The sequence below is a fragment of the Bombus pyrosoma genome, linkage group LG4, assembly GCF_014825855.1.
Source record: "Bombus pyrosoma isolate SC7728 linkage group LG4, ASM1482585v1, whole genome shotgun sequence".
Taxonomy (NCBI): Eukaryota; Metazoa; Arthropoda; class Insecta; order Hymenoptera; family Apidae; genus Bombus; species Bombus pyrosoma.
The window spans coordinates 10,877,013-10,993,361 of record NC_057773.1 but is presented as its reverse complement, the minus strand read 5'-3'; the positions used below and the strand labels follow the sequence as shown (position 1 = coordinate 10,993,361).

The 116,349-nt window shown below is 40.3% G+C and overlaps 5 protein-coding genes and 1 long non-coding RNA gene across 13 annotated transcripts; 3 read left to right on the top strand and 3 right to left on the bottom strand.

The window, feature by feature from the left end:
- Positions 1 to 5,332: 5,332 nt before the first annotated feature.
- On the bottom strand, positions 5,333 to 7,589 carry LOC122566965 (acylglycerol kinase, mitochondrial). 2 transcript variants are annotated; one of them, XM_043724973.1, is made up of 9 exons: positions 7,451 to 7,559; positions 7,089 to 7,365; positions 6,888 to 7,007; positions 6,420 to 6,810; positions 6,227 to 6,342; positions 5,956 to 6,131; positions 5,744 to 5,890; positions 5,548 to 5,666; positions 5,333 to 5,476 (listed from the first exon to the last, which is right to left on the bottom strand). In XM_043724973.1, exons 2-9 carry the CDS (start codon positions 7,196 to 7,198, stop codon positions 5,363 to 5,365), a joined length of 1,293 nt encoding a protein of 430 aa, XP_043580908.1. In that variant the 5' UTR covers positions 7,199 to 7,365; positions 7,451 to 7,559; the 3' UTR covers positions 5,333 to 5,362. The 2 variants fall into 2 exon arrangements, with proteins under 2 accessions (XP_043580908.1, XP_043580907.1); XM_043724972.1 differs by having other exon boundaries at positions 7,089 to 7,589.
- A 277-nt stretch (positions 7,590 to 7,866) lies between these two features.
- On the top strand, positions 7,867 to 12,847 carry LOC122566961 (DDB1- and CUL4-associated factor 8-like). Of its 6 annotated transcripts, none has more exons than XM_043724958.1 (13): positions 7,867 to 8,191; positions 9,395 to 9,808; positions 9,892 to 10,071; positions 10,138 to 10,227; positions 10,324 to 10,619; positions 10,691 to 10,834; positions 10,964 to 11,187; positions 11,258 to 11,423; positions 11,500 to 11,662; positions 11,737 to 11,867; positions 11,923 to 12,060; positions 12,134 to 12,244; positions 12,339 to 12,847. In XM_043724958.1, the coding sequence occupies exons 2-13, from the start codon at positions 9,487 to 9,489 to the stop codon at positions 12,498 to 12,500; spliced, it is 2,127 nt and encodes a 708-aa protein (XP_043580893.1). In that variant the 5' UTR covers positions 7,867 to 8,191; positions 9,395 to 9,486; the 3' UTR covers positions 12,501 to 12,847. The 6 variants fall into 6 exon arrangements, with proteins under 6 accessions (XP_043580893.1, XP_043580889.1, XP_043580894.1 ...); XM_043724954.1 differs by having other exon boundaries at positions 7,871 to 8,191; positions 12,134 to 12,253; XM_043724959.1 differs by having other exon boundaries at positions 7,874 to 8,191; positions 10,351 to 10,619; positions 12,134 to 12,253.
- Positions 12,517 to 14,513, bottom strand: LOC122566967 (transmembrane protein 147). Of its 2 annotated transcripts, XM_043724977.1 has the most exons (5): positions 14,191 to 14,513; positions 13,837 to 13,975; positions 13,541 to 13,762; positions 13,372 to 13,453; positions 12,517 to 13,293 (listed from the first exon to the last, which is right to left on the bottom strand). In XM_043724977.1, exons 1-5 carry the CDS (start codon positions 14,265 to 14,267, stop codon positions 13,202 to 13,204), a joined length of 612 nt encoding a protein of 203 aa, XP_043580912.1. In that variant the 5' UTR covers positions 14,268 to 14,513; the 3' UTR covers positions 12,517 to 13,201. The 2 variants fall into 2 exon arrangements, with proteins under 2 accessions (XP_043580912.1, XP_043580910.1); XM_043724975.1 differs by having other exon boundaries at positions 12,517 to 13,453; positions 14,191 to 14,510.
- A 13,387-nt stretch (positions 14,514 to 27,900) lies between these two features.
- On the bottom strand, positions 27,901 to 29,128 carry LOC122566654 (mitochondrial pyruvate carrier 1-like). Its single transcript, XM_043724206.1, has 3 exons — positions 29,070 to 29,128; positions 28,511 to 28,611; positions 27,901 to 28,097 (listed from the first exon to the last, which is right to left on the bottom strand). The coding sequence occupies exons 1-3, from the start codon at positions 29,123 to 29,125 to the stop codon at positions 27,901 to 27,903; spliced, it is 354 nt and encodes a 117-aa protein (XP_043580141.1). The 5' UTR covers positions 29,126 to 29,128.
- A 38,731-nt stretch (positions 29,129 to 67,859) lies between these two features.
- LOC122566972 lies at positions 67,860 to 69,995 on the top strand. The gene is made up of 3 exons (XR_006316668.1): positions 67,860 to 68,089; positions 68,753 to 68,802; positions 68,879 to 69,995. It is a non-coding gene; the product is annotated as an uncharacterized LOC122566972 (long non-coding RNA).
- A 14,127-nt stretch (positions 69,996 to 84,122) lies between these two features.
- On the top strand, positions 84,123 to 88,240 carry LOC122566543 (oocyte zinc finger protein XlCOF6.1-like). The gene is made up of 6 exons (XM_043723960.1): positions 84,123 to 84,227; positions 84,721 to 85,085; positions 85,808 to 85,889; positions 86,024 to 86,402; positions 87,724 to 88,084; positions 88,153 to 88,240. The coding sequence occupies exons 1-5, from the start codon at positions 84,123 to 84,125 to the stop codon at positions 88,080 to 88,082; spliced, it is 1,290 nt and encodes a 429-aa protein (XP_043579895.1). The 3' UTR covers positions 88,083 to 88,084; positions 88,153 to 88,240.
- Positions 88,241 to 116,349: the final 28,109 nt, after the last annotated feature.

Genomic DNA, 116,349 nt, shown 5'->3' with positions numbered 1-116,349 from the left:
GTAAGAATAAGGAAGAAGGAAGGCAGTTGAGATACAACAAGACATCTCACAAAATTCATATTTAGACAAGTCAGCTTAAAAGAATAGAAATTATTTTAATCCTCGTATTGCAATGCTTGAGTCTGTGCGGATTAGTTGGCGGAGCACCCAAGTTGTTTATGTTCGAGATGAAATTAATCGCTTAAGTGTAAACAGATTTCAAGGAAATATGATCTATTATTCATAAAAACGCATTCAGATTTATCCGAGACGCTACGTTTACTCAGCATGATAGAAACGCGTAGGATAGTCAGTTCCGTTTGCCCGTGTTGATGATTCTACAAAGAGTACTCAAATATATTTAACATTATAGCCACGAACCGCTAAGGCCCGCTAGTTTGTGCGCTAACAAGAGAGAGAGGGCATAATTTACAGCACCCTCAAGTGTCTTTACTATCTCTTACTAAAATCGGAGATGACGAAAACCAGACGATCGCTACGAGCTTTCGAAGCCTCACATTTTCTTACATTCGGCCAACCTGACTATAAGTTCGTCTTCGGACTTATCAGCTGGAAAAACTATTATTAATTCAATGCGGATTCTCGATACCATAAGGAATCAATTCTTACCTAAGGAGCGCCATGGTTGTATTTATGAGATAATCGCGACTTAATCGACCCGTGCAGGTAAGCAAACCTCGCCCATGATCGTGTAGTACCGGTGCCAGAGCTCTTCGAGTAGAACCCTTGGAGAACCACTTGGCCTCTCCTTGCAATAACAATTTGCCAGTCCTTTGAATTCGTGTCTTAGTTGCGTCGTTCGGTACTGACAATTGAGTCCAGTAGACTTCGCTCCTCGGTTATAATCAAGGGTATGTCACGTAAACTTCAGGGTTGGATGATAAGAGGAAAGAAGGCTGAATCGTAACCCAACTATTAACTTTCTTTTATCGAACTTTATTATAAATTTAGCACTTACAAGAAATATAATGACATTGAACCGGAGAAAGGGGCTGCACAAGAACAGGAACTAGAACAAGAACTCCCCGAGCTGGCTGAAGTCTTGGCTTATATGCGATTTGGTTTGAGGATGTTGAGGGGCTCGGTGTAGGTTATGATGTGGAAAAGTGTCCGAAATTCGGAGTCGATGTCTTATCTCTGATGTAGGTTGAGATGTGATTGATGTCACAGGTACGCCGTGCCATCTCTTCCCTCTTTGTCTACGATCTACTTCCTGGCTACGTTCTGAGACTGACTACAACCGCGACTCATCCCGAACTGATAATCAGTGAACAGATAATCACACCCTCGGTGTGTGGTCTGGTTTCTGATGTGGATTGAGATGTGGTTGATGTTATAGACCCCCTCCTTAGATTGATTTTGGTCCTTCAAAATCTTAGTGTTTCTCCAGTATGGAGCGATGGAATTTGACTCTGGCTGGCTCGATCTCTATTTGTTCTTCTTCGTCGTGGTATTTTATGCTTCTGAGTTTTGTTGATGCCTGTGGTGTCTGTGGCACTTCTGTATAATTATTTAGGGATTCGTCGCGATATTTTGGATGTTATTCATAGTTTTACAACATAGTAAATGAATACATAGCTTTGTAGGTAAACATTTCTTAAGTACATCGAATATTCCTATTTTATTGAGAAGCTAGATACCTGCAACATAACCGGCTATTTGTAAAAACAAAAATGAGAGTCCCCATGATTTAATACTTTTGATTCTATGTCCAAAATTATGTGATTCTACTTCATCGGTTAATTTGTCGATCGTAGTTCTATATCCTTGTGTATTATCCATGATTTTAGGTGCTTTCTCGATTTTTGAAAGTATTACTTCTAAAGTTTCATCAGTCGTTAATGGTATAGTTTTTGAAAATACGGTGTATGTTACATTTTTCTTTGATTCGTCTATGCGTATATGTTCATTATTGTACAATAGGTCGCAACTTGTGTCTGATTAATGGGGCTTGTTTTATCTTCTTGTTTAAATATATGCTTCTGTAGATTATGTCTAGGTCAATTGGCTTTTCTGGTATCGCTATATAAATATGCGTTGTTAAGTTTTTCTTGAAATATCGTTCCTTCTTTTAACGGTAAAATTTCTATTTGCGCGTTGGCTAAATATATTATAGTTATGAAGATCGTCCTGGAAAATAAGGTTTTAAACGGTTTCCATTAATATTCTTGATATTACCTTCTATCAAAATTTCATAATAAGGTGTTTTAACTTTTTCAATGGTGTAGGGTCCTAACTATTCTATGTCTAATTTATGTTCTTTATGATCGTTATGTATTAAAACTCTATCACCTTCTTTAAATATTGACTGTGGTTTTATTATCCGTCGTTTTATTATCGTGTCTGATCTCTTTGGTACCTTTGTTTACTCTTAATCAATTGGTCGCGAGCTTTTGAAAGTCTAGAATCCCATTCTCGTTTTCTGAATGCTACTTCGTCGCGTAAGTGCGTTGTGGATTTCGTGGAATTGTCGAAGGTAAATTTGCTTTATGTCCGAATGTTAATTCAAAAGGTGTATAACCGGTCGAGTCGTGTATCATCGTATTGTAAGCTAAGCATATAAAGTCTAAATGTTCGTCCCATTCTTTCTCTGAGTCCTTTTGAACACTTTTTAACGTGTCTGCTATTACAGCGTGAGTTCGTTTTAATGATCCATTACTTTGAGGGTGGAAGCTAGTAGTTTTATTTTGTTTTATTTTGAAAGCTTCTTCGTATTTTTGCATTAAGCCATTAATAAAATTATGTCCTCTATCTGTCAGTATTTTCTTAGGTGCTGAAAATACGTATATGTAATGGTCTAACAGAGAATTCCAAATAGTTTCTGTTTGTTGGCTTTTTTATAGGAACAAGGATAAGGTATTTCGTGAGTTCATCATGAATGGAAAGTATAAAGGAATTGCCTTGTTTCGTTTTCTCCAATGGTCCTAATATATCCATTGGTATTTTGTCGTTTGGTTCCAACGGTGTGTCGATTATGCATGGCTCTTCTTTGGCCTCACAGGTCTTCATGTGTTTTTGAATCTTTTTCATAAGATTCGGAATCTTGTATTGTTCTCTTATTAGATCATATGTTTTCTGTATGCCGGGATGCCTATTAAATCGTGGTTCTCTTGCCGAATTTCCTCGATTTGCTCTTCAGTAAATTCCTGAATTGGTTCCCATGCTAGTGCAAATTCTTTATCTTTATCGATACTATTGTAGAATAGAATCATTCTCTTGATTTCATCCTTCTCGGTTTCTGTGAAGTCGTAATCTCCAAAACCTATCTTCTTATTCTTTTGAAGGATATTCCCTATCTTCTTGAGCCATGCTCGAGGTTCCTAGTCTCCAAATTGTGTTTTCTTCAGTTGATAGAAGCTTTTGTCATTAGGACGGACCTTTAAGTATTTTGGTTTCTCGTTAGATCCGATCCATAGTCCATACTCAAATAGAATATCGTATTCAGAGTCAAGTTCTGCTAATGGTGCACGTCCGGGTTGTTGAAGCTTAGTTCTTGGTTGCTGAGCGAAAGTATGTTGAATCGGCTTGATTGATGTGGACGTGGAGTTTGTTACTGGTCGTGGTCTGTACTGTAGTCGATCATTAAGGAGAACGATCTGTTGCTTGCGCGTTCTGTCTTCACGAAAATATCTTTCGATTTCGGCGGCGCGTTTCTCGGCTTCAATAACATTGTACGTCTGCGTACGAAACGTCAAAAGTGTCTGCTCTGTTGCAGTAGTCCGCCGTTGATCCTCAATCTTCAAAGTTTCCTGGCGCGGATCGCCAAAATGTCACGTAAACTTGAGGGTTAGATGATAAAACAAGAAGGTTCAATCATAACACAACTATTAACTTTCTTTTTTTTATTAAACTTTATTATGAATTCAATAATCACAATCACGGTTCACTCCAACAAATTTATATAGAACCTAGTTACACTGATAGGTATGTATAAATCAAGTACGCGACTGGTCTAAGGGTAGAAACCGGTAAAGATATGTTGACTATTCTAAAAATAGAGAATAAGTGAAGTTTAGTGACGATGTTGTGGCGGAGGAAAGCTAGTTATGGGTGTATCTAAGGACACGAGATGAGCTGATTCGTTAAGGACAATTTTGGCTAGAAAAGCGAGAGCGATAAACATTGCTTTCGATTGCATCATAAGAAGGTTGGTGGACTAGGAAGGGTCTTAACCGCCCTCGAGGGAAAGTTGCTAGTGGGAAGCATCGTATATGAGAAAAACTAACTTTCCCATTGTTTACTAACCCGTAGTAAACAATAAATGTAAAGGACACTTGAAATAAAAGATACTTGTTTGGTCTGAAGGTCTGAAAATGCTAAGACTATTGAGAGTACGCGCCAAGGATGTGTAGACATCTGGTTGCCATCTTGTCCTCGGTGTGTGACCTGGTCTCTGATGTGGATTGGGGGATGTGGTTGATGTTACAATGTCGTCGGCTAGCGGGTCCCAATGCTTGCGATTGCGATGTATTTTCGGACGTTCTTCGTAGAATCGTTAACATGGGCGAACGGAGTCGACTATTTTACGCGTTTCCTGCCATCCTTGAATAAACGCGACGTCTCGGATAAATCGGGATACGTTCATACTAATAGTAAATTATATTCCCTTGAAACTCGCTTATAATAGTCTTCTCATAGTTCTTCCGAGCGCACTTTCTATTACACAGCTATCATAATAAATAATTTCATTGAAGAACGGACTTACGAGATTGCTAGATTATTCCCTCTTACGTCGCCATCCATGTTTTCGTGTTCTATAAGCATGAATCATAGCACGGCTTAACGAAAAGATGCGATAAGTGTTAATAATACCCATTGACCACCACAATCAAGTTGTTCTACCAATTCGTCGATATGTGTTACTCATTTGATGACACCTAAATCGTTCTTCAATGAATTATATTAAAAAGATACAGAGACAATCGGCTCCGGGCTATTATTACATGATGGCGTTGCACAACGAATCCTAACTTCTCGATTATCTGATGAATATGATGAAAATATTATTTGATGAATGTGACACGAATATCAAAGCGCTTTCTGCTGTTTACGATGTAGTATCTTAGAAAAAATTAATAGGACTTAAAACAATAAATATCATACTGTAAAATAAATATGACATAACATAAAAATGTTACAAACTAGGTAAAAATAGATTATATACTCACAAGTGTCATGTTCAAGTGATAAGAGTATATATTTAGAAGCAATCATAAATTATATTTATGATATATTATAATAATAAAAAACTTTGTTAATTTTTTTACTGATGTTTACTTTTTTTCCAATATAGTAAGACATAAAGGTTTAAAACAAATAAACAGATCTTAAATTTTATTTACACATATATATATATTTTTTGTTAACTGTTCAGTTGAGGACAAAATACTTTTACTGCCTGCGAAAGCAGCTTGATTTCAACTGCCTTTAGTTCATACTCCTCATTGTCAATGTATAATGTATGATTTTTATCGGTCTATAAATGAATCAACATATAGAAATTAAATAATCTTTCAAATTTGGAATATTCAAACTATGAAATTTTACCTTTTGTGGAGTTAATTCAATTTTTTTGGCTTCCACTACTTGATTACATAACGATTTATTACTTTTTTCTTTTTTCCACCCTTCAGACACGAAAGAAAAGTAGTTGATATCCTTTGGACCTACATAATAGAGGTAATTTTCCATGATCTTGATTACACATATTTAATTTTATTCCATATGATATTAGTTTAATTACCAATTTTCACTTTTAAAGATGGTGGTGATGATTCAACTTGTAACTTGTCTATATTGGAAGTTGCTATATGCAATTCACAAGTTGATATAGGTAGTTCATGGAGAACATCACATTTTTCATTTATTCTTTTACTAAAATCAATGCTATCTAAAAAATATGGTATCCTGTGCTTATTTTGAGATATTATATGTACTGAATATAATAAAACATACCTCTAGAGGCATTATATCTTGGTAGAAACACATGCCACCACCTTGTATTTAAATTAGAAATTAGATTGTTTTGACTACAACGAGAACAACCTTCACAAGGAAGTGTATATTTTAATACTGCATCACAATATTTGTTTAAGTTCTCTTCATAACCATTAAATACATAAGTCACATATCTGTACAGTAAATACATAATATTAGGCAATATAAATTTACATTAATGTGAATATCGTGCAAATTCCAAAATATTGAAGGAAAAAGATATATGTACTTTCTTAAAAATCCCCAGTACCAATACTTATTGGCAGAGGCATTTGCATCTTTCCATACACCCCATTCCACTGTTCCCATAGCATAAATTGGTTTTGCGGGTTCTTCGGGATTATTCTTTAATTATAAAACAATATAAGATTTTTAGTTACTGAAAAAGTTAAAAATTTGCTATGTATATAACAGAAACATACATCAATAGGTTTAACTTCAATCATATCCATCATTTTTGATTTCTCATGTATAATTGCCATTGTTGCCTCTATCACTTGTTTTATATCAGATAGATCATCATATTCATGATACAAAGATTTTGCAATTTTATTTGTTTGTCCCAAAGGTAAAATACCAATGGGACACTGTTTGACTGAATTAAGATTGAAATCATATTTTCTTACTAATCCAGTTAAAACATCAGATAAAGTACCATCTCCTCCTGCAACTATGATAGCATCAGTAGGTGTATCTAAATCCATTATAATTTTACGAGCATCATTCTGTGAGTCTGTCTGTATTACAGTTACAGCAATTCCAGCTAAATGCAAAAGTGGCTCACAATAATTTTGAAATAACTTTTTAGCTTTCCTACAAATAAGGATAATAGTTAATCAATAATTAAACTATAAGTAGAAACATAATTTACAAATCAAACATAAGCAAACCCTTTTTTAGCAGTTGGATTTAAAATAATGGTTACATGGCGTGGTTTTATATTTGTTGGAAGTGGAAAATCACCATATTGTGATACACTTTCACAATATTGTCTCATTAATTGGTTAGCACTAAAAATATTACCACTTTTTAATGTTATCTCAACAGTAGAATGAATTTACCAATTTTAAGACTAAAACTTCGTATCTTACTCGTATACTTCCTTGCCATATGAAATTCCATATGTTGCAGCTGTACATGCCACCAGAGATTTTTTCCAATTATTTCGTATAGTCCGGAAAAAGCTTATTATTTTGGCCATTTTTTAAACACTTCTGTTTATAACAACATAACCTTCATGAATCTGTACTTTATGTATTGTACATTGTACGCTAAGTAACATTTATAAACAATTGAAAGTTTTTTAAAAGTACACAAATATGCAAAGTCTGCATTTTTTCATTTTACGAAAAAATTAATTTTTATTATCTGTAATAAGATAATCTCAATTTTAACAGTAGACACACTTCTTAAAAATTTATGAAACACTGTGTTTCAACAAAAATTTTAATACTTTAACAAGCTTATAACTTTATGAAAATCTTTTCTGAAAAGTTTTTAATTCCTAGGTCCTCTAATTATGCGGTATTATGAATTGTATGTACTATCACTACTATCACAAGTATCATACTCGTCTGTAGTATTATCAGAAGTATCATATATATACAAACTACAAGTTGATCGGAGAATGACTTGATACTCACGTGTTTAGGATAGTTTACAATTCCCTTTAAATTCCACGCATAAAATATTAACAAATACTGCGAATTTAATTAAAATCATAAAATTCCAAATAATAGATTTTTTATTGCTAACAAACGGCAAGATAATATAATAATCTGATTTAATGTAATATCTGAATTTTATATTATTAAATATAAAGAAGAATATACATATATACATATAAATATTTTGTGCAATAGCTGCTCCATCTATTTTCTGAATCATGAAAATTGCCTCGTTATGAAATTTGTCAATTATTTTTTATCATCACGTTGATCACTTTTTCATAGGTGAATCTTATTTGTCCAAAGCGTGGTCCAAATGCGGATTTGCAGCCGCTACGCGTCATCGTTATAAAACAGGACAATTTCAGAAATAGTTCAGTAGAGATATTATAAATTCTGTCTCCTTATATCTTGTTTCCTAAACAGAAAACAATAGAGAAAAAGTTTGTGTTAATGTACACACGTGTTTCCCGCAGTATTAAGCAGAGTGCAAGAAACTGTTCAAGCTTCGGAACTTAAGCTCTGCTGTAAGCTAACAATAAAACATTTTCATAAGTATCAGCCATTTTATCAGTTAATTTCATTTACAAAAAAAGAGAATGGACAATAAATTTATATAACACGTAAATGTGCGAATTTTTTATTCGTATATTTACATATGCATAAAAATAATATGTTTTCATGGATGACAGGTCAGTGTAATTATTATTTTGATTCTGTCACTTGTCGATGGTTATAGTTAACTGTATTTTGTAAAACGCAGTACCTAAATCTATAAGATTACGCTTATGTTAACATTTTGTAGATGTACATATTTTTCTGTATCCTTATGTTCTACTAAAAAGATCAAAATCACGTATTTTTAAAAATTTATTTAATAACAGAATAATCTATAATTATTGGTAAATTAAACAGTGGAATTTATAATAACTTTACGTGATTAAACTGTTGATTTTACGTTTTTTAAATATTTTGTTTATATTTTGCAACACTGTACCTGTATGTAGTACTAAAAATTGATAGGATAATTTCCAGGAATCTGAATATATAATTTATTTGTTCCTAAAATATCCATTCTCTTAATGAAATTTTACTTTACTCAAGAAATATCTTCTTTTTTGAGACTTAAGTGACAGTATACAAGGTATGCTTGTAGTAATAGAACTAAATATTAGATAAAATTTATATAAAAATAAATGGAAAACATAGAATGAAATATTTTTTTAAAACTTCGTTTCCAAGAAGATTGGTTAAAGAAGGGTCTGTAAGTATACCTGCATATATTTGAGTAATTGAGATTGGATTTTCATATAAGAAATCAATAATGTACTCTAAAGATATTGGAAATCTCAATAAAATAAAAAGTTATTAAATACTATTCAATACTAAAAGCAGGAGAATCATCCAAATATTATTTATTGGTTAGAATTTTAAATAAAGAAATAAGATCAATATTTTTTTCAGAATTCCTCTCAAAACTCTACTATTGTATAAAAATAATTATTAATCAAGAAACAAATTAGCATACTTAGTGATTTTTGGAATTAATGTATTGGAAAATAAGATCTGGAATAGAAAGATTTCATTCTATCTTTTTTCATTTATTCTTTATATTTTCAACTATTTTTTATGTAAAAAAGCAAATTTTAATTGGTTATATCATCATAATGATTACGCTATGTATAACTATACTGAGTTAAATACAATATTCGTTTAACTCTACATTACAGGTAAAGTTAAATTGCAATATAGATATTAATAGATGAAAAATACAAGTGAAACATTTATTATATGCAAGACCTTGGTTTAATGATAATAAAAGATGGATTCTAAAAATTGCCATAATGTGCGTAAAGAAGTAAATGATATTGAATTATCTACATCTAATAATAAAACAAATGAGATAATACAACAACTTGTTGAACCTTTGGTTGATAATAAATGTGATGTTGCTAATAAGAAGAATTCATTTGAAGAAAATCAGAATGAAAACTCTTTAAGAGAAACATCATTTTCTATTTTTAATTCTACAACATTATCAGAAGCAACCACCTCACAAGACAATATTCTAATTTCGTCAAATGATAGTGAGCCGAGCTCTCCTTCTAGTAATCAAAATAAGTGTAAAAGAAGTATTTCAAAAGGTGTTTTAATAATATTTTAATATCTTGATAGTTACCAAATTTTTATAATTATTTAATGTACATTTATTGATTTTAATTTGTAGCTCAAGTAGATGATGATAATTGTGATGACAGTAATATATTTAATGAAGAATCGAGTAAACATCAAAAATTAAATGAAAATGTTTGTAATAAATCAAAATCAGAAAATAAAAGTGTTGATAATGCACAATTAGTAAAGGATAGTTGTGAAGAGACTATTGAAGATGTCGAAATGAGATCAGGTAAATAGTTAAAAAGAGACATGTAATATTTGAAAGATTTTGATACTATATTGTATTTAAATGCAGAAATTGAAGAAGCTGCAGCTCTTAGGGAAACAAAGAATCATGAAGAAGGACTAGAAATTGATAATGATAGTTCACATGCTGGATATGTTGGTATGTATTGTTACATTCATTATTCTTATTTTATAAATTTCATTTTTATCATTAAACATTGCAAGAAATAAGAACTGGTTTTATTGGGACAATTAGAAAAGCCTCTTTTATCAAATGTAACAGAACAGGATTTGCGACAATTGGAAGAGTCTCTCTTATCAAATGACTCAAATTTTGATACTGAACAAACAGCTAGTGAAGAGGAATCAGAAGAGTCAGAGCCAGATACTCCTGCATGTTTGAAGAAGAAAAGACCAAAGCCAACCTGGTTTGTAGTGCCAGAACTCCTTCACCGTGAAATGGGAATTAATCCATCGTTTCAACGTAGATATTACGGTTCCTTACACGTTGTAGAACACTTTGAACTTATGTACAAACTTAAAGAGCATGAGGTATACATCTCATGTTTTAAACTTTGTATTTAAAAAACTAGAATGCAATCTTTATTATATAATCTTTTTAGGGTTGTGTTAATGCTTTAAATTTTAATAAAAAAGGAAATTTATTAGCCAGTGGTTCTGATGATTTGTATGTAGTCATATGGGACTGGGCAATAGGAAAAAAACATCATTCTTTTGCTAGTGGTCATAGGAGTAATATGTTTCAAGTATGTATACTGAAATATATTTTGTAATAGACTATATTTCCATTTAGAAAATATGTTAATATATATTTTATCTTTGTTCACTTTTTTATTGTTATAGAAATGTATATCATTGCGATTGTTTATTTTCAGGCTAAATGGCTACCATTCGATGAAGAAAATTTAATGGCTACATGTGCTCGTGATGGGCAAGTACGTTTATTAGATATTAGACGTGGCGTATCACGAAAATTAGCTACGCACAATGCGCCAACTCATAAACTTGCACTTCATCCGGATACGCCACATGTTATTGTTTCTGTTGGTGAAGATGCAAAAGTTTTGTCTATAGATATTAGAGAAGAGAAACCAACGAAGTACGTCTTTTAAGTTGCCTTTTGTGAAACATATTTTTTCACAATGTATAAAAACAATTTTATTGTATAGGTTGCTAGTCGTAAGAGATGGTTCTTTCCACGTGCAATTGTACAGCGTTCATTGTAATCCTCTCAAAAGCAACGAATTTTGCGTTGCTGGTCGGTCTCAATGGGTTAGAGTATATGACCGACGAAATGTATCTAAACCAATACACGAATTATGTCCTTCACATTTGGTATGTTTTTCGGATTTTATACAATTAAAAATAAAATTATATATCTCTTTTGTAACCTAATTTTCATGAATTGCAGACTGAGAAGAAACATGTACATGTAACTTGTGCTTTATACAACTATGATGGAACTGAAGTTCTTGCATCTTATAACGACGAAGATATATATTTATTTGATGCAATATCGCCACAACCTGGAGATTTTGCTCATAAATATGAAGGTCATAGGAACAATGCTACTGGTATATATTATTGTTTGGTACATTTTACAAGAATTAAATGAAAATTTGCACTTATTATATTTCATATTTCATAGTGAAAGGGGTTAATTTCTTTGGGCCAAAGAGTGAATTTGTTATATCTGGATCGGATTGTGGAAATATATTTATCTGGGACAAGAACACGGAAGCAATCGTAAATTGGATGCCTGGAGATGAACAAGGAGTGGTATGTAATCTATTAAAAATATAATGATAAAGTTTAATAACACTCTGTCGTATAGGTAAATTGTTTAGAACCTCATCCACATATTCCTATTCTTGCAACAAGTGGGCTTGATTGTGATGTGAAAGTTTGGGCACCTTCTTGCGAAGATCCACCTTCACTTCAAAAAATAGAAAATGTACCTTTAATAGAAAAAGTATGTGTAATTTACGAAAATTGTTGTGATATAAACATATATATGTTATTATTTTATATATGTTCTATTCTAGTGTGTTACATCTAACGCAATGAACAGGGCACAAGAAACTACTACCGAATCCGATGCATTCGATAGTCAAATGCTTTGGATATTATTAAGACATATTCGTCATACGGAAAGAGTAAGACTAGTGTGTATTGATTAATATAAATTGACAATTATAAGAATACAAAATTTTACAAAAATTTATTTGATCATTTTACATTGTGATGTAGAATCTAAACGTAAGACGAGTTTCTAGTGACCAAAATCAGGATGATGATGACGAAGATGATGATGATAATATTGATGATTCTTCGGATGATGAATCTTCTGATCATAGCGATAGTCAATCAGAAGGAGATGGAATTAGAAGATTGCAATGTCCTCCATCTTAGAGGTATTAAAACGGACTATTCCACGTTTTGTACATTAATATTTATACTGTCTTTGAATGATGTTATTACAAATGGCTAATTATGATGAAGAGATTATGATAAATTTAGACGTTTTGAAATTTTGATTTATCTTGTTCTACCAATTTAGTAGTTTAATAATACAAGTGATATGTATAATTTATTATAATCATAAGATTTAGGGTGCGTTGAATATGTATAAAGACTTGATAAAAATATGTAAAGTATTAGATGAAGATTAGATATAATGTAGATCCATTTCTAGTAACAACATAATTACAATTTTGTATTATTCTCTGAAAAATTAAAAAAATTACTGTTCCTAAAAAGATAAGTATTTACGATCATATTTAACAAATATACCCAAATTTACATTCTTGTTTTTATCATTTGTAAGTTTAATGATATTTCAGAATAATAATATTTTAATCGTTTTTCTAACACAAATTGTGTTTTGAAAATTGTGAAAAGAATGCCAAGTTTAAATATCGAAATGTAACATAAAAGAAAATAAAGGATTGTTTCTATGCATAATATTGTTATTGGTACAATTTTTTTTGTTATATAAAATAAAAAGTTAGTAGAACAATGACATAATTTAGTAGTAGAATAAGATTTACTTTGTAATGTGTATGGTAATATGATTAAAATATTGATCTTTTAAAACATACACATAATGTTCTTCAAAAGATGCCTATGGAATGAGCAAGACCAGCATACATATATAATGTCGTAACACCCATGATGAAAGTAGTAGTAGCTTTAACAATAAGGGCTGACCATGGGCCAGTTAAGAAAAATACTAGGAGAAAATCTAAAATAAGTGGCCTATATACTGTAAGTATAAGCATACCAACTACTATAGGAACTAAACTTCGTTTTAAATCATGTCGTGACCATAACCATACGAGTGTTGCTGTAGTTATATGTTGTACCTATATACATAAAAAATAAAATTTTAATAAAATAAAAAGTTTCCTGCGAGGTATTACTTATTAAAGTAGTAGTACATTATTACTCACTAAATTAATATTAGATTCAAGACTCTTTTGAATGTATTTCCAATCAAATTCTGCGCCTCTTGCTCCTACCCATAATAGGAGAAATCTAGTAAGTAATACCTCAGCTCCAGCCCATCCAACTCCAGCAGTTAAAATTTTTGCATGCCCTTTACCGGGTATATTGTTCAATGATAATAAAATTCCTACTAAATCAGCTAAGTCTATCGAAGACTTTAAAAATTCCTATATAGTTTATTATATGTTAAATCAGTTAATCAATAATTAAATACAAACGAATTAAAAATATGAATACATACACCAATTAAATCATAACATTCACCTCCTACGTTATCTGCTGTAGGGAAAAATGTAGCAAGTGCCAGCATTTTTACTAATTGTGTAAATATGTAAATACCTCCAGCTTGAATACATTTCCAAAATGCACCATATTCTGATCTGAAAGTTTATATATATATTTCGAAATGTGTTATTCGTATGATAAATACATTAAGAAATAAATTATAATTATAATTAAATTATAATTAATGTAGTATAATTATCACATGATATTAATTGTCATATGTAGTACAATTATTGAAATCAAAATAAATTCCAAGATAATGATCAAATAATAACTATAAATAGGTTAGAAATGGTTAGAATGTACTTACAATCCTGAATATTTATAGGTAAGATAATATGGAACATAAACTAAAGCTAAACAATTTCCAAAATGATATAATGTCATCTTTTCAGTAATATTATGTAAATTTAATTTAAATACTATTCATCATTACATAGCAGACGATTCATACACGAAAGATGACAATATAACAAGCATCAAATAGGATGTTATATCTACGGTAGGGAAGTATCTGTGGAAGGGTTTTTATAGTATAAAAGCACAGACGAGATACAGAATAGACGTGGTATACAATGTTTTTCCATGTCCCACGTTTTCGGATTATCATTTTCGTGTCACATGCGCCACTATCGATTCAAAATAGTACATGTTTAAATTAAAACTAAAGTCTTGTATGAAATTATAGATAAAATATAGAACAGGATATTCTGTAATCGCAATGAAGTATAGATATTTATATTATAAATATTTTTATAATACTTCAAGAAGCATTGAACACTATCAAAATAACATATTGCTGTAGAGTAATAGTTAAATATTTCACTTACGTAGTTTCAAATAAAATTATAGTTTCATACATATGAAACATAAGAATGTATATTTTTAAATCTATGTTTTCGTTTGAATTTTCATTTTTGTATTCTCAAATTAATTGTTAATTACATACATATATCACAAACGAGTACCTATACTTAATTAATGATTATATATTACCTGATATTATGAAAAATAAAGTATAAGTACTCTGATCATAGATAAATAATTCTTATATTCACCGAAGTAAATTGTAGAGGGCGTAAGAAAGACCAATTATTTTCTAGGTCGGTATTTCAGAACGTGAGACATGAATCCCGTGTAATATCAGGTCTATACTGTACGTAATCAATGATCAAACGTAAAATTTTTTCCATTTTATTAATAATTTTTTATTCATTTCAACGTAATTTGTAATCATATGTATGTATATCGATTTTAAGTTTTAAAGATTTGTCATTTACAATCTACAATAAAAATGAAAAAATTATAGTGTAGTTATTAAAAAAATAAATAATTTTTTTCAGGTACGTTATATTTTATATTTTTAAGTTCTTTTATTTGTATGATATTTATTTAAGAAGTTATTTCGATTGTGCTTACTTTATCTACGAAGTTCTTAATCTATTAGGTTATGTTTTAGTTTGTTTTAAGTAAGGTTATCTTTTTGTTTCTTATTTTCATTTCCAAAGAAATATTTAAACGGGCAATAATTATTCTATTCGTTAATAATTTCACAGATTGATAAGTTTATACATTTACAAGTGATAAATATATAAAAATACATTATTTACATGATATAATTTTCAATAACTTTTAATGTATAAATTATTTAGTTGCTTATAATTTTTTAGTAAGATTAGTCTACAATGTATGTACTATAAAACTATAGTTTTTAGTACATTATAACTTATATATAACTTACATGGCACAAACGTTTTTTTCTGCAACATTAAATCATCCCCTATATATTTTAACCCCTTTGAAAGGGGTACCAGTCACCCCTTTAATTCCTAAAAAAGGGGTGACTGATGAAAAAGGGTGTTGCAGCTGGAAAGATATTGACTATGTGTGTCTAATAGTTTTGATTTATTTAAATGCTTTTTTAATGATTAATTTCATTGTAATATGACATAGATACGTAAAAATATATGAGTATATTTTCATTAAAAGAACGAAAGTTTCATGAAACCAAAAAAATACATAAAATATTAGAATGTATTATGAATTTGACAATTCTTTCTCTTATATTCAGTTAGAATTCACAAGACACACCCTTTTAGCTCTGGGATTTGGAGTATTGTAACGGAGCATGCTCCATCTTCTTAACGTTTCAGTCTGCTTTTTAGAATCCATCTACCCTTTCCAACGTTGTCGATGGTAGATACGATCCCTTCTTTTTTTCCCACTTGGAATCAGCAGGACACACCCCTTCTAGCGTGGGATTTAGAATATTCCAATGGAGCATGCTCCGTCTGTAAACCACCAGAGCCTGTATTGTAAAAGCAGTTCTCCCTTTCTATCATTTGTGATAGAGAACCCACTCCGAGGGATTGGTTGGGAATTCCCTATGATTGGTCAGGGATGCTCTGGGAGGTGTTGAGTATATCTTGGCATAACCGTTCTCCGTAGCAAGTGCAGAAGGAAAGATCAGTTTAGCTGAGGCTAGCGTTGAGTTCACTTCATATTGTGTTGTTCAACTACTGGTATAAGAACTAAGGAAATTATCTGTTATAATGTGTTGCATTTATAAACATAATAATAGTGTGTGTCAGTGTATTAATACATTAAACTATTTGAGTATTGTTTAAATATAACATTTACTCATATATATATATTTTTAGTTTATATGAAAGTAATTTATTTTGATTAAAAAATGAAATTGAATGCAAAGAAAGTTCAGAAGTTTCAATATAAATTTCATGCTTTGTATTTCTATTGCAATATCTGTAATTATTTGTGAAATATAGTGTTTTATATTATATTTATTTTCATATCTCAAGAGCAAGTAACGAGTACAATTTATTTTTGACAAAAATATATTTATATAAACAAGAAAAATAAAGAATATATTGGTGATTTCTTTTTATTTACCTTTCAATTTATTTTAATCTATATGCTTCTTCGTACAGCAATGTTTTCTTTTGCATTATCATAATCATGGTATCAAATAAATTCATACGTTTATAAACAAGTTGATCAGATTTAATCGTTATGTATAAATTATTGCACAAACATTGATGTCAGTGATATCAAGATTTTCAATACATACAAAATTCAGAACAGGTAAGGGAGAGTTTATATATTTATAAATACAAAAAATATTTTTATTTGTCTATGTAAGTGGATATTTTAGTTTCATTTATATTTCAGTATAGCATGTTGCAATAGTTGTGAAAAGAGCGTAATAATTATTTATAATAGTATGTAATTATAAATAATGCTTTTATTATAATTCTACAAGTAGTCGTAAGAGGGCACCACGATTCACCATTAGTCTACCGCAGATTTTCTTTCCTCTTTCAAATACTAACTTATTTATACTTTCAAAATACATATTATATAATCATCTGCAAAGATAATAAATAAAAATCAGAGCGAAAGTAGAAACTATAAGCAAAATTACTGCGAAAAGCAATTTTTCTATTAAAATTATCTATAATTTTTATATTTACATTTAGAATTTCTACATTCAAAATCTACATGTAAATTTATTCTTTCCGCAAATTATCATCATTTTAAACAATTCCGTGCTAATATACCACGAACCAAATATTCTTTGTTGTTTAATTGTCACCGAAGGAAACGTATATAATGCATCTTTAATTTGAGTAATATCTTGACTCAGCCCTGCAGTAATGTTAAATGGGCTAGTCGAATAAAAGTTTCAGTTTTGAAAATAATTAACTCATAGTGGAAGATATAAATTGTCATTCGCATAAGTCTGTTTTTTTTTAATAACTCGGTTAAATGGATCGTTCAGGTTTAAAAGAGAAGACTGCGTTCTTAGCCCGAAATCCAGGGGACGAGACCATCCCGAAACGACAAGACGATGATACATTCTTCCCTTCCCGTGTATTCTTGTAAATCCACACGATATCATCCTCGCTTTTTCCCTGTTTTCCGATCAAGTTGCGCGCTCAGCAAAGCCGTGTTTGCATTTCTCTCTCCGGAGAGAAGCATGGCCGTGGGAGGGGCGGCGCGCAATTTCGAAAAGCCGATTTCAATTCCGTTTCCTTTTACACGGAGAAAGGAAATCTTGAGTGCGGCTCTCTTCGAGGAGGGGGGGGCCATCTGGGATTACGGGAATCGCGCAGACGAGGCTGGAAACACGTGCGAAAATCCGAAATCCTGACGTCTCTGCCCTTTGCATCGATCGTCCTTCTTTTCCCATCTTGATCTTCCTTCTCCCTCTTTCCTGACCGATACAATAATTTTAAGCTGCTTACTTTTGCTGGCGTAAACCTTTGAAATCATGTCGAATCTTCCATTACAATTAATCATTGTACACAGAAGTTCATGCACCTATAGATATCCGATCGTAGGAAATTTTTCGTTATGAGGAAGCAGGAATGACGAAGGTACGTTTCTTATATTTGGTGTATCTGTACGTCGAAATCAGCACAGTACATTCTTCTAGTAGATTTTTCTAGTAAATTTGTGATTCCTTTGAGAATTACGTCACGGCTATGTATAACGATGAGATTCGTTTCCGGTTCCGGTTTTCGTGACTTTCGTCCCGTCAACTCCATTCTTCCACACGCCTCGTATGCCCTTTCTCTATTTCTCTTCTTGTTAGATTTTTTTGTGTCTACTTTAAGAATTACCAAATATCTGAGCCAGAAACAATTCTTTTCCTCGTATTTATTCATATCTTCTATATCTTTTCGTAGATTTTATTTATTACTTCATCTATTGTATTCGATCTGTTTTTTTCCCCATTTTCTGAGATTCGAGGGGAAAGTGTGAAACAAGGAGTAATTCGTTTATTTCGACGGCATCCGGGACATCTTTGTCTGCCATATTTTCATTCCTAGTGCGCGACGCATAAACACATTTTTATATGACACAGGAGTTGATGTATCTTCCCCTTTCCGGGAGCGGTACCGGAAGGAATAACGCCCTTTGTCATGTACGATGGCGGCTTCGTTGATATTCCGCTGGCGTCTCTGTTCTTCTGGGACACCCCGTTGCTGCCCCCTTTCTCTTGCTTTTCTCTGCTCGCTCTGTAGCGTTACATACGTCGTTGAAAGGTGTGAGAATATACTGATTCGCAAATGCTTTAAGCGCGTCACGAATCGTTCCTTCTGCTCGTTTTATACATACTAGGAAATTCTATGTGACGAACTATCAACCCTTTAGAACGAGAGAAAGTTAACGGTGCGATAAAAGCCCGTCAACGTGGTAGCCAAGAAAATTAATAAAAGTAGAGTTTGAATGATTAAAAAGCATCATTTTATGAACGTAACACTTGAGACGAGTTCATAGAAAGTATGAGCAATAAAGAAGCTGTTATCCGTGAGAAACATTTAGAACAAAAAGTAATGCAAACGCGATGCTTCGCTATACTATTCTAGGACCAATATAAAAGAAGCAAAGAAATCCAATAATTGTGCAATCAGCAAATCCGTATTTCGACAGTGGAAATTAATTCGCGACTCGATCGAATTTATCTTAACAGTTTTGTTTCTGATAGTGAATAAATTACAAAATCCCAGACGATTGCGAATAAGTTTGTATGTAATCAGCTTTTCTCTTCGCTGTCCGGCTGGAACCAGGGACGGGCATTAAATTTCCATGGTCCATCGTTAAATATTATTAAAGAATGCTTTTAGCAGCGGAGATATCGCGTTCGCCGGTTATCGATACGACCATGCGATTCGCGTTTTAAGGACTGTCCTTAAATGTATGTCGTAAACGGCGTAAACGAAGGAAGAAAGAAAGAAAGGGGAATCGGACGAGGAAGAACGTTAGGCGGTGGTCCATTCTGCACCGTGCTATTTCTACTTTGTAAGGGTGGCCCGTGGTTCGCGAGGCAAGTCCCGAGCCAATAAAAGCTTTACAGCCCCGTAATGAATGCAAGAAATAATTATCTCATGAATACATTAGTTTTAGTATCCTCCGACACGGATACGAACCGTAAAACCGGCATTGGATGTATCTTGACCCAACGCCGATTTCCAGTGTGTGCCCGTTTGCTCACGGTCCTTAATCGTTCATCTTTCTTTCCCCTTTTTCTCCCCTGTACGGTTCTCCTCTTTCTCTTTCACCGTCTCGGCCATTAGCACCACCTCGATGGAAACGCGAGCCACTGGGTGTCTTCCTTCTGAAACACGGACGAACGTGCGTGATGTTGCCCAGCGGTGATCGTTCGTCACGCGTGTGTTAGTCGGAATTTTCTTTCATCATTTTTATCGGTAAGTTATTATCGGTATCTTCTATCGTAACTGTAAATTTCTCCATTATCCCTTTCTTAATTCTAGAATTTTAGAAATGTTCGTACTATCGATGTGGCACTGTTCGTTGCTGCTTTATTGTACGCGCTTATTTACATTCCCGGTAGTACATGGATTAAGGAACGTGTTGAGAGAGCAACGGAAGCTTTTCTCAACGATCGATCTTCCCGTGAAATCCAGCGTGTTGCACCGAACCATTCGATGTCTAAAGACAAAGAAAAAAGAACGCGAAAGCTTATCGAAGCAACGTTAAACAACCAGCTCGAACGATGTGGATAGATCAGGATGGTATAGAAAGGGGGAGGTGTATTTGTGGACGAAGTGGGATGTTCGTTTGGCCATATCGTTGGTGGAACCCTTTATGTGAATAGTAGTATGACGGAGGGAGGTTCGAGGGGCGAGGGGTGAGGAGCAACGTTAGTCGACGTTAGGAAAGGGGTGCATCAGTAGACGGTGGTGCGGAGTGATTGATCGTTGCTTCGCGACACCCCCGTGTTCTCGCAGAGTGGATAAAGGGGTGGAAAAAGGAGTGGAAACCCTTTCACGCTTTCACGGATCAGTCAGGGGATCACGTTCTCGGCTCTCCCCCATCCTCCTCTACTACTCTTGGTACATGGGACATGCATCACCCTATCATCCATCCCTCTTCACCTCTCGGCCTGGAACGTTTGCTCGTCGGCATCGCGAGATCGAATCTGCAAAGACAGCGCGGCTGAAAAAGAGATATGACGATTATCCTTCGAAAGTAAGGATAATGGGCGAATACCTGTAGAGGTGGAACAAGGATGTTTGGAAATTCATGGTAAAATTGGAAATATATATACTCCTATCAGTAAGTATCGGGACGTTTTTATAGAGTTGTAGTAATTGATGATAAATTGATAGAGTGTACGTGTGTGTGAAAATTAAACACAACGATACGTCGTGGCTGTTGGTTTTAGGTATTATTACTGGAATTAATCGCAGCAGTTTTTCTGTCGGCTTGAAACCTCTTTTGTCTGACTTATCTCAGAAATGAAATAATGTTGCGATAAAGAACTTTTAAGATAACTAATCGCTTTATATATCCGTAAGTTTATAATTAAATGACATTCTGTTAAATATAGGCATGCTCGGATATTTTTAAGCATTAGTGTATGAATTCCAGACGAAAAGCAGACTAAATTGAAATTCCACGGCGTTCGTATAAATGAAATGATAATTTAGAATATAGGATACTTTCAATCGAGAGAAATTCTGTAATATCCATTTAAAGTAAAAATTGTATAAACTTCTATCAGGGAGGTTTATAATCGAAAGTTTAATCTTTTGTGCCTGAGTTCATCCACCCTTGTTTCTGGGACGTTTCCTTTACGCGAAATTAGATTGCTGTTCCGATGGAGCAGAAGTCGGCGAAAGAAACGGAGAATTTCCAACTGACCGGTGCGGTAATTACAGAAAAATTCAGCTTTACCTACTGGTTGGCCATGGCAAGATTAATCGTGTTTTCGAAAGCGATTTTCCGCGAGGAAAATGTCTCTTTCATTTACGAACGGCCACGGCTCGCCGGAAGAACCCAGACCGGATGACGGCGTCTCATACATCAGACACCTAATTCTTCCCCTCGCTGCTGTGTTAACTCTTACATCTTATCCATTTAGAAGTTCCATTTAGTCCCGGGCCAGCCGGTAGGCTTGTCACTAGTAAACTGACGAGCTATAATACGTCTCGTCATTGATATCTTCACCATTTCGTAAACTTACATCAATCTAACCGTAGCAGAGAGAAGCGACGTAAAAATAATAAGTCGCGGAAACAAAGAAATTAGGAAGTTTCGAGTTTCGATTAACCCGGCCAAAGTTTTAGAGAATCGTGATAATAAATTAATTACTTTTTAATTCGTAAATAAAAAATTGACAAATCTATTCAATATTTTCATCTTCTTATCAAAGCTTTTATTTAAGTGCGAGCGATGAAAAATTGAAAGAGATTTTGAGTGTTCTAATGCGTTCTATTATTAACTATTATCTTTCCATTAAACTTATAATTATCCGAGCAGGGTTCAATCGAACAACGGGGTCGATGAATCGGTATTGAATAGACGCGAGGATGTGCAAGACGAAAGTGGATATTGCTGCTAAATATTTGAAAGAAGCCCGATCCGTAGAATTTCGTTGATATCCCGCGGGAATACCTCCGCGTCTCGCAACTTTCCTGGAGTTTCCTTCCCTTCGATTTTGAGCCGGTCAATTAGCAGGAAAGCTTTTTTTTCCAGACATTTTTTTCACGTTTTTCTAAACCCGAATTTTTGTGTTCTTACAAACCTTTTAACTCCAACGACTTTTTTTTTTAGATCCTTAACATAAAAATGTAAATAATTCTCAACGTATTACGGACTTTTAAACTAATGCCGAAGAGCTTCATTTGAATCGATGTCGTATTATAAAAAGGGAAAAAGAAATTATTACGAGGTTATACGTCTTTTCGCTTGCCAGCGAACACGATTGTTAATTCATCAAAATTCTCAACGGAGATCGAGGAGTCGAGATGGAAAGGCGGACGAATATATAGGCTTAAACCGAAGGGGATTTTAAAATTGAAGGTCTCGTAGGATGGCAGGACATACGTACGATTCTTCGGTTCGATCTTCAGCCTCGCATCGGGAGAACGTGTTTTTTTCCGCGCCCTGAAACACGTCACATGAATAAAAAATATCCTTCAAAGTTGCCAACCCCAGCGTCTGGATGGCCGAAACCCCTTAGCCCGACCAATCCGAAGAAAACGTGAAACCCTGAATACCGGGAATGCTGGAAGTTAAAGGAAGAAAGGGAGAAAAAGTCTCGTACGTTATCGCTATCCCCTGATACCCTAATTTCTTTATCACGAGTCGTTTCACTGTGAAATTTCACGCGCTTTTTGTATGGCGATCTTTTCCCTTTCGTCCAACAAATTTCTTCTCACTCACGTTTATAAATTCAGAACGAAAGATGTTAAAACATTTCTCGGAAGATAAACTGAAACAGTTTCACTTTTTATCGCTTATTGTCAGATATATTATTAGTGTTTCCCAATTTCTCAAAGAAAATGACTCGTTTGTTAAGTTAAGATTGTGTAAATAGTCGTAAATTCCGAAGTAAATTTTTAACAATAATTTTCCCATTCGTCTTCTCTATTTATATTATCGTTCATTTCAATTTTTCGATTTACTATTTCTGATCATCGCCGTCTCGCTAATGGAGTCGTTTTTGTAACGTTACTATCAAGAAGCAAATCTGAAAATTCGTCGAGGTCTCGTGTCCAGGATACACGCGTCGATACTTTCTTCTCGCGAAATCTACCCCTAATATATTGCATCGAGTTTACAGAGGGATGGAGTCACGTTACTTGGTGCAAGGGCGCTTCTTCAGTTAGGTAGAAGGAAGAGGAAGGTTGGACAGGAAGGTTACGGCTCATAAACCATCCTCCGGTCACTGAAATCGTCCCGAACTTGAGCACCCATGTCTACGTGTGGGTGTGCATGTCGATTCTTCCGGTCGTGCACGCGTGATCCATGCGATTCACCACGCGGATCCACCGCTTTCGAGGAACTTGTTTACTCACCAGCGTGCACTTTTACAGCAATAGAATATCGATTTCGCGAAAATCCGGCTGTGAGTCCTTCATCGCGAAAGGAATCATCGATTCATCGTGGACGTTGGAAGTTTCGTTCCAGGATTAAAGCGAGGTCTTATACATTTTGAACTTCCTTTAGAAACTTACTTACTGTTCTAGCTTTTCGTTTGCAAGAATTTTTGTGTCATCATACTAGTGTATATATAATCGAGCAGTTTTCTACAAAAAGGACTCATAACCGTGTCGGAAGTTCCAGTTCTGATCTTTTAACATTACCTACGTTTGAAAGAACTTGGTTCTTTCTACATTTACAAGATGGATAACGTTTCATAAAATATAATTCGATCATTCGATTAAAAAATATACTTGGCATCTAAAGAGGTATACGTAGATTTTTTTTTTTTTAGAAAATTGTTCTATTTTTATGAAGGAATATATTTGGATGAACATTTAATGCGTGGAAATCGTAAGTTGAGAACCGTCACACGTGTGTAATATGAAGATAAGATGTCCCCCATGTTCCCATGTGTCATGGCCCTCTATCAAGGATTATGTTGCCATCTACGATACCGCGCCCCCTCCCTCCCCCGAACGAAAACATCGCGACGAACTTCCCTGGTCAGCCGGAATCCCTTAACCTTTTGCACTTTCATGCGCGGACCTTTTTTTCTTTTCTCTTTCGGTCAACGAATATTTTCAAACTCAAAGTTACTCGCTGTGGTTACGGATAATTTAGTTTCTGAATTTGAGGACGGAATTTCCAGACTGAACTTTCACGAGGCACGATCGCTATGGAGGACTTGAAAATATATCGTATTCGAGACGACTTAAAGCCGGTGGGGTAGAGGTAGGAGAGAAACCACGGACGAGGAAAACGACACCCTCATGATTTTTTAACGCTGAACACTTTCACGGCCGTATGGCGAGAGCTTGCGCCCCGGTTTCCTGTTATTTTTCAGGGGTGACTCGAGCACTTTTTTTTTATGAATCCACCAGGAATATTCCTCTTCCCCTACATGGCTATCACCAGCCATTACTTTTTCAACAGTGGTACTCTGTTCTCACCGCGCCTCTTACACCGTAGATTGCAAACAAAGTAATCCATCGGAGAAGAAGAAAAAAAAAAAAAGGAAAAACAAAGAGCTGTGTATAGGAAATAAAATTTGTTGATCCATCTGTCCTTGCAAAAAATACGTGTGCTTTTTTTTATTTTATAATATATATTTATAATATAGTATCGCGATCATATGCACACCTTTCTTTAATATTGCAAATTTGTTTTTACCTTCGAGGGTTGTTTCGTTTCATTCGTAATCGCGACGTTTGTTTCGATTTCTTTCTTTTCTCCTTTTCCACGAAAAGTATCCTTATTTTTCTCTTTCTGCGGGAATAGTCAGCATCCCAAATGGCCCGTGCCAGGCGTGTCAGCCTAATGAATGTGCTGCATAGCGAGGGTGCGTTTGATTCATTTCGCCGAGGGGGTTGCCCGTCAGGCCGCATTCGCCACGCGTTTCAAGAGTCTTTTTTTCTGTGCTCCCACTCGCGAAAATCCACCCCGGAAGACTTTACACGGGCGTCATAAGCCGGTGCACTTAATTTAAAGATCATCGGTCGACGAAATGTCGTCGGGACCTAGAGGCTGTATCCACCACCCCCTATTGCGTTTCCTTCTCTCAGTTTTTTTTCTTTTTTCTCCCAGGCCCATGGATTTCCGCAGCGGTGAGCTTTACAGTCTGTGCATTCCGCTTTACAGTTCATTTCACTTTTCCTCCTGCTGGCCACCCGGTTTTTCCACCCGTTTCCTCCACGTCTCCTCGGAAGGCTCCTTTAACTTTTATTGTTCACCTCGATTCACCCTATTGGAATCACACGTATGTTTGCAATCTTTGACTTAGTGTTTCGCTTATCGAATCGGTATTTTCTGAATGTTTGAAGCATGTTATGATTTCTGACACGAGAATCGAAACACTCAGTACCGTATAATTAACCAGCTGAAGGAAAGTTTCGCCTTTGATGTTCTACGAAAGGAATCATTTGTTTCTTCGAGTAGATTAATAAATATATCCAAGAATTTTCTCAGATTTTCCTTGAAGTTTGAAATCGTTAAAATATTAAGTTTGCATGTAAACGATCCAAGAAGAAATACGTTTAACCTTATAAGAGGGGATAAAAATGATCGACTCACGAAAAATACCGAACAATCGATAGACTGAACAGCGGAATACGATGTTACCGACGAATGCCACAAAATATCAATTTCGACGTGTTAACAATTACTAAAATCTCGATAGAAAACAAAAGGCACTACCAAATTCTAAAATCCTAAAATCTAATCAATCGTCGAAAATAATTATTCGAATATTTACAATGAATATCTAATTCTTGGAGCGTCCGGATCGTAAGAATCCCGTGCACCTGATTAATGCCTGAACGTCACCGGTCATCGAGATCGCGTCCGATCGATAGGTCGGTGAGTTTCGCGGCGGATTCGACTGTCGTTGACGCAGTCTCCTCTACAGAGGAGAAAGGAGAGGCAGCGAACGTAGGCATGTGGCAAATTGCCGGTGCTGCCAGTTCGAATGGGCCTTTCTCTTTCTCTCTTGCTTTCGGTTCGTGTCTGCGAGCGGAGGTGGAGAGGCGCCTCGAAAGAGAGGTGGAGCAAGAAAAGGAAGGACGAGCCGTCTGGAGGAAGAGGGCAGTTGGAAACGGCGGCCGCGCAGCGGAAGGAGGAGGACCGCAGGACGAGGTGGAAGGAAGGCGGCGGGTAATCTGTGATTCAAAGAGAGCGATCCATCTTGCGACATGCCAGCATTCAATCGTCGGCATTTGTTTGTGAAATCAGTCCCGAAGGACTCATCCCGTGGACTTTGTCTCGCCTCTGCGATCTTCTTTCTCCCCGTTTTGTACGATCGAGAAGCCCGGTTCGTGAAAATTGGCGAGATCTTCCCGTGAAAAGCGGATGAACGTGGTGTTGGATCTCATGGTTGAAGTAAAAGTAAATAGCAATCGAATGAAATTACTAATGGATGTGATCGCCTTACAAAACATGAAAATGGAAGCAAATTGGTAGATTTTATTGTTAGTGGAATTCAACGATTAGTATATTTATGCATTTATGGACAATTCAAATATGTAAAAAATATACAAAACTTTCGAAGACAAGCCCTCGTTATATTATTCAGAGAGTGAATGTTGTGCTGATAAAAATGACTTTTGTCAGCTGATAAAAATGACAATTGTCTCTAATGTGTATTGTCTATAGAATGTTAAAATCGTACACTTTCTCAACATACTCAGAAATGATACAAAACCACCGATCTTTCTTGATGCAAAGGAAGCGGATAAATAGGAGGAACGCATGATCGAAGCCAAGCAGGGCTAATCAGTCCATATATATTTATTCAGGGACACGAATCCGCCCTCGTGTTCCTTCGTCCAGGCCAAACGAATGCAAAGAGTAGAAACGGGGTGGAGGCGCAGCGTGGCTTAGTATTCGGAAAAACCGGAATAGATTCGTGCCTCTGATCCGTGCCAGATCCCATAAAATGACCCCAAGCTCGATCGAATGGCCTTCGTCCGAGGCGCGGGAAAAGAAACGAGAAAGACAGAACCGACCCCTAGAAAATTATTGCTCTCCTTATACATTCGTCCATCGAACGGGGGCCACCACGAATAAACTTTTTCCACTCACTATGGGGAGAAGGAGAAAGAAAGAAAAAAAAAAAAAATGGGGAAACTGTCGAGTGAATAGGCTGATTTCACGGTGAATGTTCTTTACATTTTCATGGAATCCTGAAACTTTTTACTGCTTATACAATGTAATTTTCAGTTACTTAAATACTTCAGCGAGATGATATCGCCCCTTTTTTTGACAATATGTGGCAGATTAGAAAAATTTACAATTTTTGTAAAACAAGTGCATAGATAGAAAAACGACAAATCAAGCTTTGAGAATAAAAGAGATATTTAGTTCATTTCTTTACCGAACAAGCGAAAATTTGCACATTCAGATTTTACCATAAAATTTGAATCGAGGAAATTTTGTTTAAAGATTGCAGATTTTATTATAAAATTTTTCGCACAATCGATACTGAACATCTACATTGTTATACCGAATAACTATAGCTATATAATCGCTGAGATCAACATATACGAAGTCACTTCTTTTCATCCTGAGAGACAGGTGTGTCTTCGTCATTGGGTTCTTGTTTCGAGATATAATGATAGTCGAGAAATCTGTAAGCCTGTGTAAGCTGCGCGCAGGAATTGACGAAGTGGCACGCAAACAGCAACATATTCCGTGGCTGCACCTTTATGGCGAACCTCATGAACATTATAGAGTACAAAGCCAACGCTAAAAATCAATCGGACAAGTTAAAAACGAATAAAGGGCGAACACGAGAAAGAGAAAAAGAAAAGGGAAGAGAAAGATCGTTTTGAAAATGTCCCATGAACTTTCCATGGAAAAAATGACTAAATTTTCACGTCTTTCAGCACGATCTTCCATCCTCAATGGTAGTCTCCGTTCAAACCACGTGTTCCATGGAGGCTCATTAAGAAATAAACGGTGATTCGCTGCGTTCGAGCGGCAATTATTTTATGGGGCCGTTTCTCTGGCCCTCGACGTCCCTCGCCCCCGCGTTGTCCCCGTTCCCAGTCCACCGTCTTGGTCGTGGTCGTGGTCGTCGCGATACGTGATTATTATGAGCGGCGAAATTCGAATTCCCCGAAAGGTCCAGCGACGAAGCGCGGCCGCGGCGGACTCACCCAAAGTCATTTTGCCGCTAATGATTCTCGGATGCTTTTGCGTGTCGGATATGGCCGCTATGGGTATCATCCAGTTGAACACCGGTCCCCAGAAGTGTGTGCTTGAAGACATGAAAAAAAAAGACATATGCGAAAATAACCAGTAGTAGTTTATCTTCCATAAATTATTTCGTTTCGTAATATAAACAGCGGCGAGGAGCTGTGCGTGCCTAACTGTATCAGGAGAATGGTGAAAACGATATAATATCTCGTTTTCTTATCCTCGTTGATCGTAAAACGAAAAGGAGAAGAGAGGGAAAATATAAAGAAAATGGGATATGTATGAGGAAATTCGAGGATCCAAGATTACATAAGTGCGACCGGAACGATTTTTTCAGGGGGATGCCTGACGGTAATAAAGATTTTACGAGACTAGTTCTTCTATCGTTCTCTTTGTCCCACATTTTTGTCTCCTCCTTTATCTCTTTCGACGCCAATGCAAACATCGTATTCGCATGACGATATCGTGGGATTAAGTTCCTCTTGCGCTCGTTGAGAGCGTCTCGATCACGACGATTACCTCATGAAATAACTCCTCGTCTGCTTGCTGAACAACCCTTTCGATTGTTTTCCCATTTTTGGGATGCTAGTGCGAAAGTATCTCGAGCTTTATACGAAGACCTTTCGAAAAAATGTAACCTTCGATCTTAACAACGTGACATAAACGCGTCGAAAGGGATCGATCATTGCTTTTTGATCGAACGATGGTTCAAAATTTGCATTGCATACTTCGTTCCGTTGAAAAGGCGTGAAAGCGAAGAGAAATCGAATCGATCAATCGTTGTAATCAGTCGATAGAAGCCACGAAACAATTAATTCCGCGTCAACATCGCGTTTCGAGATTCTTTCTTGAAAACCGATCCATCACTTTCACCGATCTCTCACCCTCGACCAATTGATTTGCATAACAGTTTACACGCATAATTTAGCATCCCTCGTCGGGTGTTCCTCTCTTCCTTTTTTTTTTACGAAACTCTCGAGCTACGGCAGCCACCCCTCTCATAATAAATGCACAGGTTATTATTTCGCGCGTATAATATTGATGGCGCTATGAATGTTGCATGGAGGGGTGCAAGGCGTTCGGAGCGTACCTAGTTCATCTGGGGGTGGAAACCAGTACGCTTACGGGGAGATATTTCGGCGCACATGCGCCTAGGACGGGGATGGTATTATTGATCTGGGAAGGGGGCGGACTATACGTTTCTCGAGTTCCAGTGGTGTGTCATAGCCATTCTGGTTCCTTAGTCCACGGAGACGTCAAGAAGAAGAATCTCTGTGATTCGTATTAAAAAATATATTTTACAAGATTTCAGAATTTTTAATAATAAACGATCATAGAAAATAAAACAATAATTTTGTTCTGATTAAGTATCGCTCGATTTCAAGAATTTCTTATCACAAGGTCGTCAGAAATTTATCCTCGAGCCGAATTTAATGGTTTAAGCGGTTGATACGAATGTGTAACTTTGACAATTCTATTTTGTAAGACTCGATGAAGATAGAGAATCGTTTTGAAGGTGTGATCTACGAGATTTCTTTTGGAAATAGTAAGAGAAATTTGGCTTCTATGGGAAATGCCCCGAAAGCGCCAAAATTAGACGCACCTGCGCTCACTGTTCCCTACTGCATATGCATTCCCGCATGTGCCACTCGCACGAGTATTTCCCCTTGGAGCAAATCCTTATCCCCGTAGGTCCCCCAGGCCACCATCCCAGCCACTCAAGAGTATTGCCGCTATTTTCCGTCTCGCGTATTATGGCCGCTGTATTTCGCGATTCCACGGTCGCATCGTTTACATGCGCTTCTCCCTTCACGTGACGCTTCGATATTTATTTTATATACCATCCCACGAATCTAATCACTACCAATCACGAAACGTGATATTCGTTATTCGTGGTTTATTTTTTGATAAATTATAGAATTATATTTTCAATAATATTACGAAAATTTTTAATACTTTAATATCTTTTTCTTATGTAGAATTATACTCTCCTGAGAGAGAAATGTCTAATTTTTATATTGTATAATTTTTGTATATTCCTTACGTGCATTTAGAAAGGCTGCTTTTCCTTCTTTATTTATCACGATGAGCGTATCTCGCGCAAATTGCTTGGTATCGACGAGAAAACGATACAATCGCCGCGCCGCGCCGGTACGTACAGTATTTCATTTGTATTCGGACGGAGGAAATGGCACGGACTTTGATGTTTCTTGCTGACGCGTCCCGAAAAGCTTTTCTGTACCTCCCTTCGTTCTCCTTCGGAGACTGATCTGAATGCGTCCAACGTATTTGCCAACCTCCCCTCAGTCCTCCTTTTCTCCAGAATACTCGCCGACAGCCACAGTCACCCCTTGACACACGTTTCCTCTCCCTTTCGCGGATAAAAAGTCGCGGTGTGCGACTTCGAGTAAACTCAGCCAACCCTCGGCAATACTTATTGTAACCAAAAGAATATAGAAGAACAACTTCGATATAACGTAATATTTACTTCGGAATAGAGTATCTTTTAAATTCTACGCTTCTATTCTACTTCAATTCAAATTGTTCTTTCATCAAACGTAAATGTCAGTTGTATACGCCACGATATTTTTAACACTTGGTTGATAAATAACGATCTCTAATCTTTCATATTTCTTCATCTTCCATACTTGTAATTCTCAGCTGAGTGAGACCTAAATCATCTACCAGAAACATTTGGACAATAAATTAAATTCTCTCGCACCAAATGCTGCAGAAAAAATACCCTCAAATCTCGTAAATTTCACATATTAATATACATATGTAAGCACACGTATGCGAATAATTTTTTGATTAAACCTTCGAATGTAGGAAGATTACAATCTCCAGAATAATTTTTCGTATTTCATCCGTCTTTAGATTACTTTCCAAATATTAGGTTAATAAATTATAATCCTTTACCAAATTAACACGTAACATAATTTCATCAAATTATTAACTAAAAAATATAATCGAATCTTGTCTTATTATAATAATCGAATAATCGGATTGAGAAACCTTCGAATTTTTAAATATCGGAAAAAATCGATACACAAACACATTCTTCGACGTGTTCCAGCGTTTCCACTTTGATCTCTGTTCACAAAAGATCACCGACCGCAGTCCTCTCCGCTTCGCATCTCATCGTGCGACCGATGCAAATCAGTCAGCACCCGGCGGAGGCATTGTGGCCTCTACCGCCCGACCGTTTCTCTTCCTCCTTATTTATGCACTCGTTCACGGAGTAATTGCTTCCCTCGGAGAGGATAGTCTCGTCTTGATGCGCCGCCGAACGAGAACAGGCATCCATGTTGAGGCCCATGGATCCGCGCGTGTCACGGCGCGGAAGCTCCTGTCTCACCTCTTTCCCTTCGTTTCGTCGCACGTCAACTTCTTTGGCCCTTCTGTCTTTTCCCGCGTGGAATCCAGAGCGGATTCCACCGCTGGAGTTTTAATTGCCCGTTTCGGTTCAATTCAATCGACGCGACGACGCTCGCCCTCGCGAGACGGGATCAATCGTGGCCCCGGAATTTTAGATGGGAAAGAAGATGCTTGGATAATTGCCGGGATATGAAGACTTGTTCGCGCTTTTTGCAGGTTTTCGATTGGGATAATTCGCCTCAATTGGCTGTGTAACGCGTAAGTTGCAGATTTTTATGCAGTTTGGGGGAATCGTAAATACGTAGAAATGCATAGAATGCGTACGCGAATATTCAGAAAAGAATACGAAGTGTAGGCGACAAAGAATAAAATTCGTAGATATTTACAATCTTTTTCTTTTCGGAACATAACGTTCGATTTTCGAAAGTTGTGAAACTTTCAGTAACGTAAGAGATTGTTTGAATTGTAAATAGAGTGCCAAGTATTAATTGCTTATAAGCAATGGTATAATTATTTGATATTCGTATGTTACGGTTAATTGGTCATCTATCCTTAAAACAGGTATTACAATGCTTGGTTTGACGAGGTTTAAAGTCGTTGAAAATTAAAAGCAGCTTATTAGAAAAGAGTTTTCTATATAACACGAAAAGAAAATGAAAAAGTGCGAAATTGTGTAAAAATTCCTAGTCTAAAGCTTAATAAAATAGTAGACATAACATAACAAACTGTTTCATCCAATACACACGAATGAGGAACCAGCCGTAGAATAGAATTTTCACCGTGGTTATATCACGATTTGTACGGCTTTTACCCCGTTTATAATTATTGAACGATTATTTTTAATCGTCCTAAAATAACATACAGTGTCTCTCCCTCTCTGTTTCTTTCTCTTCCTCTCTCTCTCTCTCTTTGCGGTCTTTTGGAATTACGTAAATTGAGGACGCAGCGTCTCATCGTATGTAATCAAGATTGATTTAGATCGTACTTTGTAATTACGAATCGGACTGGCCGCCACAGAAACCGGGAGCGTCCATCGTGTCTCCTCTTGCGCGCGGGTGCTCGCCGCTTCTTGTCCTTTTCGTCTCCTCTCTACATCGATTGTAACCCAACTTCTCCCTCCTTTTGTACTCTGACAATGCTTTTAATTACCTGTTCTGCAGTCCAACCGAGCCGATCCAGCCGCGGTTCAGATCGTTTCGCTGATCGGTGTCCGCTCGATGAGACTTTATTACGAGCCGTAATTACCCTGATAAAATATTCCCGCGTTGCGCGGTACATAATTGTACCTAATTGCCCTGATCCAGGATAATTAGCGCGTTAATTAATGAACTACCGATGGATCGTACGCAAACAATACGGTACTTCGTGTACGAGCAATAGAAAGTTTCCACGAAAGGTGTCTTTTCAGAGGGCGGACATTAATTTCTCCCCTCGAAGGGAGAAAAGGGAGATGTTCGTCTTGATATTTTAAGTCGACTGTAAAGAGAGTTGACGTTATTACAAGCGTTTCTTGGCACTAGTCTCGGACTCGTATATCAATATCGCTTACAGTCAGGAAAATTTAGTTTTATAATTTTTCACGGGTGTAGTCTTCTTCCTATCTTGCTCGAAGCGAATCAAGTGTACACGTAGACGATATTATTACGAATTTTAAAGTTTTTCAAAGTTTCAATGTTTGCAGGTATGCACAACTTTTTATCAAAGCTTAACTCCACAAGCAATAAAATAATATACGAATATTCGAAATTATAAATTTTGTCAGTATCTTTCCCATGAACTTCTCCGTATCGTTAATCCATCATCATCATTCACACCTTTCAATCAGAAATCTCTAATTTGATCCATGAATGCAACGTGAACGTAATTTTCTCATTGAAAAAAATTCAGCGATGCAAAACGAGAGCACGTGATTCGATCTTGGTTGAATCGACGCCACGTGTAATCTCCGAAAAGTGCAATGGAAAGAAGGAGAGTTATGAGAGGGCCGGCCGTGAATACGGGGCCATTATTCCACGCGATAAAGCAATTCCTCTGCACTCACGAAATTATGTTTCTGCTATTTAGCATCGGTCAGACGCCGTCGCGACGAGGGTTCCGGTGAAACTCTCGCGATGGGACGTCGAAAGGGCACGCACGCGAATAGAGGAGGCGATCGAGGAACGAAACGGAAATAGAAGTGTCGATAAGATCGTTTCTTGGTTCGCATGAGGCGATTCGTTACCGTCACCGATCGATCACTGGTCGCTTTTCAAAAATTGGCTTTAATCCGATTCCAAATTGACTCGCCCATTCATTCCAAGTTGTTGGACTGTTTCTTTTACATTTCGTTACACCAATCTTTCGGTATTTCGAAACTTTTTAAATTACGTTTTGAACTTCCCTCTCGTTTATCGGCGCGAAAATTCGAAATGGATTTATTTTACTAAAATCGTGTAAGAGATAATCGAAGTACGATATGTCCGAAAGTGTATGCAGACGAAAATTATCTTGAAATTCCTAAAATGTAATTTTTAATATACGCATAAAAAATCTGGAGGAATGATAATCTTAGTTATGATGATACGCAAATGATTATGCAAATTAGCGGATTGAAATTTTTCAAACATTTTCTGCAAATTCACACGAGTGTTTGTTTCATACTTTTTGTTTATCGTTCCCGATATTTATTAACATCGAGTATAGAGAGGAAAGTCATGGTTTCTTTTCCCATCGACCAGCCCGTTTTCCATCTTCCTCCTTCATCCTCCTTTAGAAGTAATCACAATATGTATGAGAGGTGAGAAGACAGAAATCCGTCGGGATGTGAGTGAGCTTCACCTAGCACTCAGTTTTCTCATCAGAATTGCAAGCAGTCACCGTTTCTACCATGGACCGTGTACATATATTATTCCACTCTCACAAAATATAATTCTACGCATAAATTAGACCAGAGTGAAGCATGTATTTTCCTAATTCGAAGATAACTATTGAAATATTCACAAATAATTTCTCAAGCCGATCTCTCATTTAACTTCAGAAATGCTCAAAAAATATTTCATACATTTGAAATATATAATTATACACATAAATATACTTATAAATTATATGAAATATATAATTAAAACTAACTTAATTTTCAGGTTTCTTACAAAATATGTAGTATAACAATAGTTGAGTATTGATTACATTTTCGAGGGATCAGATCATTGGAAATTATTATTTTCTATTAAGCTCCGCTCCAATAAATATGGAGTCCGGTTTAAGGGCTGGTCTAGGTTGTTTTCCTTAGCTTCGTTGAATTATTATACGATTCATGTTTCGAATTGACTCACAAAATACAAAAGCGGAAAGAGAGGAATGTTATTGTACGCCAGCGGGGCCATCAATGGTGGAAGCAGCAGGACTGATATACCTTCTGAGGTAAAACCTTGTATTTTTACAGGATTACGTCTGACTTTTACGTCCGCGCGGATGAATATTGGACGAAAGCGTATCGCGAATAGACTCGCGCCGCTTTCCGTTTTCATATCGTGTGCTTCGATGCTTAACTATCCGCAGTGAATCTTGATGAATCCCTTTATCTCTTAGGAAAAGATATCCGTGAAATAAATTATCGATAATGGTAAACACTGAAAATTTTTAATAATAGTGTTGCGATAAGAAAAATAGTACCTATAAATTATCTTTGGAATCCATATCTGTGAAATAAATTATCGCTGATAGTAAACATGGAAAAGATTTAATAATCATATTGCGGTAGAAAAATATGGTTAATCAATCTAGAATAATATATATTATCTTCGTAATCCAGATATCTGTTGTCTAAATTTTTAACACTGTAAATTAAACGCTATAAATTTTTAATTGTTCGTTCTAACGATATTAAAAACGATCATTAAACAATCTCGAATAACATAAACTGTCTTCGTAATCCAGATATCTGTTGTTTAAATTTTTAACACTGTAAATTAAGCGCTATAAATTTTTAATTGTTCGTTCTAACGATATTAAAAATGATCATTAAACAATTTCGAATAACATAAACTGTCTTTGATCTTTCGAAAGTGACACACGCACGACTCGATAAACCGAGAAAGATAGAGATCAAAATGATTAAGACAATAAGGTGGTCAATTTGGCAGGATTATACGAAAATTTGAACGAAGAATTTTATGGTGAATTCTGTTCGGCCACTTTTGTCCAAAATGTCACCGTTTGAGAATCCAATATTGTCAGGGCGAAAGGGCAGCATTGAGTGGAAAAGAGGGTAATTTGACTCCGGAATTTCTTCAGCTCACCGTGGAACATCGCCACCCACTTGTCTCCCTTCCCTTCCTTCTCTGTTCGTCTTTGTGTCTCTATGCCATAAGGATAATGAGGATTCTTGAACTGGTAAAACGAGACCGAACGATCCTATTTCGACGATTACGCTAAAACGTTGATTATATTTCACCATGATAAGATCGATTCCTTTCGACGAAACAAGAAACCAGAGCCTGCTTTATCGCAAGAGATTGGTTCCCGTTTACATTCTCTATAAATTCAAATTAGAACCAAAACTCTAGAAACTAACAAGCCCTAGAACAATCCTACATCTTTGAATCGTGTCAGTTCGTGAATTTCCTTCTCTGAAATTATAACATAAAATTTTGTATTTTCGAAGCAAGATGTACCTTCGCCAAAAGGAGAACGAAAGGTACTTCATCGTATAATTCTTCGAAAAACTAACATGTTTGACTATCGTGTTCTGACAATCTGTCTGAATCTAACGAAGCCAAGAAGGAAACTCACGGGAAACAAGGAATCTCTTTTCCACGGTGATTTCTCAAGTCCCGTGCAATCACAGAAATTAAAGAATCCACGATGGACCGTCATCAGCCGATCTCTGCTCGCGATAGCCTTGATTTGATACAAAAGATCCTTCGAGGAACGAAATCCCCTTTTTTTCAGCTGGAGGGTGCACGCGGTTGCGTTTAAGGCAAGGGACATCGCCATCCCTTTCGTCGGAGGGTCGACGAGGACCTCGACAAATATTTGGTTAGTCTTTGATGGGCTTCGAAGGAAGTACAAGCGGAGGATACTCCGTCGCTGCTTTTCGGATGAGGACAGCTTGGCCTGTAACGTGCCGCTCGGTTGCGGGGGTGGAAAAGCGTAGAGAAGCGTAGAGAAAGTCCTGGGGAATGTCGGGCATTTTTATTGGTTCCAGCTCGGTCTCCGAAATTCGGGTCGAGCCGATCGACTCGAAAGTCGGCAAACGAATCTGATCTCGCGTCTACCTGTCTGTGTCCCTTTGCCCGGTAAAATCAGCTCGATTCGTTAATTTCGAGGATTGATGACCTGTTTCTTTGTGGATCTTCTTGCGAAAGAGGAATTGTACTTTTAAATCGAGGTCCTTGTGTATTTATGTTTATTGATAGTTTATTACACTATATATTGCGAATTTTAGGAAAGACGCCCATTCCTTCTCTCATTGACTTGACTTTTTTGCAGTTTGCTACCTTGGTTAGCTCAACTCTAATTCTACATCACACATAGTTTATCTCTCGTTTCTTTGCATTTGTATCTAATTTCGCTACAATAAAAAGTTGTATTTCTCGTATAATAGATGCTGTTATCAATATTATCAAATTTTATTACCATAAATGTTTGATACTTGCGTACCTTTAAGTTTGCTAGTTGATTAATTTAACATACAATTACAATTGAAAATTATCTCTTTACCAAAGGATAGTAATACTGTAGTAAGAAAAAAATAATCGAACTTTGTACAATTTACTCAGGGACATTACTTTGCTCCATCGCGTTAAAAATTTTCATTCCACCGAATGTCACCGAAAATCGGCCGAACTCTTCCTCCCACGAGCGGATAGGGTCTACCGTTCGTTCTCGGGGGTTCGTCTCCGGCTCGTTGGCTCGATTTTCTTCGGAATTCCATGAAGACCGCCATTGATTGATTCCTTGTTAATTAAAGGCCCCGTAGGAACGTGTTCTGGTAGCTGTCGCGCGAGGGGCGGTGGGGAATACGGGGAATCGATCGTCGAACAAGAAACTACCGCGATCAACGGAATAAGAGGAGAGATCCTCCTTGCCTTTCATCTTTCTCCTCTGCACCACCTCTAGCCATCGTTGACGAGCGGATGTTCTGCATAAGTCGCGTACAGCATGAATATTCATAGATCGCGGTCGAGGCGGAGCAAAGAAAACGATCGATCCGGAGTGGAATCCGTGGGGAAGAAATCGGATCGCGAACTTTCAGTTTCTTCTCGAGGCTGTCGACGTCCCGTTCGTCCTGGTCGCACGACTATCGACGCACGCTGGATCGAGACAGATTTTAATAGCTGTCGAGAATTTCACGTACGCCTTGCGCTCGATAATCACGACGCAAATGCGATCGAGAAATCCCGGCCTTGGATCGATCCTTAATGAGTACGCTTTGGATTCTTGGCACGCCTTGAGATGATTCTCTCCATCGTCCTCGAGTGTTACGTTTTCGTTGCTATTAATTTATTTTTATTGAATCATGGTGGTTAGACAGCGTAGAATCGATTGGATTTTGTTTTTGAATAATTCGTTGTGGGGAAATCTTCCATTTCTCATTACGCGAGATACATGCTCCGTTTTTAGATTTCTTCGTGAAAAAAATGGTAAAAATCTCTTGAATTCGAGTAATTCGACTAACAAACGAGACTTGACCAATAATTTTAATGAATTTGTGACTGACATACTACTTAGTTGCAGAGTTCTGTTGCACAACAATCAATAGGCTCGTAAACCTGTTACTATCACGTAAGAAAATTTATTACGGTTTGTAACATTCTCCTTATAATATTAGTTCACTTGTGCAAGAGATTCATATAGGTAGGCATTTTTCGATTTCATAATATCATTTTTCACAGTGGAAGATCTGTTATAAAATTCCTGCAAACTAAATTTCTTACTTCAACAACGTATGTATACTGCGATTTCAAAGAACGTTACCTTTAACGTTCACGATAATTAGGCCCATACGAAGCTTCGTCTTTTAATGAACGAGTTTCATAGGATCCTAAATTAGAAGAGAAGATAAATAAACGTACGAAAAGGGAAACGATGACAAGTGTAAAACTTCGTTATCGAGGAATCGTTTGCGATCGACGAGTTAGATTAGCGTGTTTCGCGCGACGTAACTTCGTTATTATCGCCGGCATTTTTCCTGCCAGCTTACATAAACGGAGTTCTTTCGCTCGTTGAACATCGGTAATTAATGGAGAGCACGGTGACGAACCGTTCATGCGGATGAATAATTCACCGATCGATTCTGTACCAGTGCAACACTTGGTACGGCGTCATTGTTCCTCTGTTCCGTCGATTCCCACGTTACGTAAAATACAGTGAATTTAATGATGAGAAAGGAGATAAATCCCGCGCTGAAAAATTTGCTACTCTCCCCTCTCTCCTTCTTTCCTTGCCCCGCGTCTCGCTCGTTCTCCTTGTAGCCGTTGTTAGAACGCCGATCGTGCCGAACAATCGTTCGCCGGCGAACTGCGCGTTGCGATCGATGGAATTCGTTCTACGTTTATTCGGTAATTAAAAAAAAAATTGCTCGTTGGAATCGAACTACCTTTACGGGCGTCCGCGAATATCGGCCGTTTCGATTTACTCGCCGAGAGATTCGTGTTTCTTTTATGGTTTTTGTTGGGTAATGAGTTGCAGAAGTTCGGAGAACTCGAAGAATGATGGTAATTTGTATGTTATTGGTAGGCAAAATAGAAGATACGATAGAAAAGATATCATGGAAATTTTTGCAGTATAAATTATAAAACAACTGACGATAAATTTATGGTGATAAGTTGTTCAAAACTAGTAGAATTCTTCGATTAGGCTTAAGAAAGCGATACATTGCTATCATAGAAACTATATAGAAACGGTGATTAGATAGCCTTACAGTTACGTATTTTATGTTTATAGAAGATTACGCTGTCACTGATTTGACTTCACAACTTTAATTGCTTTTCCTTGAATCTCAACAAGCTAACACCTCGACAAATATCGAATATTCGTTATTACTTTATTCACTAAAATTCTATGACAAACAATTGCCATACTTCTCACGACCGCCAAATTTGAATGTTAATCTCCTCATTCGTCAGCGAAACGATGGACGCATATAACACGTCGGGATTCCATCGATCGTACGAGGAGAAATGCGAGTGCCCGCCGTTCTCTGGTTCGTCTTCTTAACGAGCGAGCCGATGCGACCGCGAATTGGCTAAAAACCATATTACCGCCGTGCCGGTGATAATAATTCCACGAAGGGGAACAATGACGAGGCTCACGTTCTCGACGTTGCACGAGATTTAATCGTCGCGCGTGGATATGAAATCTAATGTGCCCTCTAACTATCGTTCGTTGGAAATCACGACTTGTATATTAATCGCGAACTAACGCGCGCCGTGACTATGTTTTGAAATGGCGCGCATCGGGAGAAAGAGAGGAAGATAAGAGACAAAGGTAGAATAAAGGGGAAAAAAGGTAGAAGATCGAGGAAAAAAGGAAGAAACCAGAGCGATTTTCTTCGCTGGCCATTACGAAGAAGCGAGGCTGTTGGGGCTCGTATTTAATCGTAGAGACGTTTCACCGTGAACCGGTCACGCTAATACGTTCCGAGAACCGGGATCGACCGGGAGCAAATTTTCGCACTTTTTACGGACACGCGCGGATACGTTTTTCACCGCGCGACACGATATGAATGACAACAGTCTGGGAACTGGGATGCGGCCTTTGAGGAAATCGAAATCGACTTCCTGTCTCTCGAATGGTATATTCCGCGTTGATCGTTTGAGATCTGTAAGAAAATATTGGAAGTAAATCTATATGAAATTACATCTATATGATATATGTTATTTGGTACTGGTATTATGAGAGAAAGGATCGAGAAAAAGACGAAATTACAAAACTTTCGAAAGAACAATTTAAAAACGAATCAAGACTCGTTTATGAAATGAAAAGCTGCGTCAATAAAAGACTGTAGGAGATTTTTCTAGAGAATTGCATTTTTCTTAGCTCTTTCCCCGAGCATCTTGAAAAGCGTAAGTTGCGTCGAGACGCGCAGCGTATCGCTTTTCCTCTCGCAAAGCTCCTAATGAGAGGTCCCCGTTCCTCTTTCTCCTCCCATTCTTCCTGCTTCCTTCATCCTTCGATTTCTCCCTGGCTGGGCGCAGTCCCTTTGTGCGGACTTCTTCCTCGCTCGGTCGTTCCTCCGTTCGTCGAGAGTTTGTGGAAGTGCTCGGGATTCGCGACAGAGGGTCCGTTAATGAGCAAATATAGGGTGTCCATTAAGTCGCCGACAATCGTCGCTTCGCGATTCGTTTGCTGGAAGCAGTTCAGTAGACTGTCGTCTGCTATTAAACACGTTCTTCCATCTCTTAGACAAATTTCCCCTCTTGAAAATACCCTCAAACAGTCTTTGCCTCCTGTAAATCAATCAGAAAACCGTTTCGTCCATTACGATTCCTTTCTTCCTCTTCTTGAAGCGTCTTAAAAACGTTAGAAGCGCCAATGGACGATTTTCTGAAATTGTACTCGCGACAAAGGCGCGTCCGTAGCTTCGTGACACGAAACGATCCGGATGAGAACGATCCGTGCAGAAAAGACGTCTATCGGTGTCCTTGGCTACCGGTGTTCGTCCTACCAAAGGGAGAGACCGTGTGAAATTTTTTAGTGGCCGGTGTGAGGTCTTTTTTAAAAGGTAGAAAGCAGCTCTTTGACTTTCTATCCGGCGCGGATTCGATCGGACACGATTCCAGGCGCATTCAATTCGCTAACGAGCGGCCGTGATTAGCCGTCCACTGTCCAAGGGTTGTGGATATCCTGGCCCTCGTTCACCCTCTCATTACCCAGTGAGCCCCGGTAATTTCACGGAACAGTCGGTCTAAATTAGCCCAGGCAGTTTATACGCTGGGACGTTCGAGGCATTTCTAGCGAACCTGAAAAGCAGTCAACGTACGTGTGTGCTCGTCTCGGTTCTGCCTTCAAATTTCTTCCATCGTTCTGTGAATCGCCCATAGAGAAGCGATTCTCCGGGCCACGTGGTGGGCCAACCGTCCTTTCTTTTTTCAATAGAGCTACTGTGCACGTTGGACAATTGGTTCGCCTTCCAGACTGCTGTCTTCATAGGGTTCAATTAGAACAACGTCTAACCGCGAATCTATTTGTTACTTGATTATTTTTGTTACTTGATTCACGATTGTCTCGATTGATTTTTCCGCAGTTCCTTTCGTATTTCCAATCGACTCATTTCAGATCGATCTCTAATTAAAAAACGATTCCACGAATCGACATATTCAAATCCTAATAGCTTTTCATTCCAGACTACTCATTTTTATTTTTAAACAAATATCTATTATTTTTTAACGATTACTTGAACTAAAATAATAATTTTACAGTTTCTCTGAGCAATTTTTTCAATAATGGCTGGTAACGATAACACGAAATTGCTTCGCATGATGTACACGATGCTTTCCCGGTTAAATGATCTCAATTGTTCACGAGATCTCGTCAGATTACGTCCACCAAAGCTTCTACACGTCCCCTAAAAGTCAAGTTCGAAAAATGCGTGTCGTAGAATTAGTATAGAACGTAGGACTTCAGAAAGCTCGCGACGAGCGGAGAAGAAAAAGCAGAACGAGTGAACAGTATAGGGAAGAGAGGAAAGTGTCCAGTAGATTGCTTCTGATAGATAATAAAGAGGGCATTTCTCCAAGGGATTGTAGCGCGACGGTAACAGCGCTACCGGGCCGTGTCTGTTCGTTGACAGATATTATAAGTAATTTTGCGGAAGATGGAGAAGGACGAAGAGGTACCTGCTGCTTCTTGGCTGTTACGATCGTACAACGTGACACAACGGGACACAACGTATATAACTCGTCTCCTCGTCTATGCTTCGACGTGCTCGCCTTTTTATTTCTTCACCTGGTTCGCCCCTATAAAAACGAACAACTTACGGAATTGTCGCCGATGTGTCCGCCGCGGTGGAACGTGCGAATGACACGGCGATAAACGCTCCGGACACTGATATTTTCATTACCTTTTGAATCGTTGCTAATGGAACTTGTGTCGAGTTCGTATCTTTTGCACTGGAACATATTCTGTTTCTCGAATTATTTCGATAATCACGGCAGTAGTTAACTGAATAGTTTAGTAAAGGTTTAATAGCTTACTTTCATAACAGATTGATAGCTTTGGTCGTTTACTGAGATTGTTATTCGATGAAAGCGAGGGATCTCGAGGAATGGAGGATCAAGTTGCTGATCTTGTTGCGTCCTTATTGAATTTCAGGGTATTTAGTAGAGAATAGAAATTGGAATAAAAACTGCACCGATGTTAATCGATGACGAAGGAAAAAACACAGATTGATTTTAACGGATTTTGATTTGGAAGGGGAGAGGAAAAATTCGATTTTGAAGGGTTCTTTCCGTGAGAAGGGGCCATCCTTCCGGCCGTTACGATGCCAGCCGATCGTACATCTCTTTCGGCGTTTCTTCTAGAATCCATAATGGCTTGCCGCAAACAATACAAAAATTATGTTCACGAGAGTTTGCTGCAAGTTTCGCAATCTTTCCCCACGGTGTTCGCCGTTTATTCAGCACGCATGATGATCTTTACACTGTAACACGGTTATACGAAGGACTAAGACCGGGCTACATGTAACAACTTTCCCGATTTAAGAATGATATACGGAGCGCACACCCCCTATCTTTTCTTTCGCAGCAAGAAGTACAAGGAATCTAGTGTCGTTCGTGGAATTGTTTGGCAAATTTTGCATCGATTCTATGGTAGATTCACAACGAGATGAATCGTTATTGCTGTTCGAAGTAATAAAGCGTCCGATGAAATTTTCTCCAGGCATGGTTTTCTGGAATATCGTTCTTTATGGTAGACAATTATTCGAATCACATCGAATTCAATCGTAAAGGGTATTATTAAAATTAAACTTGAGACTTACACGGCAGATGTTAAGTATTAGTCGTAACGTAGTTTCTTTAATATCAAAGATATGATTCTCGGATTGGACATATTACCAATACTCAAAATAGCGTCAAATTTCAGCCTCGATGAATGTGCCGTTAATTACTTTCTTTATTTTTCTTGAAAGAATGGTCGCACGATTTCGTATTGCTTAATAATCCGGACAGGCTATTAGGCCTATCTCGCGAGCACAGATGTACAGAAGGAACGTCGAGGGGTGGTCCCGTCATAAAGACCACCGACAACCCCGGGAGTAACTTGGAGTTCGAACGATCTCGCGCCGTCGAACGAGGAGATTTCTTTTAATTAAACTGCTCCCACCCTACGTGCCCGTTCCTCTTTCTTTCCCTCTGGCCGGTTTCCACCGAAAACGGGACTCTCAGGACATAATAGCCGACAGGCACGCGTTATCAGCGTTCGCCAGCAGTCCAATCCCCGTCAGTTAGCTACTTCTGCCTCCCTTTCGTCGCTGATCCGTTCCTGGCTTTTGCTAAAACTTGATGCGTTCCGATGTCAATGTTTTATTGTCGAAAGGGGATATAAAGCGTGTAATGTTATTTTCCGAAAATTGAAAATAAGGGAAAGTATAATCCTGGCAACGTTCAATAACGATTTAGGATTTTGAGACGCTTTATACACATTATTTTCCGTCGCATATTAAAAATCACTATATTATTTACTGCAGGCGTTTATGCATTTTACGACGATATAGGCGAGCCTGTAGATCGATTGTGAAATATTCGCAGCAGCGTTTGAACTCTAGTAGTTATTAATGATGCAACGATACCAATTGACGATTAATTATTACTCGTCTATTCCAAAAATATAACGAAATTGATTAATTATTATTCAAGAATAACGATTCGAATCCTAATAATTTCTCCTCTATTTCACCGGTTTCGTATTCCAAGATCGAGATAAGCCGTTTTAATTACTCGCATGGAAATTACGGATAATGAAAACGTCATGTATTGAGCGTTCTGTGAAAAAAGCGCGGGCATAAAGAGGATTTTAATTAGAGATCGGCCGAATCACGCGAAGGGGAGGCACGTGAAAAGTACGTTAAATGAAATTTGCATAATGCCGCCACGGAACAGGTGAAAATGCCGGGGGCCGACGCGTAACGAGTTAATTCGTTGATAGCCTCTTCACGCTCAGAGGGACCGGCCACGCTTCACGTGCTTCACTGGCTTTATAAAGCGGGCTTGTATCGCGCCTCATTAAGCAAATGGGCTTTAAAGTGGCCGATAAAAATCACCCTTGCGCGACGTTTACCCCTGGCCGTAACGCCGATTAGCATAAAGGGTTAGTTCGTTCGTCTCCCGTCTCTCCTTTTATGAATTACAATGCGTTTTTCACGGCCGATGCGTGGAGTAACAGGTAGATAGTTGATACCGGGACGTGACGTAATGATACGTCAGCTGTTTGCACGCGTACCCTTTCTGGGGGTTGAAGGACGTTCTGGGAGAAGTATCACGCGATGTTTGTTAATGGAAAACTTTTATCGTTTAATTAGGGTCGTTAAGTTACACTATATCCTATCATTTAATATATATATGGTCTTCGTTTTTAGATTAATAAAAATATTTTTATACCTTTTTCTGTACAGATTTCGTCTCGAACAAGTAGTCTGAAACAAGTGGAATTGACCAATTTGTCTTCGGAAACGTTTACTATTTTTACATGAGCTATTCTATCTTGATTTATACTTTAACATTTTTTTGGTACACGCATTCATTTCTCTGGCCGTCCGTGACTTCTGCTGATTACACTGAATTACCAATTGCCAACAACTGCGCGCAATCGTTTGGAATAATGATGACCAGACTGCGGGGGAAAAAGGTCAGCACGTACGAATCATTCGTCACGACGCGACGCTGAGGAAAATAATTCATTTCCTGTCTTTTTCATCGCGTTGCTCTATTCGAAACCAGTCGCTGATATCAATTGTTATTCGCGATATCAGTTTCCGAATATCTCATTCGATCATATTTTGGACATTTTTCATTTCCAATCTATGCGAATCTCATGTTCGATTCTTTTTACGAAAAAAGAAGAAACGAGAGAGAGAAAGCGAGAGAGAGAGAGGGAGAGAGAGAGAGAGAGAGAGAGTAAGCAAAATCTTACCTTCCACCCGATTCTTTTTTAATCAAAATAGGCGTCTCGTCAGATAGAGACGCGTGAGGATCCAACGATTTCGTCGAGGGTTAAGTATCAGGCCGCCCGATTTCATTCTCGTAATCCGTTCTTAAGCAGCATCCTCCCCCCTTTTTTTACGAGGCCCCGGCCTTCGTTCACGCTACCCAGTAGAGATAACGCGGGCTTTATTATAGATTGACCCCCGCACTCGACCCCTCGTTTCGCTCCGCCAGCCTTCTTCGCCCCCTTTTGTCTATGTCTCCAATCCGGAGGATTCTCCCGCTCGTCCCCGAAGTCCACACCCTTTGGACCATTTATCTCGATCGTTTGCATCGAACGGGAAATTCGACCTTGCTGGTTATGGAACTACCCGTCACAAAGGACTTTGTTTCGTCAAAAAGAAAATATATTCCTTATCCAACGAACAATACAAAGCACGTAAAGATCAAAATTTTCTATACACCGAAGATATTTCGAATTTTCTCTCTAACGATTTTTCCACGTTCCACTGTCATAAAAATATCATTTTAGAAAAGCTAAACTGCTCAAGATTGAAAAATTAATTATACCAAGATTTCCTTATTACAATGTTCAGATTATTAATCGGTGAAGCTATTGGATCTAACCTTCTGTTTGAACTCAGCGTCGAATCGCCCCACGCTGGTTCCGCCATTTATCGAGCGTTTAATTTTACTGGACTTTCACGAACACGTTAGTCGAAGCGTTACACTCGAGAAATAATCATTCCGAGGCGAGTCCAGAGGCGGACGGGAGGTGAACGTAGCCGAGGAAACGAGCCGAGCCAGTGGGAGAGAAGGGCGAAAGACGGGGGCAGGAGAAAGATAGAGAGTAAGAAGGGTGGAAAACCCGCCGGATTCTTAGAGGGTGGAGGTTTGCGAGGGGATGACGCGAGGGGTGGGTTAGTCAGTTGGTTTGGTGGGGGTTTCGTGTGGCAATCAATGCCGTTGAATTAACGCCTGGCTGGCCGTTTGCGGGAAAAGTAAGATTAAAAGAAAGAAGAAATGGACGCCAACTACCTCGCAGCAAGCCGTGGCTTCGGGGGTTGGGTGGCACAATACCCGGAATGTCTATAACAACGCTCTAGAACCGCTCCCGTTTCATTGCTTGCTTAATCTTCCGGCTGGCACGTAGTTACGTCAGTTTCTGTCACATACAAAGTGACCCCGATATCGACGATACTATCGAATGGCTTGTTCATCGATCGCTCGAATGAGTAATAACGCCCGCTGCCACCGTTGACCCGAATCGATTTTCAACCTTTTCCTTCGATGCGACGATTCGCTTCGTCCGCTTTTTCCCGTCAATCGGGGTATCAATTGACAGAAGGTGTTTGCATGAATATAAAATGATTAAATTATCCACTTTTACGCACTTTTTGAGAAATGTAAAGTAAAAGTGTGCAGTATGCAGGGATATGTGAAAAGCATAGAAAATATTCAAGGTAAGGTACTCGGTATAATATTTTTTCGTTGAAACAAATCTCTATCTAGGTACCATTTGTCTAGTTGTTAAAAATTTACATAAATATTCTCAGTGGAATGATTATAGATCGAACAACTTCGGTTGAATCATATGGACATAATTATTTGGAATAATTCACAGATGCAGTAAAACTACTACCACTTTTCGATCCTTCGTCTCTCGTTTTCCTTATTTGATTCCTTCCTCGGTATCAAATTGCAACGACGCTGAAAAATTGCCAAGTGTAATTTTCAAATTTTCCTATCGAGAGTAAAAACATAACACTTTTACAAATACAGCGATTCACGAATAATAAGGTACGCAACACGTGCAAAATCGTCACAAATACAAAATAGCTAGCAATAGCTGTAGAAAAATAATTCGTAATAATACGTAAAAATTTTCAGGAAGCATACGGTGATTTCAGTATCGATCTGCGGTGATGTTTTGCCTCTTGATACATCGGCGTGTTTTATGGCTAACACTTCTTCACCCGCGGATCTACGGGTATATCGTTTTCCAGAGGCACACGAGGCTCGTCTCAATCAGAGAGGGACCCACCGCCACCCGCGGTGTGATTGGTGACGGCGATAGATCATTTTTTAAGTCTCGTTGCCTGTTCGCTTCCGATAAGGGCGCGGCAGCCGTGCTGCAACTTCCGCATTCTACTTATTCCACGATTGGTCCGAGGGACGTTCTGTGCGTGAACTTTAAATCCACGTCATTGGTCGAGAGCCGCTGGTTTTGCATACCGGCCGCGCATGTGCGTATCCAACCCTTTTTAAAAAAGGGTGGCCTTCGTCATTCTCCCCCTTCTGACTTAAAAAGCGAAGCTGCCGTTTTATTGGCCGGAGGTTGCCCTCGAAGGGCTCGTTTGATTTCATTGGCTCGACACAAGAGAGTTTCTTGCTATTGTTCTTCGTTGTTTTCGTTGATTTTCAGTTAGCGTTTTCAGTTAGTATCTTTAGGGTAGTTGCGGAATTTTCGGTACATTTTATTCTACAGCGATGTTATATTTCTGGTCTCTTTTCTATTATTTGTGCTGTTAACGTTGAACTTCTACAACGAAGAATTAAAACGACATAATTTATATTTTCTTTATCCTTGATGTGGTTAATTTTCGTACTAGAAAATTAAGGAGGGTGGTTTATGTCTTTTTAAATAGATAGTTTTGAATATAGTAGTAGTAAAACAGGGTTGGTTGGAATGAAAAGGAGGGTTGAAAGATAAAGGGTACTTTAAAGGCTTGTCATTGGCTGCCGTGAACCCTATCCCTTTGCATACTAACATGCGCATGAGCATAGAGAACGCCTTCTTAGGGAGTTCTACTCTTTTAAATCTTTAAGGAACGAACTTGAAGAATGGAGGCTTTTCCTCGTCTATCGATATAGCGAGTCTTAAAATAATTTCTATTCCCGTGATTATCTTTCAACGAATCAAACAATATTTCGGATAGAATGATACTTGAACGCAATTCGAAGCGACGCTTGTCTTAAATTCAGTCAGTTTCTCTGCCTAGAATATCCAAGGTTTGGGCGGCGTTAATTCCATGCGGCGGTTGATTGCCTTTGCCATTGTTGCCATAGTTACCATGCGAGAGAAAGCTACGATCGTGTCGGGCAGAATAGCAAGGGTGGCTGCGGGGGTGAGTCTACGGGTGGTTAATGAAGCCAAATCCGTTTACGATGAATGCTACGGGAGAAAGAAAGGGACGCTGGGTTCGTTAGACGGTCTGCATCGGGACGACAACGTTGATCTTGTCGGAGAAAATGTTTGGTTAAAGATTTTCCTTCAACCTTAACCCTCTTACAGAAACAACATTTACGAACATTCTTAACTTCTTCAAAACTGTTAACAACTTTTTATATCATTTATGTTTTCTGAATTTCATATTCGAAATAAAACGTACAACTAATAAATTAATAAATCGATCGTTTTAGCCAAATTGTTACGTAAAATGGTTAGAACGTATAAGACGAACGTATATTTCAATATTATTTCGTTCAATATTAACAAAAATATATTTTGATAAACACAACTAAAAGATAAGAAATAATTTTCTTCGAGTCTTAATGAATTCACTCCTGAAGAATAGAAATACCTATCTTTTTTATCTGCACTCTTCGTCCGTAGGAAAGAAGGTATTAATATCGTGAAAGATCTTTTGAATTCTTTAACTTTCATCAGACCACAGTTAAATCCCCGATTCGACCATTTACAGAGCCACTCGAGAAACTAGACAATCGGCGACTCGCGTGCCGCGACCGAGGGTGGCGTTTGTTCGATTTCCACGAGCACCAGGGGTGCTTTTCGTAACCGGAAGATCGCGTGTCCTCGAATCGTTTAAAAATTTTTGCGAGTTTTTCAACCAGTGCTGGCACACGCCCGTCGTCTTTTGGAGCTACGATAAATGATCATTACCATGGCAATCCTGTAACGATTATCATTATAACAGACACGGCAAAGAGAATTTGTTTTATATATGCAGAGTACTTCATCAGACTTCGCGTTTAATTATCACGTTCTGCTTGATAAGTATACTGATAAATCTGATAATCTGCGTCTGATAAATTTTTAGATTAGGTCTGTCAGTTTCATAGAACGGGAGAGAAGTCGAAGAAGAAAAGAAAAGAAACGTTTAACTTGTAAGTAGATACTTCGATGCGTTTTATAGAAAGGCGCAGTTGAACAGAAAAGTAGTTCCGTTTTTAAATAGACTAGAAGATAATGGCACTTTCAGAAAGATTATGTTAGACGGTGATTAGAAACAACGATTAAAGTAAAATACAAATCGAATTTAAATTGAAATCAAATCTGGTCAAATCAAAGCTGGTTGGCTCTGTTTTCTAAAATACAAAGACCAATAAACAAGATCGCTGTCAGAAAACTTTCGCATGACAATTTATTTCAACTAGAGTCTATCATTCACGTTCTATCATTCAGTTCGATTTATTAACGGCAAACAAATAAACTATATTTCGAAAAGTTCGAGATAACAATCCAGATGAAGAAATTAGCAAGAGAATTCGATTAATTTTACAGAATCTAAGATTGTCTGCCTTTGAAAATATTTTCCTTCGCTGATCTTCATAGATTACCTGGTCGAGTTTGATAAGGGGAACGCCAGGAACTCGATAAAATTTGCCGCTGTCTGCTTTCCTCTCGGCTCCATGAATAAACATAAGATTGGTCATTTTCGTGGTCAGCTATATTTTCTTTGAGGCAGCAATTTTACGCAACCACGAAGTCGTAATTGATGGGCAGCGTGGAAACACCCACCAAGATATTGAAGATGCCTACGAATCTCGTGACGAAGCTCGATTTCAAACTTTCAAATGACTGGCATCGCCGCTTGTTTATGAAAGGCGGTACGCCTTTCGTTTCCGGTCTTTTAGACACGTGCGTGTTTCTTCTCGATCGTGGAATATGCTATTGTGATAATTCATCGATGCACTGGTTAAGATAGTACACGTTAACCTTTCGCGGTCCAGTTGCGATGAACTCGGTAACGTTAAATGTTCCGAAAAGGGAACTAAAGAAAAGATAGAATTTACAGCGATAAATTCTCTTCACTGTTTCTATGAAATTAATATGTATGTGATTTTTAAAACCGTTTTATTAACAATTAATAATTTTAAATTACTATATTGTAGGTTACGTGAAATGTTGTTGGATTACGGTTGTTACTTTGAAAATGAGTATAGAAAAATACTTCTGAGATATCATAGTCTCTGTGTACCACATTTTCATGTAAAAACGTCGTAACTTGTGAATTGTACCCGAACGAAATAAAGTTTCTTTGAAAAGTTTTGTTTAAAAATATTAATGGTTAATTCTAGGATCTTATCGCTCAATGTTATTATACATTAATTGAAGCGATACGGTGAGATTAAACAGGTTTATATGATTACGATTAATCTTGTCAAAAGCGTTTGCATGTTTTTAACAGTTACAAAAACTAGAGGTCTGAACCATCATTTTTTACATAATTGGTAGATAAAGAGAAGTTTTCAAATTTTACTAATCGATTATTTTTCGATAGCCAGCGTAAATATGAAATTCTCTTCTTCAGCACGATGAACACATCATCGTCGTGAAGTTTACCAAAGTCTCACGAAAAAAAAAAAAAAAAAAAAAAATAAGAGCACTAATTGCCCTTCTCGCTTGTTCCGATTAGACAATCGAGTTTAAATTATCCGCCGATCACGTCAGGGGAGTAATTAACACTGCGAGAATAGAAATTCTTTTTCTATCTGCTACAGCACTTTAATTTTCCGTAAGTGCGCGCTTTTGCCTGTTTAATGCGATCGACGATAAGCCTGGCCTCGCAATTCAATCGAGTTTCCCGCTGTTCGCTTCCTTGGACTTTATCCTCTTTTCGTGTAAATGTACACCAACAGAGATGAAATATATTCCTTTTTGCATTTTTCCACTCCTAATGATTACATCTGCTTCAAATGTACAATTCCACAAGGATAAAAATCTCTAATTTTATATTATATCTTTTAAATACAAGCTAAGCGTTCATAATGAATCATCTTATTTTAATGCAAGCCATATCCTTTTCGATTTAACATTAGAACTACCAGAGTGGTAAAAATAACCAATTTCTAATTTTATACATTTGCGCTGCATCTTTGGTAATTGTACCTATTCGCTGTGAAATAAATGAATAAGAGCTTATTCCTCTGCCTGCATTATACATTTTTCATGTAGCTTCCATTTTGATATCTTGGGTGCAGGTCTGATACTTTAATCGCTCGTAGTTTCAGTATTAAAAATGAGATTTGCTTGGAAAAGTCGATAACGAATCCATCTGGCAAAGTTTCTACGAAGATGGCAAGAAAGGATGGAGGAATGTTCCAAATTTCATAGGTAGCCGATCGGGTTCGTGTAACATAGGGAGATTATATGAAAATTTATTTGTTATATATATACATATAAATAGTATCGTAGACGTCCATTAGACTGGTATAAAATTCTGCTTTGCGCGGAACGTGCGCTACGGGGCTCTCTTTTAGTTTACTAATTAAAGCAACTGCCTCGCCGGGTGCTAATGAGTAGGCGCAGTCATAACTTTACGTCGGCAATTACCGCTGCTTTATTACGCTTAACATCAACGTTATCATTGCACACGAATCTGTTCGCTGCAGCCTTAGAGAATCATCCTAATTATTCACCGCGTGTCCTTTCGCGACAATTACGTGCAAAAGTCTCTTTTTCCTTCAGTCTGTCTTTTACGATTTCTTAAGATGCCCTAATGCTCAAATTAATATTAGCGTATCCCCCAATTCTGAACCATATAATCATATATATATAAGCATTTTAACATTTATGAATTAAATTATTTATAACCATTTTAAAAACGTGTCTAGTCTCAGTTACACGAGATATTCTATATCGTACATTTTACATTGCATTGCATATTGTACATTAAATTGAGTTGCTTAGTATTCTGACATAAAAATCAAATAAATCTTCGATTTCCACATTGCAATTTCTTTTTTCGAAACCTGCAGTAGTAAAGGCAATCGGTTCTCGTCCGCGAGACGAGCCAAAGAGGAAGCAAATCCGCGACGAGACACGGCCAGAGGGAGAAAGTCTAGGGGTTGGCGAAAGCGCGAGCAAATGGGAGTTTGCACGTGCACATTAATAGAACACAGTAGTTCTCTGCTCGTATGACGTTGCTTGGTACTTAGGCTCTGTTTTCTTCCCTCCATCGAATCTTTTTCGGTTTCGAAAAAAGAAAAAAAGAAAGGAGAAGAAGGAAAAAAAGGTTGCCAGCGAGTAAAAGCTCGAACATCGTCGCCTCTTCTGGCAATTCCCCGAGTAACTTCGCTGCCAGTCGCGTCGCCTGGTAACGTATCTATCCGTAAACTCGGCTGGAGCATATACGTACACGTCGCCGGGATATGTACTCTGGCAACAGTCGTCCCAGCAGTTGTCGAGATTCGTCCCGGGAAAAAAAGTCGTGAAAACGAGCGAATCTCATGACGGTCGATTCGCCAACTTTCTGCAACGAGTCACGAACTAGCAGCTCCTCTTCCGCTTTAACCGCTTTAACATCATCACTAAGGACCGCATGGCTGGCCCAAGACTGGAACGCTGTATGTATGGTGACGACTTTTGGATAGAAAGGTATTTGGAATTGTGGATGCTTGACTAGGAAGATTTGTAGCTCGTTTGTCTTGAAGGATGAGTGATCGAGACGTAGCGTATAAAGAGCAGCACTCCAGATCGAAGATATGTGTACACTTTTTAAAGTGCAAGAAGTTTATAAGAAACGAACACATAGATAATTTCAAAGCAACCGACATTTCTGAAATATTCAAAATGATGAAAATTTTGTAACCGCAAATTAAAGATCACGATATTACTACGATCTTAAATTTTGACCTATTACTCCATAATATACGTTTCTCATGATGGATCCTTAAAAGAGATTTATTTTATGCTGTAAAAAATACATTTAAATATACATATTCTAGTTATTTATATTTTCCAGAAACATATTCACATTCACGATCAAAATTGATCACGCATAATAAAATTTCCTCGTACAATCTTTAGACACAAATGAACCTAAAATATTCCATGTCCGTCGAATTCCAAAAGCGACTAATGCTATACCTCTAACCATAAACTCTAGCAAGATTCACGATGTAAAAGATTGACGGTTGATCGTGGCGAAAATTTTTCAGGCGCAAATCCGAGGATGAAATTACGATGAAAGGAAAAGGACAGTCGTAATTCATCCGTGCTCCCTAGCACTGGAGAACGTTTTTAGGTCGCGTAGTAAGCGGGTAGGGGGTGTCTGGGTGCTGCCGCATCGATCCGATACATCACGGGGGCATTTACATCCCCGCCGTAGCCAGCCCTCGCTGTCCCTTTCCCTCTCGCTAGCCGTTTTTCCCCGATCTTCCCTTTCTTCCCATCGGCCGGCCCAGCTAGCATCCAGAGGGTGCTTTTCTCCCGTGCGGGCGCTTATGCCGCCACTTTCCTGGGGGCGCTTGCGCGCAGCTATCCTCTGCTCTCGCGTCCCTTCCGTCGGCACCGTACAACCCACCCTCCACCAATTTTCAACCCCCTTTTCTTCTTCCCTTTCTCTTCCGTTTCACCCTCGCGACGTTCTCCGTCGTTGGTCTTGGAAGCCGATGCAACGGCCATTGTCTACGCGTCAAATCTCAACTCGCTCGTTCGAATGATGATTTTCTACCGAGAAGATACCTTCAGTCTCTATACGAATACTAGTCCTTTTTCTATTTCATTGGCCTGTGTTGTATTCATTCATTTTGTATGGTGTGTGTACAGACCTGTTCTTGGGAAAATACAGTTTGGATACGTTTAGTATCAGGAATTAGTTTGACAGATGCGTATTGAACGGGAAATTCGAAATTCGATTTTCTAAAAAACGAAACGCCCAATGCAATCTCGTTGCTTTTGATAGCCGCCGTATTTCCGGTCATAGATTGTTTTCCCCATTACATTCGTACCACGATTTTCCGCACACTTTGTATAGCTACTTTAATGTTGATTGATACGTTCTTTCGCTCCTTTGTTCGCGCTTATGTTTATCGTTAGAGACTTACATGGACAACGTAGCATTTAGCACTTTATTTGAACCCTCTCTCAATCTTATTTTAATGACAGTAAGTCAATTGCTGTTTACTAGCCGATGTTGGATTTCTGAATACCTTCCTGAAGCAATATAATTATAATATATAATTAGTAATAATAATAAGGAGATAATAGGGAAAGGATAATGTACTTAAGAAAAGAAGGTCCAAATAAATTGTTACGATTAATATGAAATGTATTTATATTGCAGTAGGAATAACAAGCGGTAGGTTTATAAAAAGAGTAGATTGATATAAAGAAACTTTGTAGCACATAGTTTTTAATTAGATCGTTTCTATGCTTCCTCCGTGATTTAAAGGCTTACGATCATCGATGCTGAGGTAAGTGAATAATTACAAGAGGAATTTGAACGCACGGCCGAACGTCGATTAATAATAATTTTGTCATTATTCACCGACTGAAAGGTACGAGCCACTCAATGTCGGCATAAATTTCTCACTGGCTGCCACCGCAAAAGCTTTCTATGTAAAGCCGTGCGACTGCGAAAAATTAATTTCTGTCTGATTTGCAATTCCTTCCAGAATTTGCTAGTCGACGCGAATAGAGAATTACGCGCAGCCATAATAAATAAATAAATAAATAAGCAATGACGGCACGCACCACATACCTCACGCGAACGAGAATACGTTCTTATTTTTTTTTCTCCTCTATTTGTTTGTATGCGTGCACGTGTACACGCCGTGGCTGGGCTCATCAAGCGACTATGCGTGTGGAAGAAGATCAAACAGACCGGGAGTTTTTCATTCTAATTACTCCGCGCCGAGCAATTACCAGATAGCATCGGCCGACGTCGTTTCGGTTTGAGATCGTAGATTCTTTCGGTCTTCCTTCTTCGCCGCGGTTAGCCCCTTGTGAACCATTCAACCGGACAAGCTTTGCTCGAAAATCGAACCCATTCACCAAGTTATCATCGATTCTACTGTATGTACCATGTTACGAGGAGGCATAGACGCGTAACAAGATTATGTATATTTCCTTCTTGGTTCCAAGATACTCGCAGTAAGAAATAAAAAATAATTTAAAATCTGATTGAAAAGTGGTTGTTTCGATAATTTAAGAATATGTACCGTATCATGATGTGAAATAGACATCTAACGAGGTTGTATTTCTCTTTGGACCTACTAAAAGATTCCTTCACTTACCTCTTGGTCTACGATCTTTTAAAGTAGCTATTCAAACGGATGCATAAGTCTAGGAAGTATACGGCTATCTATCTCCGGAGAGCGTTATGTTGATTTGCAGCTAGCGATTCTCACCGAACGATTACAATTAAAGATAAAATTGAAATAAAACATCGTTACAAATACAATCTGTCTTGTCGAATCGCAATCACAATCCATGTCACGAACGTGACTCGATGTTACAAGTGAAGGGGTTAATTTCCAATGTATCTCCTTACTTAAAAATAGATGATAAATTCAAGGCGGGTAGTTTCTATAATCTGAGGACAAATTATCGAAGACCTTGAAAGAAAGACCACGCCCAGAATGATTCTTTAACAAAGCCAGCAGCACCAGGGACCAGCAAAGAGTGCTGGCCAGGATGCTGGAAGATGACGAAGGGTATCAGCGGCGAAGGAATGGATCGGGGGTGGTTCTTTGTCTCGAGGGTTCGGATTCTGGGAGATAGAGGCTAATTCCCAGCTTCCACCCCTCGTGGAATGTCGACGTGCAGGCGAAACGAACTCCTTCTCGTCCACCTTTCCGCCCTCTCGTCCTCTTTCCTTCGCTTTGCTGGCTACTTTGATGTTCCTAATTTGATTGAAAGAATCCGCCGTACGGATCTCCTAACTTCGTCTTTATTGATTGCTGTTTTGTTCGCCGTCGCAGCCGGAGAATCCAATGTCTACACGATGCAACCCCTTGTACACTCCTGTTCTTTCTTTGTCGCGGTCCTCTGTCTTTGAAACGTCCTGTAATCGGGCTGATCCATTGTCCCAGACCAGTCTGATTTCTAGGAAGTAGGTTCCTACGTCGATAGATATCGGTTTTCGAAGATTTCTTAAAAATGTCTGAATCTTACTAAGCATAGCATTTTCGATAAGCTTCTGAATGAAGAAAATTAGAAAAAAAGCTATAAACGTAAAAATTCATCTGTATGTCAGAATACGTAGAAACGTCCTCTAAAAACACGTGTCTATTATAAGACGAGTACTGTAAATGATCCAAGATTTTTGTTCAGCTTAGAAAATCCAGTCTAATTATCGTTTTATATTTTTCAAATTATTAGTATTAAAAACCTTGGACAATAAGTCCATCCAAATTCTAAACCATCACAGGACCTTTCCCCAAGTGAACGTCGAACGGCCATTCAATTAATCCCCGCTCTCGAGCGAATTTAATTAGTCGATTTCGTGTCTGTTCAAGTCACTAGACACGGAAAGGAACCGTGGATGGGTCGCGGGATCTCCTAATTTCCTTTCCTCTTCTCTTCGCTCCGCCGACTCGACTAGTGAACTGACGAAACATAGAGAGAGAGAGAGAGAGAGAGAGAGAGAGAGAGACAGAGAAGGAAAGGAAGATGAGAAAAAAAGAGAGATACGAAGAAAGAACTTTATCAGGAAATTCGATAAAGGGAGTCCGCGAATTTTCTGCGAAACCGGAGAGATTCTGACTGGGCTACGGTCGTATCTTATCGCGAAACAGACGTCCACGCCAGAATCCCGGCTCTGGCTTCTATATAGCGCTACGTACCTGTATTATATCTGCGTCGTTCACATATCTGGATAGACCGCATCACATCCCGCCTCTCTGTCTCTTTCTTCTGATATATATATATATATATATATATATATATATATATACGACGTATATACCTCCCCTCGATCCAGGGGGTGTGTACGTGTATCAATATTATATCTCGCGAAATATCGAATGGACGTCGCGTTTCTTACCCTCTCGGTCCTTCTTATTTCGCGACGAACACAGGTTCGTTTTAACCGATTTCTTCTACGGCGTTTCTTGTTTGTCCTCGATGGACTCGTGGTTTGCCTGATCGATTTTCATGGACTCTTATAGTTATCGTGAAAGCTCTGTTTATAGATATGGTTTAGAAACGAAAGAGAGGGTTCGTTCTGAAGAATCATCTAACTGCCTAATTTCCTTATCTATCAGTTGTTTAATGATCTAATTGGACCAACGAGATATTAATTTACTTTGCAACAGTCTCTGTTTTTCCAATATCGCCCCTAAATGATTCCTCGTTAATCATACCCGTTAATCTTCGTCATTCCTTTTATCACGACTTTCCACCAAGTCTACGTGCATGTGTTCCAGCACACAAAGATCGATAACGTGCCTATTATCGGCATTCGACCGGTATTAATCCAACCAAGCTAATCGCACGTCGATTACAGCAATCGTAACGAGGGCCGATAAACGCTGGAATCGAAATGAAAAGTTTCTACTCGCGGACGTTCTCGTAGCTTGGAGCTTTACGAGCCGAAAACTGTTGCCACAAAGTGTTCTTGTTCGACTCGTGCTATTTTATGGCAATGAGCGCGCTCATTTTATCGCGTTATCAAGCGCCAATTACACTCGATAAGACCAAATGCGTTTGTTTCGCGTTTCATGAAACTGCGCGTTGACGCTTTATTATTTGTCAATTTGTTAGTTAGATCATTTGATAGCTATTCTATTTTTCTAGGATTAATTCGTTTAAGCTGCTATTTTCTATGGCATGCGTGAAAGATCGTAGGATATCAGGATGGAATTAAATCATCGCACAGTGCGTTAACACGTGAACATTCCTACGATCATCGAACGTTGCGACTGACAAGTAGTTATGAATTTTATGCTTCGGGAACTGTAAAATGACCGACCGTACCGCGTAGCAGGCAACGATTTCATTTTCATACAATGTAATATGAAAATCAAACACAGACAGGGAATTGAATTCTCTTTCTAATTTGAACAACTTGACTTTAACGGACGCAAACATGAATCCAAATTATGCTCCAATAAATCTGATTGTGATCGACTGAACGAGACTCTAACAGTAACATTCCGCACGAAGCTTAATTCGCGTTTACGTATCATCAAAAATAAAGCTGACCTACAAAGAAATATCGAGGCGAATGCTTCGTTGCAGGACCCCTGGAATTTTGCAAAATTCCGCAGGCACAGTTGCCGACATTTGTCCAGAGTGCGGGGAAAACGGTGACCGGAGAGCGGTACAATCGCATTACTAATGATTTTACTTGGGGGCGACCCTCAGGGCCGTCATATCGATACGATAGGAGGCTGATTCGCCGGCGGAAACGTCAGTCGGATAAACCAGGAACGTTCAGACCACCCTTCGTTCCATTCCTCTCGAAGCAACGCGAACGGCGAAGATGAAGAGAATCGTGGAGATCAGGGGTTATGTCTAGCTGATCGAGCCCCCTCCCCCGTTTCGATGATTTCGTTTACCCCGAGCATCGGGGACAAAAAGCGTATCGCGCGACGATGCTTCGTACGAACGCATGAATTCCCCCGGGTGACATTTACTTAAAATTATGTTCTTTCTGTAGAAATAGATGATTCTGTTTGCTACGCTGTTTCCCTTGTTTGCCGGGCGAAACATAAACGATCTTTATTTATGGAACCGAGTAATGTTCCTTTAAGTTGATTGGAAAGATACATTTTTGGATTAATATTTAATACGTTCACTGTCGAGTCACGTATCAATAGTCGGTTGATGTGTGGCTGTCATCTTCGATGGGGCGAGGAATTTGATTTACGCGATCGATATTGATTTTGTTAAATATTCTGGAGCAGAACTATATATTTTATCGTCGTTACGATGTATCTTTTAACTGTTACGTTCTTTGGATTGTTCCCGGTACAATCCTGTGTCTTTATCATTGAAAGATCTCGTAAATTTGATAAAGATACGAAAATGTCGCTTGGTATTAAACTTCTGTTAAAAGTTTGTAAGAATGTAGATTAAATATTCGAGGAGTTAATCCGATTCTGACACAACATTTCATAATAAAGGTCGTGTTAAAAATAGATCGATAAAAAAATGTTTAAATTGTACCGACTGCGTTTCGTGGTACAAGTTTTTATATCTTTGGGTATCGCTGATTCGTCTCGACTGTCGTAAAGTCTCAAAATGCAGAGGGAAATGAGAAAATTATACAACAGAATCGCACACTCAGCTTCGATAAAACACAGTACGGGGACAAGAACGTTCATTAATCGGTTCGCGGACGGTAAATATTTAACCGCACCATTCGGATCGAAATCGCGTTAGCAGGGCGGAGTAAAAATCCGGCGGGATTGCCACGAGTCGCGGCAAAACAGCGATTAGAACGAAGGGAAGAGGAAGGATGGAAACGGAGGATGGGAAGAGCGACAGGACGAATGGAAGGGTGAGAGTTTCTTGCTCGATGGACGGCTTTTCTTGCGGCGAGTACTCGCCGCGACACAAATAGCGTATGATTGAGTGAGCGCCGCGAGGGATTTCCACAGACGTGGAAACGGAATATCGCGCGAGGGAGGAAAAAAGAATGGCGGAGAGAAACGTCGACGTTTAGTCGCTGCGAGGGAAAAGGCACCCCGTCGCGCCTCGCGGGAGCGTAACGGCCCCTCCTCCTCACGAAAATCGACCATGTTCGAATTCTTCTCTCCCTTTTCCTTCAGATTTTTGTTTTTTCACTCGAACTTGTTTCGGTTACGTATCTATTTGGTGTATCTACCAAAGAAGCTTCTCAGTAAAACAATATTAATTCTTCGTGATTCGTTGTTGAATCAAATTCGATGTTTCATTTGTATTTCTTTTAATTGTAGATGCTGATGATTTTCACATTATCAATATATTAACACGTTTTACGGAGAATAAAAGAGTGCATTTTCCGTTAAGAAACAGAAGTCAGAATTACGATAATATCTAGCAAGATATTCTGTTGTTAATTACAGACGGCGAAATAAGGAAGAAACTAACAATACTTAATGTATTAAGTATGTATGAGAAACGATGTATTAAGAAAAATATAGTTTTCTTTAAAAGAAGCAGAATTGTCCTTCTAGTCTTTGTAACACCTGGCACTTTCGCATCAGATTGTGACGTATCTACTACGATTAAAACGATTTAATTTTGCTGAATGAAAATTTTCTTCTACCTTCTATTTAACATTAAACCATTTCATTCATTTCATTTGCTTGGCACATTTTGTATATCGAAACTAATTTGCAAACAGTTAAGAGATAATTATTATCTCTAGCTCTTCGAATAGTTACGATATCTATCGATCTTTTCGCAATAAGTTTCTGGAGAGTTGCAACACGAACAGGACAAACTATTAAGAAATTACATCCATGAATTGCCTTCTATTCTCGACGAAAAAGAACACAGTGCATGCAGGGTGCAGTGACCATGGAACGCTTATTGTCAGCCATCCGCAACCACGAAGCTTCCAGGGGACATCTTCCGGTAATTCCCCGGCTCTATGACGAGCAACGTCTCTCTTTCTCTCTGTTTTCCCGCGTGTCCAGCCACGCTGAAGCGATTTTTATTTGCCGCGGTAGTATGCGCTTCATAATCCGCCTCGGTTCTTCACGAAAGCTCGAATTTCTTTTTCCTTCGGCTGTGTTTTCTTGCGGCTTTCCCCGCAAGGATAGAGGTCTTCTTTGTCAGTCCATTGGCAAAGACTGACAGGTGGAAATGGACGATTAAGCGGCTGACAATTCCGCCTGGGATAGTCTGTTTCACTCATGGAAAAAAACCTAAGCCTTGTCCAGGTTCGATGATAAATTCGTTGGTTATCGATATATTTCGAGGAACTTCTTCCCAAGGAACATTGACATTGCGAGCGGATGAAGATTTTTATTAACACGCGATACAGCAATTTTGGAGGATGCAGAAAAATTAGTAACAGAAGAATTCGATTATCGTTTAAAGGAATTATTCGTTGAGAAGATTCAATGCAATCTAGCTGTGAGATCAGTCGTCACTTTTATCAATCTCTGCTTCGTAACAGGTTAGTACACTTGTGGCATAAATTATAGTTCCAGTTTACCAAAGGCAGATTATATTTGTAACGAAGTCTGATTTAATTTCTAATTTAAACTTCTATTTTTCGATAAAAACCACTAAATACAAATCACCTACGTTTCTTAAGTCGCTACTGGAAAAATCACAAAGCGAGGGACTAAAACGTGTCTCGTTGTCTATCTGATATTTGTTTGACCTAGCTTGCATTGCTTAAATATTTTTGAACCAGTTAATATACGATAAAAATCTCGTGGCACGGAATCGCAAAATTCTCAAGAATGAAGCTTCCGCTGATGGAAAATGACGGGAACGAAAGGATCCCATTGAGTGCACCGTACAGAATTAAAATACTCGATACATTAGCTCTCTATCGGCGATCGAGAGGCACGTATCTCGATTTTCCAGCCCTGAATTACGTGCTTTTCGCGCGGAATACGACGCGCATGGAAAAAGAGATACGGCTCTCGGTCGAACCGCGAGATGGAGAGGCACGAACCGAAAGGAATCGGAAGAAGACAGTAGAGAGGGAAAAGAGAGAAGATATTATTTATGGGACGGTCGGATGGTAGTGCCGGCGTGCCATGCATAGACAGCACCTCGTTCTAGCCGGCAAACGAATGGCTCGTTCTCTGTCCGCAAATGTACGGAAATGCCGGTCGAAAGCTATTTCTTAATATTCGCCGATATCGCTAGATCCCCCGGGGTTGAACGTGCCTTTTGTACGTTTCCATAGAAACCCGATGTCGCCGCGGATTCTGAATCCCGCGTCTTTTGCCTCACGTATGTACATCGCTGTTCGATTATGGCGATATATCGATAAAAATTGGAAATTTGCAATTAATCAATGCTCGAAGAAACACTATGTCAATTCTATATTCACGTGAGAATCGATAGTACAAAAGAGAGAGAGAGCTATTTTCTAGTAAAAAAATGGCACGAACAAATGGGATATTAGTATTAATGTTTTATAACTATTAACTTTACTGTGTATAAACACGAGACAGGGATTCGCTTTCATTAAAAAGGAAGAAGAAAAATTCGAAAACCCTATTTTCATCTAACATTATGCGGGATTGCTTATTACGTTCTATGACTATTTCGTCGTAATTTTTTTCGCTATTCAATAATGAAGTGAAAAAGAAAAGAAAGGGTGGTGAATTTCCCAATTTCTCTCGCACGAAAATATGTTCGCGATATTCCAGCAGCGTCATTGAAATGTAAGAGAGGCCGAGTTGCAGAGGCAGGTTCCGCGTGGGGGACGGATGCAGCTTTTCAGAAGAGCTTTTACGAGTCGCATATGTGACCGCCGTCTCTTTTATCCCTCGCTTTATATTCCTGGCACCGTGTCCCATCCCCACTATCGTCCAACTTCGAGCTTCCTCTTCCAGTCAGAAACGGGCGACCAACCCCTGTAGTACCTCTTTGTCGAGAGAGGACCTACCACCGAACCACTCTCCTTCGCCCCTGCAGTTCGAACCAAAGAAATCTTTCTTCATATTCACTGGGGAGTGATCGTCCGACATAACGTAACAAATTTCCAGCTCCTTCGAGGCTCACACCCCTGGCTCAAACGTTGTTCGATCGCTCGAACGCGCATTTAAATCCTCCACGACCCTTTCTCTCTCTATTTTTTCTCTCTCCCGCTTCCTCTCTTGATTCAACGACGGATCAACCCTCGCGATGGGGCTGGGTTCTCTACCTTTCAACCCCGGCCCACGAGAAGCATGGTCGACCGCCACGACCGTCCAGGGACCGATTCTTCCCACGCACAATTTACAGTTTCACATTTTATTCCCATCGCGCGTTCGACAACTCGTGGATGGTCGGCGAAGGATAAACTCGTTTCATTCTCGCCGATCATCTTTCTGCTCATGGCACAAGGATGTCGTTGGACGTTGTTCTTCGTGGATCGAGAATGTCCGAATTCGAATAGTCGTTCTCGTTGTATTATGACGATTTGTGTGGCGGTTGGCAATGTTCTTGTTGAATTTCTATGAATAGCTTTCTTGAGGTGATCTTTTGCGAATATTGTTGCGATTTTATACGTTTTCGATTGCAAGCAAGATATGTCAATTTGTAGGAACGAGAGAACGGTTAATAGTTTATTTCGAAAATCTTACGATTCTGTCACTGTATGTCTATTGTTCGTGGAGGAATCTCGTGAAAGACTGACTACTTCGCTGACACATTCGTTGCTTTTAAAATACAGCCGTCCGTTTCTGTTGGAGTAGAATGTGAGCATTTATTAGAAGTGTCTTTATTTTAAGTATTTATTTCAATTATTTTATCCTAACATACTATCCTCTCACTTCTTTTTCAAGCAAGACTAATTTTTATATAAAATTTACTTAATATCCCCAAGAATATTTCTCCTGTGTTTGATCTTTTTCCTTCGTTATAAGAAGACTGTCGTATTTTACGAAGATTTTAATAAATGATTTGAATTTGTTAAAGATTTTTGTATTTTGTGAAAGATTTGAGGCAACATTTCTGCAATCTAATTTAAAAATTAACGATTGGAATCGATTGTTGCAGGTTCATAGATGCGGAGGATTTCAAGGATCATCTAGGCGTTAGGTGATTTCGTATAAGAAACCAGGCAGCCATGGTCACCTCGATTAATTCTTTATCGATTCGACGCGGCGTGAGGAGAGGCACAGCAAAAACCTCTTCACCATGGGGATGCAAACGACCAGATGGATGATCGACGAAGAAATCGACGGTTTTTGCTACGAATCGAACCTTTTCGTAGCGACATGCCGAGTAATTTGAAAGTAGGTGTTAAATATATTTATCACGCTTCTAACAACGCTTAAAATCCCTCAGCCCTGCAATTGATCCGACCAAATTATATCTCATAAACCTTTTGCTATTCTTCCGTCATCGATCAGTCTGATAAATAAAACGTTAAAAATCCAACTTATCGTCAACACTTTTCACGGAAACTACATCGATATCCGATTTAACGCTAAAATTCGATTTTAATCTTAATAATTTACGATGCACAACATACGACACATAACTTGCTGTAGAGAGTATGAATTCCAATTAAGACAACGTAATGAAACAAAAATCATTATTCTCTAAGTATGTGTACAACTTTACTATCACGTACGAGTTCACTCGTGTTTCTGAATTTTACCAAAATGTTGAAAAATATATTGCAAATTTCCTGAATGATTCTAAATCGATAGTTAAATACTGTATAAGGAGAAAAGACCTTGAGAACCACTGGTGGTTCCGGTTTATTAATTTCGTAAAAACTGTCGGACGCACGTTCACCGCCTTTTTCATGATTTAATTAGCATCGGTGGGGGCCGGCCACCTGGTCGAGGGGGACCACCATGGGACTCTTCGGGCCCAGGACGTAACCTCGGCGTCTAACGACGTGGAACACTCCTGTTCTTCGGCGAGAGAGCGCCGGTCGCGGTTCCGTAACGCGTTAAATTTATCGGCGAGCAACTTTCTTCCCCGTCTCATTATTCACGTAAATCGATCTCTCTATCTCGATCGCTTCGACCAACGAATAACGCACCGTGTAATAAGTTCCTTCGATGGTATCGTTTGCTTTCTACGATGTCGAAACAAGTTTCAATACCAATTGACCCCCCCTACCCCCTCACTTACTTAATTTCCACATTTTTGTTTTTGCAATTTCCATCTACCTAAATTTGCGATTGCTTCTTTTAACAAGATATCCACGTAATTGTAATTATTGGCACCGGTGGAGATATCTTATCGGAAAAAATGTCATCGTCTAATTTTTCCATCTTTGAACGAAACTCTAAGTCTTAAATTTCAACATGCTCATTACAGATCTACATGTTTGAGGAAGAATAGACGCCATGGAACAGTGCCGCGATTCGTTTTCGTTATTTAACTTTGTTTTCTGAGAAAATTATGGAATAGTCAAGAACAGAATTGTTGTCGATTAAGTAGAGCTAGCCAGTGAGTTTGGCGATGAACCGGGTTCTCCATGTCTTTCACACATTCTCGCTTGTCAGGTGGGCGGGACGGATCGGTAATTAGTGTGAAGAAATTGTGGCTTCGAGGGTGACGAAGCAAGCACGAGTTCCTACCACGTGAACAAGTCTGCCGAGACGGTCCCAGACTTCTTGCCGTTCTCCCAACTTTGTTGTTTTAATCGAACGGAATTGGTTAATACCCCGCCTTCATCCTTCTCCTCTCCCTTGTTCTCCTATCTATTTTTTACTCTGTACGATTTTCTGGAGCCTCTGCACCATCGTATTTCATTGTATAAAAGATCATTAGGAAATTACGTAAAATTGGTGAACGAAATTGATGATTAGTCGCGGAATCGATGAACTTTTAAGGAGTGCTTGATCTTACGTACAGAGCGGATAGAAATTTTCTGCTCCTGTAGAATTTTTTGGAAAACTCCAAGCGGAAATTCCGTATCTTTGAAATATTGGAACAGAAATTTGTCAATTTTCGGAAGTAGAAAATATTTAGTAGCTTCTTTTCTGTAGAAACTAGAAAACCTCGAAATTCCCATTACAACAGAGCAATTATTGCTGCGAATTGAATACGACTTCTTTCCACTGTCTAACATGTTCTATATTCGCGAGAAGAAAATCAGTAAAATTGAAAAAAGATGAAAGTCTTCTGTGCATAGAGCGGTTGATTTTACGGCGATTTATCAAGCGTAACAAGTTGCGAAGGGGCGTAAGCAAATTGGACGTCATCGTTGAGCGATAAACGGGATTCACGTCGAAATCGTGTCGCTATTAATAACGCTAGGAGGTAACGCCAGTACTCGTTTAATTTTCCCGGCAATTATTCAGATGACTGTGTGAATAATTACTTGCTATTCGGCCCGTTTGCCGCGCTAAGTGGGCTGGCCGATCGTTATCTTAATCGAGCCGACCGTTTGATTAACCGTTGATTATTCAATTAAGGAAAAATATTTCGTCATGGTCAATTGAACCGGCGTGCAGGTATAATAAAGCAGAATGTGGAACAGCACGGTCGACTTGTAAATCAATTAGCCGTCGTTCATTGTTGTTAGCGAGCCATTCTATTACTCCAAAGACAATACAGCTGGTTACTGTGAGAATTAGCTCGTTTGCGATCCTAAGTTCATTTTCCTTCCTAAGTTTTTATTATTTTTCTTCATTTAACAAAGGAGATATCGCCATTTGAAAATTCATAGAATACGAAATATATTTGCTTCGAAGTTTATGGAAACTGAATATATTTTTTTGACGAATATTTCCTTTGACTTTGTTAATCGGCGACTTCCAAGGATTTCCAAGGCGATTGTTTATTGAAAGTGGAAAGTTCTCCTACTCTAAATGCAGAATTTATATTGAGATTAAAGTAACTTACCACAATCGAAAATCCTAAGAATTTCTTATAAAAGTTTAATAACTCTCAAGTTAAGAATGTAACATAATAAATCAGATGGAACGATAATCGCAGAATTCTCGTGACACTAGTGTTTCGTTACAGGAAAAGTGCAATGACGGATTTCGGATCTGCATTTATTCATGGATCGAGTTCCACTGGACGTTTCCAGGGATCGATGGATGCAGAATCGAGTCGAAGAATGCTGCGGAGTAAGAAGGTAGACGAAGAAGAGGAGCAACGGAACGCGGAAAATAGGTGGGACGAGCGGAGAAACAAATCGTAATGACCGAGGGTAAGAAGTTTGATGAATATTGATCTTGGAATACCAGTTCTGATCCGGCTGTCCGTGTTACACGCTTTTTCCAGCTACGGAGAAGGATACAGTTACGGGGAAATATTCCCACGACGAGCGGAGACTCGTTCGACTTCTCAACCGTGTTCGATCTAATTTCCGACCGATACGGATTCAGAGATTCGACGACCATTTCGCGACGACGTGATACCTCGAGAACACATGTAGATGCTGTGAAACGTGTTCCACGCGTCCAGCGTGGGATTTGATACGAGGAACGGTGAGAAAATGCTTCTGTCGATTTGACGATGGCTTTCGAGTTACAATGCTTGTCTAAAGTTCGAAAATTGAGAGCAAAAATGAGAATAAGGTACGGACAGCTTGAAATTGAAAAATTCGAACAATATAGTCTACGATAAGAATAGAATACGGAGAACTTGGTAGTAAGAAGGACTCTAGTCCTTCTAGTTTCCTAAAGTAGAATGGTAATTGAAAAAATTGTTTCAAATGATTTACATTTAAATGATCGTTATTGTGAGAATTGTGAAGGTTAAGAATTAAGAGAGCTGGAATAGTTATTGGTATGTATTTATAGCGTAACCAACTGCGTGGGCGGTCGCTGTCCTGCGATCGTAACTAATCGATTGCTGGACAAGATTAAAATACGTTGTAATTCAATTTTTACCGGTCCAGGACTGCCGATCTAATCGATCTCTTCCGCCACGCTTCGCTGAGTATTTTAGTCAATTACGAGAGGCTACTGTATAAAATATGGCGGCACGAGACGCGTCAAAGACGCTGTAAACTGTAATTTCTCGACAAACTTGCTCTCGACAAAGAAGAGAGCTATGAGAAATTAGTTAGCAAATTTCTAGCACTTTTTAATACACTTCCTATTAAGATCTAGTATGTCGTTTTTTAATACGATAAATTTGTTCTTTAGGACCAGAAAGAAGAGATAATTCAATTAACATCGAGGAACGGATTTCAAAGGTATTGAAAGGCATGTTTTTTTTAAATTTTATTTAGAACCAAAAGATTCCAGTTAACGTGAAAACTTTATTTCCAGCGAGTTTCTTGAAGATCGTTAAGGAACACCACTATCTTTCGGCTCCTTGTTAAATTACAGAGGACAATGTCTAAATCGCCATTGTTGTCGCATTTCCCGTAAGATTATGACCCGAACGGTCTTACAAGAATCTGTTTACGCGACGATCATACAAATAGCCACCGATTCTCACCGATTACGACACCATGAAGCAGTCTGTAACTGCATCCGGAAGTCGATGATGGTGGAAGAATAATACAGCGAACCAATATTCGAAGAACCATCGTTACAACTACAATTCCAGAAAATGTTACGAGATGAACAATCTTCAGTGGAAAAATGTCGCTGTTGGAGAAAAGGTATATACATCTCTGTATTCGATGGAAGCAAATGTTCGAAATTTCACAATCTTCTTGTTACTCACGAATGAAATACGAGGAAATTATAGTTAAAAAATTAAAAGTGTCGCGTTGGTAAAATAACTACAATTTTTCTGTAAATACACCTTTAGAGATCTTAGGTTCTCGAAATATTATTACCAAAGTTAAAACATTTTTCGAACATTTCGGAGCAACAGTGAAATTGAGATATAAAGATTCGAGGACAGCAGGATCGCGACATATAAGAAGTTTTCCTCGCGTTGTTTAACCTCGATGGCTACCGCAAGAAGTGGAAGAAGGACCCAGAGATTCGAAGAGGATCGCAATTTCCATCGGACTGCCTCGTAAATCCCAATATTATTCTGAAAAACGCCACAATAAAGTAACGCCGCGGCGGGGCGAGGTTAGTTAACGCCGGGAACTGGTTTTCGTCCGATCGTTTCAGCCATTAACGATAAACAACTTGCATTCTCGTGGAAATCGGTGAAATATACGCTCGCGAGCGGCCTACACGCTCCGCTAATAGGAAAGCGATTTATGTCCTAGCGCCTTCGTCGTATTTATTATCGCGTCGATACCGTCGTATTTATTAGATTATTTTCGCCAGATATTCCTTCTCGCAAGGATCGCATCGCGGGTATGTTCGCTCGGTAATAAGTTAATTAGGGCCGAGTGATTAATAGGAACGATCTCGTCCGTGTAAATTAGATGTCTGATAGTCCCATAGTTGACTTCAAGCATCGTTGCTATTTTCTATATTTTCCGTACAACGTGCTTTCTCTGTAACTTCTTCATTCGAGATGTAAAATTATTTTTGCCACTAGTTAAAAATATATTCTTATTTTGGAACTATTCCGAAGTGTATTATATATAGTAAGATAATAATATACGAAGTGTATTATAATGTAACAGTAATACATTTTATATGAAATAAAATATTCGTCCAATTTTCAGTGAAACATCCTGTCTATAATTTAACATTCCTACACCGTGGAATGATTAATCACATAGAGGAACTGTGTTCTGTTCCTCGTTGATAGTTTAAGTATTCCTACGAAGACTCGTTCTGTCAGCAACATTCGATACTCGGTGGATAAACGATATTACATTAGCGAGCTACGCAAACATTTGTCAATATTTCGGCTACAGTGACGCGTGTTCCGCTTCCCGTTCCTCTCCGCTCTCCGTTGTTTACTCGAGGTTGTCTTGACGCACAGGTCACATCTTCGTGACGTGCTCTTCGATCAGTGAAACACCCCCTCCGTCGATCACCGTTCGAGGATCGTCCAAGCTGACAGTGTATTCTACAGAGCAATGTAACTATAACCAAATGTCTAGCATTATTTTCTGAATATCAAATAATCAACAAATTATAATCATTTCAGGTAACGTTCCATATATTCTGGATATCATCATGAAGGGAACATTCATCGATTCACGAGGAATAGTGGAAGTGGAACGATCGCGTGGGCGATATTAGGTGTCCACCATTAGAGAAGGAACGTTTACATTTGCCGAGTAGTAAGCAGCAATAAATATTTGTCGTCTGACTGTCGATCGGGACCAGTATGCGACACATGGCCTCACGTTTACCGTCGTTGCAGCTGTAAGTGCTCTCTCGTACGTTATACCGCCATACCTTGCATTCATCGTTTCAGGATTGTACCAGGTATTAAACATGGACACGGTGGTGCCTTGAATCGTAATGAAATATCTCGGTGTCCCAGAAACATGAATCAGGACACTGTATGTATTAGACGTCCAAGTTAGTAGCCATGCAATCTACACTTTTTCTCTTCACCTTCGGTATTTATACTTCCATGCATAAATCATGAAACGCTTGCTAATTTTATAAACGTGAGTTTTAATAAACTAAATCTATTTTTCATGTAAATTGGTATCTTTGAATAAAACTTTCGAGACATAGTGTGATTCAATATACGCTTTATAATATACGCAGGTAATAAGTTTCCACTTCATTCTGCGATTTTAATATTTGGATATCTTCGTCTTAAGTGTACTGTGCGTTTCGTTACTTATCAACGGAGTACAGTGACTTACGAAAGTATTTGAAGATACACCATAGAAAACTTTTATGTATATATTCTGTGAGGTATTTGAAATTTGTCGGAATTTGTTGAAAATCGAGGTATTTTAATGTTGGTCAAATTTAAAAGCCATCTGAAACTGTATGCATATCACACATAAAGATTCGTAAAAGATCTCTACAAGTGTTGAAATACTTTCTCTAGCTACTGTATATATATATTTGATAGTTTAGAGCCAATTTCAAATTATATCTATTCCAGCTACAAATTCCAAGTTTCAAATTCTATCACTTTATCTATTGACTTTTTATTATGGATAATTTTACGAATAGAAAATCAATAACGACGATCCTTTTAGGTGTCACGGAAAGCGTAACCAACCGTCGAATCGATTTCAAGCGTTCTACGACAAAAGGACTAATTTAGAGCGATTCCGTGGATTTATCGGACCACCGCGTTGAGCAACTCTCACGGCTCCATCGCGTGGAACAAGAAGCCGGAAAGTCGCGGAGCTAGGCGGTCGTCATTGATCTCCTGTTAGAATCGAATCACTTCGATGTAACAAGATAAATAGTCAGCGGGAAACCTTGGATCCGAGGGCGCGGATCGCGTAGTCATGCTGACTGTTCGATATCTGTCGGTTGCTGGCGCGAGTTCCTCCGACGCGACTAGGAAGGCGGTTCAACGCGTGAGCGCGAGGTATCGAAGCTGCGACTGTGTATACCGGACAACTTGACAGCACATGGCTGCCAATTTTCTCTGCACGCCGAGAGGAAACGCGTGACACTGCTTCAGAGCACCTCGTAGACTCGAGTTTGACACGAGCTTTGGAAAACTACCATACTCTTTATGTAGCTTTCATGGGATGGCCCATGATCGTAGAATCGTTGGCTCTTCTTTGGAATCTGATCTTTTAAAGTTTCGCAATATTTTTTTTACGTTGTTCATATAGAAGTTTTGCACAGATTTCCGTATGACTTTTCTCGCCTTTTACTTGTTCAGGTTATTTGTTTTATTTGTTACGATTTGTAAAAGTATCTGTTACATCTCGTATTTTCGAAAGATTGTAATTTTCACATCGTATGTATATAGGTTTTATAACATAGAGTTCATAATTGATTAATCGACAATTCGTTCGAAATTTTTAATCAGGATCTCAGACCGAAAGACGAGAAGTCCTTTCCGATCTTTCCTCTTTACGTTTCTTCATGGTTTTACGTAACTCGAGACAGTCAGGTACGGAGTTAGGTTTCCCCCGGTGAGTATCCGGGTTTAATGCTTCCGTTCCGGCGTGGATATTCCAAGTTTTCGATCAGCACGAGCTGATCGGCTTTTTGCCGCGACTGCTTTTTGCGCGATCATCGCCACCTTCGTCACGGCCACGCCCGGGCACGTGAGGCCATGAACACGGTGTTACAGGTGTTTGCCCATCCTCAGGCCTCGAATTCTTTTATGCCCTTTCGGCTCTCGGTCTATTAACGCTTGCAGCCTAGCAGCACAACTTTTCCCAACGCCAACGGGTGACTCATGTTTTATTTAATTCCCCTCTCGCCGCGCAAATTCCTCGTCGTCGTTTCACTTCGTTCTTTCTTTACTTCCCCAAGACTTTGGCTGCCTTCGTCCAGCAGCTCTTCTTACGCTTCCTGCTTTTTCTCCATCAACCTCATTGTTGTGTGCCGTTTTTTCTTTTCTTTCTTTTTGGATCCGTCTTAGTTCGTTTTGGTCCGCGGCGTCGTCAAAAGTCTGCCGGGCGCTCTTCTGATTCGCGAGTTCGCTCGCTGTTTTTAGTGGCAACGATCCTGTCACGATTTTAAACGCAACAATGGTGGAAGGAATGCTTTGAGTATTGTTTCGTCAAGCAGAAATCTCGCAGTTTCGTAGACCGATGTTTTGCGAAATTTTACGCGATAGACGATTGCACGAACGCGGTGCAGGGAGTCATTAAACTTCTATTTTCTTCCCAAACATCTTTATTAACTAAGAGTCTCTGAGAACTTTCTTCTTTCAATTATTTTAGCTTAACAATCTCGGGGAGAGGCGAGTTCATTAAGGAAGATAATTATGGTTCTATCTCTTTAAAACGAATAATGCAAATATTGTGTGGTCATTAGAAGTTAAAAGTAGGATTTCACCATGATACGTATCTTTTTCTTTTTGCAATCATGCTTGAATTACATTACAATTTCGCGCTTATTCTTCAAAAGAGCAGATCTTTAATGTCAAATAGCAACAGATTTTCTTCAAACTAAAAAAATTGATTACAAACAGAGAGAATACATTATAATATTGCACTTGGTGCACATACGATGCGTTTCATGTTTCTTCTTGCATTCAGAAAACAATAATTACGAAAGCGACGAAAATGACGATGACGACGACAACGACGCACGACGGGATTCTAGTTGATAAAAAGTGGCTAGTAAAACAAGCGAAGTGTGATCGGTTATGTCAAAAGGGTGTGGGGACAGGGTCGATCGAAGGGGTGGTCAATGGGGATTGGTGAGCAGCTCGTCTGCTCGGTGAACCGTGGATTAAGATAAACCCTTCATCGGTTTCTTGTCGAACGATTCTTCCTCCTGTACGTTTCTGCGCCGCGAATGGTCGAAGATAGGCACTGGCTTAAAGTACTTCCCGTCATACCGTTGGAAATTATTTAACGTCCGGTATCGTGGCGTCATCGTTTACCACTCGAAAACGTCCGGTAAAAGTGGCCAAACAGTTCGGCTATTCGATGAAATTAATTATATACGCGATTATTATCCACTTTCTACGTTTGAAAATTTATCTAATTTCTCCTCGCCGCTCATCACGCCTTAATTTCATTACGAATTTCACCGCGACTCATAGAAACGGAATTTTCTCGAGCAGATAACCTCCCGGCGATTATTCAGGTTAACCGAGGATATCTTTAAAAAAATATCGAAGAATAATTGCTACTTTCGACATTAATGCAAAATTGAGCATGGTTTATCGCTATAGAGATGAACTGCCGGAGATCTGTTTGGAGTTATGATTGCTTGTAGGATTAAAATATCTCCATGGCGAATTTCTGTAATTGGATTTTTTGCAAACAGGAAGTACGAGATTCACGTACGACCGCGGTACCATAATGGCGCCTACAACTTTCAAGCAATCAATCCTATTATCATTATTAACATGCCGTGTATTCTAATTCCACGAGTTGTAAAAAGTTAAACAGGCGAGGCAAAAGCATCGATTAAAATCAAATTCCACGAACTACATTGTTCTTGAAGGATTTTCGAATCCCAAGGATGCCATCCTGGCACGTACCAAATTCCAAGGTCTTTAATCTTCTCTCCATTCATGCAAATTCGGCGTAACGCGAGAGGAACGTGGCGGGCCAGCGCCTCGGGCGAGATTCTCTCGTTGCGGGAACGCGGATAGAAAAAATAATGTGGGACAGCGGACGCGTTCCAGCATGCGGTTCTGTGCGACCTCGCGCGTTTATGCGCGGCGCGGCGCAATGGGAACGGCCCGAAGGAACCGGCGCTGAACGGTCGCCGCGAGACAATGAGAAACCAATCCGCGTGCTCACCGCCTTACGAGAGGATGAAAGAATGCCACGGAACCGGCCGTAAATCCACCTCCCTCGAGTGCGTTCGCCGGCGTGAAATTAAGAGAGCAATGGCGAGGAGGGACGAGCCACCGACGCAGCTTCTGCTGTCGATATCCAGGCAACTTCTTTTATGGAAGTAAAAGATTCTTCGTTTTATATTTAGGTAGAATGTTTCTGGAACTTTGCGACTGTTGATTTATGATTACGAAGGAGAACGCGAGGATCATTATCGTGAATATTGCTCGAGAAGTAGCGGGAAGTTTAAGACAAATTTAAACATTGTGTCGTAAGTTTTTTTTTTTATATAGAAAGTTCGATATGAAATTACGGACTTTAATCATCAATTTCGAAAATTTAGATTTACGATTGATAAGCAGAACGCGGGAATTTATTAAGTTGATTCAAAAGAAATTTAGTCCCGCTACGATCGTCGAGATTTGACATTAAAAAAAAAAAAAAGAAGAATGTAAAAATCGTTTCGCAGGCTTCTCTTTTAGCACGCTTCTCTGTACAAGTTTCTTTCATCAACGTTTAACACGAAGTCATCTGTAATTCTTCCAAGTGACAACGTGTAACTGCTGTTCAAAGGCATGTAATGCTTGTTTATGGTAATCTGCGCTACTATCGCTGTTTTGCAGGATAATCAGAACAATTTCATTTATGTAATAACACAAGGAAAATGTTTTTTCGCATCGCACGATCACGGCTAATTTAAACGAGATCATCTAACGTTGCCACGCGAATTCACGATAGCGCGGAACATCTTTTACGTGGCTTCTCGCGGCGTTGCGCAGCGTCGACTAATAATTTTCCGTTTAAACATTACAATTACTAATTACTCCGCGATTTCCGCCGATGTTGATGCTATCGCTGGAATTACTTCTTCTCCGCGCGGGGATAACAAACCTTTCCGGCCCTGAGCTATTAACTTTGTTTGCTTTCCGATAACTTGCAATCGTAGTTTGCGTTTGCACCCTCTTGCTTTTGAAATTTTGTATGCGAATTCTGTTTGCTGACGTAGGCACGTGAAAGTGGAGGCAGCGAAGGGTTATTTTGTTGTATCACTTCAACAGGCGAAATTTCGTATACGTTTCACATCCGTTTGATATTTAATACGTACAGAAGACACTGAAAGATCTCATCTCCACCCAAGATTCACAGAATTAATGGACGCCGCAGAGGAAATTTCGCGCATTATGCTTCGCATTCGAAGCTTCAAAACAAAATTCACGGTCTTTAAGAGCTACAGAAGATACAGAAATCTTACACACAGTGACGTTCACCTAATTTGTTCACAAGACTTGCTCCCTTACCCAAGATTCTTCAAGCTATAAAGTCAGCGGACGATGCAGAGGAAATGTGGCACATTATTTCCCTTCGTTCGTACCTCTAAAACGAAACTCATGGTCTTTAAAACTATCGCAACTACCGAAAGCTTATACGTACCGACCATTCACTTAGTTTCTCCACGCAGGCTCACGCTAATCCCGACATCCGATCTTTACCTCCACCCTATCTATGATCAGTTCACATTTCTACCATACACGAGAACTCATAATTCCCGGTATAACGTCCACTTCCTCGAGACACACATCCTCGCGTCGACCAGTAAGGGTAGTACAGATGAAGCAAAAAAGCCTGGTGCATCGGTCGGGCAGTTGGAGACGGCTGCTGGCTCCGGTTATACGTGTTTGGCGGCGGAAACAGCGGCATGATAGCCCGTTTAACCCGTCTCCAACCCCCGCGGTGCAACTTGTTTTCCCTCGTGTTCGCCTTTTCTTTTTGGCAAAGCTTCAACCCTCGTGGAGGGCAGAAGGAGACTGTGATCGAAGGGAGAGCGACGTTACGGATGGGTTTGTCGGCGTGGTCCGGGTTTTCTGCTCGCTTAAGAAACGACGTGTTTACCGGCCATCGAAGGAAGCCCATAACCTGTCCGACTGGCTGCCACCGCCTCGACAGATATACTACGAAGTCACCACGAAGCACGCACCACCACCATCGCCGGCATCGTCGTCGTCGCCGTCGTCGTCGTCGTCGTCCACCAGCCAGAATGACGTTGGTGACACCGACGCCACCATGGACGATGGAAAAACTGTTGGTCGATCGATGGATCCGTCAAACGGATTTCGAGGCCGAGATTATTTATGGGCTCGGTTGACGAGCGCAGCGTCGTGCGATTCCTTTTGGGACCGCGCGTTAAACCCGAGGTATGCGCGCAGCTTTTTCTTCGGTTCTTGATGAGAAAAGCGAAGAACGGAAGCGGGAAGCTTCGATTAGTTTTGTGATATTGGTGGTTATTTCGATGGTTTTGAAAAGGTCATTTTATGCAAGTGGCTAGGAACTTGTTATAGGTATCATAACGGCAAACTTTTAAATGGTAGCGTTGATATGTTCCATTTTATTCGAAACTTCAGATGAGATATAACATTCGTACTAACGTAATGGATCGTGTTCGTATGCTGCATCGTATTACAGATATAATCTTCCAGTAGATTCTAGTACTTTCTAACGAGATCTTCCAGCTATAACTACTTTCTTCCATTATTGTTTTCCTCAAACAATTGAAATAACGCGAAATATTCGGATCTTCGCATTACTCGAGAATTACTAAATTAACAAGAATAAATACAAGGTTCGTTACAGATACAATCTTACGGTACATTCTAATATCTTTTAAGAACATTTCTATCTTCTCTATCTCGAAACACTCGTTACACAAACTTTCCAAGGAGACCATCCTTCTCTTCTCAACGAATACACCTATAGGTACTAAATAATTCCACCTTTCACGCAACAATTAAATCTCGCCATCGAAAGGAGCAACCTTGACGCTAGAGATCAAGAAGATGCCGGATCTATGGCGGGGCAAAAGAAACGCGCGGTTTCCACGTACCGATCACGATCGATCGATCGATTGATATTCAACGTGCATGTTAATGGGCAATTAATAGTCGCGCGGCACTCGTATCGTCGCATACGCGGCGTGCCGGCGGCGGGGGCCAGGGATGCTCTTTTCAAGCTAGACGGTTTTGTAATCTCGCTGTCTCTCCCGGCGTCTCCCGGCGTCTCATTCGTATGCGGTCGACGTGGCCGCGAACGAGCTTATAAGTAACGCAGTAATGACACAGGCTGTCATGGCGCGGAACAGTTTTCTCGGCTCCCATTGTCGTTAAGCGGCTGGCCGGAGCTGATTTATCGGCGCCGCCAGGGAAATTCCGCGCGCGGATCTCTCGCCGGATGCCTGGCTGCCTGTTCCACGTATATCTGCCTACGTGCATTAACGTTGTTTTTCATCGATCGGGATCTAGCTGAAGAATCTAAGCACCAGAGGTTCGCAAGCGTTGCACAGAATTTAGAAAAGGGGCTTCGAACAGGGTGGTTTTCGAAGAATTCCTCGTTGAGGATTTTAAGAGACGAAATTGGTATATTCGCGGTGCTCGTTGAGCGCGTACGTGAATTTCCGCTCAAACGGTCGTTAAGTTGACACTATTGCGTATAAAATAATCGAAGTGGGAATATTGTTGAAGGTTTCGGAGAAGTTTTCGAGGGTTTCACGAGAAAACATTGGGAGGGAGCTTCGCTGACGGTGTATTTATGCCCTCCTACACTGAGAAAAATAGGTGAGATTAAATTTTTGCGCAGATATGTGAATTAGGAATATTATCAAAGGTTTCGGAGGGGGTGGATTTCGAAGATTTCGTGGTTGAGAATTTTGAGGATCTTGAGACGAAAGATAGCAAGAACGGAGGATGGTTAGACAGGTACTTTACTTAGCTTACTTGGACAACTAACGATCGAAATTACATCAACATTTTAAAACGAAAATACGCGTTGTTAACATAAATACAGAATTCTTCCCTATATCTAATATATACATATCTGTATCTTTTTGCACTTTTTAACGATAAAGTTAGAAAAGCAGGTTTGTCGATCGACCGAGTAAGCAGATCGATAAGAGGCAATAAATCGATGCCTCGTGTCGTAAAGTGAAAAAATCTCGAAATCCTATTGGAATACTTGTATGAATGTTTTATCGTTGCGAAAGAAACCACGATTAAAAAAAAGCCTTAGAAACACGTTATCGAGCTGTGTTATCAGAGATTCTTGTAAAGAGGGGAACATAGGGTTTGAATAGCATATTCATATCGGTGTATTATGTGCGAGTATACACGGAGATAGGCCCATTTTTATGACTATCCAAGTGGACTATCTATCGAGCAACCGGCGTCTTAGCGTCGTCATCGTTAAATTTAGTCGATGCACAACGAAGAGATTTCGCAAATCGATTTGCAAATATTCACTGACTCACGCTTCCACGAATTATAATCGAAAGTACACAAATTGTTCGATGTTAATTAAATTCCTAGCTTATAAAACTTTCCAAATTCTTTATGTAGATGTTCATGAATTCAAACTTCGGAGGACCAACATTTCGATCAAGCATCGATCAAATAACACCAGAGTAGAACAAATTGTTCTAACGCAACTTTTGCATCGAACATACTCTCGAATACGCTCTGCCAGTTATTAATATATTTCTAACTGATCCATGAATTAAAACAAAAGAAAAAAGAATGCAAAGTGTCTAAAAAGAGTAAAATTACGGAATTCTATTCTGCGTAACAATACGTACTCTTCATAAGGAAAAAGGAACGATTTTTTCAATGTAACTCATGTTCGATAAACGTATCCACCGTTTCGCGGCAACTGTTTTTACATCGAGAACAGTCTGAAACAGGAAGGGATAAATATTCCCGACAAATTATCGTTCTAGATATTACCAGAGAGATAATCGGCGAGATAAGGACGCGTGCCTACAAAACTGTCCGAAGTGTAAAACCGAGAAACGATACGACGTCCAATTAAAACTGCTCCCAACGCGCAGCCTGTTTCAATTCTTTTCTTTCTTTCCTCTCACCTCCGTTCTTGTATTCTCTCTGTTCTTCGATACTAAAACGGCACCGCTCATCTGGCATCGTTAATTAATCACGAATATTTATTGCGTACTCACATGCTCATCCGCCTCGGTCTATCTCGGGAGGCAATTAGCGAAATTATTGCATGAAAAGGAGAGAAAAAATATGTGCGATTCCTCGCGAGCGCGATTCACTGGCCCGTGTTCCACGGCCGTCGTCTCGCTGAAAGCACACTCCAGACATCGACCGATCGTATCCTCGCAATAATTAGTTCATTAATGCCACATTCGTTCCTCCTATTCAATTTCCCGATTATCCGCTTGAGGTAGAGCTTCTAACTCCGCCATTCTTTCCAATCGTCGCGTACCAAGCTTCGTTTACATCGAATTAGTTATACCGTTCCTCTATGGTATTCCTGCGTTTCCTTCTCCCTTTGTATCGTTTCCTTAATTCCAATCGTGAATTATAATTTTCTGTAATCTTTCTTAAGGTATCTAGGTATTTTCTAATTAAGAAATTTCCAGAGTAAAAGAACAATTTTCGAAACACCAAATATCATCGAGTGTACGTTGTTCTCATCTTCGCAATTGTGCAATTTCCTCCATCTTATAAATTCCAACGTTCCGTCATTGTGGAATTTCAATCGTCGTCAAATCTCCTGTAATTTCTATAGGTTCAAATTTGTATCGAACCATCGTCAAATTCTTTGCAACACCTTCGAATATTTCCGAGTGACTTATTTTTATCCAATTTTATCTGGATATTTGTCTGTTCTCTCCCGATCTATCCATGCCAATTCTAAAATATCTAAAACCTTATCCAGAGTGTTTCAATTGGGGTAGAATTTAGAGAATAGGAGGGCAAATATCGAATACAAAATCCTTTGGAAAGTGCAACCCTTCATCTTCGATAGGAAAGATTCTCGCTTGAGCGTGGCTTTCCCGAGGATCGGTAGGGCTGTCGCGAGCGAAATCGTTCTTCATCGAAGTTTCGAGGTCACTAGACAGAGGTAGACGAATAGCGCGACAGACGGACGGACAGCAGGGCAAGTACACCGATAACGACAAACTGGCCCGAGAAAAACGTCGGTGGAGCGATAAATCAGGCCTATTGCATTCCTAAGATAGCGCGTTGTCTGAAAGTCATTACGCTGGCAAAAGTAATTCCCAACTAAGTAAGTAAAGCAATAAATACATAATGCATCCGGCGAGTTTCCCACACGCGTACTCGCTCGCTCGCTCGCTCGCTTAAGCGCGAGAGTGCGCGCGCGAGCGCATAGGCGGGCGACCGCGTTGCAGTCCCTCATCGCGATTCCATGAAATCATGCATCAGCGGGGACCACGCTGTGTGTCGCGGATTTATTTGCCACGCCACGCCGGATCGCGACGCGATTTCTTTTTCGCAATCGCGCGCTCGATCGTCGATCGACCAAAGAAAAGAAGAAAAAAAAAAAAGAATCAAACGAACGCTGCTTGATCGATGGAATCGAAAGGGTGAGGTCGGACCAAAAGTTTTGTATTCCGATTCTGGATGCTTTTGCGCGATAATTTAGCAAAATAACGATGTTGGTGAATTATGTTAAGGATTGTAGCTTATAGTTTCCTATTTTAGAATTTTACGCCGGCATAGCACGATTGGATGATTCGTAATTGTTGGAAGATCATAAAATTCCATTTGATTTATTCTTAAGTTTGTTGCATTGTTACTAGATTTGTGACTCATATCGTTTAACTAATAGTATTTTTGGTAGTATGCAAAGAGACCTAGTGGTCTCTTCCCACGTAAGAATTTTTAATGTGCTTCTTGAATATTGGATAATTGTATATACGTAGTTTATTAATCTGATCGAATCAGCCGTGTCATCCAAGATGAGATAGTCTGACGACTAACTTGATCATAGAGAATGTTTGGAAATCGATTTTCGGATCGCGTTACAAATGAAATGTCACGATAACAACAGCGTTGGTCGTCAGTAGGTTAAATTTGGATGGTCGATAATTCTCGCAGCGTGGAAGGAGGAAGCGACATTGTACGATTATACAAACAGATAGCAAGAGTTTGAATGGGGAACAAAATCAAAAGCTGGGAATCTTAATTTCCCTAATTAAGAAGCCCCCGAGAGTTTCAATTAACCGATCCCTTTTTAATATTGCATGAGCGTTTCGCGAGGAAAACGTGACGTTTGCATACACACGCGGGCTCGAAATTTCAGCCACGTTTCTCACGAGAGCCCTCTCTCCCTTTTTCCTTTTCCTTTTTTACGCCAGTATATTTACGCGAGTTCAAGGCACTTGGAAATCGCGTCGCGCGTCGCGTCTGACCGCTGCTAAGGAGTTTCCACTGAAATTCTCGTCCCACTGGCGTCGATGGTGGTCGAGAATGTTGGGAAAGAGGACGTTACGATGGAGGAGCCGCAATTTCTTCGGTGCCCGATTGAAATCCGCGCGCGAATTTTTTTGCCAGTCCGCCGCCAGCAACGTTCGTTGTTTGTAAAGAAGTTTCTGTACTTACGGAGAATAATTCCGATCGAATCAGTCCAATACTTTTCCAAGAGATCCTCGGTTCTCTTTAAGATTCCGTACGAGATTTCCATCTTCGTCGATGATTCTAAAGCTACGCATTCGACGATTATCAGGGTTAAACGAAGTTCCTGGAATTAAACAGTTTCGATAAGGTTGCTCGTCATAGCGTTGATCGAGGTGATAGTTAATTAAAATTCGACGAAACACTTCGACGCTCAACTATCGTTTCATTATCGTTGTTAGATAAACTCTAAACGTGTGATTGCACATGATTGCAGGTTGCAAATCGATAAAGTCTTTGGAGACGATGTTACGCACTTTGAGATTACCGAAGAGTTGTTAAGGTTTGCGATCTAATAATTCCATTCTTTTAACATTCGTCCGATATCTTACGAGAGTTAAAAACAGTTTTTAATCTATAAAGTAAATATCGCACAGAATATTCGAAAGCATCGAATGACGAAGCTAGAACACCGGCGAAGAATCTCGACGGACCGCTATTTCGTTCGCCAGCATACGTGAACTCCAAGCTTCGTTTTATATTTTAATTAATTAATTCGCTCGTTTGGTCTAGATCGTTTCACGAATATCGAGATAATTATTTATGAGTTTACAGACGAGCGAGCGCGGCGCACTTTTGGCTACGACTCACACGTAAGCCGACGCTTTTAATCGCGCGTATGTATATAAGACACGATAGCGTAATACAACAGCGTTATGCATCTTTCGCAGCGCTCTGATTAGTACACTGAAACCGCGGCCACCTTGCCGGCACGCTAATTACTTTGTATCAGCTTAAACTTCCTCGGTTTTCAGCGTAGTTACGTCTCATTGTAGCTTTTATTTGCCTTTTATGGGCCAATAAAGCATCCGAGCGCCGCCCCCGCTAACAAGTCTCGTAATTAGGAAGTACATACGCTTTACACACGATTCTACTGCTATGCTGATGGTCTAATTAAGCCAGACATCGTGACTATATTAAAAAACAAACATCGATGAACATCGATCGAGCCGAGATCCCAGACCGTGAATCAGCTGACGTGCACGCTTGACTTTGTTGCGATGCAATTCGCAAGTCATACGAATGTAGATGAATTTGTGAATGTAAAAGACGAGATTGCAGATTGTCGAATACGTCGATCTCGTTTGGAACTTTCGAATTGACGCCTGATGAAACATGAAAAATTAAAAGAAAACGATATTCTTAATGACGTAGCGCGATCTTGCCATTATAAGACTGCGTGTGCATAAGCACGCGATGACGGTAAATTCGATAGTTTTGTTCCTCTAATTGTCGAATTGCATGTTTGTGCATCGCATCGTTAAGGCTATAAATTCGTTTGCATTAAATCTAACGGTGATATTACGTTGGAAAGAGGCCACGCCGCACTTATGTATGTTTGCATAAGCGATCAGAGATAAAGCAGCGACTGATCGAAGGAACGATTTTCGTTTAGTTTATCTGCCTTTATTGATATCGTGTACTTTCGATTTCTAAGAAAATGTGACGCAGGTAGAATATGAAATATCACTTTAACTTCATGTACGAGGATATTTTCCTTCACAGAGTAAGAAATTATCTCCACGTATATGAAGTCATAGAAGGTTGTGTAAATGTAATTTTTGAAAGTGAAATCACGTAGCCAGGCAAAGCGAACTTCAAGGACTAGAATTAACCAAGAATATTACAATCTACGCCAGCATTTCATTTGCGATCAATTCTTCGCTGCTCCTTTGTTTCCAGATCTCCTCTCGCTTCCTTCGCGCGTCTGTTTCCATTTTTCCCTATCGCGATCACGAAATGTCAGAAAGCAAGAGGGACATGGCGAGAGACAATCATCGAAATCGCATTGATATCGGGGAAAACGAAGAGGACGACGAAGTGAAGATAATAGGAATCCAGAAGCGTTGCAAGCGGTGCAAAGAAGTAGGTTCTAGGACTTCGCTCCGATTAGGTTATGATAGCGTCTATAAAAACACTGGGCTAAAATATTCTTTTGATCAACGACCGGCTCGTTGTATCGTAAGATCGCTGTTCTCTATCTGCTAATTGCATAATTCATTATATAAAAAGCAACCATTTCCAAACAGGTAGACGACGCAATGTTTTTCCATTTTCTCCTCGTTTCGCCCCTCGCGCCCTTCTCTCCCACTCTGTTCCTACGTTTTTTTCCTCGTTCTTTTTTTTCTTTCGTCTCTCGTTTTACGTAATAAAGCGTCGAGTCATTAAATCGCTCATCGCGAAGCACACCTCCTTTCGCGGGAGCACCGCCATTTCTCGCGGAAGCGCTCGCGAAATTATCTAATATCCTGCATATGCAATGTCCACGAAACCGGGGAGATCGTGGCGCGCGATTACACCGAGCGAAACCGCGTGTTAGATATGAAAATTCATCAGACTTTTCCCAACCGGGTGCAAGGTGAAAATCAAGACCGAGGTGCTCGACGAGATCGAGGACTTCTCGGCGAACGACGAGTTGGATGCCGAGGTTCCGTACGAAAGTGACTCCAGGAGGAAGATACAGGAGCCACAGGATCTTGTTTATACGTTCGAGAAACGTAGGAAAGAAAGAAGAAGAAGCTTGTCATTGGTTAAAAGGGAAATTACGTCGGACGAATACGTAGACTTCGAGGAATACATAGAGGCGTTGACTACAGGGAAAACATTGATTTGCAGCGTCTGCAGGATAGAGTTTCCCGATGAAGCAGAGTTCAAGACGCACATGATAGGGCACAGTCACGGAAAATTGTTCCAGTGTGGCCTTTGTGCGAAGCAGTTTTCACGGTAAGATGCGAGTCGTTTAGAAAGCAAAACGATCGATTCCATTGTTTGACAATTTCTTAATCCAAGTGTCGGAATATAGGATTTAATTCTTCGGGAACCTATTGCACATATTTCTAGAAAGGAATTTACACCAGTTATGACATCGTTGTTATTACGTATCACTTTTACAAAACTAGCGTTAACTTATATTGCATATAATATATATTAGATTGTCCGAAAAGAGTCTTTCTTTTATACACACGTCTTTTACAGCGATGCATCTTTATAGAAAAACGAAATCTAATCTGTCGAACGTTGTGATCTTTATCTTGACAGAACAAAATGGATCGTACGTAGTTCGATAGAATAATATAAAACGGAAAATGTTGTGCATCCATTATTTCCTTGTAAAACGAAAGAAACTTTCCGGACGACCTAATGCATATAGAAATTTTTGAATTTCCTTAGCATCTCCTTTAGCTCCTCTTCCCTATCCGCCATCAACACAATATCATCTGCGTACGTCAGTGAGACCTAATGCATATAAAGATATATAAATTAATTTCAGTGAAGTTCGATATAATTAATTAAATATAATTAAATTAATCTAAGGCAAAATTGGATCATATACTTGAACCCTGATAGGAAGGGTAACGAAGTTGATCAGTCGGCTTTGGTATGCGTTGCGCACTAATATGAAGTTCTAAAGGTCGATACACTATATCCACATTTCTTATTCCAAGGTCCTCGGCTCTGAAAGATCACCTCCGGCTCCACGAGACGTTCAAAGCCTTCATGTGCAGGCACTGCAGCCTTCGATTTCAGGTATGCCAGTGTTTCCACGTTTTCTTTCCGTTGTCGAGCGTAAAAACGCTCGAGAACAGCATCGGGAACAAGATCGACACCAGTCTTTCTGCAAAACGTAATCAATTACCGCGGGGACTCGCTTCGAATTCCAGCAGAGGGATCAGCTGAGGACGCACCAGGCCGAGATGCACTCGAACCGCAGGCCGTTCGAGTGCGGCGTGTGCAAGAAGAAGCTGCTCCATCGGCAGTCGTTGCGCGATCACAAGCTGATGCACACCAATGTGAAGCCGTTCGAGTGTTCGATCTGCAAGAAGAGGTTCCTCCGGCCGAGTAGCCTCAGGGCACACATGATCGTTCACACCGCGGACTCGCCGTTCGAGTGCGACCTTTGTCCTGCCAAGTTTAAGAGGTCCTCCGTGTTGAAAACCCACAAGTTGACGCACACTGGTATTAGAAGGTTCGAGTGCGACATCTGCAAGCACCGGTTCCATTTAAAGGGCGCGTTGAAACACCATATATTGTCGCACTATGGTGAGAGTTTGGGAATTTCTCAGGTAGAATGAGTTTGGTAATTTCATAACAGGATTGCCTCAAGATATTACGATACTGATTTTCGACATGGGTTTAGTAGGGGGAATGGTTTCGTAATAGAGATCATTTTTCTAGATTGTATGGTGATAGGAGTACGGTGTATTTTGTGTAGCTTGAGATATTATTATAACGGGAAAGAAATTATTTACGCGATAAGCTTCTAGATAGATGGTCTATCTTGCGAATAGACGGCAAGGACAATGAATTGCAAAATAATAGAAATACGTGTCGGGATAACTTATTCTAATTGGTTTACCGGATAAAGAGAATCATCTCCTGAAATACAAGCATATGTAATTTATTCTTTCAATTCCTTAAATACGAATTCTCGTGGAACGCAAGTGTAGACAAAGTCACTATACATTTGCAACCTTACGAGGTTAAAATTATTAAAACAACGTGACGAAGCTGATGAGCACAAGTTAGTCAGACAGAATCAATGTGAATATTCTCACAATTAAGTAAAATCGCGGAAGTAAGGTTCGTCTGGTGGTGCGGCTAAAACTGCTTCTCCGCACGAAGACCGTCACGATCTTCTCTACTGCGGATTTTACACACTCGTATAAATTCGTGGCTGGTATTGAGACATAAAAATCACGGGACGAGCGTGCCAGCCGCTTACGCCCTTGTGTTGCAGCGATTAACCGAGAAAGGGCTGTATTAATTAGAAAATTGAGGATTACGCGCAGACTGCGCTTTTTACACGCCTGCCAATTAAACCCTTCGCGTCGCAAAAGGAGATTTGACGAAGTTTCGAGATATATGATAGACGCGTATTTAAACGGCGATAACGTTTCGGTTGTAAATGCTGGAATATGATGGGGCAGAAACTGGCCGTTTCAGGAACCGACATGCACGGAGTTTTATTTATTCCATTCTTTCCTTTTCCTTTTGTTCAGTTTTTACGAGCACATAAACGCCGTTCGTGGTTCGTCAGTGTTGCAACTAATTTCGTTCAGGTTCCGATGTTTCATACGTTCTACTTGCTAAGGATTGTAGGGAATTAGGAAATAGGGTTGTGCCATGGAGTTTTGGAGCGAAGTTTACGATCAGAATTTGAGTGACTGGAACGACTGCAATTTGAATGAATGAAATCTATTCTTGAGATGTGTTCAACAAGAAATCGTCAAGTATTTTAAAAGTCAAAGAGTTTGAAGGGTAGGAATTTTATCTCGAGTCGAATGTTCCTGGCTATGAGTAAAGGCAGAATCGATTGTTAAACCAAAAAAGACTTCAATTGAATATTCCATTTATTTTGCAGGCGTGAGGCCGTACAAATGCGAGGATTGTGGCAAATGTTACCGGAGGTCTTGGGGCCTGAAAGTGCACAGATATCGTCACACGGGGGTGAAACGATTCGAGTGCGACCTCTGCAAATCGCGGTTCAGCGTGAAAACGAAATTGGCCAAGCACATTTACGGTCATATCGGCGAGAAACCGTACAAGTGCGATTATTGCGGTCGTCAGTATGGCGAACGATACCAATTGAAGGCACATAAATGCGGCAACCCAGCTAAGACCAAGATCAATCGATCTTATTCAGATTCGATCACTCAGATCGTGTTCTTTCGTCCAAAATCGACGAGCAGTTCGTTCGATTTGGATACCAAGATTCGATGATTGTAATTATCGATCGTGTATATATTTGTATATATCATAATTATCGAATAACGAAAGATATTCATTCTAGGTTTTATAGAAAATCGTTTGTAATATCGGAAAGATGTAAATTAGTCGAAAGATCTCGTTGCCGAGGATCCCGTTGCCATTAATTACGAGACCGACTAAATTACTTATCAACAATGCAAAGAGGAACGATGTATATAGAATGTTTGTTGAGTGTTCAGTTTGTTAAATACACGCCGGTTCCTAAGATTATGGATTTCATTTGTTTCAGACATATCCAATATTCGAACGCTAAAAATTAAAACTAAGAAATTTTATAGCAACAGGAATACGCGATGGATTGAAAATGATTCAAGAAACTTAATGATTAATAATAAATATTAAGGATAATAATGAAAATAATGAAAAAGTAGATCGGTAGAAACCGAGTCCTATTCTGCGGGTTTAAAATTATTTCTAAAATTCATCGATCACGACGGCTCTACTGACTAGCAAAATTCTAAGCAAAACTATCACATCTCGTCGGTTTATTGCTACTGGTCGGTCACGTTTATCTGTAATGGTGGCTTCGATACACTCGCGCGGTATTTGGATTGTGTTTGCATGCCTGTAGATCAAACTTAATAAAGTATCAGGCTTAATAAGCACTCAGTCGCGGAACAAAAGTCCGATTAATTCCAAGCTGGATCGGCTTGATTCGGATTGCCTTCGGACGCAGCCTATCTCGAAGCTAGCACGACTTTGGTTCGTCATGAAGGTGGCTCGCGTAATCATAGTGGTTGTACATCGGTATCGTCGAGACGTGATCGAATTCGTCCGCGATGAGCACGCGGCAGTGATTCTTTAATCGAACCTACGTGAACGATCGTTCCGTTACTGTCGTCAGATGGGAACAGGTTCCGACCGTAGCCTTTGAAGATTTTATGGTGACATTTTCTTCTAATTCTATGCTGGATCGCGAGTTTAATCGTTACACTTTGATGAGTGCTATTTGTAATTGAAATTTTCCTCTATGGAATTTTAGAAGAGGTATGTTTTCTTTTGCCATCTCTTGGCAAATTTTCTAAGTTTTTATAATGTAACTGTGTGACTGAAACTTCATTGCAACGCCGATAGTACGCGATATAATTACGAATCAAAGATAATATCAGGAATCTCTTGCACAATTGAATGGATTATTATCGGTGAAGTTTTACGAATTGACGGTACTAATAAAGTCTCTTGCATAATAGTAACAAGATTCGTAATAAGACAACGAAATTCCAGAAGAAAGTTCTTTTCAATCAAAATTTTACTAATTGCCGCAAAATTGTAAAACCTGTTTGTGTAACGGAGTATTACACTTTGTTACCTGTCAATATATTAATAGCATTAATTGGTAAATTAATAATAATAAAGCTATATGTTTGTGACCGACGAATCTTAACTTTCATCGCTCGTTGATCAGAGACTTTACGATCGTGCTGTCTAACAGTCTGAACGAAAAACTGGAAAATTCAGCGCGAGAAGATTAAATCGGAGTTAACACATGTAGAAATGTTGCATTTAACAAAGACCTCGTGTCCGTGAAATCCTTGTCAAGGGTGCATTATATAATTTGATCCCGATAACGCATGGGAACCGCTCGTTGGTCGGCCTCAACTGTATCTCGAGCACGTGAGCTCTGCTTGTGTCGCCGCACGTGAGAATGGTAGTTTAAGGTGCGTGGACACAGCAGGGACTCGCATACGGTAATCCGAGAAGAACCGCCCTTTATCTGATTGCATCTGTGATTCGCGAGCCTCCCGGAGGAACCCTTTGACAATGCCGCCGAGCACGTCGCCCCCTACCTGCGTTCTTCCGTCTCTATTCGCGAATTCTCCACGTGTTTCGGCCTTTTGAACCTCGAACACGCTCCCATAATTTGCATCTAATTGCCTAAATCCATGTGGCGCACGATCATGCTGCGACCACGGAAGTTACGCTTACGTAAGTAGGCAGCGAGTCGACAAAATTGTATCGCACGATAGAGGCAAAATTTCGAAATTAATTTCAAGCCTTTTTGAAGATCATTCTTACCTCACGATCCACTGTTATTGATATCCGCGCCACTTGCCTATTTTCGAATATCGACAAGTGGAGATCTCAATTTTTGAAATATTTTTACGCAATGTTTGCAAACTTTCGTTGTACCGTGTAACGAACCCTGTACGTAGAATAGCGACGATTACAAATTATTTCAAGTTCGTAATTAGAAATTTCATGAAATAAAAAGTATGTTGTCCTTATACAACGTTTCACTATGAATATTAATAACCGCTTGGCAGTTATTTGTATGGCTTTTAAACACTGTCCACGGTTCGTGTTGCAGCCTTCTCGTAGCATTTTCGCAACGTTTCCTGCCGACTTTTCACGGTTCTATACGGCGATCTTCGGCCGCGGGATTGCGCAGATACGATAGTGGAAAGCGCATCGGGTCTGACTCACGAGGCCGGCTAGGAACCGCTGCGATTTCCACGATCGTAGAAGAAAAGAATATCCGTGGCACGATTTTGACACATCGCTTCCTCGCGCGTCGTCATTTAAATACACGGATTTCGCGTTCATATTTCTCGTCTAATTATGCCCGCCTCGCGGAATCTTACGATCTGACAGTTCAGTCGGCGCGTACACGCGGCCTTATGCAGAGTCACGCCAACTTCTAATTATTTAGATAGCGATCGTTGAGCTTTAATTATTTCTCCAACTCCTCAACCCGCGTCTCCGTTCGTCTTGCCTCCCCCTAACCTTTTCCTTCCTTCGTTACTATGTGTGTACTCGTCTCCTCGTTTCATAGTTGCTCTATTCGCCGGTCTATGCTAATGAGGAGCTAACGCAGATACCGAGCACCGATACTATTTTGCCGTAGACGGTTCCTAATTGCATACTCGCCGTGTTATTATGTGGCTGCCACGTTGAAAACGGTACAGATAATCCCGTCGACGTAATTCGGTGCCTCGTGCGTAATCGCCATGCCTTCGGTCGTCACACGAAGCGAATATGATGAATAATATTACAGCTTCGGATGATGTTTTGTCACGTACGTCGGTGTCGGAGATTGTCTGTCGTAAAGGTAAGTTATGATATTTGTTAATTTTGGAGGAAACAAGAGGTGTTTGTTCATTATATTGGACATCATGAGAATTGAATCGGAGTATGCTGATACGTAGACAAGAATCAAGTAGAATATGAGAGTACTAATTGTATTTATAACATATGTTTGTTTGGTGGAACGATGTTCGTGATTCTTAACTTTTAATTATTAGGTTTTAATACGTGGCAGATAAGAATAAGGATAACTGGTATTTCCATTTAGACATTGATGAAACTATGGCTACTCAAATTATTTTAAATACATTATAAAGAATTAAAATAATTTTTCTCTTTTCTGTAATAATACACGTATATATTGCATTTAATATACCGAACCAAGCTACTCTCGAACTTTGTGCGTAGACTTGCGCACTCTCCTTCGTCCGGAAATCAACGTGTTATATGTAACCACTTTTGAAAAAAGAAGGCACTCAAAGGATGGCACCATTAATTTTCAATAAAACTTTCGGCGTTCTCCACTTTGGTGTTCCCATTCGTCCATATGGAAGACACAAAAAAGCAGAGGAAGAACAGTCGGTAAAAAAAGAGAAAAACACGCGGAGGAATATTAAATAACGACGATGTCGATTAGTATTGACAACGGCGATTAAAGAGGCCGAATTGCCAGTCGGTAATGACCGAGCAGCTCTCGCGAGCAGTGAGCACTGTAATTTCACTGATAATATTTAAATACGGGCTTTTGATAGCTGTCTTCCGTTGGCTGGCATTAACGCTGGCCCTGAAGGGCCCCATCGAGCCCCTTCCACCTGCTTCACTCCGCCCCTGAGACCAGCAAAGGCGTACTATTTATCGACCTGGTCCCGTCATTATTTCATCGAACTCTTTCATCGCCTCTTCTGGTTAATCGACGACCCGTGAAGCCGAAATCGAGCTACAAACTCTTCGATTCCACCCTCCCTTTTCTTTCTTCTCTTTTCTTTTTCCTTCTTTTTTTCCTCTTCCCTTTCTTTCATTTTTAGACGATGATTCTATTATTACATTAGACAAATTATTCCATTATAGTATAAATTTTCTGCCACCTCGTGGTGTTTCTTTAGGGCAATTTTGAAGTTGCCGGCGATTATTAGATCACGGGTAAATGGATTCACGTCAGTGCCAATTTATTATCAGGACGGGAGACAATTTGCTGCCTTCGAGGTTTTGGTTAGCGATCTTCGAGTAATTCAGTTTTCAGTTTTACCTGGGTAATGAGAAAATTACTAGCCGAAGATTGAATCGCCATAGTGGAAACACAGCGAGGAAAATAAGAAGGAACTTGTTATAGGAAACTGTTAATTTTTCATTGCATCGAATATTCTATGCTCTATATTATTGTAAACGTACTATAGTTGTTGCAGGTATGGAACGTCTTACGTCTTATTTTGCTTAAAATATACGCCGGAATTATACGCGGAGCGACCTGACGGTTGTGCCTTTAATTAGCGTGACCCCTGATCTTAATCGTTAACATCGTCTAACGTTAATGCGCATTTAATTCATAAAAGAACGAGGGGTGGAGGAGAGGGAGCGAGAGAGCGGAGAGCGCGGGTACGGCTGGTGGGGCAGATTCACGTAGCACGGGTAAACAGGTGAATTAGAAATTAATTGCAATTAAGATCAGGCAGGGGGCCTCCACGGTGTTATTATTAATTCTCGGTAATTACGACAATCCCCAGAACGCTTTGCGTCGTGCGCGCCCTCGTTTAAATCGTTATAGGTGAAAAACCGAGCTCGTTAGAAATCGTCACATACATAATTGATGGGAAAACGATTATACAAATGATCGTCGATCATCATTGACGACAAGTTTGCCGAAGTTGACGACGCGTTTGGAAAATATTCAACTTTGCAGGAAATCGGCCGAGGAGGTTGTTTGGAAAGAGAGGACTACAGACAAAATGGAATATCAGACAAGTTTGATTAAGTTTGGAAGAATTTTAATTGTTCTTAAGATTTATAAGATTTATAATATTGACTACCTTTGAATCGATAGGTATAATGACTCCTCGGCAACTTTGCTCTTTTTGTATTTACAATAGAAATAAAAATGTTATCACGATGCAACTATTTGACCGGATGATACACGCGTGTACTCTGTTTTTTTCAGAAAGCTCACTATTGGACGTTTTCGAATAAGCTAAGTTTAGCAAGAGTAAAAGGAGGTCGATTGCTTCGATGATCCAATAGAATTTCAGGCAGTAGAATCTACCTTCTTCTTAATTGCCACTCTTCTTTGTTGCTTTAATTGAGCTGCTCGGCAGCTATATCGATCAACTTCATAAATTGAAGAGTAGAGAAGAATGACCACGTTGCTACAAGAATTATTTTCTGAAATCCACTTTGGAATTTATACTATCAATGATAATGGAACGAGATACGAAGCAACACGATACAGATTTCTTGGAGCTACTCGGCCAATGGCATCGACCCGGACACGACGTCCAAGCGGGACGCGGTTTATGCAGCAGCGCAATTATGCGCTCTCCTGGCCGGCAGAAAAAGATGACGGATGCGCGAGCGACGCACCCTTTCGCGCAGCCGGAAGATATGAATTTCAAATTCCACCACGGCGATTTTTGCTTCGGGATTTCGTCGACTTCATTTCGTATCCAATTAGATCGTGGTCGCGCCGCGAAAAACCAAGCTGTCTTCTTCCTTACTCCGTCTTTAGGACATTTTATGAGACGAGACAGGAGGGAAGTGCTTGAAATGTAGCATGTACGTACATATTTAAATCGCAATGCTGTAATTTGTTCGAGTCAAACGGCTTTACGTTGGTGATTATGATTAAAGTAATACGACGAAAGTAGATAGACGTATATAATTATGCTTCTGTCTCGATAAAAGTCAACGACGATATTCGCTAGAAGCAGCTGCGTGTTTTCAGTAATTGCGCAAATGAAATATTTGAAATTTGTCAAAATGAAGGATAATTCTAGATTTAAAATCATTTGAAAGTAACGTATGATGGATTACGTAGTTTCAGAGGGTGCTTATGTCATTTGATATTTACGGGATACAGCGAGAATTCCCAGAAAATTGATATCCTCTATTTTAATTTTATTCAAAGTCTCCATCCTTTAAAAATATCCATTTCCATCTGTATTTCTTATTTTATTAGCTGATAATTCTTATCGTTTAAATTCTATTTAAGTGTCAGTTACTTTTTGTTAACCGCGTATTAGTTAGAACTAGTTTTAACTATCAAGTTCCTAGTAATTATAATTATTAATCGATTACCCATTTATTATATTACATTTATATTACTTATCGTATTACTAATGAATTTCCCGGCCGATATAACGAATAAAACAAAATAAAATAATCCATCTTTCTTTACATAATCGTACGTTCCTTCTCCAAACTCTTCCAAAAAGTCCACAAAAGCTCCTTAAAAGTATCTACTTCCATATCTATTCGATGCATTTCTATACGAGTAATTTACTTTCTCTTACATCCTCGCGTTTCACGTTTCTTCACCAATCTCATTCACTCCAAAATTCTCCTTTCTCCCAAATTACGATCGTCAGCAATCACAGTCGAGGAATTTCAATCTCCCTCTCGAAGCACCCAATTCAAAGTTCGCTTATCGTCCGGAGTCGATGCGAAAAACGATAACATTTCGAAGACTGCGGTACAAGCAGCGTGTTCCACGAGTAACGAACGGTTTTTCTCAGCTCGGAGTCTCGAGCTATCGATCGACGATCCTAGACAGGATGCGGCTAGCCGTTGTGCTTCGTGGACGTTAACGGTTCACGGTCACGAGACAGGAAAGCTGTCGCGTGCTCCGTCACAGCGTCGACGTCGTGGTGAATGAAGCGCAGGTTTTCGTGGTCTCGTTTTGCGTCCGGCCTCGTTCTCCAGTCCGATCATGTAGCCTTCCGTCTCGACTGACAGCCTTAATATATCTGTCCGCGACGCGCTTCATCTCCAACAGTTTAGCTATATAATCCGACTTAATGCCGGCTGATTCAATTCAATGAGCCTGCCGTGAAAGCTCGAAAAAACTCGGATCGATAAGACGCTCATGGCGGCTGTTCATGGAAATGCTCTTAATTCTGGTTGATAAGGAAATCGTTTTCGTTTGCCGGTACACGACCGAGGCAAGAACTCGCAGGATTCTGTCGTTCGTTTCTGGCATCTATTCACTCTATGATAATGTAAGAAAATTATAGCTTCAGTTCAAAAACACGAGGAATCCAGAATTCATCGAGAATCGAAACAACTCGTTTCAGATACCATCGGATACGTGATACAAAAGGCGGAAATACAATCGCGTGAAAAATAATTATTCGCAAAGTGTAGGTTATTTTAATCAACGATAATCTTCGAAGTTCTGGCGTTTCAACTTAGAAACAAAAAAATTGTTTGAGATTTGAAAGACATGGAGTTTCTCTACTGATACGTAGGATATTCTTGCGAAGCTGAAATCGCTCGACAAATTTTTCAGAGAAGAAAGTGACCAGGTTGCTCGTTTACATATCGAGACACCTAACGCGATCGAAGAAACAAGAGGCGATCGTCTTCGGACGATTTCGACTATCGATCGTGTCTCGGTGGACGGACAGCCACGAGGAATCGTTCGTTCTCGACAGAGGAGAGAAGCTGCTCCTTCTTGCGAGTCGGCTCTCTGGTTCGATGTAGGTAATCATGCGCCGCATTCCCCGGGTGCCGGAGAAGATTTTCGGTTTCATTGTACGCGAGGGTGGGTTAGAGAGTGGGCGATCGACGCAGCGTTAGAAGAGGACGGAAATAAGCTCGGCGCATTGAGAAGGAACGAGAAAACGAGGGAGATGAAGAAGGAAAGAAAAAAAGGAGACAAATAGAGGAAGAAAGAGGGAGAAGGAGATACGAGATGGCGAGCAAAAGTAAGAGGCAGTGCAAGACGTTGGAAGAAAAAGGCGGTGGAGGAGTGTGTCGGAGGAGGAGAAGGACGAAGAAGAACAAGAGGAAGAAGAGGGAGAAAGAAAACGAGAATGGTAGCTGAAGTCCAAGCAGATCCATCGTCCGGCGAGCTCGGTGGAAGCAAACGACGCAAAAACTGGCGTGCATTGTCCCCGACTGAGAGGCGAACCGAAGACTTGCGCCGCGACAGAGAAAGAGTGAGACTGCGAGAGAACTGGAGGAAGCTATGTTCACCACTGGATCCATGCATACCAACCTTCTCGGCAGCATCGACGATCCTACCGAGAAAAGAAGCGAACCGCGAGCTTCTCTGCTGTTGTGCGCGTACACAGGCTACGAGAATGGTAAGGAGGAGACGAGGAAAGAACACGGGAAGGGAACGAAAGAGGGAGAGAAAGAGAGAAAAGGCAGCGAACCGGTGCGGTGGATGGCGCGCGGGTCGATTTGATTTTTAAATGCAAACAAATCTACATCGTGGCAAAAGCGCCGCCGCCGCCGCCGCGCCGCTCCGTGGTGTGCGCGAGCGCGCCCCGCTCACAGGAAACCGACGTTATTCCGCTACCGGCTGATGCTCCAGCGAAACCTCGTCACCGACGAGGACGGCCTGCCGGATATTTTTTTCAATCATCCCAGCCCGCCGCGAAGGCCCCCGCTGATCCTTATTCCCTTCCCCGTCTCTCCTCTCCTTAAGGTTCTTCTGGTTCTTCTGATCGCGAGAGATCCTCTCGTCTCTCGGAGCTGATGCCTCCTCCCACGGCAGTGCGCGCCAGGGCCGCAAACCGGAGGACCACGATTCTTAAGTGGACTGACGATTTGTCGAGCCGGTGAACTGCCGGCGCGGCCACTTTCTCGCGTTCTTTTCGAATTTTAAGGTGGATGCGAGGCGAAGAGACGATAGCAGGTGCAGACGAGAGAATATCGTCCAGGAGTCGTTAAGAAACGGAAAGCTTGGCAAGTTACTTGGGGGATGCAGTGGATTGAGAGATAAAATAGAACGTTCCGAGTGTTGTCGCAAGACTTAAGGATGTTAAAGCAGACAAGAACGATGCCGAGTATCTGTTGGAACCTGACGAAGCTTCGTGAGATTTTGTGTCAATCCGATGTGCCAGAGTTGGAAAACGAACAGCAAAGAGTTCCGGCTCGGATAACGAAATACAAACCCGAATTTTTTAACGTATTCTCAAACCTCCTGCGATTCCATATTCGATTACGTTCGGGAGCACAAAGGAATTCTCCATTGTGACTATCTCGCGGGAATAGTTTCTAGATCTCACAAGGATCAAATTGCTTTATTTCGCAAACCTGTATCCGTTTTGAAAATTATCATCGCATACGCTGTATTCCATTGTCAAAGGAACACGTGTAAAAACCGGTAAATCTATGAAATTTCTTACTCGCGCGTCACTCGGAGTATGTATGAAAGTATAAGGCGCGGGTATCTAAGTTCTTTCCGGTGCGGACGAAGAGGGACGACGATGGTCAGGGCTTCTGAAAAAAGGAACAGACCGAAAAGTTCGGTGGATGCCGCGTGTTCGTTGCCTCGCAGCGACCACAGGTTCCAAGTAGGGTGTAATTGCCAGCAGTGACGGGGCCCGAGGTTGTCCCAACATTGCAGCATGCGCTTGTCAACGTTCATAAGTTATGAAACGGCGGATAAGGTCCTGTCGAGGCTCCCTCTGCGGGAGGGAACGCACGAAAAGGGTCGGCGACAAAGAGGAGTGGACTCGAGGTGGGACCCAAGAACGAAGAAGAACAACGAGAAAGAGAAACGTAGACCGGTACGGGCTTGACAGGATGCACGGAGGGGGAGAGCATAATTGCTGGTGGATTAATGAGACGGCATAATTGCACGATAATCGACGATCGTTTTATTAGGCGACCGGACCGTGGACTGGAAGTCAGTTCAGCATGGTCGCCGCGCACAGAAGACACCGGCTCCGCCATGGTCGCATATTATTATAAGGAGAAGTCAGGCCTCTTTCTGCACAGGGTAGGTATGTCTGGCTGGTCAGAAATGACAATTACCGAAGATCCTTGCTAAATGCGCTCCCGTATCCCTCTTTCTTCCCCTTTGTGTTCTCTGAGCGACCGCGTACACGCCTGGAATGCGATGTCATTCCTGCGTGCAACGAGTGTCGTTGTACCCCGTAAAATTTTGCGGCGCGATTCCATCGGGATTGATGAACACGGGAAAATAGTTTCGAGTCGGATCGAGGCCTATTCGAGGGGGATGTTTAACGTAACGTAAACGTAAAAAATATCGGTGTAGATACCTTTGGCTCTTTCTCAACCTAAGCATTGTCTCGAAAGATATAATCGATGTTATCGCGAATAGATATTTTTACGTGTACAGTTAACTTTTAATCGCTTGGTAAGTTCTAAGGAGTTTTAAGCGTCGTTTGTATTCTACCAAACAGTTAAATTTTCGTCTGAACAAATTAAGAGAAAGATCTTTATATTATACATCCTCGTGTCTATAATCTACTCTTCCCGAACATCGAACTCAATCTGCCTCCGGTTAGTCTTCGAGAGATCAAGGAAACGTCAAAGCTGCTTAGCATGCCGGTATTCGCATACCAGTTGAATCTCTAGTATCCTCGTCTCGTATTCCCGTGGTGGCGCGAGGGCCGTTGCCTCGTCGTAGAGATGAGGGACTAAAAACCTGCGGACGCTCCGCAAAGGGACATTTAAATGATGTCGCCGCGGCTCCGGGGGGCAAAAGAGAAAGAGAGCGGCGGGAATAACTCAGCCGGCCAGAGCTTCCTTCAAGCTGATTTCTCCTTCTCGTCCGCAAGGTTAGAGACGAGCTAGAGATGGACGGACGAGAACGAGACGCGGCTCAGTCAACGGTCCACCAGCCACTCTGACGTTGTTCTCGACTCTAGATTCTCCGTTCTTTCTCTCTTCAACGTTCGTTTGCCGCCGCCACGGCTTTTATCCTCCCTCCTTCTTCTACTTGGAGATTCGACTGGGAGGAAGAAGGTTTAAAGGGGAGAAGAGTAGTGGGAGAGACGGGGGCGGTGGCAGGGAAGAGGAGGATGCTAATCAGATGCCGACCGAGGCGGCGACATCAAAAGGGACTAGCGTCAGGCCTTGTCACCAGCTACGAGAACGTCTTGCCGCCGGCCTCGCCTTTATTTGAATGCGCTATCGTCGGGATACGCGACGATGACGAGCGCAACTTTTTTCGATCGACTGTGGAACGTCGTCGGTTGGATGTAGGGGGATGATACGAGAAACAGAGCCAGTTCGGGGTAAAGCGGCGCGGAACGCTGTCGATCGAGCGTTCAACGAATCGTTCCGGGGAACCGAGGATACTTGAAATGTCGAACGATCTGTTTCAGCGAGTTCTCTTGATTAGAGATTTACGGTGGTGGGATCTTGCAAGGGAATCGTTGTCAATGAAATTTTGGAGATCAGCCAATTGTCGCTAATATCGTATTACGATCGTGTTGTTCAGCTGTGAAGAAAAGAGAGTAATAACTAGAAAAATATGCGACACGAACACTCGTTTCTTCGTACTTTTGAATAATTGCGAAGTTTCGTACGTCTTGAGCGAACGCAGAAAGATCGTACAATATAATACTTTGCTTGTAAAATGTAAAAATTCGTATCAACTGGAAGAAAATCGTTGGACACATTAACAGATATCATCGTTTTCCTTAATAAAGTAGCACCGTGGAAACTGTCCTGTCTGATACATGTTATATGATTCACTCGTATTTCTGCTCTAATTAAAAATAATTTACTAAAAGTAATACAGTTACAATTTGCTGCTGAATCGGTATCAGAGTTTCTACAAAGACAGAAACAAGCCAGAAAAATCGTTCTATTTTACTTCACGATCCTCGAGTGAATAGCACTCGACTAGTAGAATCATTCTTCTTCGTCGGACATTCCCTTAAGCGTAAACAGCGTTCCCTATCTAACTGCCTATGTTCCTTTCAAAATATCGAATCCTGCATCATCCATGACCATCGATGATCCACGACAGTTTCAGGAAGCGGATCGAGGCAGCCGCGAGTAACACGTCAAACGCGCGTCACGTGCACATAGCTACGTACACGTGAGGAAATATATTAAGGCTTACGCTTGCGAGCTGGTTAGGGTTAAGAGCTGGGTATAAAGATGTTGTTTGAGGCGTCGGACACCTGTGCCCCCGGCCTGTTGGCTCTGCATATGGACTGCTTCTCTCGCGTCTCTCTCTTCTTCTTTCTCCTCTTTTATCGTCCTCTCTACGGTATCGCGAAGCATCATAACGTACAGTACTGTCTGCCCAGCAACCAGGCGCGCACGCGCGCGCGCTCGCGAGTAAACGTACACGTAGTCGCGTACAACGAAGACACGGAACAGTACGTAACGTATGTAACCTGCATTAAGATGCAGACGATGATAAGGACAACTTTACGATCTCACGCTCGGACGATTCATAGCCCGACGATGTATGAACGACCGCCGTTTACCGGTGTTCCCGCGGTATTCTGCCTTGCACCCCCTTGTCCCGACACTGTGCTTCTGAGACCTGTTTTGACTGGGTGCACGCCCACCTAGATGCTCGCGGATTGATCGTTCTTTGAACGTGAGTAAGTGAGTTCGGTGATATTCTTTATGTTTGGAGGGAAGATTTGAGAGATTGGACTTGAAAGTGTTATTGTCGTTCAGAGAAGTTGCAGGTGTTGCAAAATTTTTCAAAATAACACAGTTTCCTATAGAACGGAAATTTGTATCTAAAAAGGTAACGTTGTATCGGGCATCGTGCGATAGCTTGCGTTAGCATAGCGATTCGTATGACTGATAAATTATCGCAAGTAGTATTGCGTATCAATTTTAACGAGGCATAGTCTCCTATCCCATCAAATACATACGTCAGTTTTTGTTCAATCTACCAGATTACTTAATAACATTAATCGGCACCAGTCGAAATAAGGAGAGGAGAGTTACAAATTTTACAAGATACCTTCTATCGATTTCAACGTTGCCCTGAAACTTCCATAATTAGCACAAATATACACCGAAAAAAATTGGCATTGCAGCAGGATCAAAAGTGTACAGTGCGTACCTTGGGCGGAAGAGCGCAGGTGTGCTCGCGAAATCGCACGAGAATCGAGTTGCCCGTCGGTGGACGATTCCGGTGGATGCAGTCGAAGGGTCCCGGCGCATCCTGTTGCATATTTCACCCGGCAGAACCCTTTTAGTCGTTTCAGCGGGGCTACGGGCACACGGGCGTGTAAATCAAACGCGCGCTGCCCGCTTGTAAATCTCCGGATAAATACACACCGTGGAGATAATTTACGCAGCCAGTGCATCGGCTCTGTTCCCATTCTCTGCCTTTCTTCCTTCCTCCTTCTATGCCTCAGTTTTTCTTTGTTCTTTTTCTACCGGAGGCCAGTCGATTTTCGGCTCAGGACTCGACTGTTCGCTGTCCCGGAAGGCGAGAGCCTCGTCAAGGCTCCTCGTTATATCCGTTTGCGCGTGGATCGTTACATCCCACGGACATTGATACGCCGATAATCTCTCGCACTGCAGGAAATATTAGCAATATATTACGCAGGACCATGTACGCGCGTCTAGAAGACGCTGCCTCCTCTTCTGGAGCCGGGTTATTTGACCGAGCGTAATGAGAGGAATGTTTACCGACACCTTGGGATAATTACCGGGTGGGCAGAGGTTAAGATTTAGAGTTGAAAGGGGAGCAAACGCTGTCTGAGTCGATTCGCAACGATGTCCAGATCGTTCCGGTTAATTTATAACTTTCGACGACTTCATCCGCCCCGGTTTGCTTTGTATCTCGAGTCACTTCGAGTTTGCTATTCTTACGATTTTTTAATAACAGTGTTCGTTGAAAAAGATACGCCGATCGTTATCGTACTTTGCTCGTACTTTAAGAATCCTAGGCTTTATCAAAATCTGTCTAATCTCTAAATCCACAAGATTCCTAAAGTCCTACTAATTTTTCCAAATGTATAATACGTTCTAAGCTTCTAGCGTATCCTTTAAAAATCTAAATTCCTAAAATTCCAACTCCTACGAACTTGCAAAAAGGAAGAAAAATATATCGACATTCGTACGAACGATTACTAGAAGCTCCACAGAACCTATTTAACTACCTATCGTACATTCGAAAAGGTTTGGAAGCCCGCCCGGTAAACCACGAGCGTTTTGCTTATAAAAAGAAAGGTTGCAAGATAAACGGGAGCATAGTACAGCGTCGCAAGGCCGAGAAACATATTTATCCCTGGAAACATATTTCTCGTGCTGGGAACAGGTTCGAGACAAAGCATACATCTTCGATGCACTTTTAATACCGGCGATCCGTTCGCCCGGACATATTTGATGCATCGGCGGATAAGTAGCCGCGAGTTCTCACTTCATTTATCAAGAGTCTGGCCCACCTGTCGACGCCCGCCTTCCAGTCACCGTACGGATCGTTCTGGACACGAGCACGTGTGCATTAGACGGCTCACCGATCGACTGCAGATACAATAAAGCGTATGGACGATCGAATCTAATGGATGATCTCCGGAGGAACGTGTCGGTTCGCGGCTGATAAGATTTCCGGCGTTTTTCATCGGTCCATAGCGAAATCGATCGTCCGGAGGGATTAGACCGGACGTCGAGTTTAGTTTCTTATCGTCGCTGCTTCATTTGTACCACTTTTCTCGATCTGCCACGCGATCTCTCACGAATCTTTCTACATTCATTATGTTAATATGATCATATTTGTTCGAAGAATTTGGAGATATCTAAATAGATTTTCCAATTTTCTGTGCGTATAACTATTTTTGCTAGCAACTTTTAAAGGGGTCGATCAGAATAATCACACACATAGTCAACAGATAACACGTATAATACGTATGCAATCGTATTTGTACGAAACAACGACAACGTACAACAGGTAGAACTTGTTATAAATCCAAATATTCTATCCGAAATAATTTCATTCAAAATAATTTTATTAATCGCAAGTAGAAAATTCCATCGTTCTCTTGCAGTTTCCATATCCGTGCTGTGCCCCCGAATGGAGATTCTAGATCGATGGCACTTTATAGTCGAGCATTAGCTGAATCCAGAGAACCGATCGAGAGGCAAGTATTCGCATTTCTGCAGCTTCAAGCATCGATACAGAGCTCATACGCACTTCGGGTGCGTGGCCAGGCGTGACCATCCGTTTTCTGCCGTGGAAGAAGGAGCATCGAAGAGGAAGCTGCCGATGGAACGCATTGTTCCACATCGAATCGAGGGTTTTTCGAGAGAAATATCGATACGGCGGCGAGGAGGAGTGTCAAGCCGCCGACTGCGCGGGATGTCGGGTGCTAACCTCTTGATCCTCGATCACGGGGAGGAGGATGACCGCGCGAAACTCGAGTATTCGTGGCCACGGATGGCGATAAATAATACCAGAGACTGGTTCTGCATATATCCGCGTGTATATAATCGGACGACAGGCCTTTATGCAACAACCTGGAACGCGTCCTCGCCGCGAGTCGCGCGCTTTCGGTGTTAGATTCTTGGCCCAGCAGGATGTCGACGTTTTGCCAACGCGTTCTGCGCTTTTGGCTGACGCTTTTGAACGATATAACGCGCGTGGGACGCTCAAGAGTGTGTTCTTGCTGGAAATATTCGAAATAAGTGAAGTGATAGATTCTCTCTATTTTGGCTCACGAAGGTCTCTATCGATTCGCGATCTTTTTATCTTTTGCCGTTACGTTTGAAAACGTTTGAGGAAAAGGAGAGTTTGGATCGAGAAGCGCGTTATTGGTGCCTACGAGTGAAAATCTGATAAAGAAACGATAAATATTGAAATGTTCAGTGGAAGAATGAGATAAGTGTATTTTTCCCAAGAACGCGATAAATACGAGATAAACCTTCAATGATTTTCTAAGTCTTAGCGAATGTGTATACAAATTAATATACATCACTTTGTCATTTAATGATTGCGTCGTTTGTATCATGTTTTCTTCGAAATCTTTCAATGGAAAAGGCAGCGAAGATTCAAATGAAACAATCAGTGCTACCAGTCTGCCGGAACAGGGAAATACAACAGCTGTAACGAGGTCTCAAGGGGATGAGACATTCCACTTATCAGGCGGCGGAAGCTCGAGGCCGATACATCCCGATTCCGTTCTTCCAATTCTCGAAGGCTCGTAGCCACGATCGTGAATTACCATCGTGCAAACGTCGGATTGGTCGTGCGTCGAGGTAGGTAGGTAGGTAGGTCGTAGTTTCATTCTGGACGGGAGCATCGAAACCACCCGCTCTCTCCTGCCTCCTTCCTTGCCAACGTTTTCCTCGTTCCTCTGGATCTGGTCGTCCCAGGGCCAAAGTATAAGGCTCGTAACACCCTTCACGAATCGGGCGCGGTGCTAACGACTTTTAGATCATTAGTTACTGAAACTACCAATACAATTATCGGGTCTGGATATTTATTCCCTTAATCTTGGCCGCCGGGACTCCGGGCGAGATTGCGGGGCACGAGCAATTCGCCACGTTCCAGGCTATTCTCCGCGTTGTTGTTCGGTGCTGGCCTCGCGCAGCCATTGTGCCGGCTGCTGGCGCGTTTTATACGATGACCTTTATACCGTAAGCTCTTAATTAAGGCCTTCGATTATCATAATAAGTCGGTTGAGGTACGCTGGCTTTTGCAGAAGTTTCATATACTTCCAGATGATTGATGCGCCACGTGATTTTCGTGATTCTCGAATCGATCGGCAGCCTTTTCAGAATCGATTACGGGATCCGTGGGTTATTTAGCCTGCGGCTCCATTGCGGGATCTTGATCTTGATCTTGTTCTTTTGTTCGATCGTTTCGCACGTGATTTGCTTATAATGTTGGATCGTTAAACCTAAGGATGATTGAGGTTTCGTGATTCGTGCTTGGTATAATATCGTGGAAATGTTGACTGGCAGGTTCTTAGATGTCAAATAGATCAAAGTTCTGATGGCCGTGTAGACAGGACGCACCTTGGAAACTTTTGCGACGAAGCGTAGATTTATATACAAAAGATACAAGATATGCGCCCGAAAGATCGTGATCGTTTGCGATTCAAATTCGATGCACCTGTAGTTTATCCGATAATCGTAGTGGGACTTCAATTTCAATCTCTTACTTTCTTTCTAAATTCACTGTTTTTAAAAATTCAATCAAGTTTGAATAGATGCAAACTTTTGTATCCAAAATGAAGTGCGCGATCGAGGTCCGTATTTACGTCACGATATTTACGATCGAGGCTGATATCCCTTTAACGGTCTACGTGGGTACACCGTTTCCGATAACGTTGTTAATGCGTTGCTAACGCGTGCTACGATAAGTGGTTACCAATCAGGGATGTATTTACATTTCCAACGTGGCGCGATCGCTTTGACGCGTGACTGTTGTCAGACGCGAATGGCCTTCCTTCTTTGTTCTTGCTGACCGGCGTCGCGAACGTATCTCTCGTTAATTAATCTTTGAAATCAGACGTCGACTTATCTGCAGGCTATATCTAACGCGAGAGCCTCCTCGTGGAGATACCGTGGACAGTCGGACGAACGAGAAGAACTAAAGACGAATAGAAAGTGAAACAGACACATAGAGAAAACGAGCGAAAGGAACCTCTAGCCGTGAGGGTAGCGGCGTTTGCAGAGCAAAGAAGTCATTATATTTTCTCGAAGCGTCGCGAGCAGCTTAATCAAGGTGGCAGCCGAGCGGAATCAGCAAGGACCCCATTAGTTTTACGTTTCGTCCTTTTTTATCTATCCTTCTGCTCTCTGTGCGCACCCTTTCTTCTGCCCTTTCTACGACAGTACGTCCGCTCCCTCGAGCAGAGGGGCTCGTGGGACTCATTGTCCAACCTAATAACCGCAACTTTTAATTGAATTTGCGACCGGCACGAATCAACTTTTGCCTCGTTCAGCTTCGTACTGATTGGCGTCCGTCCTAGTCGATTACTCACCTGCGAAATCGAACGTACAGGGCCCTTGGATTTCTCTCGACGTTCCTTTATGTCCCTTCGATCGAGTTTAGAAGATGGATGAACGAATCGTTGGTGAACTCACGGTAGAATAACGCTTGGATAGCCTGCGAATCAAACGGGAATATGCAGTTCAATGTAAAAGCGTTTACGAGCTTTGGCGAGGGTGCTTATGTAATCTGAGTGACTCAGACCGCGGCGGAAGTGCACTAGACGTGAATAGAGTTTGTAATTGGGTTGATTTACGTTAATAATGAATTTCCACCGCTACATAGACCCTGCCTTCGCGGCTTTACAATACTTATCGGCCGCCCGATTTCTCGTGCCCGACGTCGACTGCTTAATTAACCGGAGAATCGCGCCGCTTGCAATTACGAAACTTTCTTTTAACGTTTGCAAACTCGATTTCGAATATAATTTGGAACGAATATAGCACGTCGACGATCTCTACGAATATTCATTGTACGCTCTGCATTTCGATAGTAATACGAATAATACATCGAATTATTAATCATCAGAATATCGAATACGATCGTTTGTATTCGTGTGCGTGCCTTGTCCGACAATCGCGGGAATTTCGGACGCATCGTCGCGTCCCGTTCGATTTGTTAATTTGTTCGTCACGTTCGTGCGGTAGTCGCTAATTCGAGAGGCTAATCGTGGAAGGTGTATGGCAAAAGAAGAGGAAAGAGAAGGAGAAGAAGAGGAAGAAAGAAGAAGGAGAAGAATAAAAAGGGAATAAAAGAGCAAAGGACGAACGAGACGCGACATAGTCAAAGGGAAGAAGGGAAGAAGGGGAGGAAGAGAAGAAGAAAGAGGAGGTGGAGAACGGATTACGTCCACTCAGCTGAGCACGTTTGCACGCACCTGACGAGGAGGGAATCCGTCGGAAGAAGAGAATGGCCGTTAATTACAATACACGATTCGCTTAATTGCATTCTTTATGCAGTCCAGGGCCGATTTCTTTTTCGACGTGTCTTGCGCGAAGAAGTTGCAAGGCCAGTGTCGTCGTACGATCGTGGGACCCGTTGTTGTGTTCCGATCTTCCGACCCGTGAATTTCGTCCCCTTGAACTCTCGATCCATCGAGTTTTCACAGAAAAATACGAAAGGACCGATCGGACGATCGAACTTGTCTTTTCTCTCTTTTCCCTCTTCCCTATCGATAAAAATGTTTCTTGACTTTGCTTATGGCTGATTCGTAAGAAAAGTTTGGCTCTCCTTGCTCGTGTTGCTCGTGTAGCAATGTGAACGCGATTTCTCGAATAGTCATTATTTCACAGTAGCGGATACGATCGTAGATTCTCTGATTCGCTGTTTCCATAAATATTTTGCTCCTGATTTAATCATATTCTCTACATTTGCTCATAAAAGTGGAACCGTATAAATCTGCCAGTCCGCTAGTTCGTCGAGCTCATTGATTTTCAAGCGTCACGGAACTCGGCCGGTTACGAGTGTTTTCCAGGAGATGGCAGGAAGGGTGTTTCCTCTTCTGCCCGACCTGCCCAGTGCAACACGTGATACGCACATCGTTCATCCCCCTCGGCTTTACTTCCAGTACTTAACGACGCTGGATTTGAAAATCGGTATTAAACGCGATTCTCTTTATGACGTATCTTCTATTTATTCTCGAGATTGCAAGGACTTTGAATTTTCTAGATTCAATCCTTTGCATCTTGAGAATTCCTTAATACAATTGACCAACGACCTGAACACTCTTTCGTAGCAAAAGGTTTTGCTGAAAAATTAAATATCAAGCGCCGAAAAGGGAAAGATTAAAAATATCTATGAATTTACTTTACACTATCGATCAAAAGTCGCTACTTTATCGAGAACCTGAGAAAAAGATCGGCTTGGAATTTTGCTATTTTAGGGAACTTTACAAACAATTTTATCAGTGTAGATAATACCGTTATTGATATCTTGATCTTATTAACAACAAAGATAGAAATGTACACCCTATCATTGATGGAGAACCAGCGCCAACACAACGTACAAGGAGTTAATGTCTTTTTATACTTCTGCCTAAAATTTCAATATGCTCTTGGCATAAAATATAAGTCCTGTCGAGTGTTTGTATTGGAAGGGAAATCTGGGTGCGTTCGCGACAGTATCTTCGGTTATCCACAGCGTGGCACGATCGTTGGGTATCGGGGACGTGCTATCGCGGCCGTGCATTCCATCGTGCTCCGTGACACGGTGACGTCACTTCCTGCGTAGAGCGTGACACGTGGTATATCAGCAACGTAGGTGGGCACCGTCAGAAGCTCGGTCGCTTCGCGTCACCTGGTTCACCCGATGCACAGGTGCAACGGTGCCCGTGGCGGTGGAGCCCGAATACCGATCTAAGATAACACGCTTCTAATCGGACGTATTGCCTATTTGCACTTGGCTCGTGCCACCGCGCCGAGTCGTTTACCTCCTTCCGAACCCGAGGGGCGTTTCGCGTTCCCACCAGCGATCCGAGTTGAAGCACTCGTGTAATACTGTAACAATTAAGATGGCAAAATTTTTAGAAATTGTACTTTAAGATTAAAGTATTGAGAAAGTATTGAGATTAAATGGTAAATAGAGTAAGTGATGAGAAGATGAAATACTTTTAGTGGAAAGGAATGTAAATTCTGTGCTGAAGATTGAAGCGATTAATTTTATCGTTTAGAACTTTCATAAGATATATATTTATTTATTTCGTGTAAATTACCAATTTTCCAATTTTGGCACTTACGTCGTCTACGTCATCATAATATTATTCACATCGTGCGTTGCGAGAAGATTATGGGAACAAAAATGTGCCACATCCAGTCGTAACGGTTATTATACCAACAAATAATAAAAATGCGCTGGTATATATATATATATATATACATACTTTTCTATGCAAATTTTAGAAATTTAATCGTCAAAAATATCAATAATCCTTGCAAGGTTAGATTTCCAACGATCGAATCGAAGCTCTGGAACAGACACGTTGGCATAGGCTGAAATATCTGAAGTCTTTGTGTGTATCAGGCATAATTGCTCGATAATTATTAATTACGTTTATGTAGCATGTTATTCAATAAGCCAGACCCTGTAATTTACTTACTATTGAGCATTTCACGCTTCGCAATGGTTTACTCAATTACTTGCCACGCGGATGCTCGAACGCGTATGCCCGCCATTAACCATGGAACGTGCTCCTGCATGCATACGCTGTTTCGTTTGCTCGATCTCCCTCCTTCCCCCCACGATCGTATCGTTATACACGCACCGATTTTCCCGCTGTACAAAACGATCGTAAGCAGCTGCACTTTTGCGTGAATATTCGATTTCCAACGATAGAATTCACGCACAAGTATTGCTATTAAATCGTATTCCATTTGATTTACGTTAAATACGAAATGTTGAAATATTATTCATTTGGGATTGTTTAAGACGATAGACACGATGGATCTCTATCTGCTTTCTCGTAACGAAACGATCGAGTATGTTGAATAGAATAATTCTGTAACACTATTATTATCGTCGGTGTTTGAAAATAATATTTATATGTGGCATAATATAATAAAGAGAAATAAACAAGGGAGAAATTAACCGGAAGAAAGAATCGTGGGATTGGTGCGTGACACTGGATTGGCTTAGTATTATCATCATAATACGCATAGAATCTGGTCGATGTATATAGCGAATAGGTATGCTAGACTCGCGTACGATCGTTATCGACGTCGTAGAAAGTGTTTCGAAGAAGTCGTTAATTTCAGTAATTATTCCCTTTCTAACTAATAAAATTATTAATCGCGTACACGCGTACACACATATGGGATCTAGGAAAGAGATCGCGGAGAAAATGCTCGTTAGCCAGGTTTAAATAAATAAAATGGTTGTCGAGAAAGAGAGAGAGAGAGAGAGAGAGAGAGAGAGAGAGAGAGGAGAGGGCAAGGGAACAAGGAGGCATTGTTGAAGAATTTCCAGTTACGTCACGACGGTAAAATCGCGCTTTTGCCACCGGATCGAAACAATCGGCCGGCTATCTAATAGATTGGCCGGTCGTTTCCCTTTTTTACCTTTCGACATTACGCGGAAAGAAAACAATAAAAAAAGGAGACAAAAATCGCGGGGGAAAAGACCTCGATTTTAAAGAATAAAAGCCGGTTGAATTATTTTCGAGGAGAACGCCCTCGATGCCGGAACGCGCTCCTTATTTAAACGAAAAAGAAAAATCGTAGCGAGTTGCGTTCGATTTATTAGTCCCCAAGCCAGTCCTCTGGCATTCCTGACAAACCACCTGCTTATGATCCGGACAGGCCGGATTGTGCGACTTTGACGGTCGGCATATCTGGTACGCCGCGGCTCTGACATAGCTCTCCCACATTAGTGCCAGCCTAGGCAGCCAATGACTACATCGCGATCGACTAACTTTCGCAATTTTTGCAATTGCGACAACAGGGCCGCTGACAGTCGTTTGCATTTCGTTTACATGTCGATGGACGGATTGGTGTCGACATTTGTCATCGTTTCACGCGGCTGAAATTGCTAGATCAGAATTTCCAGAACGCTTTAATAATTTTACGGTGCTACGAGTTCATTCTACGTGTGGCGATTTTATCGGTTCGATGATTCCAAATGGTAGAAATTTTGTTTTACTTCGAAGGTATTGTATATGGCGTACGTGCGTCGAAGTGGAGAGAAAGAGGATGATAGAACGGTTCGTAGAACATTGACGATTACAACGATTAACGATCCTGTTCATTAACCTAGGATTTCAGTTTCGATTTGTCTCGCCGTCTAACAAGGATGACTTTACGTTTCGACGCGAACGCGCGATTGTTGTTTCGTTCGCGTAACTTTCTCCGTTTCGCAACGTGATCGCCGTTTGCATTCTGCGTAGTTCGCGGTGTTCTTCGCGAATAATTTGCATTCAGTCGTCCTCTGGGATTACCACGAGCAATCGCAATAGAATACGTACGTAATATGTATTAGGAGAAAACTGAAAGATATACGACAATCGCGGAAAATGTAATCATAGGACATAAGCACCTTCAACAAAAATCTACATTTCTGACGTACATATCTTTTGATAGATTTCCGCAACGAAATTTGATAAAAAGACAGTCTCGATAATACACGGTTGATTGACAAACTATAGAATTTTAAAATCGCTCTCGTATGAAAAATAAGACTCGCGACTCGTGTATTTTGCCTATGGTCCTCGTACGTGTGTATAACGCAAGCCGGGAATATTTATCGTAATTATCGAAAAACGTAAAAAAATCAGAACAAAACGCACAGCGTTCCGAGATTGAGTAATTGTCCGTGTAGTTCCCGAGCCAATTCACCCTTGGCTGGAACAAGCAACGACAGCGAGACAGGGCCGAAAAAGTAGGATCGATAGGAGCTAGGCAGCGACAAAAAGCATCGGGTCTAATCTGCCGCGGTTATTTCTGCAACACCCCGTGTACACAGAGTGTCTCACGCACGGGAGCGCGTGCTTACGCGGTATAACGCTTGGACGGGCGGCCGGTCGCGGCCATTTACGGTGATTTTAACCATTATATTACGATGCCGGTAGCATAATGAAGGTGAGTTTTTCTCGTAGCTAGCCTAGTCGAGAGAGCTCCTCGCGGCCCGTTGTCCCCGTGGCGCATACGCAGTTCCAATTCTCACGGTGTCCCTTATGGAACTCGCTTATGGGCTGACTCCCACCAGTCCCGTTTCAATCTCTCTTTCCTTATCCTCTGTCTGTTTCCTTTTCACGTTTCTCTCTCTCTCTCTCTCTTTCCATTCCATTTTCCCTTCCCGTTTGCTAGCCAACGGCGATCACCGTGGCAAAAAACGGCCGGTTGCACCGAGGAACGGTTAAATAATTACTGTCGTTTGTAAGACGGTTCGACTCATAAATGGGCGAGAATCTTGGAAGACTTTGGCCCTTCGTTTCGCCGCGCGATTATTTTCTATTAATATATCGTTTCCCCGTGTCCCTGTTCCTCTTCCGTGGTTCGTGAATCGAAGTTTCTTGCACCAGGGAATAGGAGGAATTTATAGGCAACGACGGAAGAGCGACGTAAACGCATGGAGAGTGCGTCCCTGTCTTTCTTCCTCTTCTTGCTTTGGGCAGTTTAATGTTAATGGGTAGCTTTTTCTTGCTCCGAGTTTTTCTTTTTTATCGATGACTCCGACAATTTTCGCCTCTCTATATAAATCTAAGCCACGGTTGATTTAAAGCTCGAATTGAAAAGACCGATTGTCATTTTTCTTTTTAACAGTACAGATTAATACGGAAGATATAACGTTTTCTCTCTCGTCGTATTTCTCTTCCTAAATACGCCTACACAGATTTCATGCGCCAATTCTACCGACAAGAAAAAATACCCGACCCTCATTATCTCGCGAAATAATCCACGTCGATCGTTCAAAGGAGCTCAGACCACCACAGTTTCTCTTCTGACCATTCCAGTTTCTACCCCATAGATGTCCGAGATTCGCGGATTCTTCTACGTAAACCGCGCGACTAACGCTCGACGAAGCTAGACGCTGGCCATCCCAGTCTTTCTCCCTGGCATTCTTATCCTTATTATTCCACGGGACATCTCCGGGTGAAATCCGGTGAAAGGTATAGCGGGCCGCTAGAAGGAGGACATTACATTCTTTGTACTTAGTTGGCCTCTGCCTCCTTCCTTCCCGCCGTACGACCAGCCAACCCCCTTCAGCGCCGTAGCCCGTAGCCAGCCAACCCTATTCTCGCGTTGAGTGAAAAGTTTTACTCGGGATATTACGCCTCACCCTCCCGTTACGTCCAAGATTCCACTCTTTCTCTCTCTTTCTCTTTCCCTCTCTCTCTCTCTCTCTCTTCTCTCATCCTCCTTCCAACCCCGTCTACAACTCCCATATCCCCCTTCCTCTCTCTGTTTCTCGTTATACGCCACTTCGTCTCGTTCTTCTCGTTCTCTATACCACTTCGGTATCCTCCGGCTCACCCCTAACGCGTTCTCGCCGTTTCCCTGCCGCGGGAGACGCAAACATAATATCATTACTATTTTCGAAGTCCCGTTTTCTTATGAGTTCGGGGAGACATAATGCACCTAGTCGGGAGTCCTTTGTTTGACGTTCTCGGCGGAAAGAGGACGCGAGAGGAAAGTCTGCGTGGGAGGACGAGTAAACTTTTCGTTGCACGCCACCCCACAGGGTTCTGCAGTGACAGCGAAATACACGAGTGGAACAATTAAGTAATTTATTGCGGTTTGTATATTTTAAGAAATTTCAAATTGTCTACGGGAATCGTCCGATGATTCTGTCAATCCCAAGGAGGAAGTGAAGATTACTTGAAAATTAAGCGAGGATGATTCAAGATCGTGCGAGGACTTGTCGTCGATACTGAAAATTAATTAAAGGTCAGAAGGAGTGAACGGTGATGCGTCATAAGTGGTCAGGGTCGTTTGAAGACAGGAAAGGTGGTCGGAGGTTAATCGAAGATCGTTTCAAGGGTATACGTTCGAGAACTCGTGGCTAAGTAGTAATTAATGTAGAAATATTTTTCGTCTTTTATACGCTGGAGATAATATCGTGCATTAACAAAGGAAGCAACACAGAATGTTCCGTGTACACGTTATTTAAAAATGCAAGTTCAAAAACTACGGTGATATTTCAGACGAATCACAGAAGCTTGAACAGATAATTTCATTCATTACGAACCAAAACGTACAATCTTTTTACCATTCTCAATGCTTTTTAAACTCGAGTTCGCCCAATTTTCGCGTTAGTTGCCCCCTCGCGAAACCCATCTGTGAAACTTATCTCGCAACGTGAAAGGTGGAAACCAGTTGTTCGCCATTTTTTTTATCGCTGTGGAGAATATAAAATGATCCACCCTTAAGGTTCGGTCTGCGAGGAGGAAGAAGAGCGATAGGCCGGATGAGTTTCCAAGGGTCGGAGGGTTGAAACGACGTTTGCTGGTGGGGAACTGGCATCCACGAAGGAAGGATCTGCATACGACCACTCGCAAGCGCGTGTAAATCACGTTTGTGGAACGAGGAGGAGATACAACGACGCGGAAGGGAGAGAAAGTCGGAGAGAGAATCGTCGCGTTACTATCGACCAATCGTTGGCAGACCTGCGTACATCAGCGTGCCGCCTATAGGCCACCCCTAACCTGCCAGCTACCCCGCGTCCATATTGTAAAATATGGATCGCGGAGGTGTACAACACCCCACCTAGACCGTAGGACACCCCCTTTCACCTCTGTTTCCACCCCCGCGACACCGTTCGCCGCGTTGCTTCGAATAAGAAATACTCGCGTTGCTTTATCGAGTTTCCTCTTTGCTTTCTCTTCCTCGTATTTTATTATTTTTGAGTTGTTTTATTTGGATAAAGTGCTGTGGTTGCTGGCTCTTGACTCTTTCGCTGTGGCAGTACACGTTTCGTAGGTTCCAGATATGTTTTCGAGATATACGAGAAAAGATGTATGCGCGAACGTTTAAACGATTTGCATAATCAATTAGAGCGTGATGTATACAGAGGAGGTAAGTACATGCGTGCTTTCTTAAATAAATCGTTGCCAGATATATTGTTACGCAGCGAAAGAGTTAACTTTGACAATGAACGTAGTACTTTATTAAATTGTTTTTACATGTGAGCTGTATGAGATTATGTTCGATGATTTATAATTGCGATGCCAAAGAAAGAAAGATACTTCAACGTGCAGACAAGAAAAGACGACGGCGCATTTATTAAATATCGTGAGGGGTAAGACTTCGTGCGGCGGATTTCCCAGTAAACGGTCTACTTCTAATCGTCGCTCTTTACGATGCCCAGAGAGGAGGTATCGTCGTCGCTAATAGCAGCGAAAGAATTCGAGGCGACTTCCGCGTTTCGTAGGATAAAGGAGAAGTTACTGAACCGTGCACAGGGACAAGTCGACCATGCGAAGTTATGTTTCAGACGCGGCACCGTAAAACAGATATCGCGACATTAATGACTCGAGAAGTGGATTTTGCTCATTTTTCATCGTCTTCGGTGCCACGACGAGCCGTAATTTGTCCAGGCACGTGAAAGTACGAATCGTTTCGCGATATGGTCGCGACTAAGGACTCTTCTTTCGACGAAATCCATGTTTCGTTCCCTTTTAAACCTTTTTCGATTCGACAGAAAATAGAGAAAATAAGTAAAAAGCAGAAGCGTTCTCCTTTTTTTCTTCCGATCCGTTTTCCATTATCGAAGATTTTCGACTAACGAACGTTGTCAACGACGAGACGCGTTAAACGAGAAAAAGAAAAGGGCAAAAGCAAAGAGAGAGAGAGAGAGAGAGGTGGTAGGAGAAGAATTGACGCTATTTTTCTCGCTTCGTGAAATTTACGATGGCTGGCGTCGCTCCAGACTCGTAATTCCGCCTTTGAAATAAACATCCGGATGAGATATCGCGATCTTATCGGATCGAAGAAGCTATCGGGCTGACATCGCCTCCGTACGTAATAAAGTTATCGCTGCTGGTTATGCATGCCCAGCATGGGAAACAGGTTTGCGCGCCATATAATTCCACCTACGACACAATGGGTGAATTACATCGTACCGTTTCGTTGCATAATTCTCGGCTTCAACGCTTTAGCAGATTCTCATCAATTAGTGGCGCATTCATAATGTGCACGCATTAGACGCTTCCTTCCTTTTACCGATCTCCTGTCTGAAGCGACTATGTAATTTCACCCTGATCGGTGAATCGCGAGAAAAACAAATCGTTTTCCTTCAACGATATTGTCAGACAATCGCATTCTTATGGAGATTAAAAAGGTCGACAATAACGGACGTCAATATTCATCGTTGAACAGTCTCAATTATCTCTTCGTTCACGTTTGCTTCGATTCTAATCCGCTTACACGGCATCGATTCGTTGATATACAATCTTTGATTCTTTATTCGAACATTCCTTCAGAATCTTTCTACCAGTTAACTCTCTATAAGGAGAAAAGTAATCTTCTAGGAAACAATCGAAGACCACAGGGAAAAACTATGACAAGTTACCTACGTTTCTCGTTTCTTACGAGAGAGAGAGAGAGAGAAAGAGAGAGAGAGAGAGAGAGAGAGCAATTTCAAAACTCAATATGCTATCGATCACATAGTATTACCAATATCGTCACTTTATTTGACTTTGGCATTAAATATTTGCTTCTGCCACTCCCTTGATTATACAAATATAAGATTAGTTATGCCGTCGATTTATCTACAAAGCTTGCTGTATTTATCACCTATTTTTTTTATGAATTTTATATCTTTAATCAAACAAACTATTTTGTTAAAATAATATATATGAGACCTTCAGTCATATCA

What these genes read in the sequence shown, in the direction of transcription:
- LOC122566965 (XM_043724972.1), bottom strand. Translation starts at nt 7,198, where the DNA reads ATGGCCAAAATAATAAGCTTTTTCCGGACTATACGAAATAATTGGAAA. An exon ending in TATGGCAAGGAAGTATACGA is followed by an intron (nt 7,008 to 7,088) that starts GTAAGATACGAA and finishes TAATATTTTTAG; the next exon opens with TGCTAACCAATTAATGAGAC. An exon ending in TTGAAGTTAAACCTATTGAT is followed by an intron (nt 6,343 to 6,419) that starts GTATGTTTCTGT and finishes TTATAATTAAAG; the next exon opens with AATAATCCCGAAGAACCCGC.
- LOC122566961 (XM_043724954.1), top strand. Translation starts at nt 9,487, where the DNA reads ATGGATTCTAAAAATTGCCATAATGTGCGTAAAGAAGTAAATGATATT. An exon ending in TCATAGGAACAATGCTACTG is followed by an intron (nt 11,663 to 11,736) that starts GTATATATTATT and finishes CATATTTCATAG; the next exon opens with TGAAAGGGGTTAATTTCTTT. An exon ending in CTGGAGATGAACAAGGAGTG is followed by an intron (nt 11,868 to 11,922) that starts GTATGTAATCTA and finishes TCTGTCGTATAG; the next exon opens with GTAAATTGTTTAGAACCTCA.
- LOC122566967 (XM_043724975.1), bottom strand. Translation starts at nt 14,267, where the DNA reads ATGACATTATATCATTTTGGAAATTGTTTAGCTTTAGTTTATGTTCCA. An exon ending in ACCTATAAATATTCAGGATT is followed by an intron (nt 13,976 to 14,190) that starts GTAAGTACATTC and finishes ATAAACTTTCAG; the next exon opens with ATCAGAATATGGTGCATTTT. An exon ending in AATGTTATGATTTAATTGGT is followed by an intron (nt 13,763 to 13,836) that starts GTATGTATTCAT and finishes TAAACTATATAG; the next exon opens with GAATTTTTAAAGTCTTCGAT.
- LOC122566654 (XM_043724206.1), bottom strand. Translation starts at nt 29,125, where the DNA reads ATGGGAAAACAATCGAAAGGGTTGTTCAGCAAGCAGACGAGGAGTTAT. An exon ending in ACGAGGAGTTATTTCATGAG is followed by an intron (nt 28,612 to 29,069) that starts GTAATCGTCGTG and finishes CATGTCTTCAAG; the next exon opens with CACACACTTCTGGGGACCGG. An exon ending in TAGCGGCAAAATGACTTTGG is followed by an intron (nt 28,098 to 28,510) that starts GTGAGTCCGCCG and finishes ATTGATTTTTAG; the next exon opens with CGTTGGCTTTGTACTCTATA.
- LOC122566543 (XM_043723960.1), top strand. Translation starts at nt 84,123, where the DNA reads ATGGCGAGAGACAATCATCGAAATCGCATTGATATCGGGGAAAACGAA. An exon ending in GTTGCAAGCGGTGCAAAGAA is followed by an intron (nt 84,228 to 84,720) that starts GTAGGTTCTAGG and finishes ACCGGGTGCAAG; the next exon opens with GTGAAAATCAAGACCGAGGT. An exon ending in ACTGCAGCCTTCGATTTCAG is followed by an intron (nt 85,890 to 86,023) that starts GTATGCCAGTGT and finishes TTCGAATTCCAG; the next exon opens with CAGAGGGATCAGCTGAGGAC.